The 140,535-nt window shown below is 46.5% G+C and overlaps 6 protein-coding genes, 1 long non-coding RNA gene, 1 other non-coding gene and 1 pseudogene across 12 annotated transcripts; 3 read left to right on the forward strand and 6 right to left on the reverse strand.

The window, feature by feature from the left end:
• The first annotated feature begins 15,948 nt into the window (after positions 1-15,948).
• EGR4 (early growth response 4) lies at positions 15,949-18,561 on the forward strand. 2 transcript variants are annotated; one of them, XM_090281430.1, is made up of 2 exons: positions 15,949-16,315; positions 16,717-18,561. In XM_090281430.1, the coding sequence occupies exons 1-2, from the start codon at positions 16,186-16,188 to the stop codon at positions 18,030-18,032; spliced, it is 1,446 nt and encodes a 481-aa protein (XP_090137556.1). In that variant the 5' UTR covers positions 15,949-16,185; the 3' UTR covers positions 18,033-18,561. The 2 variants fall into 2 exon arrangements, with proteins under 2 accessions (XP_090137556.1, XP_090137555.1); XM_090281429.1 differs by having other exon boundaries at positions 16,037-16,315; positions 16,720-18,561.
• A 7,430-nt stretch (positions 18,562-25,991) lies between these two features.
• Positions 25,992-49,893, forward strand: FBXO41 (F-box protein 41). The gene is made up of 13 exons (XM_090281427.1): positions 25,992-26,079; positions 38,576-39,621; positions 41,094-41,319; positions 41,777-41,850; positions 42,127-42,485; positions 43,232-43,473; positions 43,712-43,827; positions 43,937-44,089; positions 44,267-44,362; positions 45,769-45,887; positions 46,057-46,215; positions 47,488-47,603; positions 47,742-49,893. Exons 2-13 carry the CDS (start codon positions 38,714-38,716, stop codon positions 47,802-47,804), a joined length of 2,631 nt encoding a protein of 876 aa, XP_090137553.1. The 5' UTR covers positions 25,992-26,079; positions 38,576-38,713; the 3' UTR covers positions 47,805-49,893.
• A 3,249-nt stretch (positions 49,894-53,142) lies between these two features.
• Positions 53,143-72,420, reverse strand: CCT7 (chaperonin containing TCP1 subunit 7). 2 transcript variants are annotated; one of them, XM_090281432.1, is made up of 12 exons: positions 72,288-72,420; positions 65,759-65,912; positions 65,029-65,135; positions 61,389-61,514; positions 60,594-60,646; positions 60,113-60,284; positions 57,003-57,167; positions 56,015-56,203; positions 55,281-55,378; positions 54,773-54,905; positions 54,101-54,217; positions 53,143-53,526 (listed from the first exon to the last, which is right to left on the reverse strand). In XM_090281432.1, the coding sequence occupies exons 1-12, from the start codon at positions 72,291-72,293 to the stop codon at positions 53,305-53,307; spliced, it is 1,542 nt and encodes a 513-aa protein (XP_090137558.1). In that variant the 5' UTR covers positions 72,294-72,420; the 3' UTR covers positions 53,143-53,304. The 2 variants fall into 2 exon arrangements, with proteins under 2 accessions (XP_090137558.1, XP_090137557.1); XM_090281431.1 differs by having other exon boundaries at positions 54,101-54,307.
• LOC150006119 (protein dpy-30 homolog pseudogene) lies at positions 64,334-64,661 on the reverse strand (annotated as a pseudogene).
• A 419-nt stretch (positions 72,421-72,839) lies between the features above and the next one.
• On the forward strand, positions 72,840-77,717 carry PRADC1 (protease associated domain containing 1). The gene is made up of 5 exons (XM_090281436.1): positions 72,840-73,552; positions 75,827-75,927; positions 76,420-76,529; positions 76,783-76,950; positions 77,173-77,717. Exons 1-5 carry the CDS (start codon positions 73,486-73,488, stop codon positions 77,291-77,293), a joined length of 567 nt encoding a protein of 188 aa, XP_090137562.1. The 5' UTR covers positions 72,840-73,485; the 3' UTR covers positions 77,294-77,717.
• A 410-nt stretch (positions 77,718-78,127) lies between these two features.
• SMYD5 (SMYD family member 5) lies at positions 78,128-89,927 on the reverse strand. Of its 3 annotated transcripts, none has more exons than XM_090281435.1 (13): positions 89,796-89,927; positions 86,021-86,129; positions 85,157-85,296; positions 84,589-84,728; positions 84,131-84,200; positions 83,440-83,544; positions 82,620-82,682; positions 82,373-82,443; positions 82,023-82,129; positions 81,591-81,647; positions 80,609-80,703; positions 79,658-79,728; positions 78,128-79,562 (listed from the first exon to the last, which is right to left on the reverse strand). In XM_090281435.1, the coding sequence occupies exons 1-13, from the start codon at positions 89,889-89,891 to the stop codon at positions 79,421-79,423; spliced, it is 1,266 nt and encodes a 421-aa protein (XP_090137561.1). In that variant the 5' UTR covers positions 89,892-89,927; the 3' UTR covers positions 78,128-79,420. The 3 variants fall into 3 exon arrangements, with proteins under 3 accessions (XP_090137561.1, XP_090137559.1, XP_090137560.1); XM_090281433.1 differs by having other exon boundaries at positions 84,589-84,710; positions 89,796-89,911; XM_090281434.1 differs by lacking the exon at positions 83,440-83,544 and having other exon boundaries at positions 89,796-89,911.
• Positions 89,928-92,333: 2,406 nt separating this feature from the next.
• Positions 92,334-97,741, reverse strand: NOTO (notochord homeobox). The gene is made up of 3 exons (XM_090280740.1): positions 97,366-97,741; positions 94,623-94,837; positions 92,334-92,492 (listed from the first exon to the last, which is right to left on the reverse strand). Exons 1-3 carry the CDS (start codon positions 97,739-97,741, stop codon positions 92,334-92,336), a joined length of 750 nt encoding a protein of 249 aa, XP_090136866.1.
• Positions 97,742-119,640: 21,899 nt separating this feature from the next.
• LOC150006123 (U6 spliceosomal RNA) lies at positions 119,641-119,747 on the reverse strand. The gene has a single exon (XR_016512236.1). It is a non-coding gene; the product is annotated as a U6 spliceosomal RNA (small nuclear RNA).
• A 9,148-nt stretch (positions 119,748-128,895) lies between these two features.
• Positions 128,896-132,078, reverse strand: LOC150006124 (uncharacterized). Its single transcript, XR_016511726.1, has 2 exons — positions 131,585-132,078; positions 128,896-129,124 (listed from the first exon to the last, which is right to left on the reverse strand). It is a non-coding gene; the product is annotated as an uncharacterized LOC150006124 (long non-coding RNA).
• Between the last annotated feature and the right edge of the window lie 8,457 nt (positions 132,079-140,535).

Genomic DNA, 140,535 nt, shown 5'->3' on the forward strand with positions numbered 1-140,535 from the left:
TCCCTCTGGGTCCAGTTCGCCCAGGACCCTCCATGGTTCCCAGACCTGTATGTCCATCTCCTTTGCAAAATTTGGGAAGTTTTCCTCATTTTTTTCAATTCTTGCTTCCTCATTCTGCACTGGTTGACTATTTTGTTCTTCCTTATGTTCCAAATCATTGATTTGAACCCCGGTTTCCTTCCCTTCACCATTGGTTTTGTGTGGATTTTCTTTCGTTTCACTTAGCATAGCCTTCACTTCTCTTATGCATTTGCTGTACTAAAGCATATCTGTCAAGCCTGTGAGCATCTTTATCACCAGTGTTTTGAACTCTGCATCTGGTAGGGTGGCTACCTCCTCATCTGTGAGGTTGGCTATCTCCTTGTTGCTTAGTTCTCCCACTGGAACCTTGATCCATTCCCCCTTTTGGGCCATACTTCTCTGTCTCCTCGTTCTGACAATTCCTGTGTTTGTTTGCTTCCACGTCCCAGGTAGAGCTGTCGCTCCTGTTATGTTGTAAGGGGCGGAGCCTTAGGGATTCGTCAGTACAGGGCAACCTGTTTCAGCACGTTGTGGAGCTGTATGTGGGGGAGGGTATGAGAAGGAACAATGCCGCCTGCCCAGCATTCACCCCTTTTCCAGGCACCTCTCCCACCTCTGCATCGACTGGCCCCCCTCTAGCTGCTGCCTTGGCCATTGTTCCCAGAGTGGGTGTGTCTGCGGACATTCTAGGACATCCCTTTAAACAAGTGGACTCCGCTGAGAAGCCAGCAATTTCTTTCTCTGCCTCAACCCCCACTGGTTTGCACAATCAGAAGCAATGAGGCTTGATTTTCCCTGGTGCTGGGACTGTGAGCTTCGAGGTCTGGTAAGGAGCTGGGAACACTCTCCAGGTGTCCTTCCTGACTTTTTGAAATGTATGACTGTGCTTTCTGCTGGCCTGCTGCTGCCACCGCTGCTGCCACCACCACACCGCATCCTCTCCGCCCTGGCTCCGCCCCTCCTACCTGTCTGGATGAATATTTCTTCTTTACATCTTTATTTGCTGGACTTCCATGCAGTTTGATTTTCTGGAACTTCTGATTGTTTTTAGTTTTGAGGTAGTTGTATTCCTTCTTAGTTGTGGAGGAAGATGCAGCGTGTTTGTCTACGCCTCCATCTTGGCCCAATTCTGTAGGTTCTTAATGCATTGTTAAAATTAATTAATTGGAGTAACTTATAAATGAGGATGAAGAGTGAAACAGAAGAGTCAGCAACTCCATGGTATCTATTCAATGAAATATTTTAAAATGTCTAGAAAATATAAGAGTTACAAAAGAGTAAACATCTCTATAATCCTACCATGTTTTGAATGTAGAGACTATAAATGTCTCTTCCATCACACTCCAAATCCTGGAGGTCTTAGTAGGTTTGAGGCAGAAACTTCCTAACTTTTTAAAAAATATTTTGTTTATTTATTTATTTACTTTTAGAGAGAGAAAAAGGGAGGGAGAAAGAGAGGGAGAGAAACATCAATGTGCAAGAGGTACATCAATCTGTTGCCTCTTGCTCACACCCAGCCTGGGACCTGGCCTGCAACCCAGGCATGTGCCCTGACCGGCAACTAAATCAGCGACCTTTCAGTTCGCAGGCTGGCATTCACTCCACTGAGCCACACCAGTCAGGGCAGGAACTTCCTAACTTAAAAATTGGCAATACAATAGCGAGATCTTCAGCTTTCTCAACTTCCTCCATCTACTTGGCAAAAACTTTCATTTAAAATCTTCAGAAGTGCTTACACACATATAGTTGCCATGGTGTGAGTCTAAGTGAGTTGAATAGACCCAGAATCTCCCATGAGCCAGCTCTATAAGGATGATTAAGAAGGACTGGAACAGCAGTTATTAAATGAATGGGTGGTGAGTGAACCATGGGGCAGGAATAATCTGTACCCATCTGGCAAGTCATCTGGACAAATGCGCATTGTGCTTGCTGTTTGCTAAGCCTGGGCTGGCTGCTGAAAGGCCTGCAAAGATGAACAAGAGCTGGTGCCTGCCTTCAAGGAGTTTGGAGTCTCAGAGGGGAGATAGAGGAGAGATAGGTGTCTATACAAATAGCTAACTTATATGTAAACGCAGAATTTGACCAAGACTTAATGAGAGGGGAACAACAAACATACAATGAGAAGGGGGAGGACTAGTCTGTTTGAGTCACCTTGTGCTGCGTTCTGGAGTAAAAACCAGGGAGAGCCTCATTGGAGAAGTGTATGAGTGAGGGGCTTGGGAAAGAGACAAGGATGGCACAGGCCTGAAGGCTTAGAAAGGGTGGGTGGAAAGCAACAAGGACAAAGGACATGGGGGAAGGGTGGCCTCTGAATGTGATTCATACTCCTGGGCTTTCCAGAAGGCCCACAAATGCCTAAAGATGGTGCAACTGTGGCCAAAGGGAGAGGAGGGCAGGGCACAGGTGCTAGGAAAGATGAAAGGTTGAATCAGCCCTGGGACCTGCCCCCCAGGGTTGCTGTTTCTGGAGGGACAGGTCTGCTGTTAGGCAGGAGGCTTTCTGGTAGGAGAGCCAAAGCAGGGGCTGGATCAGGAGGCTAGTAGGAAGGTGCTGCATGAGATTTGAAGAAGGATAGACTGTAAGGTGTAGTGGTTAGGAACACAAGTCTGGAACCCAACTTCTGCATTTTAGTCCCAGATCCTCTACTTTCTAGATTTTTAATCTTGAATTAAAACACAAACTCTCTGTTCCTCAGATTCCTCATCTATAAAATGTGGACAATAAAATTACCTACCTCTTAGAAATGTTATGAGCAGGAGATGAGTTGGCAAATATGAAGTGCTAGCACATAGTTAGCAGTCTTTAATGTTAGCTAGGATTATTCTCTAGCCATTTGACCTGAGTGCCCACTCTATTTCTATCTCCACTGAGTTTTTCAAAAATCCATTCATTTTAATCCAGAGCCAAAATTGGTCAAAACATGGACTACTGAAGCCAGTGGATTTGAGGTCAGTTTCTCTATGAATCCATAAATGCTTCTTCTACACCAGTGATGGAGCAGATTTCTAGCACAGACCTCACCTGGTAGCAGGGCAGACATTGGAAAGAAGGTGCCCTGTAGAAAGGCAGAAGTTGGCAGAGACCTCATTCATCCCCCCTCTGAACAATCAGTTTGGACCCCACTGTTTAATCATTCTTTAATTTTCTAAAACAAGCAGAAAGACTAAATATTTTCAATGACAAGCTTCAGTCCCTCTTCTTTCCACCTACCTTTCCATCTCCTCCAGCCACTCCCACAAAGCTAACACTCCAAAGAAGGGAGTCTTGACACTCCAAAGAAGGGAGTCTTGACACTCCTGCTGCTCTGGAGAAAGGGTCAGCCTCTGGTAACATAAGAGGCATGAGGCTCTTGAAGGCAGCAGAACCACCAGGCAGCTGGGAGCTCGGAGGCAAAGGTGCTGGCAGCCTGCAGCTTGAATGATGAGCTGCCAGGAAAGTGGCTGTTTCCAGGGTGAGCCAACACAGCCATCCAGGAAAGGAGCAAATCGGAACTTAGCAACAGGTAACTGAGAGTGCCAGGCTCACCTCTCACACCTCCACCCCCAGCCCAGCTCCTGCCCCACTAGAGTGCTGCTTGGGAGGATTTGCTGCTGGCACCCAACAGCTGGGTTTCCCAAACAGTCCTGGGAGACTCTGGGTCTTCCATGGTGGTGGGGATTTGAGGCTCAACAATAGGGCTCCAGTAGTAGCAATCCAATGAGGAGAGAGACCGCCCAAAAGCGCTGTCCAGGGAAGTGAATCAGCCTACTCTCCAATTTGGAAATGGACAGTCTGTGCTTGGGGTGATGACTGATTCTTCTCTTAATCCCCATCATTGAAACAAAAGAAACATAAAGGCAATGGGAAATTAAACAAGATAAATGAATGAATCCATATACTAATAGGATGCATTTATGACAATATAGCGGTTTGTGGGGCCCTCACAACTTGCCCACCAAGTTCCCAGACCCCTTCCTACCTTAACCTGCATGGTGGCAAAATGGCCTCCACAAGAAGTAGCTCAATGGGCTCTGGTCTCTCCTTACCAGGATCACAACCCAGTTGTGATGGCCAAAGGGCCAGGAAAGATATGGATATAGCTGGCAAAGTCAAAGGAGATTTACTTTGGCAGAAGGCTGAAATTAACATGGAGAAGAAAATGGTGGGGGCGGGGGAAAATTAGCCAAAGAGATGGGACCTCCAGAGGCTGGATGTGCAGGGATACCAGCGGCAGTCTCAAAAGATCATGAAAACTCATCCAGGCCTCACCAGGCCTTTGAAGAGGGATCCCTTCTGCCAAGGGCCAGAGCTCACCTCAAACTGACCTCCAGTCACTTTTCCCCCTTATTTTAAAGAGTTTTATTTTATTTAATAGACATTTGTTTCAGTGCTGTTTGAACATATTTTGTGGTCTTTTGTTTTTGTTGTCTTGATGTGGACTATTTTTGTTCTTCTATTCTTGTCTTTATATCCTATTGTTTCTTTTTAATTTTCAGGCTTCTAGTTCTACCTTCTCTCTCTTATTCCCTCTTACCTTCACACCCTATGTATTAAGCTTTTTCTTAAATGCATTCTTATTGTTTAAAAATTTTAAACACAGAGTTATGTAAAGTAAAATGCACAAATCCCTCCACGTACATTTCCCCAGAGTTAAACACTCTTAACAGTTTAATGTGAAGGCCTTCAAAGCCTTTCTCTATGCTTATACTAACGAACACACCAAACATACACACGCATAAATTTAATTGTTTTTCAAAAATAGAATCATTTCATGTCTATTGTTCCATGCTGCTTTTAAACTTAAAAAACAAAATAAAATAAAATGTATAATAGTAAATATTATCATAAATAATTATATTTAGATATACCTTATTCCTTTTTAATGCCAATGCTGAATGTTATAAATCTTTTAAACGTTTGTCTGTCTGAAGGGTAAAAATCTTTGTCTCTTACACCTTGTTGTTTGATTTGTATTTATCATATTAGCAATGAGGTTGAACATTATTTTGTCATTTATCATTTGTATTGTTCTATCTTTCAGTTGCCTGTCATATCCTATGGCTATTTTTCTACTGAATATCTCTTTAAATTTATTTGTAATCACTCTTTCAATATTAAGCCATGTCTATTACATATAGAGAGACATTTTTTTTTTGCTCCAGGACTGTTTTTTGTTTTAAATTTTGTTTATGATGCCTTTTGTCAAACAACATTTAAATTTTCCACATCCAGAAACTTCCCAATCTTTTCTAATATGGCCTCTAAGTTTTATTTCATGCTCATACCAAGCGTATAAAAATACTCTTCTATACATGTTTTTGCTATTTTACAGTTCTAGGTTTGTTATATTTTTTCTACAACTGGAATTTACTTTTGAATATCTTATGAAATATATATTCTACTTTTTTCCCCACAGGTCTACCCATTTATTCAATAATCAAATTTTTGCCATTACTAGGAAATTCTACTTTTACCATATTCTAAGTTCCTTATATATTTAGGTTGCTTTTTTCATTTTTACTATTCCAATGATCCATTTGGGAATCCTTGCTCTAGCATTATGTTATTTTAATAAGTTTTGATAGTTAATAGAGCATTAGTCATAATTTTTAAAATTCTCTTGATTAGTTCATGTTATTCCAAACACATTTTAGAATTTGTCAAATTGTATCCCAATTCCTTAAAAAAACCCACACCTTACTGGCATTTTTTAAATCCATGGATACATTTCTAGACTCCCTAGTCTATTACATTTCTCTACTACTTATGATAAACTTCACTATTTATTCTATATTAAGCAGCATGATTCCCCCCAGCCATCCTTATTCTTTCCAAAAAGCTTCTTAACTGCTCTTGGTTCTTCACATTTTCATAAATATTTCATAATCAACTTCTCAAGAACCATCACAAAAATATTAATATTGTGTTTGTTTACATTATCAATGAATTTGGGAAGGTCTGCTATCTTACAATTTCTTAATTTTCAATATGTGAAAATGATTTATCTCTCCATTTAATTAAGTCTTTGCATAATATCTTTCAATCAAATATCAATTTCTTTATAAGGATTTTACTATTTGTTATATTTATACTTAAGTCTTTAATATTTTTGTTTTTGGAAAATGATAGAATTTTTAAAATTCTGTTTTGTTTTCTTTTTTTCTTTTACATTCCATTTTAAGGCCATGCCTTTTCCAGGAAGGCCCCCACCAAGAGCTGAGTACAGAGCGGATACTAGGCAACCAGTCATTTCTTCCCAGTGCAAGATTCTTCTCGTGTGCAATTTTTGCCTAGAACTCGTCACTGGGTTTACTGAAACTGTCAGGTGTGTCTTGCATGCTGCCTGCCCAGTCTTGCTTGTATCTTCCACACATGTCGCTCCCTTGTCCCCCTAACTCCATCTTAATGTCTGCCTCACAGAGAACCCACTGACATGGACACATCAATATATTTATAATACATATTGAGTCTTTTCATCCCAAAAAACAATTCCCCCCACTTATTTTATGTTTAATGCTCTTTAGGAAAATTTTATAGTTTTCTTCATCTTCATCTGGCACATTCTTGAGTTTATTACTAGATTTTTTAAAGGTTTTATTTTTCTTAAGTAAATTTAATCTTTTGTTCATACTTTTAAATATATTTTTTAAAGTTTAGGTCACAAGAATTTATAACTGTTATGTCTTTTCACTATCACTTATTTCTAAATTATTTTCCTTTTGGCATCCTCAAAACAAACAAAAGCAAATGACAATAACAAAAACCTACTTCCCTCAGATAAAGAGTAGATCAACAAATTGTTGTATGTTCAAACAATGCAACATTACTCAGTGATTTTTTTTTAAGAATACTGATACATGCAAAGCATGGAGTGTATAAATATACTGACACTATGTTGAGCAAAAGAAGCCAGACACAAAACAGTACATATTGAATTATTCCATGTAGATGATGTTCAAGACCAGGCAAAACTAATCCAGAGGGATAGAATTGAGAAAAATGGTTATCTCAAAAGAGACGGTGTCAAACCACCCTGTCCTTTCCCCACTGTCATGTGCATCATACCTTTCTGTAATAATTCGTTGAAGTGGCTGATATGCTAAGTCCTCAATAAATATTTGGATGAATGAATAAATGAATCAATGAGAGCAAGGATTGGAAGAAAAAAGGTATTCATAACATTCAGGTCATGGTGACCAATCCCACCCCCATATGAGGAGGTGCCCAGAAAACACAGGGAGCATACATGGGGATGGGCAGGGTGATCCACTATTTCTTACCTGGATAGATTGCTTCTCACATCATCTCTCATTGCTGTAGTTAGCACTTGTGCTTCAACTGCCTTTTGTGTTCATTCTAGCTCTTAATCCTCACACTGTGAGTAGAGCAAATTACATGCCCCCATTTCACAGGTGAGAAAATGCAAGCACAGAAAGGACTCGTAATTTGTTCAAGGTCACAAAACAAGCTAATAGCAGAGGTCAGGTAGAATCTGTTTCCCTGACTCCTGAGTGGATTCTCTAGAAGCCTGAAGGCCACCTCTGGTTTGGCCATAATGGGAACTGGTGTTTAAAATCCCATTGAAGTTCCTTTCATTCCCTATTTACCCTGTAACAGACACCTGCTGTAAAGCATTGATAAAGCCAGTTCTGCTCTGGGCCCCTGCTTGCTGCTGCCTGGGCAGGGGATCCTTGGAGCCTTCCCACTCATACCTTGACTTGGTAAAGGTCCCTGCAGGAGTCTTCACATGGCACTGTGCATGAATGTGTGGGACACACCGGTTGCCAAGCTGAACATGGCTCCAGATTATTCTAGGAAACAAATACATTGTTTTGCTCTGGATTGCAGGAATTGCTAATTAGGGATTTTTATTTTGGGCTGTGTTCCTTGGAGCTAGCAGACAGATGGAGCAGGGAACTTGCTCCAGGGGCATTGTGTTGCAGGGGGAACTATCCATTTCTGCCCCTGTTATGAGAACCTGCCAGAGCTCATGGCTACCTGACTCCTGCCCCCAGGGCTTGAGGTTGAGGCTCTTAGAAGGCTTCCTGGCTCCTAGTACTTTTCTCTTCTCTGGCAGTGGCCCTCAAAACATAATCAAAAGCCCCTAGCAGCCCTGGTCAGTGTGGCTCAGTTGGTTTGAGTATTGTCCAGTACACCAAAAGCCCCTAGTGGTCTCATCAGCTATATATTACCCTGACCCTAGCAGGATAATTGTCCTAGGAAGGATAGCAGAGGTCTTTCCTAACTGGAATTTAAGAACAAGAATCTATTTTTCACAGCAGGCTGACATAAAGTACACAGAATCCGCTAGTGGCCAGGTTTTCAGTCATCGGTGAGAGAAAAGAGAAAGAGCTGAGAGCATTTGGAAAACTCTTAGCCCTTGAGAGGGTACCAAACCCCGTGCAGGCTGGTTGTTTGACACTCCCTTGGTTCTGTGAGCAGATGAATTCCATTTCTTTCTTTCTCTTTCTTTCTTTCTTTGGTCTAAACTAATTCAGGTTGGGGTTCTGTCACTTGCAACCATAAGCCTAGCCAAATGGTTTCAGGGACACACAGGCTATAGCTCAACAGCCCCACTGTGGATCAACTGCCAGGGTATAGTGGAGTTATGTTTTCAGATCCCAGTACACTGACCAAGCCACTTCACAGACCTTAAAGGAAAACTATTGCAAGAAAAATGAGCACTGGGTGATGTGGCTCAGTGGATTAAGAGCCAGTCTGCAAACTGATAGGTCACTGGTTCAAGTCCTGATAGATGTTTCTCTCCCTCTCTTCCTCCCTCCCTTTCCCTCTCTCTAAAAAGTAAATAAATTTTTTTAAAAAAGACAGTAAGATGAGCTCAGATGAGAGAAAGCAGGAGGAAGCCAGGAAGAAGACAAATATGTCAGGTAGGTTTAGCAGGCTCGTCCCCACCCCACCCCCCAGTTCTGTTCTACAGCTATAGGCTTCTCAGTCTGCTCCCTCAGCCTCTTTTTCACCTCCTCAACTCATGAATTGAAAATCAATACTCTGAACACCATGACCTAAACAAATAAAAACATCTTTTAAGATTCAAGTCCATTATTGCTCAAAAAGGGAAAACCTGGCTTAGATAACAAAGTGGGGATGGGAGGCTCCTACCAAATGCCAGGTGGCTGTTGTTGTGGAGAAGTCATTGTGCCCATCCCCCTGCCTCTCACCCTCCTAGAATCCTTCCTAGTCACACCTTTTCTGTGATCATCTACCTCTCAGCTTAGTCCAATGTGCATTTTGTCCAAGGTGGAATGTAGACCAGAAAACAAGAGAAAGAATAACCTCCCTTTCTCCTGTGGGAAAACAACACAGAAGTTGTCTTGGAAGAATCTAAGAAGCTTTTCCTAAACAGTTCGCAGTCATGTTGTTCTCCTTTCCACCTCCCCAACGACCCAAACTAGAAGGAACAGAAGTAATGAGGGTAAGGAGTTTTCGAATCCATATTCCCACCCCCGTCCATGCCAGAACAACCTCATCTCCAGTGTCCACTGTGGGGATGAGGAGCATGAGCAAGCCTCTCTCTCAGGCGTCTCAGGGTGAAGCATTAGGCCCTTGGGTCACAGAAAAGGAAATACCAAGGCCCTGTGAAAAGATTCTTGTCTTTACTGATAATTTTTACAATGGGAACTAAAATATCACTAGAATGCCTCTTTCTGCTTACTGGTTGGCTCTCATGTGCATTATCTGACCCCCAAATTGGAACAATCTTATTAGAAGAAGGTTTGACAATATAGATTATAATTTTAAATGTGGTACCTTTGACTAGAAATTTCACTCTTGGGAATCTATCCCATGGTTATACTATAAGTTCAAATCCTGGCACCATCATTTACTAACCTTGTAAGGTTGGGCAAGTTTCTTCTTAACTTCCCCATCTGTGAAATAGAGATAATAATAGTACTCATCAGGTTATTGTGAGGAATAATTGGTGAGTATGTGTAAAGCTCTCAAGCCCAAAACAGAGTCTGGCAGACTCAAAAATAAGTGGAAACGTAGGTCCTTGGACTATCTTGTGTCTTAATCATCTAAGTACTGAGCCATTAAAATAGTGTAATCTCAGAAGGAGATTCTTCCTACTTTCTTAAGCATATATTTTATTAGCCATCATTGGAAAAATGGTGTGTGCCAGACCCAGTTGTAAGCACTGAGGCTGTGAACATGGCCTGCCCTCAAATAGTTCATAGATGAATACTGGAGAAATACACCCAGTCACATGCCAAACAGACTTTATTCCAACACCCTGACAAGAGTGGGTAGCAAGAAATGGAGCCACAGCTGAAGGAATACTTCAGGCCTTCTCTGTGCCAGCCAGAATAGGTACTACATTGCACATACACATTTCATCCCAAAGGGAGCAAAACCTTCACAGCTCTGTCTTCCAATCCGCCTGTGTAATAAATGATATAGAAACTTGCTTTCTTGCTTGAAGAATTCAAACAGTGTGTAAAATCAAAATAAAATAGAGAATTTAAAATCTTCAGGGGGGGGGAAGCTCTCAATACCTGATAAATAATAAGTGGTATATAAAAGTATACATAAAAGGCTATGCACAACCAGATTCTTTATTTTATTTTATTTTTCATTTTTTTTTATTGTCGTTCTATTATAGTTGTCCCATTTTTTTCCCACTGTTCTCCCCTGCCCTGCCCACCTCCCTGCTTTCCCAGTCAATCCCCACCATGCTGTCCATGTCTATGGGTCATTTGTATTAGTTCCTTGTATAGACCCTTCCCCTTCTTTTCCCCTTCTCCCTCTCCCCTCTCCTCTCTGGTCACTGTCAGTCTGTTCCTTGTTTCATGCCTCTGGGTCTATTTTGCTTATTTGTTTGCTTTGTTCATTGGTTTCCTGTATTAGGTGAAATCATATGGTATGTGTCTTTCGCCACCTGGCTTATTTCACTAAGCATAATACCCTCTAGTTCCATCCATGCCGTCGTGAAAGGTAGGAGTTCTTTCTTTCTTTCTGCTGCGTAGCATTCCATTGTGTAAATGTACCACGGTTTTTTGATCCACTCATCTACTGATGGGCACTTAGGCTGTTTCCAGCACTTGGCTATTGTAAGTAACACTGTTGTGAACATAGGGGTGCATAAGTTCTTCTGAATTGGTGTTTCAGGATCCTTCAGATATAATCCCAGCAGTGGACTCACTGGATCAAAAGGCAGTTCCATTATTAGTTTTTTGAGGAAATTCCATACTGTTTTCCACAGTGGCTGCACCAAGTCTGTACTCCCACCAACAGTGCACTAGAGTTCCCTTTTCTCCCCATCCTTGCCAATACTTATTGTTTGTTGATTTGTTAATGATGATCATTCTAACCAGTGTGAGGTAGTATCCCATTGTGAACCAGATTCTGTATAACAGAGAAAAACAGGAAATTATCAAGTTAAAAAATTATGTATATCTATATAATGCAATACTCTGGGGCAGTTGTTAACAATACTATATATTAGTATGTAACATGATTAGCGGAAAAGAAAAGCCTTTCAAGATATAATGTTAACTACAAGAGTATGTATAGTATGCTACCATTGGTATGAATAGTGATGATGATGATGATGATGCTACAATTGGATAGATGAATGTTGAATGAATGTGCAAGGACTATAGGAATTACCCTGAAAGTATTTAAATGTATATATCTCTGTACAGAATTGGTAAAGATATTTTCATTTTTTGCATTATAAATTTCAACATGTTTGCCTTTTACCAGTAAGCCTATATATATTATGTTTGTGGGCATTAAAAAAATAATAACAATCAGGACTCAAACCATAAACCAATGTCTGGCCATAGGCAGGGAAGAGGGAGAGGACAGGGAAGGACCCTGATATGGGTCCCTTTCCTCAGGGACAGATGATCAGACTCATTCAGCCTGAGTGGTCAGTGAAGTCTAGGGGTACGGCAGGGGCCTTGAGGAGGGTAGTCATGTGCTGCAGAGGTTGCAGTTGGAGGCACATTTCATCTCTGCTGCAGCCTCATCCTTGTTCTTTGTTCCTTTGACAGCTGGATCCTGCCTCTGTCCTTGCTCTTAAATAAATCCTTTAGGAAGAGGGGGGAAAAGGAGTGGAGGGGGAGGATGGGAGAGAAGAATTGACAGGAAAGGCGTGGGGGAGAGGAGAGGCAGAGAGGCAAAAGAGACTGAGAGATGCTGTTCCTGCATCTCCATGGCCCCAGGAAGAGGGATGTGGAACTGCTCCCCTGCTCTGTCAGGAGTCACCATGGAGACTGAGTGCTGGCCTCTTCATGATTAATACGCCCAGGCAGCTGTCTTCCTGAGTCTTTTAAAATACATACACTTTTATTTGAACACAATGATATTTAGAGCAGAAAGATCAAGGTGGGGTGGGGGAGGGGCAGTAGCATTACCAGAAGGATGACAGGGTCTAGACTTACTCCTCTTGCTCTCCCTCTTCTCCCTCCCTGGCTCCAGAGCTTCCAGTGCAGCACCACATCCAAAGGGTCCTCTGAGCACCTGGCACAGGGCTGTGCTCAATGAACATTTGATGAATGAATTTGTTCCTTCATTCACTCATTGTCTGTTCAGTGTTTGTCTAGAAAGTCAACTCTCCTTCCCCCACCTTTTGTTGTGGAAATTGGAAATTTCCTCCCACTCCCCACCAGGGCCACACACACACCACCACTAACAGCAGCAACAACATTCACACTGGCTTCCAAGGACCTTGTATGCACTCCTTCTCAGTACGTACATGTCTCATATGACCCATAGTGTTGCTGTCCATGGCAGCCATTTCAGGGAATTGGATGGACACCAGCCAGATCAAGTATGCACATCATACCCTGCCTGAAAAGGTAGCGGAAGATCATCCATATAGTCATTCTAGAGTAAATCCTTTTGTAAAATGAATAATTATTTCCTAAATTATCGTGTGGAGTAGGCTAGCTTGGGCTTGACTCTCCCTCCCACCAATGAATAGAAGTGTGGCCATGAGCAAGTTATTTAACTTTTTGAGTCTGTTTCTTTATCTATGAAATGGGTCTACAATTGCTTTCTCCATAGAGCTATTGTGATGATTAAATGATATGTTTGTAAAGTGCTCAATGTATGTAATTTCCCTTTTTACCATTGTATGAATTTGTTTTTATATCTGAAGTGTGAATAAAGTGGAGCTCATAGGTTTAAGCTCCTATCTCTTCCATTCCCTCCCAGTGACCTTTCTTCTACCTGGGCCCAGAATCTCTTTTTAAGCTGTTAAAATTGGGGGTGGGGGTGGGGGTGGTAGGAGGGGCTGTTCTGGGAAGGACTACAGAATGTTCATTCCCCCTTTATATTTTCTCTTCCTCCTCAACAAACCAAATGCAGATGCAACTTCCCTCTATAGGTAACCATCTGTGTATGAGACTGTGTGATTGTGTGTCCACTGAAAGAGAGTGGCGCAGCTTTGGGAGGGGGTGTGTGCCAGCCCACATCTAGAGCACAAGCTGTGTTCCCCTTCTCCTCTCTGACTCACTCCTCCCTCCCCAGCTCTGCCCCTAGTCCTGGCCTCTAACAAAAGAAAGTCAAGGGGAGTTGGACCCTTGTCTTAACACAGACCTAACTCAAGGGCTTTTGGCAGAGTAGCAATGGCCTGGGAATTTGCCAGATGAGTAGGGGAATTATTCATGACTAAGATGGAGGAGGAATGCTGTGGCAGAGGGAAGGACAACAGAAGGGACAGGGAACCTGGGGCTGGCCAATCTGGCCCGATGGGGAAACCTGGGGAGCCCTGGACACCTGCCTAGCCAAACCCCTCTGCTCCCCCTCGCTCCCAGGCAGCAAAATGCCAGAATGGATTTGAGACATGTGTGCCCTGCATGTCTAGTGTGGGCTCACCTGGTCTTGGCAATGCATTTGAATTAGAATCAAGCTCAAGTATGAAATAAGAGTTGAAAAGAAATAGTGTTCTGTGTGTCTAACCCTTACAGACATGTGCTGGGTTTCTATGTTTTCTAACACAAACATATGTGTTGCTAACATAAAACTATATCTGTGGCATTCGTCAGAATATGCTGTATGTGCATGACTCTAAGAAACCTTTGTATGATTCCCAGATACCGGGAGCTGAACATAAGTGTGTCTGCATGTGTTTTGCAAGTGATCATGTGATGACTATTCCAAGAACACACTTATAGGGTCCTTATGGGTTAGGAATGGGCAACAAGGAATGGAGATGTGTCTCAGGGTCCTGGCAGAATGAAAAGCAAAATCTACCTTCTATTCCATAGCAGACACTGGAGGAGTGAACATCGAGAAGCTAAATGAACGAATGTTTGCATATGGATATTGGGTGAAAGGCTTGAGAATCTGGTGAGGTTTGGGTATTCTTGGCACCCTCTCTTGAAAAGGAGAGTATTGGTCAGCAAGGGAGGCTGGGAGATACACTGCCAGTCATGCTGTAGCCCATCACCCTGAATGGCTTTGTTCCCATTCCTAGGAAAGTAGAGAAGGAGGAAACCCCGGGCCTGCTTTCCCCACCTTCCAGCACAGAAAGTCCAAAGAATTGATGCTCTTCATTAATAAAAATATGCTATCCCATGTGTTTATTTAATCCCCTAAATTGGTTCCAGAAAGGAGTTAAGTGAACTACAAAATAAAATTTAATTTAAAAAAAAAAAAAGATGAGAAAGTAAGAGAGGGAAAACCACAGCAGGATAAGATCAGGAGAGTAGGCACACTTCTTTGAGGACATGCAGCTAAGATTCACAGCCTCTTTAAGGTTTGTTTTTTTAAGTTTTTCAGAAGGAACCCTATTATTCCCTGATTCCAGGGAGACATGACCTGTGGATCTGTGTGTTGCTGGAAACAATATCCCTTTATTTATATGGAGGCAGAAAAAAGTTCTTAAGAATTCTCTCACACCTTGTAGGTGAAGGAAGAGCGAGCAGGAATTGGCCTTAATTCTCTGGAGGACAATTTGACAGTGGTCCTTCAAAGTTTTACATAGCATTTGACCCCAATTTATACTCATTGCAATTTATCCCACAGATATATTCACATGTATATAGTCAAGAATGTTGAGTACAACAGTGTGGGTAAAAGCTAAAGGTTGGAAACTTCCTATATGATCATGGATAGTGGATAAATTGACCTCCTTCACAAAGGAGTGTTATACAGTCTTAGAAAAGAATGACTGAGCTCTTTGTGTTTGGACATGAAACAATATCTCAACTATTATAAATGGGAAAAATTATATTGTAGGGCAGTGTGTGTTCTTACATATGCAATTTTTTTTTCCTGAAAGAATACACAAGAAGCTTAGATGTGGCTACCTCAAGAGATAGGTGGATAGGATAAAGAGAGACTTTTATTTCTCAGTTGAGAATATATCCTTCAGTACTAATTGACTTTTTCTCTCACCGTTGGCAAATAGTATAATCTTTTATAACTTAAAGTGTTATTTTTCCTGGAATAAACTTTTAAAAAACTATTTAGAAAATTAAAAACACGTGTGAGCAAATGACGAGTAATTGCAATAATCTCACTGGTAGACACGTACACATACCTCTATTTAACAGGTGAGAAAACTGATGTTCAGGGAGATTAAATGGCAGCTAGTAAGTGGCACAGTGGATTTGATCCCAAACCGTGTAACCTGATACCCCTCGGCCTCCAGGTGGAAAGTGAACTTACTGGACGTCGGTCCGCAAGCGGTACTGCGCCCCAGCCAGGGGTACTCAAAGCCCCTGCGCATACGGGGCACCACGCTCAGGGAGCGCGCGCGCACGCAGCGGCGCGGGCCCCGCGGAGGCAGCGACGACGACGTCACAGCCCGAGCTTTCCTTTTCGGGAGTCCCCGGCACACATCCTGTGTCCATGTTTGGGCATTTACGTCACAGCGGCAGGGCTGGGGCCTCCCGAAATGGCAGTGGCCCCGGGAGTCGGAAGCCCTGAGCCAGCGCTGCCGCTGCTATATAAGTGGGGGGGCCGCGGTTTGGGGGAAGCCCGGCTGCGCTTTGGAGAAGCGAGAAGCAGCCGCTCGAGGCCGGTTCCAACAAGTAAGAGCCCTACGGCCCCCCGACCCCTTTCCCGGAGGTGAGCACCCGGAGCCAGGAGCGCGGGCGCCTGGTTCTGCGAGGCGCGGGGCTCCCCGACAGCCAGCCTCCCCGCCGTCCGCGCGCCCCCAACCCCAGCGGGCGAGGCCCCCCGGCCCCCCGCAGCCGCCGCCGCCGCGCCATGCTCCACCTTAACGAGTTTTCCGCCTCCGATGCTCTTCTGGTCAAGTCCTCCGAAAGCTGTTGCTCGGAACACAGCACCGAATTGCCCCGACTGCCTTCCAGGGACGCGGCCGCTGGCTACGCCGGAGGTAAGGAGCGTGGCCGGGGTTGCTCAGACGGCGGCGCAGTGCGGGGGCGCACGGTACCTAAGAACAGGCAGGGTCTGGGACGCAGGATATGAGGGGGTAGGGACCTTAGGAAGCTCAGGGGAGTCTTGGGGTGCGCACCGACATTGTCATCCCCACCGGGCCACCAGCGCCTCCACAGGAAATTGTGCGTGTATCAAGGTGTCCTTTTTGCCTGTGCACGTGTGTTTTGCGTGTGCATGTTTTTGTGTGCGTCTTGGGGCGTATGCTGGCTCCAACTGGATGAGAATATGCAAAAAGGCACTTTGTATGTCAATGCGCACCAAAGGATCTTTGTGTAAGGGCTGCAGACTCCGAGGCACGCCCTTTTGTGTGCCTTGAGTTGATTCCTGCTTGTTCCTCAGCAGGCGACTTCTTGAGCTGGGCTTTGAGCAGCTGCGGCGCCGGAGGAGAATTAGCCAACTCTTGCTTCCTGGAGGGGCCTGCGCCCACCTCCCCTCCCAGCCTCAGCTACAGCGGGAGCTTTTTCATCCAGGCAGTGCCCGAGCACCCGCACGACCCGGAGTCACTCTTCAACCTCATGTCGGGCATCCTAGGCCTGGCACCTTTGCCCGGCCCTGATGTGCCAGCAACCCGGTCTCCACTGGACGCCTCTTTTCCCTCAGGCCTCGACGCCTTGCTGCCAGGTCCACCGGACCTTTACTCCCCAGATCTGGGAGCTGCTGCCTTCCCTGAGGCGTTCTGGGAGGCCTCGCCCGCGGCTGGCGCCCCCTCGCAGTGCCTGTATGAGCCTCAGCTCTCCCCACCCGACATCAAGCCAGGCCGCCGGGCTCCTCCGGCCTCTCCAGCGCTGGACACTGCCTCGGCCTTCAAAGGTCTCTATGCTCCTTGGGAGCTGCTCTCGGCCGGGGGCCCCGGGAGCTGTGGTTCACAGGGAGGCTACCAGGCCGCCTCCGAGGCCCACTTCGCCCCGATGGGGACCAAGATTGAAGATCTGCTGTCAATCAGCTGCCCCGGGGAGCTGCCCGCTGACTCGGCCAACAGACTCTACGCTACGGGGGCTTACGACGACGCTTTCCCGCTGGCCTCCTGTAACTTAGGGGAGGGGGCCGAGGGCCTCCCGGGGCTCTTGACCCCTCCTAGTGGGGAAGGAGGGAGTAGCGGCGACGGCGAAGAGTTTCTGGCCGGTACGCAGCCTCAGCTTTCCCCACTGGGCCTTCCCAGCGCCATGGCGGATTTCCCCAAACCCGTGGTGGCAGACATCCCTGGGAGCACTGGCGTGCCTGAGCCTCCTGGGCCGCCCGCCCTGTTCCCCTCAGTTAAGGCGCGGCGCAAGGGGCGCCGGGGTGGCAAGTGCAGTGCACGCTGCTTCTGCCCGCGGCCGCACGCCAAGGCCTTTGCTTGCCCAGTAGAGAGCTGTGTGCGTAGCTTTGCACGTTCCGACGAGCTCAATCGCCACCTGCGCATCCACACGGGCCACAAGCCCTTCCAGTGCCGCATCTGCCTCCGCAACTTCAGCCGCAGCGACCACCTTACCACACATGTGCGCACCCACACGGGCGAGAAACCCTTTGCATGCGACGTGTGCGGCCGCCGCTTCGCGCGCAGTGATGAGAAGAAACGGCACAGCAAGGTGCACCTCAAGCAGAAGGCGCGCGCAGAGGAGAGGCTCAAGGGTCTTGGCTTTTACTCACTGGGCCTCTCCTTCGCCGCCCTGTGAGGAGGAAATAGGTTTGTGGATTGGGGCGCCGCTGCCCGGCGCGCTGAGGAAGACGAGGCCAGTCCCCCTTCTTCCTGCCTCTTTCCAGCCCGCCCCGGGGCCGGCCTCTGGTCTGGCTTCCAAGTTCCTTTGAAGCACCCGCCGCACACTTTCCATTCAGCACCAGCTCCGTGGACAGCTCCCGCTGTCCAGGCTCTGTTGCCGCTAGAGCGGCTCTTGGTGGAAGTCCTGTCAGGCCCCCCACTGAGCAGGCATTTCCTTGGGACTCAAGGCAATGTTTTGTACTTGGCGCACGCCCTATGCTGTCCCCCAGTCCCCCACCCTGACCCCAGACAGGCTGGGGCAGCGCCGAGCCGGTCTCGAGCGGTATTTTGTACTATAATGTCATTTCCAGCAGCCATTGGATGTAACATTTTGCTTTGGGGTTATTTCCTTTTGTTGTTGTTAATTTTTGTAAAGCAGACGCTACTCTCAAGCAGTTGGCAAAACTGTTTATTTTTGCAATTAAAATTATTGTGCTAAAAGCTTACTGAATCTGCCATCCAAGCTCCTGACCCTTCCCCTCCCCTCCCCTCCGGAAAATGTATGCCAGAAAAGCAGGGAGTTCCTCACACTCATGGAGTCATTACCCACCTCCTGTCAGGCACTGTGGCACATAGTAGGTATTTAAATAAATATGTACTGAGTTAACAAATGAATTTAATCACAGCTAGCCTAAAGGCTCAAGGTGTTTCTCGAAGTTCTGCATATATTATCCTCCTTAATCCTCACAATCCTGAGTGCAGCGTTCATGTACTCCATTTCAAAGACCCAGGAAACAAAGTAGTTAACTTTCTGGGTAAGCCAGTTAGGAACAGACATGGTCAATCTCAGATCTCTCTGGCTTCAAAGCTAGTGATTTTTTCCCCAACCTTAGAATGGCGGATCCTCCACTTAATAGAACGGTTAGGAAAGGCTTCCTACTAAAAGGTGAAATAGGTTCTGCAACTAGAGGGAGCCCCAAGCAGTAAGGACAGCAGCAGAAGACGGCAGTACTTCAGTGCTGTTTGTGAACACCCAGTGTGTTGGGTGGCACAGAGGCTCCAGCAAGTGCTTGTGCATCTGTATGAGACTCCCATGCTATTGGTGCCAAAAGGGGCTCAGTATTCATCTAGACTATTGATGGCAGAGCCAAGTCTAGAGAAGAGAGAGTGCTTGCCAGAGGCTCATAGCCACCTTAGTTGCTCTTCCCACAAAGGATCTTCCCCAGGAGGCAACAGCCCCCTTATCGTCCAGTTCTTCACCTGCCATCACCCCTTTTCTCTAACTCCTCCAGGCAAATTCCATCATGGCTTTGTAGGTAGAGGGTGCAGCTAAGAGGGTGGGGAGGAAAGCATAATCCAATAAGGGGGAAGGTGGGGTTTCACTTGGTCCCCTTCACTCCCTAAACTCACAACCCAAAAGCTTTTACACTCTTTCTGGCCACCTTGGACAGACCTTGGGACATTTAAAGCCTGCCATGCATCCCATCTTTCCTGCCCAACAACTCCTGTCTGCCAAGGAAAGGATAGGGCCTGACAGGGGTCTTCATTCTCTTCTCTTCTGAGGTGTGCTATTCTTGAATTACAGCGCTGACCATGTAGGTGGGTGTCATCCCGCAAAGCCAAAGCTCACCAGTTTGATTCCCAGTCAGGGCACATTCCCTGGTTGTGGGTTCAGTCCCCACATGGGATGCGTATAAGAGGCAAACGAATGTTTCTTGCATCAATGTTTGTCTTCCTCTCTTTCTCCCTCCCTTCCCCTCTAAAAAATAAATAAAATCTTTTTTTTTATTAAAAAAAAGGAGGGAGACTTACAGTCCTGTGGTGCCAGATCAACTCAGCTTCTGATCCTTTGGCTTCTTTATTCTTTATCTCTTCACTCTCAGATGTGCCCACCCTCCACCCCCACAGTCCAGTTGACCAGCGACAAAATTATTAAGTCAAACGTTCTGCCCATTTCTCTCCCCAGGTATTAAGTGCTTTCATATGGTTGAATATCTTGTATCTAATAAACCAATTTGTGATAAAGAATTTGATATTACCTCTCAGAAGAGTTAACATTTTTTTAAAAGTAACCTGCAGAGGGCAATGTTTAACCCTAGAGAAAGGCTCAAATGATAGACCATCAGGTATTGTAATAGGTTAAGTGGTAGATTCATGGAGACAAGATAATGATGACTTATTATCTTACTGTTTAAGTGACCACACTTTTCCTTTATAGGCATGAACCACCTGACTTCACTTTCTGTGCAGAGTAGGTAAGGAACAGCACAGAGGTTCAGATTTCAAGCAGCTGGTCCCAAAACACACAACCTGAACAAAGGAAGAAAGGCAGACAGGCAGGCTCTTGGGTGGGTGGCCTCTAATCACCTCGCCCTTGCCCACCTCAGCAGCATTTCATCTAGTACTGTCCATTCTGTCATGCCCCATCTTGTCCTCACACCTAACTAAGCCTAGTATCACTGATGAGAAAGTTGACTTAGTGGTAGTGCTAGTACCAGAGCCCAGCTTAGTTCTAGAACTAGGAGAAGTCCTTACTATTACTTCCAAAGGAAATTGCTGCATTTTCTGGAGTGTCCCCTAGGGATACTGAGAGAAAAGAATGCTGAGCAGGAGACAGAATTAAAATAAAACAATCAGAAAATCAACCCAAACCCAGGACCCAAGCAGAATTAGGGACTAACAGCTCATTTTCTTCATTTGCTTCTCTTTTTCATTTGGCCCTCAAAATGTGGGTGTTTTCTAGATTTGGTTCTGAGCGCTCTCCTCTTCTATTTCAACACTCTGCTTGGAGAGCACATTCATCTACCACTGCTACCTTGATGACTTCTAAGTCAGCCAACCCAGGTCCCTACCCTAGCTGTAGCCCCTTGGTTCTGACTAATGAACACCTTCATATGTGTGGCCTACCACCATTTCAAATACAATTTGTCTAAAATCAAATCATCCTTCCATATACTCAATTTTTGCTAATAGTAACCATCATTTGTTTGGTTCCCTAGACTCACTTTAAATAACTATAGTTCTCTAGGATTCGCCTTTGACCCCCTCCCCCCACATCCAGCCTGTTGTTCAGACCTGTTGGATCTCATTGAAGTTCTTCAGGGTCTTATCTACTTTTATTCATGGCACCTTGTTTCTTTTTATGCATCACAATTTTTATCTTGTAAACTAATCTTCAGTGAGGATTTACCTGGGCACTAATACTTTGTGACCTGAATTGAGGGTATGTTTCTCTTGAGCAATTTTGTATTTGTGCCAGGCACTCCAGGAATATCAGCTGGTGGAGATCAATCTTTATGTTAATTTTTTTTGGACTAAGCTTCCTGTACCATGCAGGTGTGGAGTTCAAACTCTAATTCAGGCAGTTATAAATTCTCAGAGGCAGCCCCTCCTACTCTAAGCAGAACCCAGGTCAGGACAGACAAGCAATTCATGTATTCCTCCCTCCCCATACCTCCTGGGGCTGATCACAGCACATCTCATGTTTACATTTCTTGGTCTCAGTTCCTTTGTTTTGGTCCATGTAGATTTTCTTTCCTTCCTTGTAAACTCAGTTAAGTATTTCAGGACTCTATTTTGTGAATCAGTTTACATATTGTGTAGCAGGAGGGTTTTGAGGTTATCTTTTCAACAATATTGCTGAAAACTGAAGCCAGGAAATGTTGATTTCTCTCTTAAAATATTTCCCACATTTATCCTCTCTGTGCCTATTGCCAGCACCTCAGTGCATGCCACCCCTTCACATTCATGAACACGTTGGCTGTGACAATCACATAGAATCTCATAATATTATAACATGTAGTGTGAAGGAGCTTATAAGAACATTCTATCTGACCCCTCATTGTATAGAGGAGGAAACTGAGGCCCAACAAGGTTGCAGATTTTCTCAAGGACACACAGATGATAAGAGACTGAAGTGGGCCTTGAATCTAGGCCTTCCAATTCCAAGGCCAGTACATATCCACTTATCCCATCACTCCACAAGTATTATTGAGTAGCTTACCATATGCCGGGCCAATGGTTCCCTTTTTTTTTTGGCCTTTCCAGTGCACCTGAGGAATTGGATACACACATATCAGTAACAAAGGCTCACTCAAAGTCCTGATTCTCACCCTAGAGAGACAGGAAACAGTAATAAACCTGGTGAGGTGGGATATGGGGGAAATTTTGCAAAAGCAACCCATAATATCTTCTATTTCCTCCTCCTTCACTCCAACCCCTGTGCCCTGTTTGAAACAAGCCTGCAGTATATCCCATGAAGAAGTGGTCCCTCTGCCTCCATTCTGTCTCCTTCCAATCCACATTGCACATCACTACTGTAGTAGTTTCCTTAAAACATTATTCATGTTGTTTTATCCCAAACTGGGATAAAAAATACACTGCATTTAGAGCTTTCCATATCTGACCCAAATTCGTCTTCCACCCCCCTCTGTCATCTCTCCCTTTGCTCTGCCCTCTCTCCTCCCCTCATGTGTTATTCAAATCTTTCAACCCGCCCTTGAGCTCCCTAAAGGGCAAACACCTTGTCTTATTCACACCGTGGCTGCCATATCACCAAGCCTACTGTCCAGCACACTTAAATGTTTATTTATTGTATGGACTCATTGGCAAAACACCTAAAAGGAAATGGGGGAAAGGGGAAGGAAGAAAGGGGGTTAAAGAGCATGAAGCAGGGAGAGGATCAGGAGGGGGAGATGGAAAGAAGCAGGATTGAGGCCCTGAGCCAAGCCATTGGGTCCCATGAGTGGGACCACACTTTTGATTAGTCTGTGCCTTTTCAATTCTTACTGAGCCCATGATTCTGCCTTAGCTCTGAGCCCCCAGATGTGTTTGTCATTCAGTTTTCTCTCTCTCTGTCTCTTGGTTTCTCTGGCCCACATGGAGTGGGATTCAGTTTAACATTTTTAGAATTGTGGTTCCCATAACAACGAAGCAGGAACTGTTGTCTGAAATGTAGCATGGGCACACACATACACATGTGCATCCCACATACCTACACATGTGCACCCGCTCATACACAATGTACATCCACATGTACACACATGCATGAATTCAGACATACACATACTTGCAAAGGTATGCACATGCATGTATACACACATACATAAAAGCGTGTATACCTACACAAGCATACCCCAAGTTGTTTTTGCATACAGGAGGCACAGAGTGAGAACAGACATACATCATTAGGACAAAGGTAAAATCAAGGCAATATATGGATATTTTTGGCTTTCTACAAAAGCAAATGGATTTAGGGAATCTGCATTTGGCAAGGGAAGGCTCAGTGGGCCTAATACAGCAAAAGGGTGGCATGAAGTTACTGTATTTAAGCATAGACTTTGGAATTGAATAACTTGAATTCAAGTCCTGACTGTGCTCTTTTTTGAGCTCTGAATTTTAACTTCCTCATCTGTAAAGTGGGAATAATAATAATACCTACTTGATAGGTTTATTGGGATGATTGAATAATATGCATAAAAATGATTAATATGATGCTTAACACTTGGTTAATAGGAACTGTTGTCATTTAGGTCTTAGGAGAAGTAATATCTCATTTGTTCAATCCAAGAAGACTTTCTGGAGGAGGAAAGAAATTCAGGTGCTAGGGGAAGCAAGAGAAGATATGGATCAGGGGGGCTGGGGTTTGACCTGTCTGGCCACTATTTGACTACAGTCCTTATTAAATTTGCCTCTTCCCAAGAATGACCTGACAAGTCTAAAAATTATCCTTTCTGATACTACATGTCCAATGCCTCTGCCTTAGCAGGAATAGGATGGGATCAAGGACAGTCCCAATCAGCCTTATCTACTAGAGAATTCTGGGGCTGTGCTGGATTTCTGATCTGCTGCAGCTGCACTGCCCCTCATGACCTTGGTGCTCATCCCTGCCCAAGCTGGTCTCTGTGCCTTTGTCCGTTCACTACCCCTAGCCTGACATGCCATTTCTCCTTTTCCTCATCCAAAGCCCAGCTCAAGTCCTGGGCTTGGTAATTTCAACACCCTGTCTGATTTCTCAGGCCCCACCCAGCCCTGTGGACTTCCTCCAAGCCTAGGACAGCCAGATTGTTCATATTTCAACAGCTGGATAGGCAAGCCAAGGGCCAGGACTTCTCCCCTACTAAGTTTGAGGTGGGGGTGGGTGGGAAAGAGCCTGGGCTGGAGGCCAATGTCCCTTTTCTCCTTTCTTAAGTCAGAGATAGGATTTGTGATAGGGACGTGTGTTCCTAGATGGCACCCTCAAGGGCAAGATTCCGAGCCACTCCCAGCTCCCCTGGTTCCCTACGGATGGCCTGAGAGAACTGACCCAAGCAGTCTCTGCGAAGACCATGACCACGCATTTGACTCGAAGTCACCAAGTGCACAACCCAGGCGTGCAGCTCAAGAGGCCGCTTAGGGACCGTGGTGCATATTCCAGTAGCGGTGCAGCGCGCCTTTCCTCTACCGATTATACAGAACCACCTGTCACAAGATTTGCCTCCGGGTGGGGAGGCCCAAGCCAGAGCGGTAGGGATAGGGCGGAGAGCTTCGGATCAAAGGTGAGCAGCAGAGGCCACAACTGCAGGTGCCCAGGGCAGGGAGAGTGCACTGGGCGGTTTTGGGAGCTGTGAAGGCAGGAACTCAGGACGCATGCCGTCCGAGCGGTCCCCGAACCCCGAGGGTGGCGCCGCGGACCCCTCCCCCATCTAAGCCACCTTCAAGGAAAACGTGGGGTCCCGGCGCAGCCGCTTCTGGCGGCATCTGCCGCTCCCCAGCTCGCAGGAGAGCCCGCCCCGGAGGAGGGGCCGGCTCCGCCCCACCTCCTCACTGCCTCCCTCCCCCTTCCCTTCTTTTCCTCCGGCAGCGCGGCCCCTCCTTCTTCCTCCATCCTTCCCCCACCCAGTTTGTGGGCCCCTCCCGCTGCGACTGGCTGGGAGACTCCGCCGCCCCCGCCCCGAGAGGGAGGCGGGGGCGCGAGCCGCAGCTGCCACCCAAGGCTGCGGAGGGGATCGAGATCCGAGGCCCCGAGGCGGCCCTGCATCTGGACCAGGCACGCGGGGGCTGCCCGTGCACCCCCATCCGAGTGCCGTGGGGCCTGGCCTCGCGGCGGCGGGGTGGAGGAGGTAAGGGCGAGTCGCGGGCGCGCTGCAGGACCACTCCTGGGAAGAAGGATGCAGGGAGGACCCCAGCCTTTGCCTCCTCTTCCTCTTCCTTCTCCCCTATAGTCCTCTGGAGGCCCAGAGACAGCCAGACCCGACCGGGAGGGAGTCTGGGCAGGCCTAGCCAGAGCCAAAGAAGGGGTTTATTTAAGGAATTAAAATCAGAACAATTTGAGACCAGGCTTCCCATCCCCCCCTCTCGCCAGTTGCTCCCCGCGCCAGGTTGGGGGGCGGGGCGGGCTCCAGAACCTACTGGGACTCTGGACCTTGGAGAGCGGGGGACCAGGGGGAAGGAGGAGCACCCTCAAACCTAAGCCTTCCCCACTTGCTTCTGAAAGGGGGTGGGGGAGGGGCTTGGTGCTGAGGCCTGGCTGGGCACCTGTGTGGGTGTCTGAGGGTAGAAGGGTTTAGGTGTCTGCGGGCATGCTGGTGTGCACGTGTGGCAGTCTGGAGGTGTGCATGTGTGTGTCCCCATATTTCTGTGCCCTCCTATCCCAGTGCCTTCGTGGGTGACTGTGCCCACAGTGATCTGGGTGCCTGTGCCCCACTGCATTGCTTTGCATGTGTGTGTGCCAAACGGACCTGTGTGCACTTCCCACTTTCTGCCTGTGAGTGGGAGTGGGGTCTGTTCTCTCTTTAGGTTGAGTATGCAGCGAGGGACCCAGATGGTTTTCTGGGTGTGGGATCCAGGTGCTGGAGCCATGTGTGTGTGACCTTGGGAGGTGTGTGCATGTTTGCAGGAGCTGGAGAATGAGGGGGAGCTTAGCACAGAAAAGGCGGTGTAAGGACTGCCAGGAAGCAGAGGCCTGGATGCATTGACTCCTGTGGGTCTTCGCCAGGCTGCAGTGACTACTCTGGGAGGTACACATGGTGAGACCACAGCCTCAGGTGAGCAAAGCTAAAGCCTCTGTCTTCTTGGGGGGTTCAGAGGGATTTAGAGAATCGGAGGGTCTTCCTTTATTCCCCATCCAAAGGGACACCTCCAGCTGCCTCCCCATCCTTGGAATACCTCTTCCATTTGCTAGCAGATGAATAAAACTGAGCTTACAGCTTCATTTCTTTGGCCTATGAAGAAGCCATGTATTAATATCCAAACCTTCCTCCCCCATTTCTGTAATTTCTACCTTCTCTGCTCATTTCCTGCCTGTGGATTTTATATGAAAAAGAAGAAGGAAGAGTTCTTGGGCCCAGAAGGCCAAGCTGGAAGGAGAGGAGATGCCAGCAGCACAGTGGGGAGTTCGGGGCAGGGGGGATGACCATCAAAAACCAAGATCTGCTAACTCCTCAATTTTGCCTGATCTTCATTTCACAGAGAAAAGAGACAGAGAGGGGGAGTTTAATGATATCCACATACTTATTTCTAGCTTTAGGGATACCTACCTTGTTTTTTGTTTTTGGAATATTTGTAGCGGGAAGAGGGGGGTCATGGTCATTGAAAGATCATTGTCATTCTGCCTTTGAACTTCCTGGACTTTCATACCTCTCTGGCAGCATACCACACCCTTTACCTATTCATTCAACAAATATTTACTGAGTGCTACTATGGGCCAACCTGTGACTATAATAGTATTGGTGTGACATCCTACTCCCAACCAGAAGGAACATAGTATTGGGACACTAAGAACATGGGTTTCAAAGTCAGCCAGGCAGTATTGGGTTCAGATCCTGCCTTGTCACCGTTTTTGTTTTTCACTGGTATGTCACAAACCTTCCCAAAGTATGTACAGGGCTTAAAACAACAGTAATTTATTATTTTTCATGTGGATTCGCTGTGACTGTGGGCTCACTTGATACCTTCTCATCTACATTCAGGTAAGAGACTGGCTGCAAAGGAATATCAAGATGGCCTTCTTCCATTAGGGTCTCTCTACACATGGCATCTAATCATTCAGTGATCTAGCCCAAGTCCTTTTCTTTTTTTTAAATTTTATTTATTCTTAGGAAGGGAGAGAGAGAGGGAGAGAAACATCAATGTGTGGTTGCATCTCGTGCACCCCTGCGACCTAGGCATGTGCTCTGACTGGGAATCAAACCAGCAACCCTTTGGTTCGCAGTCTGGCACTCAATGCAGTGAGCCACACCAGCCAGTAAGCCCAAATTCCTTACATGGCAGCTGGATCCCAATAGGAAATATTCTTAAGAGGATAAACGCTAAGGTACAACTGCATATTTAATCTCTGCCTGCTTCAGGCTTGTTAATGTATTATTGGCCAAAGTAGGTCATGTGGCCAAGTTCTGAGTCAACATGGGATGGGACCATATAAGGGCAAGAATACTAGGGGGCATGACTCATTGGGGGCCAGCAAAGCAACAGTTTGTTACAGTCACTTATTGGCCTTGGGCAAGTGATTTGGCCACTCTGAACCTAGATTTTCTCAACCTAAAGCAGAGATGTTACCACCTACTTGGCAGCATTGTCTTGAGGACTAGATGAGAAGTGTGGTGTCTGACCAGAATAATTAGAGGTAAATGTTCACTGTTTTTTTCTGTTTGTTTGTTTTTTGTTTTTAATCTTACCCAAGGATATGTTTATTAGTTTTAGAGAGAGAAAAAGGCAGGGGGAAAGAGAGACAGAGAGAGAGAGAGAAACAAACACTGATGTGAGAGAGAAACATTGACTGATTGCCAGGTATCTGCCCTGACCAGGATCCAACCCACAACCTAGATACCAGTATGTGCCCTGATCGAGGGATCGAACCCACAGTCCTTTGGTGCATGAGATGATGCTCCAATCAACTGAGCCACCCGGCCAGGGCAGTGTTCACTGTTTTGATGACTGGAGTGCAAGCACTGTGAAGTCATGACTGACTTATTCATCTTTGTGTCCCCAGTGCCTGGCATAGGCCTTGTGTTTGACAACCTTTTGTTAGGTGGATAAAATATAATGAAGCAGACAAGTCCTAAGCTTTGGAGCTCTGCTAGAGCAATAATGTCGTGAAGACACAGCAAGTCCATACCTCCCAGTGAGCGAAGAGCAGAGCCAGGGAAGCACTTGTTACTTGAGGTAATTCTTGGATTGATTTAACTGTAACCAAATTCATCCAGTTCCATGATAATAAATAATAGAAATCACTTTGGTTACATAAATCAATCAATTCATCCATTTTTCAGTGTGATTCCTCTAAGAATATACTAGTTTCTACTGTGTGTGAGGCAGGTGTGAATCGGTAGCATTGTCCCTTCCCTCCAGTGTGTGTGTAGGGCAGGATCTGATGTGCAAACAAGTTCATGACCATCCAGCATGTGATACCTGTTACAATATGTGAAGAGTTGTGGTAAGAAGTGATTCAAGCTGTGTTGTGATTTGAGCTGGAGGAGGGGGTCAAAGAAGGTTTCATGAAAAGAGTAACATTTGAGTCGGGCCTGCACAATTCATCAGTTGAAAAAGGGAGTCCCAGGAAGAGGGACTAGCATGAGCTAAGTAAGACTTGAGGATGTAACAGCATAAGGCACTTCTCAGTGAAGCTAAGACTCATCAGGTTCAGTAAGGATGCGTGTGGGAATCAGAGGCAAAAGCCAAGGCTGGCAAGACTGAGTGGTGGTCAGGTTCCAGCCAGCCTTGAGGGAAGGCAAAGCAGAGTGGGCTTTACCTTTCAGAAGACGGCCTGCCTTCAGAGATTTTTTTTCCCCCAAAGAAAAGTGACATGACTGGATCTCTATTTGCAGAAACCACGAGACTTCAGAGCTGAAGGAGTTAGAGACTTCAGTTAGAAACAGCATCAATGGTCCAGATAGGATAGTAGGTCTGGAGCAGTGACCATAGAAAAAGCAAGACATAGAGTCAAATATTTATAAGATAGTATTTATTTATTTTTATTTTTTTAAAGACTTTATTTATTTATTTTTAGAGAGAAGGGAAGGAAGGGAGAAAGAGTGGGAGAGAAACATCAATGTGAGAGAGGAACATCTATCTGTTGCCCCTCGTAGGCGCCCTTACGGGGGTACCTAACCGGCAACCCAGGCATGTGCCCTGACCAGAAATCAAACTGGCGACCTTTCACTTTGCAGAATGATACCCAAACAACTGAGCCACACCAGTCATGACTTTATAAGATAGCATTGACAAAAATCAGCAATTGAGATCTGAGGGGAACTTTAAGAATTAAGAGATGCCTTGGGAGTTGCATTCAGAGTGCTGAGTAGACAATAAATATGTTGGTTAAGATGGGAAACATGAGAAAGAAGTAGGTTTGATGTGAGTATTGTGGTATTTATTGTGAATTCACTATTAGCATATTATGTTTTGAGCCACCTAACACTGAAATAGCCTTTTTATCCCCTCCCTCTCTACTTGCTGCTTCTAAGCACTGAAAAAAAAAAAAAAAATTGCTATAAATTTCAGGTCTAAGGCATTGAATTATTGGTGCCTCAGGCTAGCAGAAGTGATGATATAGGTTAGAATTAGGTTATCTCTAAGAGGCCTTTAAATATGTTCAGGTGTCTCTCATTTTAATTACTGCTTCTGGATTCTCCCATGCTGCTTCCTCTCCTTCATAGTTGAGCTTCTTGTGTCCACCCACTGTCGCTACTCACATCTTTCCTCACTCTCTCCTCAACCCCCATTGGCCAGGCTCGTCAAAGCAGCCCTCTGTAAGGTCACCAGTGGACCTTTCCCGCCTCTGCTCTGACTTGTCAACTCCTGTTGTTAACACTGTTTTCACACTATTGCCTACTCCTTCCTTCCTTGACATCCTCTCCTCTCTAAGATTTCCCACCAGATTTGCCATTTCTGCTGCTGCTTTTCAGGAACTTCTGGCTTCTTCTCCCTTCTCTGCCTCTGTAAGGATCTACCTCCCCACTCCTCTCTCTGCACCTTCTCCCTGGTCCTGCTCATCGAACCTTTGTTTTTATGCTCAAGTTGCCGAAACTGTATTTTCCGCTCCATACTGCAAACTACCGAATATCTCTACTTCCAAGACCCGCTGGAACACCACACTCATGAAATCTACAGTCAAGCTCATTATCACTCTCCAAAACCCTCTGAACCACAACCCCATCTATCTAGATGCTCAAAACCTAAGCTTGAGCCTGATATTTCGACTCTTCCCTTTTGTACCAGCCACAGTCATTCTGTCACTAAGCCTTTTTTTTTTTTTTTAAATAAAAATTATTTATTTATTTTTAGAGAGAGGGGAAGGAAGGGAGAAAGACAGGGAGAGAAACATCAAACTGGCGACCCTTCAATTCTCGGGTTGGCACTCAAGCCACTGAGCCACACCTGCCAGGGCTCACTAAGCCTTCTTGACTGTCCTTCCTAAATTGCTTCTATATCCATCCTTCTCCCCACTTGCACACTTGCTATCTTGGCTAAAGATGTCCACTTCTGGTGTTCCAACAGCCTTCTTCCTGACCTTGGCCCTCTGTAGTCCCTTCTCTAAACTGTACCTCTGATTAAGACCTTGTTGTTCCATCATCCCACAAACACTCCCTGAGCACCTCCATGCCAGGCACTGCTGTAGGGCTGCGGAAGTAGCAGTGATTGAGACAACGGTTCTGCTCTCTGGAGCCTGCATTTTCCTTCCCTGAAGGAGGGAGGCACACTCTCACTTCCTTGCCTTTGTACATGCTGTTTCTGTGGCTCAGTCAGGATGCCTTTCTTCCCCTCCCCAAAGTCATACCTGCCCTTCTTCACCCAGCTACTTTCCTCTGCAAGAGTCAGTCTAGATGATAACACCTCTGGGGGTTCCTCTGGCTGAGTTAAGTGCAGCTTCCTGTGCCAGCCATTTATCTCATGGCTGTGTCATTCAATACCTTAGTCTGTCCCAGGAGATCACAAGCTGCTTGAAGATAAGGATTGGCTCTTGTCAGTCTGTATCCACCACATACCTAGCACAACACCTGGCATAGTTCATGGCACAAAGCAGGTACTCAGTAAGTATACATTGAATGAAGTCATGTTTGAATAGAGCTTAAAAGAGCATTCTAAGTTTCTAAGTTAGAAGTACAGATTTGCAGGAGTATCAGGACTGTTAATAGCAAATGACAGAAATTCAACTCAGACTATTTTAAGCCAAAAATAATTTTTAAAAAAGGACAGGTGCCAATTTATACAACTGGAAAGAATGGGAAGAAGGGGGATGAGAGGGTCTTGGGCACAACTGTACCCAGGTTCTCAAAAAAGAACTGAGGACACTCTCTCTCCCTCTTAGCTCAGCTGCACTCTGAGTTTTGCCACATTACTCTCCAGCACACATGAGTTTTCTTCCTGTCGGGGGTGAAGGTTTCACAAGGCCATAGACAGCTTTATCATCCTAGCATGGGATCCCAGTGAAGGACTCTGTTGGCTCAGCCTGAGGAATGATTCCTGGGTCAATCATTATGGCCAAAAGGATAGGGGTGTTATGATTGGCCAGACCTGGGTCATGTGCCCACCGTACTAGTATTGCCAGCCCTGTCAGAACCACATAGAGTGGGAGCAGTAGCTCACCAAAAAAAGGACAAGATGTTGCTGAGCAGATAAAAATAAGAATGTTCCCTGCAAGAATTCTCAGTGACCACGTGGTAGTGGAAGCCATGAAAATGCAAGATTATCTGTGTTTCTGGCAGAGTCAACATGTGAGAATGTGACAGGTAGATAGGAGCCAGAGAAGACACACTTCTTGAGATGGGTGGTCTTTATTTATTTACCTTTAGAGAGAGGGGAAGAGAGAGAGAAAAAGAGGAGAGAAACATAAATGTATGGGAGATACCTCAATTGGTTGCCTCCCACATGCCCCCTAACTGGTGACCTAGCTTGCAGCGCAGGCATGTGCCCTGGCTGGGAATTGAACCAGTAATCTTTTGGTTCACAGGCCAGCACTCAATCCACTGAGCCACATCAACCAGGGCAAGATGGTTGGTCTTATTTGAGGAGATGAGGCTCACATACCTGAAAGCCTTAGGGAAGAAAAAAAAGATAAATGCCTCTGATTAGTTCTTCTGCCCAGAGAAAACCTTGAACTGGACTTAAATGAAAGTAGGCTTGAAATAGGCTTCTCAGATGGGGAAGGAGCATAACAGGCCCTGGGGATGCTGAGGAAGCAGAGTTAGGCTGAAAAGGGAGGCGGGTTCTCAGGGCTGCAGGGATGGCTGATTTGGGGAGACCAGAAGACAAAGGAAAATCTGTCTCTGGCTATTCTGTCATGGTGCTCATAGTACAGGATTGTGATGGAGTTTGAATAAGCAACAGTTCTATTTTTCTTTTACTTCCTCCCCCTCCTCTCCCTGCCTCCATCACCTTTTTGCCTGAATTCAGGCAAAGCTTCACAATCATGCTGAGGAGTTGGTACATCTAGGCAAAAATATTCCTGAGAATCACTCATAATCATCCCTCAGCTTCAGCAGATGGAGGGAAACTCTGAGGGAAGGCTGGCCTCGGGTGAAGAGCCACGTGGATCCTAAAAGCCCCTTCCTTCCTCTGCCTTGCCCATGCACACACAGACCTGCACCCCCCCAGACTTTTACGTCCCCTATTCTAGCAGGGTGCTGTGCAGGCAGCACATGGGGAAGGGAAGAAGGCTGGCTGCTTCAGAGGCCCTGAAAGTTGCCTCCACAGGAGGCACCAGCACTTAGCTGGGATGGGCAGGCACACACAGGTGTCCTGACACCATGCTGACCATGTATTACAGAATAACCCTGTTCCTGAGCAGTTATGTGTATGTGACCTGAATTCTGTTTATAACATCCCTGGTCATTTGCCAACTTTTTCAGTTTTATCTGTAGTTATTCAGGTTTTCTATTTCTTCTTGAGTCAATTTTGATAATTTGTATTTTCCTAGAAAAGCATTCAGTTCATCCAGATTTTCAAAAATTTGGGCCCAGGACCCTGGCTGGTTGGCTCAGTGGATTGAGCACCGGCCTATGAACCAAAGGGTTGCCTGTTTGATTCCCAGTCAGGGCGCATGCCTGGGTTGCAGGCCAGGTCCCTGGTTGACAGCCTGTGAGAGGCAACCTATCTCTCACCTAACAATGTTTCTTTCCTTCTCTGTCTCCCTCCCTTCCCCTCTCTCTAAAAATAAATAAATAAAATCTTTTTTAAAAATTTGGGCCAATAGTTGTACCTGGTAGCAGTTCAGTAATTTGAACAAACCTTCCCTGTTAGTTATATCCCTCTTCTCATTATAGTGTTACATATTTGTTTTCTTTTGTTTTTTTCCTCTTTGAATAGATTTATCAGAGGGCTATCATTTTGTTGGTCTTTTCAGAGAAACGTCTTTTGTATTTACAGTTCAAGGCTACTTTTGGAATTTTAATGTAACTAAAGGAAGGTGGTATTAGAACAATTACTAAATATTAGTTATTTTTTAAAACTTTAAGTCCTGTGTTATATAGGGTAAGGCATTTTGGGATGAAGTAATATGATATCTAGGATTCTCTCAAAATTATCTAGTGGTGGACGGGCAAGTGTAAAGCAGAGGAGCAGTGTACATATGAAACAAACTTGGCCATGAGTTAATAATAGTTGAAGCTGGAAGACAGGTATATAGAAATTCATCATCTTATTCACTCTGTTTTTAAATGTGTGTGAAAATGTCCATAACAAAAAGTTGGGTGTTTTAGATCCATGTCCCACTACACATACCAAAATCTTTTAGAGATTAAAACTCCAGTGTCTAAAAGGAAACCACACAGCCTAAAGTATTTGAATGCTAGCGAGTCATTGTAAATTTATTGTTTTAAGATTATTTGTTTAAAGCCCTTAATTAAGAATTTTTTCCTGTACTTTTACAAAAAGGAATCACAAGTACCTAAAGAAAGCATATGTAACTTTATATATAAACTTTGAGTAGGGAAAAATCTTCTAAGCATGACAACAAATCAGAAATCATAAAGATCTTATTGGAGCAAACTTGAAACGTTGGTATATCCAAAAAACCATAAATAAAAGTAAAAGCCAGTCAACACACTTGAGAAAAATATTGGTAGTATATAAATGACAAAGCATAGATATTATAAAAAGCCTTGACAAATCAATAAGAAAATATGAATGTTAACTATAAAAATGAGCAAAGTAGAGCACAGGCAAATCACCAAATGATGCAGATGACTGATAAATGTGTGAAACAAAAATGTCTGGCCATAGTAATCGAAGAAATGCAAGTAAAACAACCAGGTCATCTTTCATGTTCAAATTGGCAGGAGTACCATGAGGCCAAAGTGTGAAGCTGAGGAGTTTGGCTGCAGTTAATAGATGGTGGGCTGCCAGTGCTAAAGAGCATGAGCAGGAATCATTTGTAGACAGAGGGATCTGGTGCCTAATATAGGATGGAACAGAGCTGTGAGACTGAAGGCTGGGGCCAGCAGGCCAAGTGCGAGGAGGCAGTGGCCCAGAGAAGCATGAAGCATGAAAACAATTGGGTAGAAAAATCAGCAGCTCTTGATGGTTGCCAGAGAGAGCAAAATCATGATGGCCAGTGGGTATGGTGTGACTGAGAGGACAGTGACACCACTGAAGGAAATACCAATGTTGAGTGGCAGAGAGGAAGTCCAAGGTTTTGGGGGGGTTTTTTTGTTTGTTTGTTTGTTTTGATACTGTGGGTCATTGTGTTAGTCTAGAGTCTCTTTATTAGTGACTGGCAACCAACTCAAATGATTTAAGCTACAAAAAGAATTTACCATCTCTCACAATTCACAAGTCTAGGGTTAAAGTATCAGGCACATCTAGATCTGGCTGCTCAAAGGACATCATCAGAAGTCTTTTTTTCCCCTCCTTGTCCAAAGAGAGGACAGAAATGGCCACAAGCAGATCCAGGCTCACGTTCTACCAGCTGAGCAAAGGCCCTTGAGTGGCTAAATTGACCCATTACTAAATGATTGCTGTGACAGATAAACAAGCTGAGGTCACATGTGCTCCCCTGGAGCTAGAAGGTGGGATCAGCCTTACCTAAAGAACTATTCAAAGTTGGGGGAATGATTCTGTAAGGGAAAATTGGGGGTCTATCCACAAAGAGAAACTGGAGCTGAGCAGCGAAAATAATACATGTCCCCTATATTCCACCTTTTGGCTGTCCAAGATCTACACAGACTGCCCCCCCATAAATTTTTGTTTTAATTTATGTATCATAATGCAACTACCCCTTACAAAACTTAAAACACACTGTCCTATCTCTGAAAGGAGACATTCCAAGTTCTCACGTAGTTACCACATCCAGCCCTATTTCAAGACCTTGCTGGCACGCTGTCTGGCAGGGTACTGAGTTAGCCCCTCATGGTCTCTCAAATATATGGCCAGACTACAGTGATGGAGGAAAAAGCAGGTAGCTGGAAGAACAAACACCCTCTCAGATGAAGAGGGGAAATGAGGGAAAGCACTCAGTGCTCACAAGTCTATAGCATGCTATGCATGCTCTGCCAGTTGGCAAGGACGAGGTTCCCTGGCCTGCTATTGGTTGCTCTGGTTCTGCTGTTTCAGACAGCCATCCTTGTCCTTTGTGCTCTGTGGCACTGAGGCACCCTGAGGAGTCCTCTCCCGTTGGTGCTGCTTTGGTGGTGGGCAACTGTAAGCTAATATTCCCTGGCCTTTGTTTTTCAAATTTGTGGGTTGTTTTTTTTTGTTGTTGTTTTTTTCCTGGCAATACAATTCCCTTAATCATTAGGAAGCTTTCAGTCAATTTGCATTCAGTCATCCCCAGAGCAATTAACCAAACTAGAGACCTCACTGGAAGTTATAATTCTTGAATGGAGTCCCTGGTGGTGATGTTGGGGAAGGAGGAGGGGTTGTCTCTTAGCAACAGGCCTTGGTGCTCTGCACATCCCAGGAGCCCATGGTTCTGTGGCCTCTAGCTAGGCCTCTGCCACAGGGCAATTCAAATTCCTACTCCAGGGTGGGAGGCACAGTTCACTTGCCCCTTCCCACTCAAGCTTCATTCCAGAGGGAGGCTGCTTATAATGAAAGCAACCGGCTGGGAGGGCACGGCAGGAGGGGTTCCAGAGGGTCTGGGGAGTTAAGAGCTCATCAGGCCTCAAGTTCCTCTCCCTCTGTGTTCCCAGCCTCCCTGTCTTTGCTTGAGCTGACTTTAACTAGAAGCAGAGAACTGGCTCTTAATTATCTGACTCAGTCATATTGGATTACTGGCCTCAGGCAGAAAGAGCCTCTTTGGACACAGCACCATTTCTCCCTCTCTGCTTTCAGATGGACCCCTTGCAGCCAGAGTGTGTCTCTTGCTTATTGGACCTTCCTAAGGTCACACCCCAACATTGTGACATTTTTGTTAAGTCTCCTAAAGTTCCAGCCTTGGTGGGAACATCGTCTGAGCACCAGCAGCAGTGGGAGAGCTTAGTCAGATGCTCTGCTGCTGTGCAACAGGGTTCACCAAGAGTAGGTGGAGTGGTACTAGCTTACTCCTCCCTTTAGTTCAGCTAATTCCTTCTTAGGCTCTATTACTTTTAAAAATTCCATTCCTGATCTTAATTTCTGGGTTAGGACATTTTCCTGGTGTAAGTAACACAGACCCACATACAACTGGCTAATGCAACAAAGGAAATTGATTGGCTCACAGAAATTAACAGACCAGGATCTCCAATAGTACTGGTCTGTGAGGACTCTCTCTTTCTTCATCTCAGTTCTGCTTCTTTGTGTTGGCTTCATTCCCAGATAGTTCCTCCCAAAGATGGCCCTCGAAGCTCTGGCCTTCCCCATCAGCTTAGAGACCTAAGCCCAAAGAAGATGCTTTCCCCAAGTAGTTCCAGAGAAGTCCTGGAGAAATAACTCAGTAACTCACTGAGAAAAGACTCATTGGTTCAACCTGGATGATATGTGCTCATCCTAAGCCTTGGATCAACCAGGCCTTTATCACATTCTTACCCCTGAAGCCAGGGGTGGACCATCAACCCCCATCTAGACCACGTGGACTGAAAAAATGGGAAAGGAAGAATAGTTCCCCAAGGTCGAGGCAGGGTGCTGTTCTCAGGAGGAGGACTGGGTGCTGGGCTGACAGGGAACATACTTCACACACCCATATTTCCATGTGGAAATGTCAAAGTGAATAAACTCAAGAGGAGGTCAGGATGGAGAGGCAGAGCTGAGACTTAATGGGTTTAAGGTGTGGATTAACTGGTGGAAGTGAATCAGACTGCGTGGGGAGAAGACAGAAGCAGAAGGCTGTGAAGGCCTCCCATCAGGAGATGGGGTGATTAGGGAGGCAGCAAGGAGAGGAGGTCAGAGAATACAAAGTGGGCACCAAAATAGCAGCCTATGAAGACTGAGGGGTCAGAAGTATCAGCCAAGGGACCAAGTGTGTGAAGACTCCTAATGACAACTGAATTGTCTGACTGGCAGGTGGTCTGTGATCTGGCGGAGCACACTGACAGCAGAAGGTGGCTGAAACCTGACTGCAGGCATAGGAAGAGGAAAGCAGTGAGGAATGGGGTAGAGATCCCACAAGGCAGGGGAGGGGTGACCAGAAGCCAGAGATGATGGAGGATGCACAGTGGGAATTGAGGCTGATCAGGGGTGGGATACCAGGAAGGGTGGTGGCTTGTGCCAGAAGGGGCCTGCCTTGGAGCAAAGGGCAGGGCAGAGCCACATATTGGAGACCAACCTAGCAAAGAAATCTGAGAAAAGCACCTAGGCACCTGGAGTGGCAGGGAAGGGAGGATGTGGCACAGAAGCAGGGGAAGGAATAAATAGTAACACATACAAAGGTATTATCAGGTGAAGTGACATCTTGGTAACTGAAACATGGTACCAGTAGTCCAGCCTGTTTTATGGGTGTGGTTTGCATGACATGGAAATAAGCATCTTTTTTTAAGGATTTTTTTGAGATGTTACATGCATACAGTCAAGTACATGTAGTGCATTAATCTTATGTGCACAGCTGACTATTTATATATGTATATACCTGTATCACATAAGTTTCCCTACTGCCCCTTCCAGTCCATAGAGCCACCCAGGGGTAATCTCTATTCTGACTTTGTCATCTTCAATTTAGTCTGTTCTTAAACTCCACATATATGGAATCCTAGAGTATGCACTCTGGTCTGACTTCTTTCATGTAGCATAACATTGAATGAATTCATCCATATTGTCACATGTACCAATGGTTCCTTTTTTATTGCTAGATAACATTCCATTATGAATATACCACAGCTTATTCATTCCAGTGGTGATGGACACTTGAGTTATGTCCAGGTTGGAACTGTTACAAATAAAGCAGATGTCTTTTTTTTTTTTTTCTTAAAGAATTCTCACTTTTTCACCCTTATACATGTACAGGCCTTCGCACAGGTTCCAGAGCAGGCAGGCCAACGCCCTCTGGGAGGTCAGACCCTGGGTCTCCCCTCGACCTCTCTCTTCTGGGCACCTGTTTTCCAGGGAAGTCAATTTCCTCAGGTGTGGGGGAGGGTACAGGGTGTGAGGAGGGAGAACAAGGACACCCCCTCCTAAGACTTACTCCCTTTCTTCTAGCCTCCTCACCCCTGGCTGCGGGTGCCCTGAGCCTTCCTGGTCCCTCAGGGGGACTCGCCCGCGGCCCCCCATGAGTGCTCCCGGTTGATCGGCGGGGCGGCCGCGGTGGAGCCCGGACGCCGCGGGGGCGGCGGGGCCATGGCCTCGCTGGACCTGCCATACCGCTGCCCCCGCTGCGGGGAGCACAAGCGCTTCCGGAGCCTGTCGTCGCTGCGCGCGCACCTGGAGTACAGCCACACTTACGAGACTCTCTACATCCTCTCCAAGACCAACAGCATCTGCGACGGTGCCGCTGCTGCGGCCGCGGCAGCCGCGGCTTCCGGCTTCCCGCTGGCCCCCGAGCCCGCGGCCCTACTGGCGGTGCCCGGGGCCCGGCGCGAGGTCTTCGAGAGCACGTCCTTCCAGGGCAAGGAGCAGGCGGCCGGGCCGTCGCCCGGCACGCCCCACCTGCTGCACCACCACCATCACCACGCGCCCCTCGCCCACTTCCCCAGCGACCTGGTGCCCGCCAGCCTGCCCTGCGAGGAGCTCACGGAGCCTGGCCTAGTGCCCGCTGCCGCCGCGCGCTACGCCCTGCGCGAGATTGAGATCCCGCTGGGGGAGCTGTTCGCCCGCAAGTCGGTGGCCTCCTCTGCGTGCTCGACGCCGCCGCCCGGCCCCGGCCCTGGCCCCGGCCCTTGCCCCGGCCCCGCCTCCGCCTCTCCCGCTTCCCCATCGCCTGCCGATGTGGCTTATGAAGAGGGCCTGGCTCGCCTCAAGATCCGCGCGCTAGAGAAGCTGGAGGTGGACCGGCGGCTGGAGAGGCTGAGCGAGGAAGTGGAGCAGAAGATCGCAGGCCAGGTGGGCCGGCTGCAGGCCGAGCTGGAGCGCAAAGCTGCGGAGTTGGAGACTGCGAGGCAGGAGAGCGCCCGGCTGGGGCGAGAGAAGGAGGAGCTGGAAGAGCGTGCTTCTGAGCTCTCGCGCCAGGTGGATGTGAGTGTGGAACTGCTGGCCTCTCTCAAGCAGGACCTAGTGCACAAGGAACAGGAGCTGAGCCGCAAGCAGCAGTGAGTGGCCCACAGGGCCCTGTGGGTGAATATGCCCGCAAATGTCTTGAGTGGGTGACCGTGTGTGTCACTGTGCAACTTCCACCACCTTGAGTGTGGCTTAGAGAGTGTCTGTGTATGTGGTCATGGCTTAAGGGATCTGTGGTCATGAACAGGTAATGGTGGTGCATACTGGGCCAAGAGTGTCATGACAATATGTGCTTAGGACTGTGAGTCCATGGCAGGATGACCCTGTGCCTGTCTGTGAAGACTTTCTCTTCCTTCTCTATTCTCCTAGCCAAGGCTCGCTCCTACATTATGGCACCAGGTCCTCTTCCCTTTTGCCCACTCAATTCTCCCCTCTCTCTCGCCTCTCATCAGGTTTTCCCTATCTGCTGTATCTTTCCTAAAAGTACACAAACATAATCTCCCAACTGCCACAACCCTCCCTCCCCTTGAGCTGCCCCTTTTCTCTCCTTGCAAAACAACTCTATAAAGTATTGTTTATCCTTGTCTCCAGTTTCTTTCCCCATATTCTCTCCTGAACCCATTCTGATCATGTGTCCACCGCCACCACAGCCCTTCATGTCATAAATGACCTTCACATTGCCAGGGCCAAGCCATCATCTTACTTGGGCTCGCAGCAGCATTTGACACAGCTGATCCGGAAACACTTCCTTCACGTGGCTTCCAGGACACTCTCCTGGAATCTCCTAGCTCTTTGTCTGCTCTGTCTCCATCTTTGCTGGCTTCTCCTTCTTTCTCTGGTCTTTAAATGTGGAAGTATGAAATATGTAGATGTTATTTATCTGTCTCCATAGTTATATAAGCTCCATTGGGGGCAGGAATTTTTCTCTGCTTTGTTCACTGCTGTGTTCTCAATACCTAGAACAGTGTCTGGCACCGAGAAGGTGCTTAGTCAATGTTAAGTGGATGCATGAACAACTGTGAATGTATTTGGGAGTAAATACTCATGACTTTTGAGTGTGCTGAGGGTACATGCAACTCCCAGAGGATGGTAGTGCAACTGACAGTATGCTTCTGCATCTGAGAATGTTTCTGAACATGTGTGTGGTATGTGTATGCATGTGTGGGAGGGTGTTTGAACGTGTTGGTAGGTCTGTGCCTGTCTCAGACTGTGCGCCTGCGAATGAACATGATATGAGTACACAAATTTGAATGTAGGGCTATGTTTTGGACGTGTCGTACTTCGCTGTGTGACTGTGTGTGCCTATGAGTATGTCCACGGGGAACAGGTGTGTCCAATTATGTGGGGGGGTGCTGGGTGGGTGGGGTGTGAGTGTGGGACTCACATTTCTGTGTGTGCCTTCATGTGGGACGGTATGCCTGGGCCTCTTCTGTGTGTACCTATGTGACTGTGAGCAGACACTGCGGGAAGCTGTGCCCATGTCATTCCCCACTGGCCAGGGCCTCTGGAGGGTGGGTGAGCAGCCAGGCCGAGGCACTGGGGTAAGAGACTGCTCCTGGCCCAGGGAGGTGGTGCAGATTGACCAGTTCCTGAAGGAGACGGCAGCACGGGAGGCCAGTGCCAAGCTGCGGCTGCAGCAGTTCATCGAGGAGCTCCTGGAGCGGGCAGACCGCGCCGAACGGCAGCTGCAGGTCATTAGCAGCAGCTGTGGCAGCACACCAAGTGCCAGCCTGGGCCGTGGAGCTGGGGGAAGTGGCGCTGGGCCCGCGCCCCGGGGCCCAGGCCGAATGGTGAGTGCCCACCTGCCTTCCTTCCTCCACCCGCACACCTGGCTTCCACAAACTCCCCTACGTGTGGCCTGACATCTGCCTGCAATGCTCCCTTCTTTGGCTCTTCTCCATGAGCATACACTAGGCCTGAAGTAAGGGGTCCAGGAACAGGAGAGCCCCTCTGAAATGGCAGAAGCACAGGCCCCTGGGGCTGCAGTGAGGTGTGATTCAGAGGCCCATCCCTGCAAACAAGAGCCCAGGAGCTGCCAGCTGGGTCTGGGGTGCTGCTGGGTGGGTGTGAGGAGGGAGCTGGTGAGCCTGCATCTCTGGGCTGTCTGTCTATTTGTCCATCTTTCCCAACTTTTTTTCTTCTTCTCTCTCCTCTTCTCTCCATCTTGCACCCTCTTTCACCTGCTCCTTCTCATCCTCTTGCTTCCTCTGCCCCCCTTTCCTTCCCTTCTGCTCTGGGGGCCCACAGCGAGAGCACCACGTGGGCCTGGCCATGCCTAGCACGTACGCAGTGTCCCGGCATGGCTCCTCTCCCAGCACAGGGTAAGCCTCGGGCCCAGCCCGCCCCGCACAGCCCACCCTCACCCAGGAAAGATTCCCTGGCCCACTGGATGGCTGCTCTGCCTGGAGGCTTGGCTTGTCCACTCCCCATCCTCCTTGGGTTGCCTCTGTCTGTCTGCCTTTCCACACTCAGAGGGGACTCTTGGAAAGCAGGGTGGGTGGGTTGCCCCATGGTTGGTGGTAGGGATGGGATGGGGAGTTTGGGTGGGCCTGATGCCCCTCCCTTCTTACTCCTTGCCCTCTGGTCCACCTCACCAGGGCCTCCAGCCGTGTTCCAGCTGCATCCCAGAGCTCAGGCTGCTATGACAGTGACAGTCTGGAGTTGCCCCGAACAGAAGAGGGGGTCCCTGAGGACAGTGGCCCTGGGGCCTTGGGCACAAGGGCCCAGGCTGCCAATGGTGGCTCAGAGCGGGCTCAGGCCCCTCGAAGCTCAGGCCTGCGGCGCCAGGCCATTCAAAACTGGCAGCGCAGACCCCGCCGACACAGCACAGAGGGGGAGGAGGGTGATGTTTCGGATGTGGGCTCCCGAACCACCGAGTCAGAGGCCGAGGGCCCCTCGGACGTGCCCCGCCCTGGGCCTGCTATGGCTGGGCCGTTGAGCAGCTGCCGGCTCTCAGGTGAGTCCTGGGAGGGTGGGCAGAGAGGCCAGGCTTTCCCAGGTGCGGGCCTTCTCAAAAGACAGAGGACCTACTGGGCTCCCTCACTGCCTTCCCCTTGCCCCAGACTTCCCACAACAAAGACGACAAATTCCCACACAGTTCCCTGCACACCCGCGGCAGGAAGTTGCGTGACAGGGCAGTGCTGGTTTTGCACAAGGATGCCCCATCTAAGGGGGTCCATTTATGTGGTAGGCTCATTGACACAGGAGAGTAACTGAGCGTTGACTCCAGACCGTGAGGCCCCTGGAGCAGTTGGCAAGGGCGCCTCCCTGTGCATATGTGGTTGGGTGGGGTCAGGAAGTGAGAGGGGTCTGGTCAGGGTTTGTGGCTGCACCCCTGTGACTGCTTTGGGCAGCCTCATCTGCCTTCTGTTCACAGAGGCTCCATTTCTATCCATCCATACCATTGCCCTCCAAACCCTTTCCTTCTCTAAATTTGTCTCAGTTGCCTCATCTAGGGATGAGTTTAGCCTATGTGATGATATCTTATCTTAAAAAGTTTACTGAGGAAAAGCTACCTTTTTTTAATTTGCAATCTTAGGGAAGCAGAGGCCCCTTGTCCTCCCTCCCAAGGTGCTGGTCCCCCAGCATGGGTCTCTCATGCCCATTCCTCCTGTAGCTTCTAACCTACCCTAGGTCCCCACCCACATCCCTATGCTGGCCTTTGACCCCCACACTCACCTTTGACCCTTTGGTTTTGTGCAGCCCGCTCTGAGGGAGGCAGTGGGCGGGGTCGGCGAGCAGAGAGGGGCAGCCCCTCACGCTCCAACGAGGTCATCAGCCCGGAGATCCTTAAGATGCGAGCCGCTCTGTTCTGCATCTTCACCTACTTGGATACACGCACACTCCTGCATGCTGCCGAGGTCTGCCGGGACTGGCGCTTTGTGGCCCGCCACCCTGCCGTCTGGACACGGGTGCTGCTCGAGAATGCCCGAGTCTGTTCCAAGGTGCCTGTCTCTGCCCACTGCCCTGCCCTCCTGCTCATCTCTGCTGTGAACTCACCTCCACCCCCCACCTTCTCCAGCGTATGATTCCTCCAGGTCTGGTCTTTGCAAACCTTACAAGGCCACAGCTCTTGCCTGGCTTCCCAAAGTGTTCTCTTGGGGCCACCTGTCCTGGAGCTGGTCCACATCCAGCCAGCCAAGCTCAGACCCCTCATCTCAGGTAACCCCTCTCTCCTTGCAGTTCCTGGCAATGCTGGCTCAGTGGTGCACGCAGGCCCACTCACTGACACTGCAGAACCTGAAACCTCGGCAGCGGAGCAAGAAGGAGAGCAAGGAGGAGTATGCCCGGAACACCCGGTGAGGCCATGGTGGGTGGGTGCTCCTGGGCTGCAGACCCAGAATTACGTGGGGATGCATTCCAGAGCAGGAGGTGGGTACAAGCCACTCCCTGATCTCTTTTCCCCAGTGGCTGCCTGGAAGCAGGGCTGGAGTCCCTGCTGAAGGCTGCAGGGGGCAACCTGCTGATCCTGCGCATCTCCCACTGTCCCAACATCCTCACCGACCGTTCTCTCTGGCTGGCCAGCTGCTACTGCCGTGCCCTGCAGGCTGTCACCTACAGGTGGGTCTGCCACATCAGATGCAACCTCAGAGGGTTGGCTTTGGGCCCAAGGGATCCTGGGGCTCTGCATACCCTTCCCCCAGGGCTCTCAAGCAAAGGAACCCAAGAGCTCTGTGGCCCCAGAGAAGGGAGCAGAGGCCACCAGGGTGGGTGGCCCCAGCTTTGTCTTTTCAACAGGAGCGCCACAGATCCTGTTGGCCATGAGGTCATTTGGGCCCTGGGCGCAGGCTGCAGAGAGATTGTCTCCCTCCAGGTGGCGCCACTTCACCCCTGGTGAGCCCTGGCAGGGGTGTGGAGGGGACAGAGTTGGGTGGGTCCTGGGGCTGAGGACTGAGCAGATCTGGGCCCACCCCATTAGCTGGTTTGGGAGACAGATTCACATTGATCAATCTGTGCATCTAAGCATTGGGTACAAGGCTTACAATCAGACCTGGGGGCATGTCCTGGCTTACTAGCAGTGTGACTTTGGGCAACCCAATCGGGCTTCAGCTTCTCAGCCTGCAAAGTGAATGTGATATTAGGGATCTGTTGACCTTATTAGGACAGTTGCTAGTGCAAATGAGTTGTGTCCATAGTGCCTGCAGGGCCGACAAGCAGTGGTGAGTAAACACTAGGCAGAAGTGGATAGGTCGATTTAGCAGATGAAAGGCAGTTCAGGGTGGTCAGTGTGTAGCGTACAAAACAGCTGGTTGTTGGAGAGTCCAGGGTGCAAGGTCCCTTGTGGCTCTCCTCGGAGCTCCTCAAACAGGCCAGGCTTTTCTGCTCTCTGTGGCTTGCCCTCCAAGCCCTCTTCACGTGGCGGCCCCTCCCAGGTCCTCCAGTGTTTCTTCAGTAACACCTCGGTAAAGTTTGTCACTGGTCTCCTGCCTTCATTCCTACCGCACCGTGTCACGGCCCCTGTTGCAGTCTGTTTTGCAACAGTTTCTCAATATTTCAGTCTCCACAAAACTCATGGTTCTCAGGGCAGAGGCCTGTAACTGTTCGTTTCCACATACGTGGTACCAAGCACACGTCTGTGGCCTGGGTGAGTGTTGAGGGATTTAGTGTTCAGGGAAACAGCAAGTTTGGTGTGAGTGATGGACAGAGCCAGGCAGTGAGTGTGGAAAGGCAGGTTGGGGCAGCATCAGGAAGGCCTCACCTAAGGGGTAAGATTTTGCATTCTGTTTAGAAAGTGTTGGGAAACATTTGGGGGATTTTAGATCTTAATTACATCAAACAGGTAACTTTCTTTGCCCCCCCACCCTTCACCTCATTGTCCATTCCCTCAGGGTAGGGACCATGTCTGTATTGTCACCACTGTGTCCCCAGGGGCTAGCTCAATTGTTCTTGGCTATAGTAGACACTTAGAATGATATGCTAATCGGCTGAGGGAGAGAATATAGGAATGAGTGGCTCACTGTCAGCAGCTTGGAGCATGAATTGGCAGGGAGTCTAGTTATAATCAAAATGAATATTGATGATGGTCTGAGCTGTAGGCGGGAGACTTATTTAGGAATCAGTCTATGGATCTTGGCAGAAGGTGAGGGAGGAGGAGTCAGGGATGACCCCAGGTTCCTAACTTGAGCAACTGAGGTGGATGGTGGGGCCCTTGCCCGAGGGGGACCCAAAGGAGGAGCCGGCTTGGGGTGTCATGCAACCAGATGCTTTTCTGACGACCTTCCCTGCCCCTCATTCTCCAGCCAGCAGCCTACACGCTTCAGTAACCGCTGCCTGCAGATGATCGGTCGCTGTTGGCCCCACCTTAGGGCCCTGGGGGTTGGGGGTGCCGGCTGTGGGGTGCAGGGCCTGGCATCGCTCGGTGAGTCTTTCCTTGGGACTGCAGTGGGGGTTAGTGGGTGCGACACTGAAATCTCGGAGGAGTTCTGGGCTGCAGCCTGGGTGGTGGCAGGAGCATTCGGGCTCTGGGCAGGAGGTGACCTGGGAAGCTCATCAGCAGGACCTGCCCCCCACTTCCTCCCTCTCCCTAGCAAGAAACTGCATGCGGCTACAGGTGCTGGAGCTGGACCACGTGTCGGAGATCACCCAGGAGGTGGCGGCTGAGGTCTGCCGGGAAGGCCTGAAAGGACTGGAGATGCTGGTGCTCACAGCCACCCCTGTCACCCCCAAGGCCCTGCTACATTTCAACAGTGAGTGATGGGGAATGCGGGGTGGGGTACAAGTGTCACCTCTGATCAGGCCTTGTCAGCAAGAAGCATAACCAGCTCCCTGTCACTCCTAGTCAGCAAGCACCACTGCTGGAGCTAGACGCACCTGGTTCTAGTACTGCCTTTGCCACCAGTGCCTTCTGAGGCCAGTGTGGCATTCAAAGCCTCCCAGCATCTGGTCCAAACAGACGTCTGTTGCCCTGTGCTCTGCTCATGTTGGAGACAGGAGCTGCGCAGCGCCATCTTCCCCCACGTGAGCCTCCAGCCAAGGGCAGAGGCAAGGAGAACAGACAGGTGAAGAGCACAGGTTTTGGAGCTTTATTGACCTGGATCTCAATTCTGAGTCTACTGCTTATTAGCTATGTGACTTTGGGCAAATTGCTATACTTAGCTCTGAGTTCTGTACCCTATCTTCTAAGCTGATTTTCTGGAATGAATGGGAGGATTAAATGAGATGGTGTGTTAGCTCCCAATGACAGTTCTCATAGGGAAGACTTCTCTCCCTGGTACAGACCCCAGGTCATGCCTCCTCTGGCCCCACCTCCCCCCAGCCACCCACTCCATCTTGTCATTCCTCCACCTTCACAGAGGACATGGGTGCCAGCTTGGGCTTCTCACACCCATAAAGTGAGACCATCATCCAAGACCATTTGACCATTGGCAGGACCCATGTCCTGAGTGCTGAAGTTTCCTTGACACTATTTCTAGGATCCTCTTCTTCCCTCCCCTTCAGCCTCATGGCCTTGCCTTGGACTGACCACCAGAATTAACTTCTCAGCTCTCAAAATCATGACCATCAGGATCCTTTCAGCCTCCTGACTTTCTTCCTCCTCCTCTCCTGACTTCATGACAGCATCCAGTCCCTGAAGCCCTCTGTTCCCACTTATTTGTTCCCTGTCCCCTTCTTCTGTGCTCCAGCTGAGAACCATCAGCCTCACCTCAGCTGCTCATTTCCAAATGCCCAGGCTGTAGCGCAGTTGTCCCCTCTGCCGGGGAAGTTCTCAGAGCCCCTGCACAGCTGCTGCCCACTCATCCTCCACAGCCTCTGCTCTTCGGCATCACCTTCCCCCTTCCCCCTTCTCCCGTTGTCCGGTTGAGCCCCTGAGCAGCATGGGTCTGCCCTCCGCTTTATGTTCCCAGTGCCTGGCATTTGACTGCCTCTCAGTAGGATTCTGAGTTCATTAATTAGAGGAGAGGAGGCAACCCCATTGCCCAGGCCAAACATAGGCCCACACCTTACCCCACTTTTCCCAGGCATTTGCCGGAACCTGAAGTCCATTGTGGTCCAGATTGGGATTGCTGATTACTTCAAAGAGCCCAGCAGTCCTGAGGCCCAGAAACTGTTTGAAGACATGGTGACAAAACTTCAGGTGAGTCATTGGCTCTGAGGCCACACAAGACCCCATGAGCCTAGGGTGGGGCTGGTGACTTGGGTGTGCAAAAGGGAAGCCTTCCCTGTGACCCTGGGGATTGGCCCTGGGGAGACCTAACCCAGGTTTGGTCTGCAGGCTCTGCGACGGAGGCCCGGCTTTTCTAAGATCCTGCACATCAAGGTGGAAGGTGGCTGCTAACCCGGGTGAGGGGCGGCAGAGCCCCTGCCAGCCCCACACCAGGGCGCTCTCTTTGGACCTCCAGAGGGACCCTGATTTGGACTAGACCTTTGGAGGCCTAGTGTTATCTCTGGCTTCCAGGGAGGGGTTGACAGTTTCCTGTCCTCCTCCTGGGACAGCAGAGCAACAGGCCTGACCCTGGGCACTGCCTCTCCAGGGCAGGGGCTTGGACAGAAGCTGCCCCTGGGCCCTCACCCAGTCCCCAGCTAGAGCAGCCTTCTGGGCACAGCCAGCGAGGAGCTGAGTCACCACCAGCACCTGGTGTCTTCACCCTGAGGATCTGCAATAACCACGCAGTGGCTCCTTGGCTGCTCAGGCTGCTCTAGCAGACCTGCTGTTCTTAAGGCCCAGCCTCCCAGTCAGGGTCCTCTGCTAGGCCCCAGCCAGAGGGGGCTCCTCAAGGCAGCTCAGACTTGGTGGGGAGGGCTCTTCTCCTTGCCCTGCAGGGAGGCACCCCTTCAGACAGCCCATCTGCACTTCGGGTCCACATTCTCTAGGGACAACACAGGCCTAGGGGTCTGGGCAAGTGGGCAGCCAAAAGTGGGGGGCAGGAGTGCACTGAGGTAGTGGGAATGGGCTTGGAAGGGCAAAATATTCACCCTGATCTTCTCCCCAGGACATTGAGACTGTCCCTCCCAAAGGGGGAAATTGCCAGGAAGAGGAAAAAAAGTTGTTGTTGATATAGACAAGATCCCTCCTCCCAACAACCACAAACCCCACGACACACCAGAGCTAAATTCTGAGCTAAAAGGTGCATGTTTCCATAACTGTCAGCAATCCCAAGCCTCTGGAGGGGCCCTGGGAAACCCTGTTACCTGTGAGAAGCAGTTCCTTTCCTCAAGGAATATCCTTCTAATCCAGGTGCTTGGACAGGACTCTGATGGCCTTTGGGTCCCCAAGGCTGTGTGGGAGGGAGTCACTGGGCTGACCTCTGTACTGGGGCTGGAGGAGGTTGGGAGGAGGGTGGTATGGTTTGCTTCCCTGTCTGGCTAGCGTGCTTAAATATGTGGCCCTGGAAGGCAGCTAGGCCTGCGGGGCCAGGAATGAGAAGAACACCCTCACCAGACTTGTCCACCTCCTCGGTCTCAGCTGCTCCCATGAGTTGAGGGCTCTGTTGGGCATTTTCTGCCTGGGTGCGGCTCTGGGGCCCAAGCCAGAGCCATGTGGCTTGGAAACCACAGGATGCAATGTGGGTTTTCACTGACCCTGACACTGTCCCTACAGGACCAGGTCCCAGCACTAAGGCTCTAAAGACTCAGGTCTCCCAGTTCCTCCTCAGAACTCCCACAGTGGCTCAGAGGTTGTGGGTCTTGCCAGCCTTCATTTGGAAAGTTCTTTTAAACATTCACCTAGATTCATCTTAGGGTTTTCTTCTCTCCTGAGCAGAACCAGCTTTCAGCCCTAACCATTAGGCAGCTGGTCCTGGCTGGGGCTGCTTTCCTCTTAGTTTCACAGTTCTTTCCAGGGACCCAACTTTCTGCCACCCATCCCTGAGTTACCCTGCAGTGAGTCCTCCAGAGGCGGGTCCCAGTCAACAACGCACCCAGCTTCCTGGGCTCCACACCCCACTCTCCTGGCTCTTCATTGTTGATGCCTTTTCCTCGCATGGGTTGTTCTGGCCCTGTGCTTTGAAGACCCCAAACATGTTGGCAACTCCCTGTCCTGTCCTGCACGAAGCCTTGGCCTTGTAGCATCGCCACCCCAGAGGTGCTGGCTCTGTTGACTTCCACCTCCCCAGCCCTGTCCCCAGGAATCACAGGAAGAAGCACAACCTTGCTGGCCTAGAAGGAGGTGGAGGTCCACTTAGGACCTGGCTGCCCTGGGGGCATCAGTCCGGCCTTCCAGCTGCACCCGCCGTAGCCCCTGCTATCCATAACCCCAGGATCAGAGGTGCTGCTTCCATCTGCCAGACAAAGCACAAAGACTCTGCTTGGCCAGAGTCTGCCCTATGGAGGGACTTTTTTTGCCCCAGGAAGCCTCTATCCTGGAACACATTCTTGGCAATTTCTCCATGGGTGGGTGCCCACCAGGATGCCCGGCAGCAGCCCTGAGAAAGGGTGCATGGGTGGTGAGCTGAAGTGGGAGGAAGGTGGCGCTGAAAGGCCTGATGCCAGCAGATTCGCTCACTTGTCACTTGGCGACAGCCCTGCACACCACCAGCACTGCGGGCAGCAGAGTGAATAAGACCCCCTCTCCCGCTGGTGGGAAGCTCGCTTTTCGTGAGTGTGGTTGTTTCCAGAAAAACTGCCCTGTGTTTCCCAGCCAAGTGAAGGATGTGCGAGAATACATTGCACATGCCTGGGCCCCTGCCAACAGGAACATGGGTCAATGTCCCGTTGCACACCTGCTCCTGGGGCTCGTAAGACTGTGCGACCCAGCCTTCATGCTGCCCTGAGACCTGGCAGGTCTGTAGGCCCCCCACCCCGCAAACTCCATTTGTTCACTTTGGCAACTGTACAACTAGGGTTGACAATGGGGAACAGGGATGGAGGGTCCAGCCATCCTTCACTAACCTGCATTGCACACGTAACAAAGATGCAAAGAGGTTTGGAGAGCAAACCAAGGCAGGCCCTGCTCCAGGGGCCCAGGCATGTATAGAGGGCACATGGGTGGTGTCCACTTGGTGTCCCTACCACTTCCTGGACATACAGCTCACCCCCAGCACCTGGGTGGTGCAGCATGCTTGGCGTCAGCATTGCATCATGCTTTATTCGGGCTTCCTCAGCGCTGGCAGAGAACAAAGGAGATGCTGTAGGTGTCTGGATCCCAGAGGGAGAGGGAATGTACTGCATAGAACCACGGCTTTTCACTGGTCAGAAGAGATCACCTCCTAAGGACCAAGGCAGCTCTTGTTATCCTAGTTCCATGAGTGGAATTTGAGCCAGCCCCTCAGGAAATGCTTCAAAGGGGAAAAAACAAAACAAAACAAAAACCCTGCCTCCTTCCTAAGGCCTGATGCTCCAAGGTTTGGCTGTCCTTTACCTTTGGGTCCTGCCTGCCCACCTGGTCCTGGTCCTGTCTCTAGTCCTTTGGGCCACAAGAGGGGAGCTGCCCAGGTCCCAGTCCTTCTAAGGCGCTAAATTGAAGACCTTAACAGAGTGACTATTGGTGCCAAAGACCCAGTTCCTGCTGGACTTAGGGTGATAACAGGAGAGATGGTGAGTGGGTACAGGGCGCAAGTGCCCAGAGGAGTTAACTCAAACTGGTGGGATCTGTTCCAGCCTGTCAGTCCCTGACGGGTGTAACTTCCCTCCCCTAGGGGCCTGGCACATCTCTTTAGCCCTGGTGGCCATGCTTTCTCACCCAGCCTTGTCCCAGGCCTGCATTTCTGTATATATTGCTGTGTATCGTGTGTATGTATTTATTCCTGGACAGGTGTGTTCTTCTGCAGCCCTTGCCTGAAAGTAAGGTATAGGATTGGGTGAAGATCAAAATACCAGGGCCAACTAAGACAGCCAGCTCTTCTTCCCTCCCCAAACCCTTGGGAACTGGCCAGTCCCAAGACTGCCCTGACAATCAGGCAGGCTTCCCCACCATGAGTCCTAGGCATGCCTCGTGGCTGGCATGAGAAGGCTTGGCTCTAGTGGGCACTGCTGGGGGGGACCTCCACCACTGACCCCCAGGCCCTGCCTTCCCTGCACAGCCAGGCTGAAGGGGCCTGAGCCGTGAGAGGGTAGCTTCCCCCAACTCAAGCACATCAGGCAGAGGGGTGGAGAAAGTTTTTTGGTTTTGTTTCTGAAGTGGTGCCTGTACCTCCAGCCTCCAGGGGGCCTCTGCTGGCCCCACTCACTGCCCCACCCAGGCATCACCATCCCAGCACTTTGCTCCATGTCACCCATAGATGCCCTTTGCTGAATGTACCTGAGTGTGTGTATTTAAAAGGATCACACAGACATCAGAGAATTTATGGCTTTGTATCCAATAAAAGATGGTGAAACTGGAATATCTGCCTCTGGGAAATAGATGTCGGTCCTCTGCAGTTGAAGTGCGCTGAAGCAGGAAGGAGGGGGGATGACCTGATCTGTATCAATGGGGCGAAGGAAGCATCCAAAGGCCCGTCTTGGCACTGCAGGTTGCTGTCCTGCCCAGTTCATTCCCTTTCAGTGTCTGCGTGTGGACAAAAAGCCTTGAGGTGCCATTTCTGAGACTCAGCCATCTTTTTAAGGGCAAACCCAGCACAAGTACAGCAGGAGCACTGCCCAGTCCCTCACTGGCTCGCCCACCTCCTCAGGAGGCTCTGGCCAGCCAACCAGGCTTTAGCCTGGGAGAGACCAAGTTGCCCAACATGGTTTGGCTTCAACTTCCCTATACTACCAAATGGGGTTGCCCCATGGATTTGACTACTCGGGTCTTGAAACATTAAAAATCAGAAAAACAAATATGTGTTTAGGCTTAAACCATGTGTGGCTCTAGCATCAATCAAGCAGATGAGCATTTATCCCCATAACTCTGACCACCTGTTCTTGTCTTCATTATACATTTAGAACAGCTGAGACTCAGAAAATATTAGTCTACCCAAGAACCATCAAGTTGGGAGAGATGCCAGATTCCAAAGTCTGGACCTGTCCACTGCCTCATTCCACTTTTCAGTCCATCTAACCAGGAGTGGTTGGACTCAGAAATTAAAAACAAAAAACCCTTCCCACTAACAAGAGGCAAAAGCATCAGTGGCTCAATATGACTTGAGTGTTTACCTCTAGCTTTCACAATGATCAATTACAATTAGACCCTGATTTCCAGTATCTGTGCTGACCAATCCAAACTCAACACTGGTCAGAAGAGAGCAAAATGAGACCAGGTGGGTGGCTCCTTCAGTGGACTTCTAATACGTCACTACAGTTTAGAGGATATGGCCTCTCTAAGACATTCCTCCAAGAGACCTCAACCTCAGGATCCTGACTATGAGGGACCAAAGACTGAACCACAATAATATGGAAGTGCAAGGGGCAAACAGGTCATGCAACACATATACTCAAACCCAGAGAAGCACTGGGAGCAGTGCCTGGTTAGGCCAGGGCTAAATAAGATAAATTCAGAAGAAAAAGAAGGGACTCCACATCTCCCAGCTGCTTCTGGGACTGAGACACCACAGTGAAACTGGGAAAGGGGCCACTCTGGTGGGGCTCCCTGCAGGCAGTGTGACCCACACTCTGCCTGAACAACAGAGCTACTGAAGACAGCCCAAAAGGAGGGAAGATAATATTTCTACCTTTTGGGTGACTACATACAAAACTAAAATCCTGAGCTGCAGTCAAAGACATTTATGAGTAAAACTCCTGTCCCCAAGGAATTTGCAAAGTGAATTCGAAGCCTTAAGGTTTATTTAAATAACCCCCAGTTAGAACAGAGTGGGACAATCACTACACCTTCCCTGTAACACCAATTAACCAAGACAAGACAGAGAAAGTAAGGGCACCCTGCAGCCAGCCTGCCAGCCACTGTGTAAGCGGTGGGGTGCCTCTCAATGGAGGCGGCCACGACCTCGGCCCCGGCCAGCAGCTGGAGGTGCATCCACTGTTGAGCGAGGGTTCTTGATGGTTTCATCTACGGACACAATAAGGCACGCAGCTTCAGAAGCTGCAATCAGGGCATTGATCCGAACAATGGCTGGCTCCCACACGAAGGCCTCGAAGTTGTCAGCAATGTCCTCATTGTTGATGTCTACTCCATACCACATGCCCCCCTAAAAGATCAGGAGAGGGAAGGTAACATGGAAATGCTTTCAAATTTCTTCTCACATACTCTTCCCTTCATAAGACCAGGGACGTTAGGAATCCTGACTCTGAACTTGCTGGCACTTCCCTGAGGAAGATGGCACCAGCCTATGTCATCACAACAGGAACCCAGAAGTCCACCTCTTCCCACCCCTGCTCCTGCCACTGCCAACCATCCCCTTCGAGCCCTGGATATACTGATCATACAGAGCTCTGGCCCACTCCCAGGCAAGCTGCTGTTTTGGGGAGGCCCTACCTCAGTCCCACCTAAGGACTGCATAAATCAAACCATGGTTCTCAACAGGAACAATTCATTACAGGAGAAGGGATCACACTCTTGGGAGGACTGAAGAAACCCTGGGACCTCTGGTCCAGGCACTGTGGCTTTGCCTCTGCCCTCAGAAGCAGCACAGTTAGTTGGTACCGAGTTTAGTTCCAGCACTGTCACCTGGGCTGAGTGCATAGAGTGTGAGTAATCACAGCACACAGATCTAGCCCCATCCACCCAAATCCCTGGACCCCCCCAAAAAAGCAAGCACCCACCTGAGCATGCCGAGCCCGCAGCTTGTTGAGGATGTTTGTAGCATCAAAGCCAGCATTGTCACACAGCTGGCGTGGGATGATTTCCAAGGCTTTGGCGTATGCTCCAATCAACAGCTGCTGTTTGCCCGGAATAGTCCTTGAGTAATCCCGCAGGTACTTGGATAGCTCCATCTCAATGGCCCCACCACCAGCCACCACCGAATCGTTCTGTAGAGACCAGACCCATTTCTCAACACAGGTGGTACCCATGGTCCAAGATCCAGCCACAGAAAAACTGAGCCACTCAGCCAATAGGACCCGCAGCCCAGAGAATATTTCCTCATTACTTCCCCCAACCCAAGTGCCAGGAAGTCTATACGTGGTCCTTGTCTAGCACATCCCAACTTCACTGAACTTTATGCTTTCTGACCATCCTCAAAGTCGCCCACAGCTGAGAACACTGGCACAATCCCTGGGACGGCTGACTGACTCAGGGCCACAGTTTGCTCACAGCACCACGTCTTAGCCTGTAAGGCAGCGTGACCTATTCTGAGAGACTGAGGCTGTTTCCCTATGATTCGTGAGGCAAACGAGGGCCTGAATGCCACCCAGGGAAGGACTTATTACACTGATCCAGGGTCTCATCAGCTTGTGGGGCAAATGGGCCGTGAAGGCAGGAAGCCAGCCCAGTACCTTGATGGCCCTCCTGACAATCATGATGGCGTCGTGCAGGGACCTCTCTGTCTCCTCCATAAATTGCTCAGCTCCGCCTCGGAGGATGATGGTGCAAGTCTTAGCCTTGGGGCAGCCAGTGAAGAAGTTGTACCTACATTCAGGGTTAAATCATACATGTGAAGTCTTGTCTGCTGCCAACTTGCTGTGTTCTGACCTCACCAAACACTCCCAACCATCTGCAGCTATTCTTCTGTTTCCCCCAGAGGTTCCCCAATCCCACCCTTAAAAGATATCTTGGTAATGTCTGGGGCTATACTGCTGGGACATAAGATTGTGGAGTCAAACTTCAGATCCAATGTGATCTTCCCCCACAAAATACACTATGCCTGAGCTCTTCATGCCCCAAAAGGTAAGAGGTCCAAAAAGAGTAGCACATGTTGTATTCCACACTCAAAGGATGGCAGGAGGCCATACCCAGGCGAGTCTCGTGAGCTCAGCCAAGATGCAACTGAGGCCTGTGGCTCACCTCTCGCCTCCAATCTGGGCTTCTTCGAAGACCTGGCAGCGGCCCAGCACATCTGCTGACAAAGCATTCACACTGGTCTGGATGGAGCCTCCACAGGCCTGAGGAGCACAAGAGGACAAGATCACCCAACAGTGAAGGCTCACACCAGGCTAGCAAGCTTCCTGCCACCTAGTCTCAAAGCCAATTCCCATGCCAGACTCTGCCCCAGTGCCCCAGAGCCCTCTGCCCTGGATAACCCACTCTCGCCCCTGACCTCCAAATGATCCTTTCCCCTTCCGAAAGGAAACAACATAGAACTAAGGCATGTGAAAGACAAATAGGCCTAGTTAAAAGGAAATGAGGACCCATTGGTTCACCCAACACCCCTCCCCCATTTGTTGGGCCCAACAAATGAAGTCAGGGTCAGTGCTTTAGATTTAAGGCGCCTTGGGTGAGACCCGGAAGAAGGAAGAAAACCTGGCTGGAAGCATCAATACTTGAGTGTATGCAGCTAATCACAGCATTACTGCTAGGTTCCCTCACAAATCAAACTTTCTGGTGTGTCTTGGTTAGACTAACTTGTATCTGAGCTCACACACACTGGGACTGAAGTGCTTTAAGGCAAGAAGTTAAGAAAACAGGCCTGTATGCACATGCCAACCTGAGAGCGCACTCCTGTCCACCAGCGGTAAGTAAATACCCCCGCCCCGCCAGGGCCACAGAGGCCAAGGAGCAGCCTGTGAAAGCTGGCTTACCATCATCGTCCTCTTCAGGTCCTCCTCTGGCACTCGGCCAGCACAGAACATGTCCCTGTCAGCAAAGTACTGAGTGGCCACATCTCCAATGGGGAGTTTCGACAAGATGACTTTGGCTCCAGAATGATGGATCTTCTCTAACTTGTCATACAGAATGTTCCACTCAGCATCCACAATCGCCTGATAATCCTAAAGACACAAGGATGAGGGTGCTTTGGGGAGGAGGTTAACATATACGGTGGGCCAAAATACATCTCCCATGATAGAAGTATGCTAATTTATTTGAGAATTAATGAGGATAAAGAGGATAGCCTCTCCTCAGTCCAAATGAAAAAGGACCCTGTCAGGTAACTTAGGAACCACCTAAAACTTTCAAACACAAAAGCAGAAAGTAACCCCAGAACTAGAAGCTACTCCAGAGCTGGTATTGCCAACATGGGAGAAATACTTCAGTCTGGATTAGTACTAGCCTCCACTGGGGCCCTCACCCATGGAGTTCCCAATGACAAGACCCCTTTCCCCAAAGATCATTCTGCACTGGGGACACACTTCCCAAGAGTTCATGCTTTTCGCTGGGTGACAATGCTACCTCCAGAGAGCCTCGGTTATATCCATGATGGCGGCACACTTCTCCCTGCAGCACAGAACTTGGTCTAAATGGGAAAGAACCCGCAACTGCCCAAACCAAAGAATCAAAGTTCGGGCTCTCTGTATAGCTTACAGAGCCCCTGCCAGCCCTCTCTGGGGCTAGAGGATAATATTTCAGCAGGTCTGTCCTCTCCAAAACTCCTCAAGTCCAGGTCACTCAGAGAGTACAGAGTGAGAAAAGACATGGTCTCAGTATTTAGACACCAATATTTAGGGTGACAGGAGAATAAGGGGACCCACAGAGGCTTAAAAAACAAGAGCTGTGCCCAGGACAACCACAAGAACTGAGGCTTTGGCCCAAAAAGCCATTTCCATGCCACTGCCAGCTGTTAGGACCTACCTCAACTGTGTGCACTCTGACTTCAGCATTATCTTTCTCAGCTTTCAGTTCGAGCTCAACATTTAACAGGGCAATCTTTGGATTATGGTACTTTTTGGGTTGCATTTCAAACCCTGCATATGAGAAAGTCTTCTTGAATGCAACACCAGCTACCAGCTGGGAGTCCTGTTCAAAAAAAAGAAAGAAGTTCAACAGTTCAGTACTGGAATGAAATGAAACCAAACTGGTGTTGTGTTGGACTAATGCATGTCCATTCCTGTGAACCTGAAAAAGTTAACTGTGTATATTTCATTGTTGCAACAAAATCTTTCCATTATCATAAAAGCTGGGGAAAATACAAAACATAGCACAGGCTGTCTAATGCCTTCTCTTTCAACCCCAACACCCCAGTCTTGTACTGCACACACCTATACATGCCCCTCCCTACCTGCAGTGCACCCACTATGTACACACACATACAAGCATGTTTGCTGTAGTTTAGATGCTTCCTCTTCCCAGGAGATGAAGCCAAAAGATCCTAAGTGTCAGAAATCTCCTGCACAGTTCCCAGTCTCTAACTGTGGCTTCCCATATCTCAGTTCCTCAAAACATGAATTTTAAGACATTCCTGTGGGTTGGATTTAATAGTAGGGCATAATAGAAAGCATGTTGAACCCAGGACTGACTTCAGCACTGTACGGAGACTTAGGTTAACATCTCAGGCCCGTCTTACTAAATGACCAAATCATTTCCCACTCCATCAAAAGGGGTCTTCAGTTCAATGACCTCAATGTCCTCTGCCAGTACTAATCTACAATCCTGACCTGTAATATTGGAGCCTATCAGTGAAAAGATTCTTGCATCACTTAAATCCACAGCCTCCTAAAGGGGGTGAGGACTGAGCTGAATCAAGATGACTGAGCAGAAATTAGACAGAAAAATAGGAAGAAAGAGGTGTTGCCAAGAGGCAGAGGTGAAAATCAGGGACTGAAAAGGCATTTGCAGTTGCTGGGATATACAGTAGAAATTAGGGAACAGTTTAGGAGAATCTTATAGGCTCTGAGGCCTGGCTCTTATCCTGTAGGCAGTACAGACCCCTAGAAGGCTTTGCACACAGGAAAGTAAATTGGGGAACTTCACCTTGCAACAGACTAGAGCAAGGGCAGCCACTGCCGGGACGACAGTCTTGGGAATAAGTAAAAGAGACGGATTAAAGAAGTAAATAGTCAACTGGTAGGCAAAAATGAGACAATGATTGAAAGGTTATGAGATGGAAAGGTTTTCAAGGATGATCCTGGATTTCTGGTTCACATGTCTGAATAACTGGTGGTGATACCAGCTACATCAAGGAATATAGAGAATGCTAAGGGTTTGGAGGACAGGCTAATGGGTTCAGTTAAATACACAAGCATGAGGCTCAGGGGAGGAGGGAAAGCTAAAGATACAGATCAGGAAGTTCAGTTAACTCCTGAGAATAAGTAAATAATTACTACCATCACTCATTGAATCCTATCTTTTTTAAAGATTTTTTGTTTGTTTTTAGAGAGGGGAAGAAAGGGAGAAAGAGGGAAAGAAACATCAATGTCAGAAAGAAACACTGGTTGCCTCTTGCGTGCGCCCCAAAGACCTGCAACCCGCCATGTGCCCTGACTAGGAATCGAACCGGCAACCTTTCGCTTTGCAGGATGACTCCCAACAAACTGAGCCACACTGGTCAGGGTTCTCATTCACTGAACTGTGTGTGTCAGGTTTTGTTTGTGTTTACATGCATTTAAGGAATGTGGGAAAGTCTAAGGAAAACACAAGTGGGGCTTAAAGCTCCTGGCTTTCTCACAAGGTAAGATTATTAGTTAGTGAATGCCAATCTAATTCCAAGGATTTAAGGAAGTAGGAAGGCCAAGGAGAAGATAAAACATTGTTAGCAAGGCAGTGGGTAAAGAAAACGCCAGCAAGCCACCATGTAGAGAATGGGCTGCAAAATGAATGTGGTGCTGGGGACCACAGACGGGAATGGCTTCCGTATTCCTCCCAGTTTTATTATACAGAGAACCTCAGCTCACTGACATGTGCCATGACAGTCAGGAGGAAGAGGAGGGAGAAGAACAGAGTGCAAGTGCAACTTGGAAGGGTAAATGTCAAAGAACAAAAAGGGAACAGCTAGGCTGTAACACGTCAAGCAAGTTTCGCCCTGTCCAAATCACTTCACGCGGGCAGGCCAGAGACCAAAAAAGGTCCAAAGCGGCATGGAGACACTGACATCAGAGAATGTTTCCAGATACTACTGTGCTGGAAAAGAATGAGCTACAGTTATGCTGTGCTGTACAGCAGATACCAGCCACATGTTGCTTATTTAAATTTAAATAAGCGCAAATTAAATGTAAAAATTCAGTTCCTCAAGTGTTTAGTAGTCACACCTGGCCACTGGCTACCATACTGTACAGTGCAGATATTTAACAGCCTCATCTCATAGAAAGTTCTATAAGGGCAGCACTGAGTTAAGAGCTACACATGCTGATACGGAACTGATTCTAAAATATGTTGTTAAATGGACAAAAGCAAGTTAACAGAAAACTATGTATTGTAAGCAAGCACTGTGTTTAAGAAAGCAATATTTACACGTGTTTATAAAAGCACAGATTATTCTGGAAGAATACACACTTAATAGTGGTTGAATCTGGGGCAGGAGTGGTAGAGAAGACTTTTATTTTTTTCCTTTAGGTCCTTCAATAGTTTGAACTATGTATCATCTATTCAAAATAAATGAGTAAAAGAAGGGAGAACATGGCCATATCTCTTGGAGAAGAATGGACTAAAAAGTACTGCTCAGATTCATTGAGAAGGCCATAAATAATTTACCAGAGCTAGCCCTACTCCCTCCCACATCAACACTGGGATTCTGAAAATCAGCCACTTGAGTCTTCATTCTGCTAAGAAGTAAATATAGGTCTACAGAGGTTACATAACATATCTGTAATCACAGCCTATCATGGCATTGGAAGAGTACAGTCCAAGCCTGACTTCCAGTCCTACACGTGTTTCTCTACCCATCAAGTTGTTCTCCTCCTATACCAAGCTGACTGAAGGGTCAATGTGAAAGCAGGAGTCTCCTAGGGAGGCTGTAGCAGGATTACCTCTAGGGCTCCACCCTGTACTTTCTTGATGCCAATCATTTTAAGTTGCAGCAAATCATCGAGCATCATTACCGCATCCACCACCATCTTAGCGAAGAAGGCCTTCTGTTGGGAAATCAGCTTGGAGCTCAGAGCAGTCATGGCACATTTTTCCAGCAGCTTCCTCTGCTCCCTGGGACACAAGGGTGAGACCCGCATCAGGACTTGAAGCCCCTTGTCTGATTCTACTGCAATGTGGAGGTAGTTCCCATTCAACCTCTAAATTCAACCCTCACTAACTTCTTCTGTATCTTCAGGGCATATTACCAGTGACAGATGGTGACTGCAGTCAACACAACTTTTAAACTACAGTCCACCAACCCTTTTGTGCAGCACAGGCTGGGGCACAGCCAAAGGTCTAGCCAAAGCCAAGAGCCAGAGAGCCCAAGTCCATGCAGAGATTACAACATCAAGCTTCTGACAAAGCCCACCACAAACTTACACTTTATCTTCCCTCTTCACAGTCACAGCGATCTCTTTGATCTTGTTAACTGCCTGCCAAGAACAGAAGCTGAGTTAGTCTCTCATGCTACAAACTGGAGAAGTGGATCCCAACCTCTCTTGCTAATCCCTAATTTGTTTACTCCCACATCTTAAGCATTTTTATTCTATAGCTGAAACAATATGTCTACGTCTTATAGCTGCCCAGAAAAATGTAAATCTCTATAGTTTAGAAAACTACCATAGTCTGAAATGTAGACTAGGTATAGTTCTAAGGAATCATAAGGACACTTCCAAGATTTAGTTCTGGATATGCAGATAACACACTAAAATAAGTGAGTGAAAACATGCTATGACACTAGGTTAACACAAACCTATTGGCTTATGAAAAACATCCATAACTTCTAGCACCTTATATATTAAGTAGATGTTATATAATATCATATATCTCATTTGAATGTCACCACCCTGGAACAGAAATAGTAAAGAAAGTAAGGCCTAGAGAGAACGAAGATCAAAGGTCAATAAAAGCCATGTTTCAAGATGTGTTGTGAAGTACTTGATAAAAACAAAAATAGCTCTCATTTCCTGAGAGCCTATGATATATCTACATGATAAGACTATCAACTATCTAATCAAATAGCTAGTGAATTATAGAACTAAGGCTCCCAGGGAGTAGAATTTAGAAAATGTCCAAGGAACTCTTCCCAGTCTCTCTATACTCCAGTAAAGGTATTATCCTAAGAGAAATACAAAGGTGCCAGGCACAACGCCAAGTTAGCCAGTTCTTACATACCAACTGCGTGGCAGTGCGGAAAGCTCGGATGATGATTTGTGGGTGCAGACCTTCCTCCACATAGGGCTTCACTTGCTTCAAAAACTCCGCAGCCAGCAGGGTCACTGAGGTGGTGCCATCACCAACCTGGAAGAGGATAGGACATTCATGTTTAGGGATAAACCCCAAAACTCTATTTTCAGGCAATCTATCCACTTAAACTGGGCACTGTTTAAATGGGTGTGAAGCTTTAATATGGAAGCATAGTTACTGCCAAAAGTAGAGGGAAGGTGATGGACATTAGGTATCCATCCCATCGAATGGTTCTGAGCTACAAAATTAATTCCCCAGCAAGGCCCATTCCCCAAAGAGGACTGATTTGGACAATTAAATTTCCTTGGGATATAAAATTATATCTGTTAATTATCTGAGAACTTAGTACATACAAGGCACTATAATAAATAAGACAGTCCCAGTCATACTTATAATACAATGCTTACATGTCACAAATAACCATAGTAGCAAGAGGCATGTATAAATAATCTTCAAAGAGTACAAAGTACAATAGGAGTTACAAAAAAATATATTTTCTAGCCAAATTCCTCTAAAATCTCCCAGGACCAGCAAATGCCCTTTATATGTTAAACCCTATTTGGAATAAGCAGATTACTAGTCTGCTAATCTTTCTTACATGTTATTTTTCTACAATGACATCTAATCCCTATTTTTAATGAGGGAGAAAAAGAATAAGAGCTCATAAGAAAACTGACAACCTCTGATTTGGAAAAACTTTATTTGTAACTTATGAGGTCTGTCCAGAAAGCCTCCAGCCATGTAATATAAAAAAGAGACATTTACTTAAGAAGATACAAGATATAAGAAACACTGTACATAGGACAATGACACCTCAGTCCTTTTCAGAGTAGGCACTTTGGGACCTCACAGTTTTCCCAGCATCTCTTCCACTGTTCAAAACACTCTGCAAAATCCTTTGTTGGAATCTCCATCAGCTGCCCCTTGTATTTTCCTGAATCTCATCAACAGTCTGAAATCTATTCCCTTTCAAAGGTGTTACTTGCAGTGTTGGGAAAAGCCAGAAGTCACAGAGTGCCAAATCTGGGCTATGGGGAGGTTGAGTTACCTGGGTGATTTGATGTTTTGCCAAAAAATCCTGCGTGAGACGTGATGCATGAGCAGGCGGCTTTTCATGATGAAGCTTCCAAACACCAGTCGTCCAGAGCTCTGGCCATTTTCATCGTATTGCATCTCTCAACCTATGAAGAACACCGAGGCTGTACTCCTTATTAACTATCTGACCTGGAGGGGTGTACTCAGGATGAACAACACCTTCCCAATCAAAAAAACACAATTACATAGTCTTGATCTTGCTGTGTCTTTGCTGCACCATCTTTAGGCATGGAGAACGAGGCGACTTCCATTGAGACAACTGGACCTTTGTTTCTGGGTGATAGTTGTAGACCCACAACACTTCTCCATTATGACCTTCTTGAGGAAATCTGGTTCATTGGTAGCAGTTTGAATCAAATCATTAGCAACTGCAGCATGAGGTTCCTTCTGCTCTGGCAGAAGCCACAGAATGAATTTTGCCACAACAGGGTTCATGCCTAGATTCTGCATCAAAATCTCAGACACAGGAGTTTTTGGAATCCCCAATCAGCTTCTAGTTCTCGCACTGTCAGTCGCCGTGTTGACTGCAGCCCATACATGTTCAACGTTCTCAGGTGTTCAGCTTGTTGCAGGCCTTCCAGAACATGGATCACTTTCAGCAGACTCTCCACCATCTTTGAAACATTTGTGTCACACTTTTATCTGTGCTGCACTCATTGCATCATCCCCGAAAGCCTTCTGAATCATTCAAATAGTTTCCATGGAGGAAATGTTCAAGCTTAACGCAAAATTTAATGCAGATTTGTTGCTCTACTTGCTCAGTCATTTTGAATGTGATGGCCACACAGTACACATGCTCACTCAACAGCATCTACCACCCCCCACTGACTATACAGTGAAGTCGTCACCGTTCACACATGCGCAATCTAGTCCACTGTCCTTGGCTGCCAGGTTACAAACCTTTCTCATTATATTAACAATGGCTGGACTTTTTCCAGGCAGATCTCATATACCCATTGTGTAATGTAAAGAATTCTCAATGGGGAAAAAGGGTTACTGCGGCAAAGAGTTTAAGCTGCTAAATTCCTGGCCAGAAGATAATGTCTTCAACAAGTGAATAATTTAACAGGTCAAATCCAGACTCTTCTCCTTTTAATTTTAGAAAAGTCCTACTGTTTAATAGGCTACATGTTCCTAATAAACCTTTTCACCTATCTTCAGGGCATATATGCAACACCCTAAAATATACACTTATCTCTCTCAACACTTATTATCAAGACTCCAGTGTTAGAAATGGTTTGTTAAAATAGTGAATGTTGACGTTTATTCTACTACCAATAAAATAGAAGAGAAACCGGAAAACTTAGGGTTTCCAGCCCATCTTCTTAATTTTTTTTTTTTTTTTTCAGTTTAACAGTTTATTTTGAAGGTCATTTAAAAAACAAAGTTAAAGAAAGCCCTGACTGATATGGCTCAGTGGGCTGGATATCATCCCGCAAACCAAAAGGTCTTCAGTTCAATTCTGGGCAGGGCCCATGCTTGGTGTTAGACCAGGTCCCTGGTTGAGGGTGTGTTTCTCTAACACATTGATGTCTCTCCCTTTCTCTCCTCATTCTCTCTCCCTTCCCCTCTCTCTAAAAATAATTTTTAAATAAAAATTAAAACAAAGTTAAAGACAATCAGAAAAATTTGCATGTAACACACTCATTAAATTAAGTACAGTGAAAAGTCAAAATAAGGAAAATGTTTTCTTCTGCAACTCCAATAACAAATCTTTGTCCTGAAGGTTCTTATACTTCCAAAAAAGGGGAGAAAATCACAGCAATTAAAGCTGCCTCTTAATCGTGTAAATCTAGTAGAAACCAAATTTTTCTGTTTTGTTCTTCAAACAGTGCCTTGTTTTTTAAGATATGCTAGAAATTCAATGGGATTTGGTGGTCTTTCCTTTGCAAGTACATCAAGTCCCTTTAATAAGATAGGCAAAACTGTCTGATATAGGTAGGCATGAGCTGGCAAAGACTGGAGATCCACTTCCTGTTTTGATTACTTTTCTGCATTATTCTTCTCATTTTCTACTATCCTTTCAACATTATCTGTGAGACCATACTCAGAGTGAGGATTTTCTGCAACCTGCATCTGTCCCTCCAGCATCTGCTCTGGCTCCATGGCAGACCCTGCCAAGTCACAGTGCCTGGACACCAGTCCCCGCCAGAGCTGTCCATTCTTAAAGAGCCCTGCAGTGCGTGACCAACTCCCAACACAAACCAAGTCCACTGTAAGTGATCCCATTTTATAAGGTCAAATTATTTCCCTAGCAACTCATATAAATGACAGCACACAGTACTAAGATCTCAGCAGTGGAATGGTGTAAATTTTACAAGATTAATTTCTTCTAAATATTTTTACAAGCATGTATTACTTTTGAAATTATAAGTTTAAATAGAAAAATCAAAAACTTTTAGAGAGGAGAGTGAAGGAGCAAGCAGGCATGTGTTTCAACCTATATTTATACACATCTGCTTGATTTTCTTACCTCAGCATCTTGGGATTTGGCAATGTCCACTAAAGTCTTTGCTGCAGGATGGACAACATCAAGGAGTTTCAGAATTGTGGCCCCATCATTAGAAATTGTGGCTTTTCCTTAAAAGGAACAAACACAAAATAAAACTTTAAAGTTCCTTTCTTAAATTCTGTCTTCTAGTTGGACTTGGAGCCCATGTACCCTTTATTAGGAGGGGGCAGAGGGGTTCATGGCAGGAATAAACTGATCTTTTTTAGAGTTCTGTGCACAAAGGGCCACCTAAAATCACAAGCTCCCAAAGATTATGAGCTCCTACTTTTCTATAAACAGCATTTAGCACACCTCAACTGGATGTAGATAATATTTTTAAAATGAGAATGAATAATCACTTAGATATTAACATAGTTAATATCCTAGTATCACATGTCAAGTAATATACTAAAACATAAAAGGGACCTTATTCTTTGTCTTGACAACGTGATACAATGGCAATGCCAGACGGTTCTATTTCACATTTCTAGGCTGTACCTCTCTATAAATTAACAGCCTCCTGAGCCCAACTTCTATGTATTCCTGCAGAGCTCAGCATTCAAGATCAAGCATGAAATGGAGCCACTTCATAGTGAGAAATCCCTCAAAGCCCTGAAAAGAAGTGAGTTTTCTGATGTGAACCTCTGCTAGCTCAATTCTCCCCAGAAGACTCCTGTCCTGCACACTGGCCTGAGGAACCCTGCAGACTTACCTCGGCCATCCACAATGAGCTTGTCCATGCCACGGGGACCCAGAGTGGTTCTTACGGCCTCAGCAATCACCTGGCAGGCACTGATGTTACTTACAAGCTGTGGAATGCCTTGGGAACTATCAGTCCCTTCTTTCAACAGGATAACTGGTGTGGGCTAGAAAAGAAAAAAACAATTGACTGCTTTTAAAAATCGTCTATTACAATGAGACTCAAGGAGGGAAGGGTAAGGAAAAATGCTCCCATCTCTCCCATAGCAGAAATATCTGGAGGTCTTTTTAAACCACATTCCCCCACTGTCCACCACATTCATTCCTTAAACAACCTCTATCTCCAGAGATGTTGCCAGGACCACAGCATACCTAGTAGGTATGCTAGAGAATGGTTTAGAAGCAATTATTTTATTTAAAAGAACAAATTAAATAGCAATGTGTTCTCTAGTGCCCAGGTGAATGAGCATAGCCTTTTCAACTTCTGACCGCATTCCGTGTTGAAGAATTAGGTCATGGCACTGGAGGAAGCAGCAGGCCATGCTCAGCTTCACCCTCCAGCAAAACATCCACTTATCTGCATTACAGCTTAATCCTAGAGAAGTAGATGGGACACTGATGCAAAACACCAGATGCCAACAGCTTCAGGTGCTGTCCTGGAGATGCCTAATGCCTAGGCAGGCAGCTTTACCAATGATGTTTAGCTGGAGTGTAGAGAAGTAGTCAGGCAGAGAAGCAAACAGCACCTTTGTTCTGCCTCACAAAATGACAACAAATCAATTCACACAGTAATATTTCCGTTTTTCATGCTGGCTCCATAAAACTTCCTGTGACTCATCTCCACTTACATACCCAAAAGTTGTTTTTCTCTTCCTATTTTGCAATAGCTTCCAAAACAGTCACTATCCCTATGGAGGTTTAATTTGCAGACTTGCTTGAGAAACTCTGGAAGACAGGGATACTTGCTTAAAGGGCCTGCTTAAATACCTTTGCCCCAATGACCATTAGCACAGACAGTAATTCATTAGCACAGCAAACCAGAGTTCTTTGTCCCTGCATCCAAGCTTGTACCTTCAGAGATGAGCTCATGAACCAGACTCAGTCTTCCCAGTGACTGTGACTAATTGTTTGTATGAAACAATATATTAAGGGTAAACATTGTTCCAAAACTTATGTTACATGTGTGCTCTTAAGCCATGATTTAAAATTTATAGCTACTGCCCATGTCCACCCCGAGGGGTACTTCAGGTGTCTGAGGAAAAGAGACATAGGAAAGCACAGGACTGTCTCACTCTTAACAATCAGGAGTCAAGAATTCACACACCACAAAGTCTAGCGTGATCCAAGAGGATGACAGCATCAGATTAACTCAACAATTCTTTAAAAGGTTCAATTTTTTTTGAAGATTTTATTTATTTTCAGAGAGAGGGGAAGGGAAGAAGAGAGGGAGAGAAATGCTCATGTGCGAAAGAAACATCAGTTGGTTGCCTCTCACATGCCCTCAATTAAGGAACTGGCCCACAACCCAGGCATGTGCCCTGACCGGGTACCAAACAGGCGAACCTTTCTGTTCATAGTCTGATATTCAATCAATGAACTACACAGCCAGGGCTAAAAGTTCAAATCTTTTGGCCAGTGAAGCTGAAGGATAGTGAATAAGCAGAAGGTTGGAATAAGGCTGAGGCAAGCAGGAAACAGACCACATGCTCACTTGTAGACTATGTTAAAGGGTTTGTATTTTACTCCTGCAAAGGGAAGTCCTAGAAAGCCTTGCAGCAGAGGAATGGCACAGTCTGACTTACATTAAAAAAACAAAACAAAACACTAGAGCCCTGGCTGGTATGGCTCAGCTGGTTGGAGCATTGTCTTGTAACTGGAAGGTTGTGGGTTCAGTTCCTGGTCAAGGAACATTCCTAGGTTTCAGGTTGGATCGTGGTCTGGGAATATACGATCCCCGATCTGGGCACATAGGGGAGGCAGCCAATCAATGCTTCTCTCTCACATCGATGTTTCTCTCTCTCTCTCTCTCTCTCTCTCTCTCTCTCTCTCTCTCTCTCTCTCCCTTCCTATCTAAATAAATTAAATTAAAAAAATTTTTTAAATCACTAGAAACTAGTTAGAAGAGGCAAGATATAATGTGTAAATAAAAAGGGGGCTAAAAAGACATCCAAGAAACTTCAATGAATAAGTTAGTAAGGAGGGTTCTGATACTTTGCATATTTGCTCTTTTGTTTCAACTTTTTCCTCATGAGCATATCACCCCTTGTTGTTGTTTTTTTTTAAAGAATGCCTATTAGAAAAGCCCCAGAATCTGGTACTAGGCATGTACTGGAGAGGGGGAAATTCTTTCCCTTTTCATTGTAGTGTCCCAAGTCTCAGGGTAAGAAATGGCTTCTCTACATTCTCAGCACTCTCTCAGGCCCCTTGCACCTTCTATAAGGAAAGACATGTCTGCTGGAAGGCTCCACCTAAATCATTCTTCATGGCTTCCTCAAGGCTTCTCTGGTCTATCTCTGTCCCACATGAAGACATGAGTTGAAATTAAAAACCAAGGTGAGTCTCAGATCCCTTCCTATTGCCTTCAGCAGATTCTTCTATCCCTCCAATAGGCTTATCCACCTCCAAATTGTATCCCCATCTACAAGAGCCACCTGCCACTACCACTGACACTACTTTCTTACCACCAGGCAAGTAATTCATCACACCCCCAATTCTTCCAGGAAATTTCAACAGCAGCTAACAAGGGCATCAAGAACAAGGAGTCTAACTACACTTCCTCTTGTGCACAACTTTTATACTGCCACCCATCCATCCTTCCTTTCCTCCTTTCTAGTTAGCCAAGTAAGCAACTTTATTCTTACCACCATTGATAACATTCAAATTCAATTATATGATAAAGCAATTCTATAAAATAACGTATTTTACTGAAATTTCCAGCTGAGGGAAGAGCCCTTCCTGACTTTTCTTCACAAACTTTCAGCACCTATAACAAGTTTCTTGTCCAATGCAGTGGTGTTTCACTTGGCCCTGTAGTTTAGGAGAAACCTATCAGGAAGTTTTAAGCACCTCATTGTGATTTTCTGCAATTTTTATTCTTCTACAGCTGGTAATCTTTCAGTGGAGACACCGAACTTGAGCCAAAGTGGCCCACTGCTGAAGCACCCTAGAGAAGAAACTCGACAGTTTCCTCACCAGCAGGAACATTCTCCTTTCTCCAGTGTCCAAAGCAGGTAGGTCTGCAGTTTCACTGGCCCCCTGTCACCCTTTCTTAAAAGTATGAGATTCCCAAAGATAAGGGCTACAATAATCTCAATTTGTAGAGTGCCTAGATTTGGCCACATATGAAGCAATATTCAGCAGCTTTTGGTGCTAAAAACTCAACTGTTAAATATACATATTCAAATGATATAAGCGATAAAGTAAGACAGCACTGGCTTCTTGACTTATTTTTGGAAAAGCATTGGCAGTATGGTAACACTAGATTCACTGAGAATTCTTAAATATAAAGCCAATAGGGATGGAAAGCAGTGGACCATACTTACCATATTGTTCCCTATGCTTTGTAGGCTCTAGAGAAATGGTAGGCTGGGTAGAGATCCTATGGGGAGGGAAAGGTAACAGACAGAACTAGACTGAACCACGCCAGGTCAAGCAGTATGGATCCCCTTCTACCAGTTCCCCAGGGACAGGCACTGTTAGGGAAAGCCCAGCTTCTGCCCCCAAGTTACTTTTTAATCTCATTTATTTTACTTATGTTGAGAAACAACTGCAGAATCCAGTCATCTGCCAAGGGGATAATGGAAGCCTTGGGAATTTCAGCTTAATGATCTTCCTGTTCATCTTCCTTAAAAACATGACGTTCTACAAAACCACAACAGGCATTTATATTCCAAGGCTTATAGTGCTCAATACCAAAGGCAAGGACATACATTCTATAGACGCTGTACCAAAGTCACAGGGCTGAGGTTTCAGGGAACCCTTTTACCTCTTTTCCAATCACAGAAATCTTCTAGAGTACCAAGGACTACTTCAATAACAGCAATGAGGATTCTGGGTGAAAGAAGTTTCATATTCGCATAACCCGTCAACACCGCAAAGAAACAGAGCAGGGGCCAGTTCAGGAAAAAAACCAAGTGTGGTGGTCTGTAGCCCCCTGGTGAAAGGTTTTATCACCAGATGGAACCTTGGTTTTGAGTCCTAGTTCTGTGAATGCCAGCCAAAACTTTCATGGTTGCCTTAGCAGAATAGCTAACATTTACTGGGTGCTTACTATATGCTGGCAGAGAAGGAAAACTCTGACTCCAAAAAACCTCCGCTGCCTTGCGGCATACCTCTTCAGGGGAAAGGCTAAGGGAGTAAACCCCGACAGAAAATCCGGAGCCGGAGTCCCTAAGGCGGTTTGACGTTGTAGTCAACACCGGCAACTCCTGCGGCGCACCTGAAGCCAAGCTGTATTGACTCCGTCTTTCCCTTGGACCCTTCAGCTGCGAAGAGAGGGGGGGTCTGCTGCATGGGCAACAGCAGACCCTCCATATCACCCTGCCCAGGCTCTGTAGCTTCAGCGTCATCACAAGATGTCAATTCAACACGGGAGGAGACAGATACCGTGTCACTCCCGAGTCGGACTGCACAGCCATTCTCGGCAGTGCAGATAGACTCTTGAGAAGCTACACCATCGTCTCTCGAGACGGACGGCTGCCGACGACGACGACTATATGCTGGACACTTTATATGTATTAGTTAATTTATTTCCTCTAACAGACTGAGGGCCAGAAATTTAATAACATGCTCAAAGTTGCTCTGGCCAGTGTGGCTCAGGTGGTTGGAGCACCGTCCCATACACCAAAAGGGTGAGTGTTCGATTCCCAGTCAGGACATATGCCTGGGTGACGGGTTTGATCTCCATTTGGGGGCCCTACAAGAGGCAACCAGTTATGTTTCTCTGTTACAGCAATGTTTCTTTTCTCTCTTGCTCCCTGTTCCTGTCCCTCTAAAAGCAATGAAAAAAAAAAAAAAAAAGAAGTCTTTGGGTGAGGATTTTCTTTAAAAAGGATAATTAAAAAAGAAGTAAAATGCTCAGTCACACCTCATAAGTGGCAGAGCAGAATTACAAACCTAGGCACTAAAGCATGGCTCCAGGGACCTTGTCTCAACTGTCCTACTATCCTGCCTCTGCACAGAAGATGAAGATGACTCCAGGTACAGGCAATGCTAATGACAGGCTGAAATGGCAATATTGGAGGCATGAAGGGGCGGAGAGGGTGTACAGATTGCCAGGTTCTTTCTATCTTGGGTACAAGCTGGATTCATAGGGTATTTGGTAGCCAAATGAACACCTCATAGATTTCAGTTTGACATCTACCTGAACAGGGAGATGCTGCAGGAAGCAGGGAAAAAGAAAAAACAAAAACCAGAACTGGTTCAAACTAATAGGTCAAAATGAATGAGTGAACTGCCAGTGCACAGAAAGCAGTATCTCAGTCACAAACACCCCTTCCGTTCCAGGTGGGAAGTGGAAATAGGGTACGGGGAGGAACACTTCGCAGAGTACATATATCACTGTCTAACCCCTATGCTGTACACCTGACAGTAATACAAAGTAATACTGAATGGAAACTGTAACTGAAAAATACAATTAAAAAAGAAGAAAATCCACAAAAACAAAAAAACACCCCCTTAAAAGCTGACCCTGTTCAAAAGCAATTCAAGAGATAGACCGACTATGAGATGGAGGAAAGAGACGCCTTGTATGGAAGAGAGGTGGACTACAGGTAGCCTCCAGGGTTCACCAACCCCCGTAATCTAAGAAAATGAGACCCAGAGTTAGGTGGCTAACTAGAAAAGTCTGGTCCAATGTCAAATCCGGAGGCGCAGACAGGGTAGGAATTAGAGTCCGGGCCTTCCCACCTCTCACGCAGTACCGCCACTTGCCCTGCCCATTTCCCTGGCTGAGAAGTGCACCCCAACAACCACCCGGTAACGGTACATTCAGTAGGCACTAAACATGTATCTATTTAATGAACAAGTGAATGAGTTAATTAAATTATGAGCATAGAGGTCTGTTTCCCTTTATGCAGCAATAGGCGGGTGGGGTACAGCAACAGAGATCCTGCGCTCTACCCACTCTAGGAAGCACACTTCTTTACCTCCGCATTTCCCAGGGCAGCCAGGGCTCCCAAGTCTGGCCACTGATTGCTTATGCATGCTAAATTCGCACTCGTTTTAACAAGGCCACGATTGTGGGGGCTCCAAAAAACTGGGTCCCTGACGCAGATCCGCTGCCAGAAACACCCCAGGGCTTGTCGCCCCCAGCCGGCACAACCAGAGCCTCCCCAAAAGTCCAGCATAGTTCTCGCCAAGGGCCCCTGCTCCGTGTCTGGGCCAAGCCAGACCAAGGCGTGCCGGAGCCGCCCGTAGGTAGGAAATCGGAGTGAGGACAGAATCAGTACGCAAAGAAAGGCCCTAGGCCAGTTGGCGCCAGCCACAGGCCCGAAAGCAGCAGATGATGGTGGATGGTGAAGGATGCACGAGACTCTACTCACCATCATTTTGTAAGCTTATTCTGTGGCCCGCTACGCTTCTTCTCCGCTCCGCGCCTGGCCCGCCCAGCAACCCCACAATGCCGCGCGCGAGAGAAATCCTAAGAAGGTTCGAACAGCGTTGGACCCAGAGAGGAAGCGGTCGGGCCACTTCCGCCACTCTATGGTTTGCTACCAGCGAGTCGGGGCGGCTAGAAAGGCCAGAGGTGGAGCCTCGGAGGGCGCCCTAGCTAGTTGGTTGTAGGTTTTTTTCTACGTTTATGAAGGATTCTAGGTCCGCCCGCTACACTTCCTCCTTCTACGCCCCCGGACGCCAGACCAAGGGATGAAATAAATACAAACATTTATTGAATGCCGACTGCGGGGCAAGCTTATACTGAGTAAGCTCTTAATGTGAGTGATCTCACAACCCTATCTGGTTGGTACTATCATGTCAATTTTACAGATGAGGAAACTGAGGCTGAGAGCTTAGGAAAGGTGGCACAGTTGCACAGTAAGTGATAGAGAAGCTGGTCTGGGCACCTGGCCCCAATGTCTGCTTTCTGGCTCTGCACTGGCCAGAGCTCCTCGAGGGTGGGGTGCATCTGGCCGCGTTTCCAGCACCTACCACTGGGACCGCGCAAGCGCTGGTGGGACTGGGCAGAGGAAGAGCAGAGCGGGATCATTGAAGATCACCCGGGCGCTAGACAAATACTTCTCCCAGGAAGGGTCGAAGAGGAGAAAAAAGTAGGGGGGGAGGCAAAATCATTGTCGTACGAGGCATCCCAGGGGAGAAACCCGCCGAGACCGCAAGAGTTGAAGACCAGGACTTTCTCGGCTGAAGCAAGTGCTCCCAGGAGCCCACCTTCAGTTCTCAGTCATCCCCTTCCAGCTCACACACAACCGCAAGGTTCTCCAGAGTCCACTCCAAGCTAAGAAATGCGGGGGCGGGGCCGGCGTTTGCTGTTAACAGTTTAGACAAATCAGCCCTTGGCCCTACTTCTATTGACCAATAGGAAGTAGGCTAAGGCGCAGAGGCGGAAAGTGTGGCTACATAAGCAGGCGTCATAGCCAATCAGCCGAGGGCCTCGTTCCCATCCACCAACCAGCGGCTGGAGAGGATCTGGGGGCGGGAGGCCGGAGTAGCTGTCAGGCTGAAGTCCCGCGATCAACGAGCGACGGGGCGGCTGTAGGAAGCGTGGCGCCCGGCCGGGCCCTGGAGATGACCCTCGGCGCCGTGGGCTGGTGTTGTCTCGTGCTCTGGTTCCCCGCGTGCATTGCGGCTCACGGTGAGAGGCAACGCGCGGGGCTGTGCTGCGGGGCGGGCCGTCCAGCTTGCGCGCGGCTTGGGCCGGGGGCCACGGGTCACCTTGGAGACCTGGCGAGTTCTGGCGACTGGAGTGGGTGGATGCTGGTCCTCACGATCTTGAGCTGGGCGCGGCCTGAGGCTGGGCTCAGGCTCATCTCCCGACGTCGAAGCAAGACTCTCCCCTACCCGCACTAACGCTAATCCATGTGACTGAGGGGGGAACCAAGAAGAGGAAAAAGGAACAAGTAGAGATCCCACATGCTGGTTATATTTATGTGAGCACTCACATATATATACGGGAACACATACTCCTCCTACACGTGTGCTCACATGCAAGCACAGACGTACGCAACCAGTTTCCACCCACACGAGCACAGAAACACAATACAGCCACACACACGCATATGCCACGCTTAATTTACACAGATCAGCAGATGCAAAGGCCAGGCAAAGGTGAGTGGGTGGGTTGGAGGTGAGTTTAGTGCTAATCCAGGAAAGCTTCCTGAGAGTGTATTGTATCTGATGGCAACTCCTCACTCCCAGGATAAAAGGATGCATAGCCCAGTACCAAGGCAGAGGAGCTCTACCTGGTTGTCTATGATTTGGGCATTAGACAAGGACAACTAAAGCCACAATCAGTCCCCAACCCTGGCTCACAGTATGTAGTGGTTTGGTGGTTTGTTGATTGACTAATGAACCCATGGCAGCAGCTTTCTTCCACATTCCTTGGTCTCTCTAGGCTAAGGAAACCAAAGGACTCAAGTCTAAGTGAAACATTACACTTTGGTGCTTAAGAGAGGTTCCCACACCACAGAAAAATCTGGTTCTGGCAATAGTTATTCATTCAACAACCCTTATTGTGCACCCACTATATCCTAGTCACTATGGTAGGAAATGTGGATACAGCATTGAATGAAGCTACAAACCGACGGTCCTTGTCCTAGTGGAGGAGACAGGCATTAAACAAAAAGTTACGAATATTCTATAATTACAGGTTATGTTGAAAGTGTCAGTGGAGAAAAAGTACATTATGAATGGCCGTAAAGGGAGGGCATCAAGGGAGGACAAAGGGCAGGTTTCTCTGAGAAAGTGACATTTAAGCTATAAGTACGACTGAGCCAGGTAAATAGGTAGAGGTGGGGTGAGGAAACCTCCCAAAGAGAACAGCTTGCAGGAAGACTCAGGGAAGTGAAGAAACTGGAGCGTGAACAGAGTAAGGAGATAAGGTTGAGTAGCAGCCAAAGGCCAGATGGAGCAGGGCCTTGTAGGCCATGGTTAAGAGTTTAGACTTTGCCCTGACTGGTGTGGCTCAGTGGATTGAGCACTGGCCTACTAACCAAAGGGTTGCTGGTTTGAGTCCCAGTCAGGGCACATGCCTGGGCTGTCAGCCAGGTCCCCAGTTGGGGGCGTGCAAGAAGCAATCATGCATTGAATTTCTCTCCCTCTCTTTCTCCTTCCCTTCCCCTCTCTCTAAAAATAATTTTTTTTAAAAAGAGCTTAGATCTTAAGTGCAAAGGGAAGCTGTTGATGGGTATTGAAGCTATGGATGTGGCGACATGGTCATATTTGCTAAGTTGCTTTAAGAAGATCCTTGGCTGTTGTTTGGTGAATGGATCTTAGGGAGCAAGAATGGAGGAAGATAGACCAGTCAGGACAAGAAATGGTAGTGATGGACTAGGAGGATAGCAGTGGGATCAGAGTCAACTTTTTTTTATTATTAAAGGTTTATTTTATTCTCATTTGAGAGAGAGGGGAAGGGAAAGAGGGAAACATCTATGTGAGAAACACTGATCGGCTGCCTCCTGCATGCACCCCAACCTGGGATTGAGCCCAGAACCTGGGCGTGTGCCCTGGCCAGGAATCAAACTGGCAACCTTTCAGTTACAGGAGATGCTCCAACCACAGCCACGCCACACCAGTCAGGGCCAGAGAGTCAACTTTAACGTTTTAGTGAGAATTGTTTTGTACCTAGACTACCACATCCTCCACCTTGAAACTTTCAGGTGCACTTGAGAGCTAAAATGGATTAACACTCAGATGACACTAGAGTTCTGTCTTCCTGGCTCACCTTTGTAAGCAGCAGCAGCTATACATCTCAGGGATTACTAACTGCATCAACTCTATGCTCCCCAGGGCAGGGACCATCTATCCCACCCACTTGGCTGAAGCTGGGTCCCTGGGCCCAGACTACAAGTAGCTTAGCTGAAGACACAGGGTCCATGGAGGCTTCTCACCTGTATTATTTATCTTTCAGGCTTACGCATCCATGATTATTTGTACTTCCAAGTGCTGAGTCCTGGAGACATTCGCTACATTTTCACAGCTACGCCTGCCAAGGACTTCGGTGGTATCTTTGTAAGTTTAGGAAGAGCCCCTCCTCTCTGATCCTGTCACCATCTTCTCCCCACTAAACTGAGATGAACCCTCTCATCCCTTCAACCAATACCTGAGTTCTGGGACAGGGAAGGGAGCAGGATCCAGCTCCGCCCCCCAGGGGCTGCAGTGCAGAAAGGGCTTCCAGCTACTTCCCTGGGTATAATACAGACCTGGGCACCATGGAGGGACCAGCTGTCTTGGGGAACATGAAATAGTGAAAAACCAAGGGCCCTGCTAGTCCTACTTCTGAATGATGTGACTTAAGGCAAGTTACTTCCTCTCTCTGGGTTCATACCAGCTCCTCTGCCCATGGTAGCACAACTAGATGTCTTTGTGAGAATGAAGTGCCCAGCACGCAGAAACCACTCCACACCTTTCCTTCGTATCTTGTGAGTTGATAGAATGGGATGTCAGCCTGGTCTTAAAGCAGGTGCATCTCCTCACAGTCTCACCTGTCTAAATGTCTTTCAGCACACAAGGTATGAGCAGATTCACCTTGTCCCCGCAGAACCTTCAGAGGCCTGCGGAGAACTCAGCAACGGTTTCTTCATCCAGGACCAAATTGCTCTGGTGGAGAGGGGGTGAGAACAGACAGGCACTGGCACAAGGGGAGGGCAGGAATATGGTAAATCCTAAGATCATTGGTGGTGGTGGTCCTTTGAAATAGTTTTTAAATAATTCATTTTAAGTCTTTAAGATTATCCATGCCTTTTGGCCATTTATTTGAGCCTTTATTAAAAATTATCCATGGTCCTTTTCCTTCTAGGGTGACAGCCTGGGGGGTGGGTAGCTAAGACCCTGCCTTTCTTCTGATCTTGTCATCACCTCTTCCAGGGGCTGCTCCTTCCTCTCCAAGACCCGCGTGGTACAGGAGCATGGTGGGCGGGCAGTGATCATCTCAGACAACGCAGTTGACAATGACAGCTTCTACGTGGAGATGATCCAGGACAGTACCCAGCGTACAGCCGACATACCTGCCCTCTTCCTGCTCGGCCGAGATGGGTGAGGGCTCCTTGTCTCTGGCTGCATCAGCACCAGGCTGGGTGCCATGACTCGGGGAGGTAAAGGGCAATCACCAGTCCCTTCCCACAAGCCTCATCTTGGGGTACCCCAGCTGGAGGGCCAAAAAGTCCTTGGGCTCTGGAACTCCCCGTGATGGGAACAGTGGGGCATGATGGGGTGCTGAGAAAGTGACCATCACCACCTCTCTTCATGCCCTCCCAGCTACATGATCCGCCGCTCCCTGGAACAGCATGGGCTGCCATGGGCCATCATTTCCATTCCAGTCAATGTCACCAGCATCCCCACCTTTGAGCTGCTGCAACCGCCCTGGACCTTCTGGTAGAAGAGTTGGTCACACATTCCACCCATAAGCAACTCTAGGCTGGGAAGGGGAAAATCCAGGAATTCTGCTGTTTTGGACTTGGAGATAGCATTTTTGGACAGGTGGAGCCAGGCAGAGGAAGAAGGCATGGGCCTGGCTAGGCTAAGGGAAGCACACACTGTTTTCCCTTCCCCAGGGCCCCCAAGGTTGTCTCATGCTATGGGAAGATGCAAGGCCCATGTCCCAGGGCTTGTTGGCTAGAATCTAGAACAAAAGGGATAAAAGGCAGGTGTCCTGAGAGCTTTGTGACCTGTCACATCCCACCTGGCTCCAGCCTCTCCCATCCAGGATCTCCTGTGTCCTTCACAACAGTTGCTGGAGTAGTTTAAAAGCTGGTGTTTGAGGACTGACTTTTTAGCAATAAAGCCTCTCATCAGGGTTGCAACTGTGTCCTGGAGTAAGAGCACATGAGTGGGAGGAGCCTTCAATCTCTACTGGCCCCATGCCCTTATGTAGAGGGGAGAAAATTGAGGCCCAGAGAGGATAAAGACTTGTCCACGGTCCTTCAAACTGCTCTCCTGGATCCCAACACAGCCTCCTGCTTAAGATCTTAGGAGCCATAGACCTCTGGGGAGAAGGCTCATCTCGCTACCTGGTGCTAGGAATCCACACTTGACCACGGAGGATCCTTGCTCTGGGGCTTTAGAACATCAGCACAGCAGTGTAGACGAGACCAGAGATGAACCCAAACTTGGGAGCTAGGGCTCCCACCTCCTACCATTACCTGGTCTACCCTTGGCACCTTCCTTCTGTGTGCTTGGGCATTTTCTCAAGTCATTCTCCACCAAGCGTTCCTTCAGAGGCCTGTCACCACTCACACTTTATTGAGAACGATGGACAGGCAAGGGTGGGAGGGGATGCCAGCTACTGTGAAGGAGTAAGAACCCAACAGACCAGAGGGGCAGGCTCCACCTGGCTCATAACCCAGGAAAGGGCCTGTGGGCAGGCACCTGCCTTCCTGGGATTCCTTAGCAGGGGAATGTGGAATACCTCCTAGGGAAGGTAGACAGAAAGGAATTGTGAGTGATGGGTTATAATTCTCACAGCACCCAACCCAGGAGTGAAGGGTAGGGCTAATATGGGGGTAGAGGGACACAGAGCTAATCTCCGAGTATCCAGCCCGGCTCCTCTAGGTTTCTGGAAGATTTCAATGTTCTTCTGTGGAGACCCTAAAGATGGAGGCCAGGAGAGTCCCTCACTGATTCATGTTCAACTGGTCCCAGGGAAGACTAGAGCATCCTAAATTAAAGAGCACAGCCTGTCACTCCCCAGGTCTCAGCAATGCTGCTCGAGCCCCCCGTGGGAAGAGAGTGTGAGGAAGGCGTGATGATCCTGAGGGAGGCAGAGGCCTTCTCCATACCCCACGGGGCCCGCCACTGTGCCAGGGCCTAAGAGGCAAGGCACAAGATAGATTCTGAAGTTTGGGGAAGGGGTCAATCTCTACTCCCCCAGATGTCCCAATGGAGGGAGAGGGGGTGTGGGGAGAGGAGGGTAGTCTCCCTGGTTCAGTGTTCCCCAGCAGTGTTAGAGAAAGTGCTCTGGAGGCCCAGTTCCTCCCTCCTGCCTCACTCAGCTGTGCTAGTAGTCGGGCAATTGCCTTATCAGTTACAATAGTGCACGATGGGAAAGAAGGTGAGGGCAACTCACCCCCTCTCCCTTCTTCTTCAATAAATAAGGCTGTTCTCAGACTGCCACTTTGTTACCCCCTGCATAGCAAGTAGAGAGGAGTGAAGTCCATATGGATGGGTAGGCGTAGCCATGGGACCAAGGGGCAAGAAACACTGTTAGGCTCTGACCTTGGTTCCAGCTGCTCACACTCTGGAGTGCAGTGCTTCAGGGGGAGGCCGATTCTGAAAGGCTCAGGGACAGTGCAGAACTTGAGCCATTCAGCAGCAGTGTCCAGCACATGAGGTCTGGTGGGACATGGGGGGCCAAGGGTCCAGCCTCTGTCCCACCCTCTGGCAGAAACAGAGCTGGAATAGGGGAATCAGGCAACAGGAGTGGGGAGTTCCTTCTAAGCCTCTTCTCTGGGGGAAGGCCCCTTTTCTGGCAGAGTTTGGGGCAGGACCCCTTCCAGGGAGGGTGACATCACACATCTGTCATCTCATCCCCCAGCTCTGCATCTTCTGGTTCTCCTTCCTCTTCTTCATCCTCCTCTTCTGAGGTCACATTGGGTTCATCAGCTTCCGCCAGGCATTTGGGGCAGGAACAGACAAACAGATAGTTCTCCCTGCGGGGTACAAGGGGACGATGGAGGATGAACAGTCAGGCAGCTGCTGGGATGGAGGACCCGAGCCCAGCTTCCACCACGTCCCCAGCTGGCACCTGAGGATCTTGTGGCGGCTGTGGCGGCTGCGCTCCCGCTGACAGCAGTCTAAGTAGCTGATACAGATTTCCTGGAGGGCAGAGGAAAAGTGGGGTCTGACAGTCTGGCCTCCCCAACCACTACCCTATCCCCAAATTCTGCCCTACCCCAAGGACCTGCGCTGCCCTTCAGCAAACAGGTGAGCTGCCCGGATCCATTCCCGTGCCCTCAGCAAACAGATCACTAGGAGGCTCTAACAACCTAACGTCTGAGGCAGCGAGGGGACTGTAGTTAGCCTCAGGCCATGGTTAAAGGCATTAAGGGACCAGGTCAGTGGCTGAGTTCAGAAGTTATCTTGGTGCAATGCTACTTGCCCTGGAAGAATATTCAGCTAGGCTGTGTGCTGCACTAGCAGCCAGGACCCCAGACCCACACTAGTTCTCCATAGCCCAAGCCACAAAGAATCATCTCCTGCCTTCTTAGAAGCTGCAGAACTGTTCATCAGAAGGTAGCTGGGGCCCTGGCCAGGTGGCTCAGTTGGTTGGAGCACCGTCCCGTACACCAAAAGGCTCCGGGTTCAATTCCCAGTCAGGGCACATACCTAGGTTGCTGGTGTGATCCTCAGTTGGGGCACATACGAGAGGCAATCGATCTTTCTCTCTATATAAAATCAGAAAGAACATATCCTCAAGCGAGGATTTTAAAAAAGGACAAAAAGGTGGCTGAGGACAAGAACCCTGCACACAGCTGTCTCTCAAACACCGCTCTGAGACGTTCTGAAGTTATTTTTTGAAGAGGTGGCATGGGGTTAAAGTATATCCATGGGAAGAAAGTCTTGTTCCCTGGGGCATGGGGGATTCAACTCAACAGCCTGAACTGGGGGGCCTAGCCACTGCTGCTTCCAATCTCTGGAGAGAACTTGCAAAGTCCACTGCCACCCCCATGCCCCCCACAGCTCCCAGCCCCCTCACCTCTCCTGGCTTAATATCCTCCAGGGCAGTGACATGCAAAAGGAAGTTGTTTTCCGGGAAGGAGGTCTCTGCATTGGGGACACAGCTATGGTTGCCTGGGTCATGAGAGACAGGTAATTAGGACTGCTGATTAATAAAAGTAACAGACTCAACTCTGGAGAGCCCTAGGTCCCATCCTTACTTGTTTTCTGGTCCCAGCTAGGGCTGGGCAGGTCCTAGAACTTAAGTCTCCCGACTCCCTGTCCAGTGCTCTTTCCTCAAGACCACAGAGCACAGACACAAATGCATGCCCACATCATTCCCTCATCCACTGTCCAGGTCTGCCACTGCTTTCCTCCTCACTGGTCACCATGATTCTCAGTTGTGTCCCCAGTGTTTCACAAAGGGAGGGACAAGGCTATGAAAGGGCTGCCCATGCAGACCACTAACTCAGTCCTGTCTGCTCCTAAACAGCTGGTAACAGCTGAGCCAGGCCCTCTAAGAGCCTAGTTTGGGAGGGTACAGTGGCCCTGGAACCTGGGAAGAGGGGTTTGCAGTGAGGGAACCAGAGGGTGAGATGCTGGGATCTAGAACAGACAATAGTCTGAGCTGACTCTACCCCTCCCTGGCAGGTGGGGACTGCCTGCTAGCCTGAGCTTCCTTCTCCCAGGATCCTGAGGGCCTCCCAGGCTCTCACGACACTTCCTGCCAAATTTCACAGGGCAGTGGTGGTACACAGCCATGCTTCCTCTGAGAATCAGAGTTCAGTGCCCTGCCAGAGCACAAGGCCTGGCCCACTAGAAGATTTTATATATAAACATATATTAAGGCACCAGCAGTCCAATGAATGAAACAACTGATGGACCAAAAAGGACCAGATGACTCTCCAAGAAACTCAGATCTAAACCCCACTCCCAGACTCAACCCCATCAGCCTAGAAGGAGCAAACCGAAAGAGATGAACTATGACTATGAGGCCACCTCTCATCAATGCCAGGACTCACAGCAGCTCTGAAGCACAAAGAGGCCTGATCCTTCACAGTTAAGAAACTCGCCAGTTGCTGTAAGAAGTAATATGCAGATGTTATTCTACCCACTTTATAGGGAAAAGGAAACTACGTTTACTAGGAAAGGTACTGCTTCACTGTCTTGCCCCCACCATACTAATGCACCTGACCCATACCATTTCACCTGAACTTACATCTCAAACCTTGCTTTTCTCTAAACGATAGCACTCCCCCACCCCCAGAGAGCGAGCCTCTGCATGGATCTCAGGGTCATTTCTCATCTGTGTGTGCCCTGGACAGATCTGAAACTTCCACAGGCACGTAGGATCATGTCCCCCACCATTAACTCAGAGGTCCCTGGAGTAAGACTGCGTCCACCATCTGACTGTGGGGGGGAATGGGGGGGAGGGGTGTCTCCATTTCACCAACCTGCCTCGATGTCCTTGTACAGCTGGTCAATGAAGGCATCCAGCTGCTCACGGTCCTGAGGCTTCAGCTCCAGAGCATCACAGGCATGGACCCACTGGCTCAGGGAGCTGGGGGTCCCAGGCAGCCATGGTTGGAGAGCAGGAGGCCCAGCTCACAAGGCTCTCCACCTCCAAGCAATTTAAGCCCATTTCTTTCCCCATCAGACCAAAGCTCTCAAGAGGCACAGACTCGACCTGCTCAGTGATCCCCATCACTGGCCACAGAATCACACCCTGCCCCACCCTCATCTTGAAAGGGGCTGTGGCTACCTTCCTCAGTCAATGTCCCACCAGAGCCCCAGGTCTCCTCACCTGGTCCCAATTCCTTGACCATTAGTCCCAACAAGAGCAAAGAGAGACCGGAATCCATCTGGAGTGAACCACTATGGGGGAGAGAGAGAGATGAGCACTCAGGCTACAGTCGCTTGCTTTTCTTCCTCATACAACTCTGTTCCGGAAGTCTTCTGGGAGTCAGTCCCCTCCCAACTCCAGGAGACCAAGGTAGTTCTGGCTTAGCTGTCCCCTTCGAGGACACTGGTCCTACCCTCCTCACACTCACCTGGCTGAGTACTTCCTCATAAAGGGCCTCTGTAAAGAGTCTCCGCAGAAGTTCCAGCTGGCCCTGGGTTAGGAAAAACAGGGAGACTTGCATCTCTAAGGATTTCCAATTAGCACCCAGGCAGGGCCCACAAGACCTTGTGAGGGAAGGAAAAGGGCCATCTCTGTAGACTGAGTTTTCCCTGCGGGCAAAGGCAGGCCAGGGTCCTTAACGCCAAAGAGCCATGGCAGGTCCACTGGCCGGCTCCCACTCGAGCAGCAACCTGAAATCCCTCCACTTTCCAACACTCGTACCAGCAGGGCTGAGGAAGCCTTGCTTAGAGCATCCTCACCAACCTCCAGGCTCCCCTAACTAACCTTCAGACCAGCCTGACTCCCCGCTCCTTTCCCCAGAATTCAGCGTAGGAAGGCCCACCCCAGGCGCCCTTTCACACATCTGCCTCCACCCTTAGGCCTCCGTGTGGAAATCTGCTGTCCTCAATAAGAATTTGTAATTCTTTGACTGGGAGTGGGTACTCAGTACATTGGCAGCTAAAATTCTCCTGTTTCATTCTGCTCCCTGATCCTGTGGACCCTTAACTCCCCATTTTTCACAATATTTGCTTTGCCCACTGCTGTCCTATCATGAGGTTCTGCTTTACCATATCAGGGCACCTCTCCTTCCTGTCACCCACATTAGGTCACGAAGTTAAAACAGCGGCAGGAATGTAAGTCCTCTGAATAAATTTTTGGGAGGTAAGAGACCAAATGTGGAGCTCCCCTCAGGAAGCCACAGAATATCCCAGGCTATTGGGGTGGAGGGGTCATCGGAGAAGACCAACCTTGAATCTATCCCCCAGGAGTTTGTGGACAATTTCCTCCTCCTCGTTGGCCGTTTTATTACAGAACTGGGAGAAGAGCCTGATCCAACAATCCTTATCCTTAGCCTGCAGTGAACAAATGTTTCAGAGTCACATTCACACATGCATGTGTACACATGGACTCACAGACATCTGCATGCTTACTGCCACTGTCACCCATGTGGGAGGGGTAGCCTATGGCTCTGAAGTCGTCAGAGAAACACCATCACACCAGAGCTTCTAGGTAGACCCTTCCCCTGACTAGGGACTTCTCAACCCTGCATACCCGCAATCATCTCCCCAACTGAGGCCAGTCTAATCACTTCAACAACACTTGGAAAAACAGGAAAACGAGGCTTAGGAGCAACAATATTAACAGAAGGGGTTAGCATGGCTTCTCTTGCTTTATTTAAGAGACACAATTCCAAATTGAATGCATGAAGTGCTGCTGCACAAGAAGTCCTCTCCGAGGGCAAAGACTACAGGCAGAACAAGCCCCCACTCCCCGACAGTTATATGGTTAGCGACTCCTAAGATCTGCAAGGTCAGCTGTTCTGTGGATAGACCAGGTGAATTCTGCATCCAAGCCAGGGCCTTGAGATGAGGAGGAGACTGAGGCCAAGAGTTGAAGGAGGCCCGAGTCAGCTTTCCTATAAGCATCAGGTGGGCTCACCTGCTTCACTGTGGCCACCATCCGGGCCATCAACATGATGCTGGCAGTTTCAGGGGGGTAGTGAACACTCCTGGGAAGAAAGGAAAAGGTTTGCCCTAGAAATTCCCTCCCAAGTAGCTGATTTCAAGGAAACCCAGTCTGATTGCTACAAAGAATCCTTCCTACTGACCTCATTCATAACCAGAGAAAGTCACTGGCAAGGACTTGGAAAGGACTTCACATTCCTATGGGCTTAATGGGGCTTTTGGGGGGACTGTGTAAAATGGCAAGGATGGTGGGACTGGCAACTCAGACTGAAGGCAGTGGGCTGGGTGATGTGACCTCTGTTTAACTCTAAGAGTGGGGGGGTGGCAACAATCTGAGGGATGGTAACTTAAGAAAAATGGCTGCATCCATTGAGCCCAGGCAGACAGGCAGGCAATGAGGGAGATATAAAGAAGAGATGAAACGCCACCTACCTCCATGCCTCCTGCAGCTTATTGAGAGGATGTAGGGGATCATCCTGGGAGGGGCCTGGGCACAGGACCCGATGGTACTGCTCAGCAGCTGCCAGCCGACACTCTGCACTGCAGTACATCACCTGTTGGAGGAGGTGGATCCGGCCATGGGGTGAGGCATAGATGTCCCATGTGGTACTCACCTTCTCTAACTGCATTCCTTCCACAAACTGCCCCTGAGCAGCAGTTCACCACTACTGTGACCTGAGAAAGCATACTGTGCTCTGGGGGCATCTACTAACCCAGGCTTGTAAAACCATGGGAAAGAGAGTTTAGCAGGTAGAGGGGAGAGCCCCCTCCAGGCTCTTAGAAACAGGGCAAGCTCCCATCCAGGCCATTTTCTAGACAATGGGACTGGAAGAGCGAGAATGAAACTGCAACAGTAGCTGAGCCTTTCCAATGTCTTATCCTACACTGTGGCTCTCAAGGGCCATGACCAGATCCATCCTTGCTCTTGTTTCCCCAAAGTGGACTTCAGCTAAGGTCTCTCCCATAAGTCCCTTTCGGTACACTTCCCAAGGACACTCACCTGGCAGTGGGGACAGTTCTGGTGAAGGTCTTTGCGCACAGTGCAGAGCTCAGGGTAAGGCAGCACCTGGCCGTGTTTCCCAGTCAGCCTCTGGGCGTTCTCCTCTGCCTTCTCCAGTGCCCGCAGGCAGTGGTCACAGGCTGAGGGAGAGAACCAGACATGACAGTGTGTCTTAAAAAGTAAGGTCCACATTTGTCCTTTTCACAGCAGTATTCCCCAGAACTGGAATAGTGCCAGGCACACAGTAGGTGCTCAAAATGAGAAGTGAGTGAATGAGCATGTTAAAGAATGAAATGAATGAATAAATTTCACATACATTCAAAGGTAGATGATTCCCTTTTCCCTCACTCTGCTTCTCAATGGGACATAGTCTGTGGGGCTCCCCTCCCTTCCCTCAGATGGGCCTTTCCCCACATTCAGGAAAAAAGTGACCCTCCTTCCAAAGTTTGTCTGTGGCCTAAGAAAAGTGTAGGGGAAAAAAGCACGTGGCTGGCTTCTGACCCCTAACACAGCCTTTTTTTTAACCAAGACGAATGTGGCCTCCTCTTGGTAGAGGGCTCCACTTTGGCACAGAGCTGCTCAGCATGATGTCCAGTCCCTTATATTATGGGACTAGACTCTGAGTTCCACATGAGTGACAGTCCTCACCAGGGAGCACTTTGGAAGGGCCTCTTTTCTATAGGCTCACAGCCCCAAACAGCCTGAGATCAGACAGATGAGAGGTTATCAGGGGCTGTTCTCCAAGGGAATACAGCCTTTCCTCCAACATCCCAGAGACATTGCCTCAGGGAGGTATGCAGCTCTTTACTCTGCACAGAGGCAGCTGGGCCCAGCAGTCATGAGGAACAGGAGAGATGTGCTCACCTCGGTAGTGATAAAGTGCATTCCAGAGAAACTGTGCAGCCACCAGGGGCTGTTCTACAAAGATGGTCTCCCCCTTCCGGATCAGCTGTGTGGCAAATAGCCCCTTTCCCTAAGAAGGCAGATAAGGAACAGGATGGCCATTAGAAGAGACAGATGACATAGGTCCAATGCTCCCATAGGACCACTCAGCCTTTCCCCCACGTGCTACCTCTCAGCAGAGGTCTCTGCCTCTGAAGGGTTCATGGAGCATGGTCAGCACCCCCATAACTGCCTCCTCTGAAAATGGAGTTCTGACCTTTCAGTCACTCCTTTCAGCCTGTTCAGAGAAGAGGGCTTGGTATGTCAGCCACTTCAGACTACCCAAAGGAGAATTTTTAGAATGGCCAGGGCCAGGCCAAGGCTCACAACAGCCTGGAGCCTCCTATACCAGGAGCTGGTAACAGCAGGGCAGCCTTCTCTGAGTGATCCTAGCAGTGATGCTGCTGCTAATGGTTGCAAAGAAATCCTACACCACAGGAGAGGGAGGCCTAATTTGAGGGAGAATGTACCTTACTTCCCCGGTCCGGCAGGTACTCGCAGCACCTGGCACCCAACAACTTCTCAGGGGTTACTCTGAAAGGAATAACTAATCCTAGCCCCAATCCTAATATTACTGGCTATGAACCGTGGAGCCAACTGCTTCATTTCTTTGCATGTGTTTCCCACATGAAAAGTAAGTAATTTAATAATATCAACCAGACAGTTTCCAGGATGCAATGATAGAGCACAGGTGACCGTGCCTCATGAACTGCAGCTCTTGATATTCAAAGTGAGGGAATGAACCGCCAACCGAGGCATCTGCTGGGAGACTGTTAGAAATGCAGAACCTCAGGCCCCACCCCAGACCTGCTGAATCAGAATCTGCACTTTAACAAGATGCCCAGGTGATTCATATGCATGTTCAAGTGGACTGAGTGCCAGCCTGCAGACTGAAAGGCTGCTGGTTTGATTCGTGGTCAGGGCACATGCCTGGGTTTCGGGCCAAGTCTCCGGTTGGGGGCATGCCAGAGGCAACCAATTGATGTTCTTTTCACACATCAATGTTTCTCTCCCTCTCACTCTCCCTCCTTTCCCTCTCTCTAAAAATAAATAAATAAATAAAATCTTTATTTTATTTTTATCTTATTTTTATTTTTTAAAAGATTTTATTTACTTATTTTAGAGAAAGGGGAAGGGAGAAGAAAGAGAGGGAGAGAAACATCAATGAGTGGTGGTCTCTTGTGCGCCCCCAACTGGGGACCTGGCCTGTAATGCAGGCACATGCCCTGACTGGGAATCGAACCGGCAACCCTTTGGTTTGCAGGCCACGGCTCAATCCTGAGCCACACCAACCAGGGCTTAAAAAAAAATTTTTTTTTTAAAGTGAGAAGCAGCAGAACTCTTCCTCTATAAAACCACTTATCCCTAAAACATAGAAAAGTGTTTCAAAAAAAACAGCTCTAATTCATACTTCCAAGAAGCTTGAAGAACTGAACTTGAAATCAAAGGGCACAAACCATGCAAATATATTTCCAATTTGAAAAATAAGTTTTAGTTTAAAAGACTGTGCAAAGCCTTAAGACTATGTAGTAAATTTTAAAATCTTAAATGGATTTTATTTAAAATATATAAATAACAAAAACTGAATTTAAAAGTAAGAAAGCCTAGACAGACTAAAAACAGTGTGTTTTCTGGCTGATATGCACCAGTATGGCATTCTGGTCAGCATCACTATTTGGTCAGGTTTCTGATGTGATAGGTCACGTCCCTGGCATAATAGTTGGTAATTTTTTAAAAATATTTTATTTATTTACTTTGGGGGGGAGGAGGGAGAGAAACACTGATGTGCAATGGAAACATCAGTTGGTTGCCTCTCACACGCCCCCAGCTGGGGACCTGGCCCACAACCCAGGCATGTGCCCTGACTGGAAATTGAACTGGTGACCTTTCAGTCTGCAGCTGGTGCGCTCAGTCCACTGAGCCACACCAGTCAGGATTATAGTTGGTAAATTTTTAAAAAGCATTCCCACCAATATCCATAAAGGCTAAATAAAGTGGTCAAAACTACCCCACATGAGGCCCCTAGACTATATGGTTTTATGAGCCAACTCTGTCCAACCAAAGAATAATTCTCATGCTATTTAAATTATTCAATAACAGAAAGGAATGTAAAGCTTCTCCATTTTACTAAAACACAAGCATAACTGATGTGGCAATCTGGAGAAATTACATAAAATAAAAATTACAAACCAATCTCATTTTATGAATATAGATGCAAAGAGCCCACAGTAATCTATCTTGTCACTAAGTCTGGGTAGGTATGCGGTTTTCTCCAGCAGGTCAGGTGTAGTCCTGGCAAGGGCAGCCAGCTCATTCTTCCAGAGCTGGGGTTTTGATAGAAGGCTGGGACAGGACAATGAGGCAAGAAGAGTGGCTGAAGTAACAAAGTGAGAGGGGAAAAGTGAAGAATGAAGGGGCTGAGAGATAGGGGGTTAAGTAATGGTAAAGGGGACCGGCATGCCAGGAGTGATGCAACTGAGACACCATCGAACTGTAAGCCAGTAAGAGTACTAGAAGCCCTGGGGTGGAGATGGGGATGTGAGCAACTGAAGAAGCCAAGGATATAGGAGAGTTGACTTTCCATGGAAGGAGAGAAACGCTCCACGTGTCCCTTGTGTGGAAAGAGGGCCATGGAAGTTGGGCTGGGCACCTGCATCAGAATGAACATGCTGACAGCAGGGGACATGTGACTAGAAGGCTGACATCATGGGCAAAGACTAAGGATACACAAAGCCCCTACGCAGGATATACTGTTCAACCTCCGTAGTAAACAAAGAAATGTAAATGAAAACAAAGCAATACCATTTCCCACATATCAACTGGCAAAGATAACTAGGAAAAAAAATACTCAGTGCTGGAGAGAACAAAAGGAGATGTGCAGAGAAAATGAGCTTCCGGAACTTTGACCTCAGGGTTAAAAATAAGATACAACATAAGGGCCCATAAATAAGTATTTAGTTGAGAGAACTGCGGCCCTCCCAGGAAATAAACTAAAACTACTACTTAGCTCTTAAAAATGAATACACAGAAATAGGTTTATTGATAAAGGTATGCTGCTGCATCAAAACGCAGTCTCTAAAAAATGCTATTTTAATATACACATTATTAACACAAAAATAGGATTGTGGTCTTTACCTTCTTCATTTACATGCATTTTCAATTTTTTCAACTTTTTTAAAAAACAAAATTAAAATGACAAAATCACGGCACTCTCCTGTTCAAACCCTTCAAATCTTCCCATTGTCTTCAGGCTCCGGTCCAAATTTCTTAGCATTCCCAGGCCCTTCATTACCCCACCCCAAATCTCACTCAGAAATTCCCTGAGGATCCACACATTTTAATACCTCAGCTTCCTCTGCTCAAAACAACCCCGCCGACCGCTCCCGGGACCCAGAAACAACACTTCCCCGAGGCTGGGTGCAGAGGCCCAGGGCCTCCAGCAGCCCGGCCTGACGCAGCTGCATGAAGGCCGCCAGCGGGCGGAACCGGTTCCGCGGGAAGGGGGAGCGCACGGAGACTCCCAAAGCCCCAGTACACCGCGTGACCGCCCCGGAAGCCGGTGCGCAGGGAGAGAGGGAATCCCCTGGCCGCGAGCAGGGGCCGGGCCGCAGCGTCGGAGCCTCCAGGCTCCGAGCATGGGGTCCCCCGGGGCTATCTCCAAGGCCGGGTGAGGTGGGCGGGTCTTCTTCGGCCTTACCTTGCAGCTGCTCACGAAGTGGACTTCCACGGGAACCCGAGCCCGGCCTGCCACGCCCACGCAGAAGGAGAATACGTCGCACATGGAGGCCGCCATCTTGGGCGCGCCTCGCCTTCTGACCTTTGACCACAACCCGACCAGGAGACCCCGCCCCCCTGGCCCCGCCCTCTGCGTGTGTTTCCCGTTGGCTGCTAGTTGACCCACTCGCGAATCGGAATTTGGGTCCCTTTGGTCTATGTTTATGTATATTGGTTTGTTGACTGGGTGGAGCTGGGCCGCCTTTGAGCTCTTACACCTGTGCAGTTTTGCGTCTGCCTCTGTCTTCAAGGCCAGTATGACCTGTTATTAGAGCGGGTATGCCTGTATAATTTTGATGTGTGCATTTGTGTCTGAGTTCATGGTTGTGTTTACTGTGTCCATTCACTGACCCGTCTTGAGTAAAGCAGGTTTTGGACCCAGCCTAGGGGTAGGACTGCAGAGGGCAGTTACTCCTGTCCTCTCTGACCCTCAACCTGAAGGGAAAGACTAGTTTATGCCACAAAGTCTGGCACAAGATTTCCCTTCACCATGGGAAATCTGGCAGCGGGGCAGACAGTCCTACGAATGATCAAGTTGGACTGATCTCTGTCTCAGACTCTTCAGCAACTTAGGGACTTTGCACCCAGGGGGAGGAGTAAGGGTGGAGGGGGATCCATAGTGGACCTGAGGTCTGGGGTTCCCTAAAATTGTATGCAGAAGTGAGTGTACTATGCACATTGACCCAACAACAAAAGAGGGACTTCTCTCATTCAGGACCCTAAAAAAGCTGCAAACAGCTGATCTATAGCTTGTGTCCCCACAACCAGGCCTTGTTTCCTTGTCCTCCAATTGATTCTATACTCTTGAAAAGGGACCTGTGTCTGCTTCTGCTATGGTCTCATGGTGACATTTGGGGATTGGGAAGAGTCCAGTAACTGCTGAATAGGTAAGTGACCGTTAATTTAAAAAAAGAAGAAAGTAAGCCAGTTGTTCCTGGAAGAGGCAGATGAGATTTAGCTGGGTTCTTTGATTAACAGAGTTGACTTTGGGCCCAGAATTTGGAAGGATTTCCTTAACGATAGGTACAGAGAAGGATTCTGGCCTCCTTCAGGCCTGCAGCCAGGTGTCCAGGAAAGGATGGTCCTCTGCCTTGAGAAGCCGGTTCTCCAAGGCTCACTCTACTCCCTGCCTTTCTTCTCTCAAAAACTCTAGAGCAGTGGGGACCGTGCCCTCTTTCACCACCAGGTGGCAGGGCAGGCTCCTACCACCAGTTCACCTCAGTAGACAGAAGCCATTCTAGATTGTAAAGAAATACTCTCAACAGAGCATCACCCAGGAAGGTGGAGCGCTAGAGAAATAAGCTCTGGAAATGCTGGTGGCCATCCTCACTGGGGTAGGCTATCAGTTAGGCTTCTTAGAGATAAACCAAGCATATTCCTGGGAAGGAAAAGGAACCATGAGTCAGAGTTGTGAAGAGGGGTAAATAACTGTCCCATGAAAATACAGCAGAGTTTATAATAAAATGCCAGCCTTGGCAAAGGCAGAGTCAAATGTCTCTATTCTACATAAAGATGGGGGGTAGTCAAGGTGGGTAGCTAGAAAGATGGTGGTCAGGGTAGCATGTCTGCTTTAAAGAGGCAGTTGGGCCTGAGCTCCTTTTGAGAGTGGTAACAGTTAATACAAAACAAAAAATTTTGGGGGAACCCTGTGAAGAAATGTTCTACCTTTCCCTCCTTTTAGCTGTCAGCTCTACCTTCTGTTTGGGAAGAGTCTTCTATTCCCAGACATTGATTCAAAGAGGCCCTTTTGCCCTGGCTGAGAGGGCGGCGGTGGAAGCTCATTTATTTGGAGCATTATGCAATGCAAAAAAAAATTAAGGTTTGATCCCCAGTCAGGACACATACCTAGGTTTTGGGTTTATTCCCCAGTCGGAGTGTGTATGGGAGACAGCTGATTGATGTTTCTCTCTTATATCTATGTTTCTCCCTCTCCCCGCCCCTTTCCTCTCTCTCTCAAATCAAGACATATCCTAAGGTGAAGATTAAAAAAATAAAAATAAAAAACAAAGAGACCCTCTCTCCTCCATAGCCAGGCCAGGAAAAGATAAATCCCTGGAGAACTCAGAGCCAGTACACTTCCCCAGGTGAAGGGGGTCTGTAAGCCTTAACAGTTGACCCACACTTAGCACTGGATCTGGTACACTGTAAGTGTTTTACAGACATTATCTTATCCCTGGGAGATTTAACTTATCAACACACCCATTATAAAAATGAAGAAAAAAGGCTTAGAAGTTCAGTAACAGGGCCAAGGACAGAACTGAAAGCCAAAGTCTGTGCTCCTGACCATTACATTATTGCAGTTCCCAGGAGTCAATATTGAAAAGTTCTCGACAGTTCAGATTCCTCTGGTGCCATTTGACCTCGATGAGGCTCTTCGTTAAGATGTGGGGCAGGGAGGTTCAATGGATGTCCCCAAGAAGAGCTAGTCCAGGCAGCCTGTGTTGAGCCTCCATCCCAGTCCTCAGCTGTCCACTCTTGACTCGGCATCTTCTCTCTGGATGATGGTGTCAGAGCTGCTAGAGGGCTCATCTGGGGAGGCAGCCATGCCAGATGCGGTTGGTCGTTTTAGCGTTTGCTGCTTCTGATACTTGACCCTGCGGTTTTGGAACCAGACCCTCACCTATTAGTGGAGGCAGTGGGCAGAGATCAGAGTGTGACCAGCAGTTCCCACTGCTTCTCCCATTCCCATAGTACCCACTCCACCCTGGCCAGTATTTGCTCTTCCTTCTAAGGGAAGCATTGCCTCCAAAACATCCTTCCCTATAATTCCAGTTGCCACTCATTCATCCATTCATCCAGTAAGTATTTATTGAGATCCTCTTATGTGCTAGGCACTACTGCAGGTGATTGTGATACAATGGTGAGCAACAGAGGCATGGTCCCTGCCCTCATGAAGCTCACAGTCTAGTGGAGAGAGACTAATAACAAACATGAAAACAAACAAATATGTAAACACAAATGGGGGGTGCAAACAGGGGCTTGAGCCTCCCTGAGGAACCAGCACTTAAGGGTCAGAGGACAAGAGGCCAGCCTGGTGGGGACAGAGAAAAGCAGCCCAGGGCAGGGAGGGGACTTATAAAAAGGCTCTGAGGAAGAATCAAGCTTGGAGTTTTAAGGACCAGAAAGGGGGAGAGCATCGCTGGCACAACCAGGAGTGACAGGGGAAAGTGAAGGTAGAGAAAGTGGAAGAGGTCAGCAGGGGCCAGATTACCTAGTACCATGAAGGCCAGGGGCAAGGCGTGTCAACTTCAAGGCTTTTAAGTAGAATGTGACATAGTTCTATTTACATATTAAGTCAGCAATTTTCAGCCTTTTTCATCTCATGGCACACATAAACTAATTACTAAAATTCTGGGGCACACCAAAAAACATATTGTTTTGTTACTCTGACCAAAAAATAGGTATAATTTTCATTCATTCACACTGGTCAGCTATTGTTGTGTTGGCTGTTGTCAAATTTTCATTTGACAATCTAAGGAAAAAGAGGCCAGTGCCCTGACTAAATAGTCAGGTATTGCATGTTATAAAAATTATTGCAGCACACTAGTGTGCCTCTTATGGCACACCAGTTGAAAATTGCTGTGTTAAATGAATCGCACATCTGGCTGCTCTGTGAAGAATGGATGGAAGGAGAAGCAGAGAAACAGCTGGGAGGTTCTTGCAATGATCCAGCAAGAGCTGGGCTGATATGGACTGGGGCAATGGAGAGAAATGAAGCCATTCCAGCTGTTAGGAGGTAGAGTTGACAAGGTTTGCTGATAGATTGGGAGTGGGAGAAAAGGGGAAATCAAGGATGACCAGGTGCTGTGAGCAGCTAGTTGGACAATTAGACCATATGTGGAGAAAGGAACAGATTTGGGAAGGAAAAATAGTCAAGGATGGAGGTTTAGACTTGTTAAGTTTGAAATGCCTACCCTTAAGACATCCAAGTGGAGACCTCAAGAAGGTAGTTAGATGTATGAATCAGAAAAGGGGGGCTAAGATACAAATTTAGGAGTCATTGGTTTATAGATGTGTTTAAAGCCATGGGAATAATGAAATCAGCTGGGGAGAAAAATTTGAAGTCACAAAGAGATAACAGCCTACAAAGGCAACAGAAGCGAAGTGGGAAGAGAGCTGAGAGGAAAACCAAGAGAGTGTGATGTCTGGAAACCAAGAGAAGAGTGTGTTTCAATAAGAAAAGGAACAATCAACTGTACTGAGTGGAGGAGTAAGATAGGAAAGGAAAGCATCTATTGACTTTGATAATTCAGAGGTCATTAGAGACCTTGATGAGAAATTTTGAAGGAATGGTAGGGAAAGAATTCATGTTGGAATGAGTTAAGGAATAGATGGGAAGTGAGGACATGGAGACAATGAACATAACTAGTTCTTAAAAAGTTGTAGGAGCAGAGAAATGGTATAGTACCTGGGAGGGAAAATGGGGGTCAAGGGAATGTTTATTATTTTTAACATTTAGTTGTTTGAATGCCTACTTAATTTCACTGTCAGCTCCTTAGTTAGCATGGAGATATAAAGTTCTAGATTAATATCTAGATTAATATTATGTGTTGTTCTCATAATAAAATTTCAAATGGGACTCATTCTCATTCATGCAGGGAGTATGCCAATAATTAGGCCTGTCTCCCCCAGCTGCTTGGCACAGAGGAAGAAAGGCCATGTCTTCCTCCAGGCCACCCCCCAGGGCCTTCTGGAGAATAATGTCTGTCCTCAGGTGAAGTCCAAGCCCCACAGAACTCCTTGTTCCTACCTGGTTCTCTGTAAGGTTGAGCCGGGCTGCCAGCTGGGCTCTGTTCTTCCCTACTAGATTGTGCTGTTTTGCAAACACTTTCTCCAACTCTTCCAGCTGCTCCAAGTTAAACATAGTTCGAACCCTCTTTTGGGGTCTCTCAGCATCCTGAAGTTCCTTGGGTGGGGCCCAGTCTGGGAGACTCCAGTGGCCTGGGAAGTGAGCCAGCTCCAGACCTAAAGAGCAACCAGCAGGAGGGGAGGTTAGTCAGCACCCACCTACCCACCCATTCATAGGAGACAGAACAAGCTCACAGCTTTACTGTCCTGCCTTGCCATTGGCCAATTAATACAGCAAGATGCAACATTAGGAAGAGACTGTGCAGATATGACAGAAAATGAACAAGTGAGACAGAAGGGTCACTGTTGTGAGACTCCTTCTGCTTCAACTATTCTCCAGCTGAGTGGCTGAAGCTCTGGCCCTAAGAGGAATTGCCAGACCTCTGTCTCTCCTTGCCTGCCACTCCTTTTTTTGACTATCTCAGGAGACCCCACAGATTGGGAACAGAAGGGACCCTCATGAGTTCCCCCTTTTCATTCATTGAACAAATACTTTTGAATGTCTAATATGTGCCAGGCATGGTTGTAGGACAAAACAGAAAATCCCTGTATAACAGTAGAAAAGTAAATAAAATATTGAGTATGCCAGACAGTGATTAGTGCTAGTGAGAGGAATAAAGCAGGGAAGGACAGGGTGAGTGTGTATATGTATATTGGCCGAGTGGGCTGGGGGGGCGATGGTTTGCATCTTTAGAAAGAGGAGCCCCTTCACTGAGGTGATATTTGAAAAGGGCCACTATGTACAGCTTGTGTCCAGCTGAGAGGGTAGATGGAGTCTGAAATTTTGCCCACACTCCACTTGTCCCTGACAAGGGTCTGTGTATGTCTGAAGAAAGGAGTGCCTTTTTTTCGTGCATACAAAGGTGCTATGCAGCGCATGGAGATGTGGGCCAATGGAGATGAAGAGTCATCCACCAGCGGCCAGTACCTAAGTTATAACTAGAAAGGAATAAGAAAGTGAGCCATTGGGCCATCTAGAAGGGAAGTGACCCAGACGAAGGAATGGAAGTGCAATGCTAAGACCACCCCAGCTCTCATTAGCCATGGGGAGACTCCAGGGCCAGCAGACAAACTGCTCTAGTGGAGGGAGTGAGGCCAGGACCGTGGCTGCCCAGGACACCAACTACTGGGCCCACCAGGCCTACCATGAACATAAACATAATAGCAAGAGATGAGAAACAATCAATGGGCCTGATTAAATAAATTATGGTACAATTCTTATAGTGGACCACCCTGAGATGTAAAGAAGTTCTACATGGATTGATATGGAAAAATCTCCAAGCTATATGGTCATGTGGAAAAAAGTAAGGTGCAGAGCAGTGTGTCTAGTATGGGGAGAAATGTATGTATGTGTGCTTTCAGGTATTAAATATGCATAAAATATTTCTGGAAGAATAAAGAAACTGCTGTGCCCTGGCTGGGTAGCTCAGTTGGTTGGAGCATTGTTCCACGCACCAAATGGCTGTGGATTTGATTCCCAGTCAGGGCACATACCTAGGTTGAAGGTATAATCCCAGGTCAAGGCATGTATGGGAGGCAAATGATCAATATTTCTCACATTGAAGACATCTCTATCTCTCTCCTTATCTCTCTTTCTAAAAAAGAAAAAATCAATAAACATATCCTCAGGTGAATATGGGGAGAGAAGGAAGGAAGAAAGGATGGAAGGGAGAGAGGAAGGAAGAAAGGAAGAAAGAAAAGAAGAAGGAAGGAAACTTGTCTCATTGGTTGCTTGTGAGGTGGGGAGAACTAGGTGACTGGAGTTCAGCCACCTAGTGGTAGAGGAATTTCTCCATGTAAGTAAACATTTTGACATTTGAACAGCGTGAATGTAATACATAGACAAAAACTAACTTGAAAGTGAGACAACTCTAATACAGAGTATTTAACTGCAATTCAGACCTCCGGTCGTGGCTTGGGATGATGGGCATGGCTCCCAGCTTCAGTGGTGTGAGTTTGGATGGCATTGGGTAACCAGGTTTCCTCTCCAATGTGGGTGGGAGGAATGCCCAGCTAAAAGGGGTTGAAGAAACAGATGGGGGAAGAGCAGGGAGCAGAAATCAGGTAAGACTGTGTTACAGTGATCTTGGTGTGGGTTGATAAGGCTTGCACTAACTGCTGGTTTTCCTCATGGAGATATTAGGAAGCATGAATCAGACGGTCAAAAATGGCAAAAACTCTTAGAGCTGGATGTCAGTGTTAGAGGAGAAAGTTGCCTCGTTGGGATTGAAGCGTCTGCGCTCCAGAGCCCTAGGTAGCATTCTAACAGCACTATAAGCAAGCAGGCTCAGAGAGGTTCAGTGTGGAGATAATCTCACACAGACCTGAGCAGTGGAGGCGGTGCTGGGGCCTGGGAATTGGGCGGCTCCAACCCAGCAGCTCCCCGCTGAACAGCACCACATGTAGCATCTTCTTCTCCCGGCTAAGGCACGATCTTGGGTTCCCGCCCCGCCAAATTTAAGAGCCCTTACCAAAGGCTGGGGCCGGTCCTGCAAGGTCAAGGGTCATAGGGCCACTTCCCACTCCAAACGTGTGTGGTTCTCAAACTCAGGGACTTGTCCTCTATCCTGTGCCTAGTGTCGTGGTCTCCACTCTTCAGCTACCCTGCCCACCTCCCTGGACGCAGTCGCCGGGGCACGTCATACCTGTGACGCCGAGGCCCTGGAGGCCGCAGAGGTGAGCCACGCGCAGCCCCGGCGCAGGGGGCTGGGGGAACGGCTGGTAGAACCCCACGCTCAGGTAAGCGGGCAGCAGTGTTGCCGCACACGCCCGTGGCAGAACTGGGGCCAGAGACCGGGAGGGAGCCGTCCAGGTGCCCGAGGCAGCGCAGGCGGAGACGGGCAGCAGGGAGGTGGAGGGCGCGCTGGGCTTTGGCTTTGCCAGGATGGCCTCGACGGAGAAGGAAGACTCGAGGTATCGGGGAGCGCGGGACCTTCCAAGGTCCGCTGAGCGGCGTTGAAGCGCGGGGGACTCGGGCGCCAGAGAGCAGCCTGAGCGCGGAGGCTGGATCTGGCTGGGCATGGCGCGATCCTAAGTCCGGACCAGCGCTAGGAGGGGAGCGCGAGAGGCGAGTAAGAACACCCTGCAAAAGGGAGAGAGATTAAGGGCTACCCGCAAGGGCTCTTAAATTGGGCGGGGCGCCTCGGGGCGGGGCGGACGGCCTTTTCTGTCTCTGTGCAGGAGGGGCCTCCCTTGAATTGCGGAGCCCCCACCCTCCAAAGCCTCTGAGCTCAGGAAGCCCAGGTGCTGGGCGAGTCAAGGGGATCACAGCCCTAAGGAGCAAATTCCCTCTGTTCTTTCTTATTTAAAAATGCCCAGCCCATGCTGGTGCTGTGCGGGGGAGGCACCCATAGCTCGACGGTGATCGTGGGCGAGCCACCCCGCCACTGGGCGCTGTCTTTGAAGCAGAAGCCCCAGCCAGATTCACCTGTGACTGCGCAGACCTTTACATTTTTAAATTAAATGTAAATATCTTGTTTATAAGCACAGTGAAAAATAAATTTCCCACCCTGTTCCCCCCAGCCACTTTTCCTGTCTGCCGACACCGTTGTTTACCAACTTCTTTTGAATCCTTCCAGGAACTTTATGTACTCACGTTACTTAGGCTCTACTGGAAAGGTCTTTTCTAAATCCAAATGGGTGGAAGGGGAAGAAATGTAAGGGTCCAAGACTTCAAAATGCTAACGTATTGTCAGTGCATGGGAGTTGATGGCCTACAAAATTCCTTGCCTGTTTTACAGATGGATATAACCAGTACTTACTAGCTGTTGTTCTTGGTTAGGTTACAAGTTAGTCTGTATTTCCTCACCTGTAAAATAGTGATAATAGTAGCTACTTCATGAAATTGCTGAACAGATTACCAGTAACACATATAAAGCATTCAAAACTGGCCTGTGGATGGTGAGCACTGTGCTGTGATTATGGGGATCAGAGGGATTTCTGACTGCCAGGGCAACTATTGCTTTCTACCTCCCCAAGTCAATTCCTGTGTTGGAACTACTCAGTTAGATAGGGAGCAGTTCCCTTTCATTGTCAATAGGTGTCAACTGGGACACAAACATACTCCTTCTGCTCTGCAAGTAGGGGCCAGAGGAAACTTGCTGGGTGGGTGGGCAACTACCTGCTCCACCCCACCCCCTTCCGACTTCAAAAAATACTGGCTCCGCCTACTGAGCAGCCCCCCACCCCACCCCCACCCCCACCCCCAACCCAGCAGGCTGCCTGGAACCTGAGACTGTGGATGAAATAATGGGTGAGTGGCCTGAGTGGTCCTAGGTCTAGGCTTACTGTGGTCCTCCCGGGGGCTGCTGGATCAGAGATTAGGGGACAGCAACAAGGAGACCCCTGGGGTAGGGGTGTGGATGCGATACAAACTTAAAAGAGGCGCCCTTGCTTACCTAGGATCAGACGCAGTGGTTGTTGGGGGATTGGGTAAAAGTTCTAGAGACCCTCCCCGAACGCCCATCCCCACAACTCCTGAATCCTATACACACCACTCCATTTCTCATCGTGTTTCTTTTTGAGGAGATTTTCCAACTAGCAGGAGGGTCTGTGCAACCCCCAGGAGCCACCAAGACATCAGTACCAAGATGCCCACAGCATGCCTTGTGAAGAGGGGAACGAGGACCCACCTTTTAGGGCCCACAAAGACAACAGTTCATGCTGTTGGTAGACAGTGGAGCAGTGACAGAAAATGTGGATTTGGGAGTTGAACCAGCCTAGCTTCACACCCCAGTTTTGTCCCTGACCATTTCAGTAACTTTGAATGAGTGGCTTATTCACTCTAAGCCTTAATTTCTTATAAAATGAAAATGATCTCTTAGGTGAGAAAATGATACTTAATGGGATTGCCCCAAGAATTAAATGAGGTTGTGTCTTTAGCTAAGTGGTAGCTATTATGGAGAGGAAAGAGTCTGTTTACAATGGTAGATGCACTGGACTAAGCTTCTTAACAGGGTGCAGTGAGAGATAGAATGGGGCCAGATTTATAGTGTCTGGTCTCTGTCCTTTATGCAATAAGACTATCAATGGATTAATTTGGCAGCAGCATTTGCCCTGCAATCAGGAGTTGACAAACAATAAGACAACAAAACTGATACAATGGAAGGCTTGTGAACATTTTGTTAAGTCTACTTGTGCTGACTTTTAGGTAAAATAGATGGTCAATGTATATCTAGCTTTGGATTTTTACTATATAATTAACTATGTTTTGGACTTCCAGCCAAGATGGAGGCCTAGAAAGACATGCTGCGTCAACCTCCACAACTATGAAGGAACACAACTACCTCAAAACTAGAGACAACCAGAAGTTCCAGAAAACTGAGCTGCATGGAAGTCCAGCAAAGATATAAAGAAGAAATACTCATCCAGACAGGTAGGAGGGGTGGAGCCAGGGCGGAAAGGATGTGGTGTGGTGGCGGTGGCAGCAGCAGCAGCAGGCCAGTGGAAAGCGAAGTCACACATTTTAAAAAGTAGGAACACCTGGGGAGTGCTCCCAGCACCAGACCAGGCTGCACAGCTCACAGTCCCAGCACTGGGGAAAATGAAGCTTCATTGCTTTTGACTGTGCAAACCGGTGGGGGTTGAGGCAGAGAAAGAAACTGCTGGCCTCTCAACAGAGTGCCTTTGTTTAAAGGGTCCCCACAGTCCTAGAATATTTGCAGACCCACACACTCTGGGAACGACAGCTAGGGCAACAGCTAGAGAGGCGCCAGTCCCATACAGAAGTGGGAGAAGTGCCTGGAAAAGGGACAAGTGCTGAGCAAGCGGCATTGTTCCCTCTTAGACCCCTCCCCAGCACACAGCACCACAGTGTGCTGAAACGTTGCCCTGTACTGATGAATACCTAAGGCTCCACCCCTTACAACATAACAGGTGCGACAGCTCTACCTAAGGCAGAGGAAAACAAACACAGGAGCCTGTCAAGATGAGAAGACAGAGAAGTATGGCCCAAAAGAGGAAATAGATCAAGGTTCCAGTGGCAGAACTAAACAACGAGGATATAGCCAACCTAACAAATGAAGACATAGCCAACCTAACAGACACAGAGTTCAAAACACTGGTGATGAAGATGCTCACAGACTTGAAAGATATGCTTAAGTATGGCAAATGCATAAGGAAAGAAGTGAAGGCTATGCTAAATGAAATGAAGGAAAATCCACACAAAGCCAATGGTGAAGGGAAGGAAACCGGGGTTCAAATCAATAATTTGGAACATAAAGAAGAAATAAACAGTCAACCAGTACAAAATGAGGAAACAAGAATTGAAAAAAATGAGGAGAGGCTTAGGAACCGCTGGGACAACTTTAAACTTGCCAACATCTGAATCACAGAGGAGCCAGAAAGAGAAGAGGAAGAGCAAGAAATTGAAAGCTTATATGAAAAAAATAATGAAAGAAAACTCCCCAAATTTGTCAAAGGAAATACACATACAAGTCCAGGAAGCACAGAGGACCACACCAAGACACACCTTAATTAAAATGCCAAAGGTTCAAGATAAAGAGAGAATCTTAAAAGTAGCAAGAGAGAAGCAGAGAGTTACCTACGAAGGGGTGCCTATAAGTCTATCAGCTGATTTCTCAAAAGAAACTTTGCAGGCAAGAAGGGACTGGCAGGAAGTATTCACAGTGATGAAAAGCAAGGGCCTACAACCGAGATTACTCTATCCAGCAAAGCTATCATTTAGAATGAAGGGCAGGGAAAGTGTTTCCCAGACAAGGTGAAGCTAAAGGAGTTCATCATCACCAAGCCATTATTATATGAAATGTCAAAGGGACGTATTTAAGAACAAAATCAAAACTATGAACATTAAAATGACAACAAACACAACTATCAACAACTGAATCTAAAAAATAAAAACAAAAACAAACTAAGCAAACCAGAACAGGAACAGAATCATGGGTATAGGGATTATTTGGAGGGTTATCAGATGGGAGGGGGAAGAGGGAGAAATGGGGAAATGGTGCAGGGATTAAGAAGCATAATTGGTTGGTAAAAAATAGACAGGAGGAAGTTAAGAATAATATATGTGAATCCAAAGAACTTATATGCACGACCCATGAGCATGAACTAAGAGGAGTGGGATTGCTGGAGGAAAGGGGTGTACTGAAGGAGGAGGAAAGGAAAAAAAATTGGGACCAATGTAACAGCATAATCAATAAAATATTCTTGAAAAAAAAATAACATTATTGGCAGATGTTCCCAAAAAAATTATGTTTCAGTACATAGCTATCTATTTTCTCTTATTTCACTTAGTCTTCCTTGGACTGTAAGTTCCTGAGGATAAACATTAATATTCCAAATTTACATATGCATAAACAGAGCAAGGGAAATTAATAGACTACCTAGGTTCAAATCACTTAGCTATGTAACTTTTAGCAAAATGTTTTAATTTGCATTCATTTCCCTGAAGACTGTTCAAGTTGAGCATCTTGGATATCCAGTTGGACATCCAGTGAAGTGCCTGTTAAAGTGGGTTGCTTGTTTTTTTGTTGGATTGCTATCTTTACCTTGTTAATTTGTAAGAATATTTATGTATATATGTATGTATTTTGGAATCAAGTTCTTTGTTGCAATATAGGTATATAAAAGCAAATATGTATTTTCTCCCACTTTGTGGTCTCCCTTTTTATTCTTTTAATATTTTAATAAACATAATAATTTTAACAAAGTTTAATTATCTGCTTTTGTTTCTTAAAAAGAAGCTTTTGCCTACCCCAAGTTATGAAGATAGTCTTCTGTTATTTTTTTGACTCTTAATTATTTAACCTTTTACATTTAGGTCTAGAATCAATCTCTGAGTAAATTTTTGGGAAAAGACTAAAAGGATGAGTCAAAATCTAAAACTATAAAGGAAATATTGATGGATTGAAATACACAATAATGTAAAAGTTAATTGTACATATGGTTTTAACTGTAGTTCTTTGTTTTCTACGTGATTTAAGGCTAATATATTTAAATAAATACAACCCAATTAGTGTAAAAACTAATATTACTGCAACTTTGGTTGTAACTCCAAATCTTGTTTTTTTTACATAATTTAGAAAACTAATGCATTTAAAAGAATTATTATTTTATGTTTTGGGACATATAGTGTATAAATGTAATTTTGTGCCATCAACAACCAAAAGAGGTGGGGATGGAGCTATAAAGTAGCAGAGTTTTTGTATATCATTAAAGTTAATATGGCATAAATTCGAATTAGAGTGTTATAACATTAGGCTCTTAAGTGTAATTCCCATGGTAATAAAGAAAATAACTATATAATATACACAAAGGAAATGAGAAAAGAATTTAAACATTTCACTACCAAAAAATCAACAAAACAGAAAAGGAGACAGTAATGCAAGAAATTAGGGGCAAAAAAGCTATATAGGCACATGGAAAACAAATAGCACAATGACAGAAGTCTCTCCTTATCAATAATTATTTTAAATGTATGTAAATAAATAAACTCTCCAATCAAAAGACAGAGATGGAGAGAATGGATTTTTTTAAAATGATAGAATATATGCTACCTATAAGAGAATTACTTGAGATCTAAAAAGAAAAACAAATTGAAAGTGAAAAGTTAGAAAAAGATATTCCATGAAAATAATAACCAAAAGAGAGCAGGAGTGACTATGCTAATATCAGACAAAATATAATTTATAAGTCCAGTGCACTACCCATTGTGCCACAGAGACACCTACAAAATAGATTTTGAATGAAAAAGGTTACAAGAGACCTAAAGGACATTATATATTAATAAAAGTTTTGATATAGCAAGAAACATAATAATTATAAACTTAGTGACAGACCATCAAAATATATGAAGCAAAAACTGACAGGATTGATGGGAGAAATTGACAGTTCAACAATAATAACTGGAGACTTTAAAACCCCACTCGCAATATTGAATAGAACAACCAGAAAGGAAATAAGTATGGAAATAGAGGATTTAAATAACACAATACACTAACTAGATATGACAGACATATATAGAACACTCCCTGGCTGGTTTGGCTCAGTGGATTGAGCGTCGGCCTGCGAGCTAAGTGTCGCTGGTTCGATCTTCCAGTCAGGGCACATCAGAGAAGGAAAACTCTGACTCCAAAAAACCTCCGCTGCCTTGCGGCATACCTCTTCAGGGGAAAGGCTAAGGGAGTAAACCCCGACAGAAAATCCGGAGCCGGAGTCCCTAAGGCGGTTTGACGTTGTAGTCAACACCGGCAACTCCTGCGGCGCACCTGAAGCCAAGCTGTATTGACTCCGTCTTTCCCTTGGACCCTTCAGCTGCGAAGAGAGGGGGGGTCTGCTGCATGGGCAACAGCAGACCCTCCATATCACCCTGCCCAGGCTCTGTAGCTTCAGCTTCACTGGAGAGGACACTCCAGCGTCATCACAAGATGTCGATTCAACGCGGGAGGAGACAGATACCGTGTCACTCCCGAGTCGGACTGCACAGCCATTCTCGGCGGTGCAGATAGACTCTTAAGAAGCTACACCATCGTCTCTCGAGACGGACGGCTGCCAACGATATAGAACACTCTGCCCAATAACAACACAATACATAGTCTTCTGAAGTGCACATGGAACATTTTCCAAGATAGATTCTATAATAGGCCACAGATTAAGTCTCAGCAGACTATACACTATAGATATACAAAGTATGTTCTCTAACCTCAACAGGATGAGATTAGAAATCGTTTTTTAAAAAGGAAAACTGGTCCCTGGCTGGTGTGGCTCAAGGGATTGAGTGCTGGCCTGTGAATCGAAAGGCTGCAAAATGTGGTTTTAATTTGGTCAGGGCACATGCCTGGGATGCGGACCAGGTCCCATGTTGGGGGCGTGTGAGAGGCAACCAACATTATCTCCCTCTGTCTCTCCCTCCCTTCCCCTACCTCTAAAAATAAATAAACTTCTAAAAAATAAAAGAAAAAAGAAAAACTGGGAAAAATCACAAAATTGTGGAAATTAAATATCACATTTTTAAACAACATAAAAAAGAGATCACAAGGGAAAATAGAAAATACTTAGAGATAAATGAAAATGAAACACAACTTACCAAAACTTATGGAACACAGTGAAAGCCGTGGTAAGGAGGAAATTTATAGCTGTCAGTGCTTACATTTAAAAACATGAAGGATGTCAGACCAATAACCTAACTTACAACTTAAGGAACTAGAAAAGAACAAACTAATCCCAAAGCTAGCAGAAGGAAGGAAAAATAAAGATTAAAGCAGAGATAAATGAAATAATAAAAAAAATAGAAACAAAAATCAATGAAACCAAAAGTTGGTTCTCTGCAAAGATCAACAAAATTAACAAACCTTTACCTAGATGGACTAAGAAAAAAGAGAGAAGACAACTTACTAAAATTAGAAATGAAAATTGGACCATTACTACCAATTCTACAGGAACGAAAAGGATTATGAGCAAGTACAATGAACAATTGTACACCAACAAATTAGATAACATAGGTAAAATAGACAATAGAGACCACAAAAACTGCCAAAACTAAATCGTGGAGAAATAGGAAATGTGAATAGACCTGTAACTAGTAAGGAAACTGAATCAGTTAGTTTTTAAAAAATCTCTCAACAAAGAAAAGCCCTGGGGCAGATGGCTTCAATTGTGAATTCTACCAAATATTTAAAGACTTAATACTTATCCTTCTCAAACTCTTCCAAAAATTGAAGAAGAGGAAATGCTTCCTAACTCATTTTATAAAGGCAATGTTGCTCTGATACCAAACTTAGGAAATAGTGTAAAAAAATAAATTATAGACCAATATCTCTAATGAACATAGATGTAAAAATCTTCAGCAAGGGAAGGGAAGATGGTGGCGGAGTAGGGACAGTGTTCTCAGCTCGCTCCTGTTAAGGAGAGACTCCAGGAACGAATGCGGAGAGGAGTGACTGAGTGAGTGTGGATCTCTGATAGCGTGAACAGGGAGGAGACCGTGGGAGCAGCGTGGAGTGGGGTGGAGGGGTTTACCACACACTGCGGGCTGAGTCATTCGGTGCATCTGCAGTACCAAGCCGGAGAGCTCACTAGCCAAGAGCTGCTTGGAGGCTCCCCCTGCTAGGGGCACACCGATAAGTGAATTCTTGTAGGGAGTTAGGAAGAGGATTTGGCTGAAAAAGCCAGAGGAGTGAGAGAAAAATGAACAACCAGGACTGGGAGAAACTGTGTGATCTGAGTCTAGAGGGAAATCTCCTCAGCTGCAACCTCCGACCGAAAGCTCGGCACTCCGGGCGCGCACAGCACTTGCGCTAGGGCCCTACAGAACAAAGGGACAGTTTTGGGGCAAGGAGACCAGCCGCACAGAAAAGCTGCTGCGGAACTCCAGACCAGGGAAGAGCTCCTGAGCAAGAGAAAAGTGCATGCCTACGGTGCTTTGAGCAATCGCGCTAGAATCCCACAGAACAAAAGGTGGGTTTGGGGCTAGGAGAGAAATAGGATGCGCAGGGTGTGTAAGTAGGGAAGAGAGCGGAGGTGGTGGTTCTGGAGTGGAGACAGTTTAGGGCGGGGAGAAGGGCCCATGGGGAAAGGCTGCTGCGGAGCTCCAGACTGGCAGAGAGCTCCGGGGTAGGAGAGCGCTGCGCTGACCGACCACACTAGAATCCTGCAGAACAAAGGGACGGTGCTGGGGCGGGAAGAGAGATAGAGCGCGCAGGCCTATAGACAGGGAAGCCAGCGGAAGATGTAGCTCAGAATAGAGACAGTTTGGGGGCAAGGAGAAGAGCCCACGCAGGAAAGCCGCTACAGAGCTCCAGACTAGGGGAGAGGCCCTGGGCAGGAGAGTGCCACTGGGCCCGGCGCTTTGACCGAGTGTGCCAGAGTCCTGCAGAACAAAGGGACGGTCTTGAGACAGGGAGAGAGATAGGGTGCGCAGGCATATAGACAGGGAAGAGAGCAGAAGCTGTAGCCTGGGAATAGAGACAGGACTGGAGGCAGGGCGGGGATTGCTGGCAGGCACAGGCTGGACCAACAGAGGGAAGGAGTAGCTGGACAAGCCTGAGGAGGGCTGAGGGTGCCTTAGGAGGGGACAACTAAACACAGCTCACAGCAGAGTGGCGGTAGGCCCAGGAAAAAAAGACTAGCAAACCCAGATTCAAGCAGAACCCTCCCACAGCCAGCCAACCAACCAGAAAAGATTTGAAACTCATGGAATTTTGAATAGGGGCAGACTCAGGAAGGAAGGAAGGAAAAACAAAAAAACAAACAAACCAAAAATACCCAGAGACTGTGCCTAAAAGTTGAATTGAGTTAAAATCCTCTCATTCTTTTATTTCTCACTCTCTATCTGCCCCTCCCGTCCTTTCTTATTTTCTCTCCTTTTCTCCCCTCCTCTTCCCTACCTTCTCTCCCCTTAGCATGTCTCCCCTGCATCCTATTCTTTGTTAATTTTTTAATTTTAAGTTCTCTCCCTTTCCTTCCTATTCCCTTCTTCCAATCCCCTTCCCTCCCCCTATCCTCGTCCTCCCTCCGTTTCCTTTCTCTCTCTCTCCTTTCTCTGTGCTAAACACCTTCAATTTTATTAAATTTCTTTATTTTGTCCCCCTTCAGTCTACATTTGTTTTTCTTTCATCCCTTGCCCTTATTTTCCTTCTCTCCCTATACATATTCTCTCTCTCTTTCTTTCTCTCTCCCTATTCCACTTTATATTCTAATCTTTTAATATTCAAATTATAATTCTAATCTATCCCCCTCTCCCTTCACCCTCCCATTCTTACCCCTTATCTCTTTCCACCCCATCTCCTCACTTCTTTCTCTCCCTCTTGTATTTCTCTCCTTCATCCTATCTTTTGTCAACTCTTCAATTTCAATCTTTCCCTCCCTAATATCTCCTCTTCCTCTTGATTTCCTTCCCTCCTCCGTGTTCTTTCCCTCCCCCATCCTCTTGCTTCCCCATCTCTTATTCCTCTCTCTATTCTCTCTTTCTCTCTATCTTGCAATTTTATATCATGTTTTAATCTCCTAATCTTTTTTTATAATATATAATTAAAAATTTTTTTAATCCAGTCCCCCTTCTTCTCCCTCCCCTTCTTCTTTCGTTCTCTCTCCTACCCTTCTCTTCTCTACTTTCTCTCTCTCTTTCCTCTCTCCCTTCCTGTCTTGCTATTTTCTACTCTGTATTTTTATTCTTGAAAAATTCTTTCTCAATCTGTTTCCTACCTTCTAACCTCCTCAGCCCTCTGCTTCAATTTCTGGCTGGCTGTCTGCCTGGATGTCTGTTGTGTCTATCCTACCTTCCACGCTAATCATAGAGCATATACCGATTATATAATCCTAATACTATACACTTCCACTTTCTCTCTCCACACTGTAACTCTCTCCTCCTTTTCAAACACACAGTGTAAGTGTTAATTGCTCTCTTACATAACCTTGATCCCAATTGCTAATATTATTACTCTATCAACTTCCCGCTCAAAAATTACCCTTCCTTCAATTAAAACAACTCCTATCTGTTTCTCCTATGAAATAAGAGTTCCAATATCTCCACAAGTATATTAATACAGGCTCATTTGCAACCTATAGTGAGATTGTAGTTGGGGAGATATTGGAGGGTGTGGGTTTCTTGCCTGGGTTGTGTGATTATGTTTTAGCAGCACCTCCACAAAAGATCTCAAGACAAGGTGGGCAGAGTGACTCTCAATCAACTAACCAGAGAAAAAGATCCACCAAAGAGTAGCTGAAATACAACCAGACAGATTAAAGAAATAACATCAAGGACAACACAGACGGAGATCCAAGATGGTGGAGGAGTAAGTGGAAGCTACACTAACCTCCTCCCAGGACCAGCCAGTGCTGACTCAGCCCCAGTACAGCAGACAGACCATTCCCCTCAAGTGGCGTCAGACTAAGGGGAAATAAAAGCCCTGCCTACAAGAATTAAGCTGCCACACCCACGGTCCTTAAGCCTGACGGCTAATCACAGATTGAGTAGATTAACAACTAAAGAAGACAGACAAAGGCAGTAGATCACTGGAAGTCTCCAATAGGCTGCCTAGGGCCAGTCTGGTACATGATCTGACGCTACCAGAGGCAGATCCAGGAAGAGCAGATCATTCTAAGAAGCACAAACAAACAATAGGAATCACAAAAATGGGGAGACAGAGAAACAACCCCCTATCAAAAGGAAAGGTAGAATCCCCAGAGAGAGTGCTAAATGAAATAGAGGGGAGCAAAATATCAGATACGGAATTCAAAACATGGATTATGGAGAAGCTGAATGAGCTCAGCGGAAACTACAAAGAACTCCAAGGAAACTACAAGGAACTCCAGAAAAACTACAAGGAACTCACAGAGAATTACACGAGCATGAAAGAGGACATAGAAGCTATCAATAAGAGCCAGGAGGAAATGAAGAATACAATCTCTGAATTGAAGAACACAGTAGAAGGAATTAAAAGCAGGCTAGAGGAAGCAGAAGATCGGATCAGCGAGCTGGAGGACAACGTACACAAAAACTCCCAGACAATGCAACAAAATGAAAAGAGACTGAACAAGACTGAAGAGGTTCTAAGACAGCTGCAGGACAACATGAAACGTAATAATATCTGTATCATAGGAATTCCAGAAGGAGAAGAAGAAGAGCAAGGCATAGAAAACCTCTTTGAAAAACTAATGACAGAAAACTTCCCTAACATGAGGAGAGAAAGAGTCACGCAAGTCCAGGAAGCACAGAGGGCCCCAGTGAAGATGAACCCCAACAGGCCCACCTCAAGACACATCATAATTAAAATGGCAACATTCAAAGACAAAGAATCCTAAAAGCAGCAAGAGAGAAACAACTAATAACATACAAGGCAGCTCCAATAAGGCTATCATCAGATTTCTCAGCAGAAACACTACAAGCCAGAAGGGAATGGCAAAAAATATTCCAAGCAATGAAAAACAAAGGCCTACAACCTAGAATATTCTACCCAGAAAAGCTCTCATTCAAAATGGAGGGTGAAATAAGGAGCTTCCAAGATAAAAGAAGGCTAAAAGAATACATCTCCACCAAACCAACAATGCAAGAGTTGCTAAAGGGTCTGCTTTAAGAAGATAAAGAAACAGAGAGAGACAGAGAAGAACACAAGTACAAAGGGGAAAATGACAATGAATAAGTACTTATTGGTAATAACCTTAAATGTAAATGGATTCAACTCTCCAATTAAAAGACATAGGGTACCTGAATGGATTAGAAAGAATGACTCACATATATGCTGTCTACAAGAGACCCACCTTAGAACAAAAGATCTACACAGACTGAAAGTAAATGGATGGAAAAAAGTATTTCAAGCAAATGGACATGAAAAAAAAGCCGGGGTAGCAATACTTATATCAGACAAAACATTTCACAGCAAAGTCCATAAAAAGAGACAAAGAAGAACATTTCATAATAATAAGGGGAAAATCCATCAAGAAGATATAACGCTTATAAATATATATGCACCCAACTTAGGAGCACCCAAATATATAAGAAAAATTTTGAAAGACTCCAAGAAAGATATAGACAGCAACACACTCATAGTAGAGGACTTTAACACCTCATTGTCAACAATGGACAGATCTTTGAAGCAAAGAAACACCAAAGATATTGAGGCACTGAACAACACTCTAGATCAAATGGACTTAGTTGATATATATAGAAGTTTCCACCCCAAAGAAGCAAAATATACATACTTCTCAAGTGCACATGGAACATTTTCAAAGATAGACCACATGGTAGGACACAAAACAAGCCTTAACAAATTCAAAAAAATTGAAATTATATCAAGCATCTTCTCAGATAACAATGGCTTAAAATTGGAAATCAACCTCAAAGAAAAAACTCAAAAACATTCAAACTCATGGAGAATGAATAACATGCTATTAAATAATGAATGGGTTAACAATGACATCAAGGAAGAAATCAAAAAGTTTCTGGAAACTAATGATCATGAACACACAACAACCCAAAACCTATGGGATACAGCGAAAGCAGTCCTAAGAGGAAAGTTCATAGCAATACAGGCCTACCTAAAAAAGCTAGAAGAATCTCTAGTAAAAAATTTAACCGTACAGCTACAAGAACTAGACGAAGAACAACAAGCAAAGCCCAGATCAAGTAGAAGAAAGGAAATCATCAAGATCAGAGCACAATTAAATGACATAGAGTCTAAAGTAACAATTCAAAAGATCAACAAAAGTAGGAGCTTGTTCTTTGAAAAGATAAACAAAATTGACAAGCCTTTAACCAGGCTCATCAAGAAAAAAAGAGAGAGGACCCAAATAAATAAAATCAGAAATGAAAGAGGAGAAATCACAACTGATACCACAGAAATACAAAGGATTATAAGAAATTATTATGAACAACTGTATGGCAAGAAATTTGACAACCTAGAGGAAATGGACAAATTCCTGGAAACCTATAGTCTTCCCAGACTGAATCAAGAAGAAGCAGAAAGTCTGAATAGACCAATAACAGCTAGTGAAATTGAAGCAGTAACTAAAAAACTCCCAGCACACAAAAGCCCTGTACTGGATGGCTTCACAAGTGAATTCTACAAAACATTTAGGAAAGAACTAACTCCTATCCTCCTCAGACTATTCCAAAAGATACAAGAAGAGGGAAGACTCCCAAACTCGTTCTATGAAGCCAGTATAACCCTAATTCCAAAACCATGTCAAGACACAACAAAGAAAGAAAACTACAGGCCAATATCGCTGATGAACATAGATGCTAAAATCCTCAACAAAATATTGGCAAACCGGATCCAGCAACACATTAGAAAGATCATACACCACGATGAAGTGGGTTTCACCCCAGGGATGCAAGGATGGTTTAATATTCACAAATCAATAAATGTAATACACCACATAAACAAAATGAAAGACAAAAACCACATGATCATATCAATAGATGCAGAAAAAGCATTTGATAAAGTACAACACCCATTTATGATAAAAACTCTCAGCAAAATGGGAATAGAGGGAGCATACCTCAACATAATAAAGGCCATATATGAGAAACCTGAAGCCAACATCATACTCAATGGGCAAAAACTGAGAGCATTTCCTCTGAGATCAGGAACAAGACAAGGATGTCCACTCTCTCCACTCCTATTCAACATAGTCTTGGAAGCTCTAGCCACAGCAATCAGATAAGAAAGAGAAATAAAAGGCATCCAAATTGGAAAAGAGGAAGTAAAACTGTCATTATTTGCAGATGACATGATAGTGTACATAGAAAACCCTATAGGCTCCACAAAAAAACTACTCAACCTAATAAGTGAATTCAGTAAAATAGCAGGATACAAAGTCAATATTAAGAAATCGAAGGCATTTTTATACACCAACAATAAAAAATCAGAGATAGAAACTGAAAGAAAAATTCAATTTACCATAGCAACAAGAAAAATAAAATACCTAGGAATAAACTTAACCAAGAAGGTAAAAGACCTGTACTCAGAAAACTACATAACACTGAAGAAAGAAATTAAAGAAGATACAAATAAATGGAAGCATATACCATGCTCATGGATGGGAAGAATCAACATCATTAAAATGTCCATACTATCCAAAGCAATTTATAGATTCAATGCAATCCCTATTAAAATACCAGCAACATATTTCACAGACCTAGAACAAATACTTCAAAAATTTATATGGAACCAAAAACGAGCCCGAATAGCCACAGCAATTTTGAGGAAGAACACTGTAGGAGGAATCGCAATACCTGATATCAAACTATACTACAAGGCCACGGTAATCAAAACAGTCTGGTACAAGCATAAAAACAGACATATAGTTCAATGGAACAGAATAGAGAGCCCAGAAATAAACCCAGGTTCATATGGTCAACTAATATTTGACAAAGGGGGAAAGAACATCAAATGGAATGAAAAGAGCCTCTTCAACAAATGGTGTTGGGAGAACTGGACAGGGACATGCAAAAAAAATGAAATTAGACCACCAACTTACACCACACACCAGAATAAACTCAAAATGGATCAAAGACTTAAATGTAAGCTGTGATACCATAAAAGTCCTAGAGGAAAAAATAGGCAGGAAAATTTCAGATATCACACGTAGCAACATTTTCACTGATATGTCTCCTAAGGCAAGGGAAATAAAGGAAAGAATAAACAAATGGGACTACATCAAACTAAAAAGTTTCTGCTCAGCAAAAGAAAACATCAGCAAGATGAAAAGGAAACCAACCATATGGGAAAATATATTCGCCAATGACATCTCAGACAAGGGATTGATCTCCAAAATATATAAAGAACTCATACGACTCAACACCAAGAAGACAGACAACCCAATTAAAAAATGGGCAAAGGACCTGAACAAACACTTCTCCAAAGAAGACATACAGAGGGCCCATAGACATATGAAAGTATGCTCAACATCACTAGCCATCAGAGAGATACAAATAAAAACCACAATGAGATACCACCTCACACCAGTCAGAATGGCCATCATCAACAAATCAACAAACAACTTGTGCTGGAGAGGATGCGGAGAAACGGGAACCCTGGTGCATTGCTGGTGGGAATGCAGACTGGTGCAGCCACTATGGAAGACAGTTTGGAATTTCCTCAAAAAACTAAAAATGGAACTGCCTTTTGAACCAGCAATTCCATTGCTAGGATTATATCCGAAAAGTCCTGAAACACGAATTCAAAAGAACCTATGCACTCCAATGTTCATAGCAGCATTATTCACAATAGCCAAGTGCTGGAAACAACCTAAATGCCCATCTGTAGATGAGTGGATCAAAAAACTGTGGTACATTTACACAATGGAGTTCTATGTAGCAGAAAGAAAGAAGGAACTTCTACCATTTGCAACAACATGGATGGAACTAGAGAGAAGTATGCTTAGCGAAATAAGCCAGGCAACGAAAGAAAAATACCTTATGCTGTCACCTATTACAGGAAACTAATGAACAACACAAACAAATGAGCAAAATTGAACCAGAGCTATGTAAACAAGAAGTAGACTAACAGTAACAAGTGGGGAGGTGGGAGGGAGAGAAGGGGGTAAGAAGGGGAAAGGTCAAGTCAAAGAACATGTATAAATGACCTACGGAGATGGGCAACTGAGTGGGGACTGAATGTGGGGAAGGGAGGGGCAGGGTGCAGGGAAGCAAGAGGGGGAAAAAAGTGAGACAACTGTAATGGAAAAACAAACAAAAATTTTTTTTTAGTGGGGGAAAAATGAAAATATGAGGAATGGAAATGCCAGTTCAGTGAATATTAGGACAAAGATTTTCCTTCACGTTGTATATTTTTCTCCCTATTTGATCCCTCCAGAGTTTGGCATTCTAAACAAGTAAGTAATGACATAAGTTTCTTTGCATAGAATTAATAAGACCAGTTGTTAATAGAGGTTCCTTTTTTTTTCTTCTTTTTTTTGACCAAGTCTTTGACTAGAATGTCAAGCCTAAAGGAGACATACTTGGGCTCAGGTTGTTACCAAAAAGCCCTGAGGAGCTGGGAATGACTTTCAAAAGTAATAAAAGCCCGTGAGATAAAAGGCCTGGTAGCATGGTTGGTTGTGCGGTCCACAGCAATCTTTCCAGGGAAGGAATGAAGGTTGTTTTCCTGAAAGATGGCTAGAAGGGACCTTAAGGCACAATGGAAAACCAGAAAGACTTGGAAAGGACAGGTGTGTACAGGCAAGGATGAATGCCAGGTATGTGGCCCAGCTTCTGGGCCCTGAAGAGCAGACTGAGGGTCACCCTAAATGTTCCTTGGGTAAGTTCCAGCAAAGCAGAACTAAAGATCATAAGTGATCATTTGCTGCTCTTGTTATGTTTATGCAAATGAACAGGATAAATTAAAAATGGACTTAATGTAGTCCCTTTAAAGACAAGGAGGGTAATCTTAGGGAGAAAAATCATTATTCAAGGAAAATCACAATGGTCAGTAGTAGACTATAAAGTAGGGCAGCTAACTGTCTTAAAAGTTTCTTCTCATTTAAAATATGGTTTCACTTGAAAATTAAACCATGTCTGTGATATCATCAAAGATATTCAAGTTGCAGTCAAGTAGAATGTCAAGTGCCTTGCAACTCGATGTCTTCCCAATAAGAACGTCTTACAGATTTAGAGACTTGTTTGTGGGTTATGTTACATAAATTAACATGTGTTTTCTGTTTTCAAATGACATAAGCCTATGACCACATTACCCGAGTGATTGTCAGTACGCATAAGCCTCACTTAATCCTCTCTGCAGCGCTGCCTCCTGAGACTCAACGATTTGGCTAAACTAAATGGCTGGGTTGGTGAAGAATGGGGTGGTCTGTGGGCTTCACTTTAAAACTGGTTTCTCTTTTCTATCCTAATGGCTTGGACAGAAAGGGCCCAGAGGTCTGAGAGGGGGGAAACCTAAACTATTTCCCTCAGCCCAAACTAAGTATAATGGGCAAAAGGATTTTGGACAGGTGAGATGTGCTTAGCACATCTTCCTCCAAAGAAGCCCCTTTTTTCTTTTCTTTTTTCTCCTAATGTGGAACACTGAAAAATTAATCCCTGCCTTTTGTCATCTAGTAGTTATGGATTGAATGATGTCTTTTAACCCTTTTCGCCAAATCTGTTGCCCCCAGAACACAACAAGGATGCCAGCCTGTTAAACCAAGCATGCCATTGTCCAGAGATAGCCAACTGACCTGGAGTCTGCATGATCCTTCCCCATGTGGGAAGGCCACCCTCCCCTCCACACCCCCACTATTATTAGGGATTTCTGGACCCAAAGGTAGGACGATGACCATGTCCAACTTGAAGCAGCTAGAGGAGCTTGAGACCTTCGCCCATTGTCCTTTACAAGATTACAAAGGGTCTTAATATCTGAGAGGGAGGGATAGTTATTTTTTACGAACCATGGGTATGGACTTGCGGGGGGGATTGCTGGGGGAGGGAGATACTGGGTGGAGGGGAGTAAAGGGGAGAAAATTGGAACTATTGTAACAATATAATCAATAAAATATATTTAAAAAATCTTCAGCAAAATATTAGCAAATTGAACACAATAATACATTAAAAAGATAGTACACTACCATCATTTCAGGGATGCAGGGATGGTTCAATATCCTCAAATTAGTCAATGTGATGCACCACATTAACAAAATGAAGGATAAAAATAATATGGTAATCTCAATAGATACAGAAAAAGCATCTGACAAGATACAACATCCATTTATAATTTTAAGAAACTCTTAATAAAATGGGTATAGAAAGAAAGTACCTCCGCATAATAAAGACCATATGTGACAAACCTACAGCAAACATCATACTCAATGGTGAAAAACTGAGAGCTTTTCCTTTAATAACAGGAAGATAAGAATATCCAGTCTCACCACTATTATTCAACATAGTACTGAAAGTTTTAGCCTGAGCAACTAGGTAAAAAGTAATAAGGAATAATAGCAATAATAAGATTGAGCATATTAAACAATGGGCCTGTTAAGGTCGTTGTCATGTCAGGAGAATAATTAAAAATATTGACCAATTTTATTTATTAGTAAGCAAAAATAATAGTTAAGCTTAGGTAAATAAAACTAATAAATCAACCCTGGCCATTGTGGCTCAGTTGGTTGGGCATCATTTCACAAAGCAAAGGATTGCCAGTTTGATTCCTGGTTGGGGCATATGCCTGGGTTGTGGGTTTGGTCTCCAGTCAGGATGAGTACCAGAGGCAACTGATCAATGTTTCTCTCTCTCATTGATGTTTCTTTCCCTCTCTTTCTCTTTCCCCTCCCCTATCTCTAAAAATAAATTAATTAATTTAATAAAACTAATAGGTTGCCTTAGAAAATTATGCAATTAGTGTAAAAATAATTGATGTTTGCAGTATGTCTTTCTTTGGTTTACAATCAATTTTTAAAGCTACCTCTGTATAAAATTTCTATATAAAGGTGTATTTCTTTTTTATGAGTTTATGGCTATGAAAACACCAGCTCTTTTGTTACAGTTGGCTGTTTTTATAAGTGTAGTACAACTGTCTTCATGCACAAATGTTTTGATTAGGAGTGGTATTGACTGTAACTTCACAATTAAAATTGTATGGTAAAAAAAAAAAAAGAAAGAAAAGAAAAAGAGAAAAAAAAAAAAAGCACTTAAGGCCAAGGACTAAGAATGGAAATAAATCCATAGTTTCCAAGCCAGCAAAAGATTTCTAAATGGGAAGCAGGGTGTATGTGGAAAACTTTAATAGTTCTCTAGGAGATAGAAAGGAGATATTTTTAAAAGAGTGGTAAACAGAAAATATGAAAAAGCAGGGCAAAAGTCCAAACAGAGAAGCATTCACACTACAACATAAAAGACAAGAGACATTTAACCTATTTTCAAATGTGATGAGTGTTTCTATTCCAGAGGGAGGGTAGACCAGGATAGGTTTCCTAATTTCATGGGTCTTCAGTTTGCTTTCCAGATGTTTCTGTGAAGGGCTAAGGGAAAAAAGGGGAATATTGTTCCCACAATCTCTGCCTGAAGAATCCACTAGAGAGAGAACCTCAGGCAACCAAAATATTGGAAAAGAAAGCAGCATAACGTAATGGCAATGACCATCCTCGGCTCCTAACATCACAAACAGGAAGACAACCGGAAAGTATGTGCCTGCTGATGGAAGGATGCAACTTTACCTATGAAGTTTGTTGTCCAAAAAAAAAAAAAAAAAAAAATCAAACCCAAATCTGATAAAGTCTTTAGATCTAACTGCCAGGAATATACTGGCCAGAGCAACATCTTAAACACCAGAGGTATGTAATCAGCAGAATCCAGAATATGAGATGCTATAGGACATACTACCCACCTTCATCAGGAAATATGATAGAAAAAAAGATGAAGAGAGAACCTATAGGTTAAAAGAGTCATAAGAGTCATATTCACCAGTTGCAATAATTGTACCTTACTAGGAGCCAAAGAAATTGTGAAAGTATTTATGAGGTAAGTGAGGAAATTTGAGTACTGGATATTGGATGACATGGAAGATTACTGGTGAGTTTTTTAGGTATGATAATGGTGATTTTTAAGGTATGATAATAGTATTTTTAAGTATAATGAATCTTTACATTTTAGAAAAACCTACTGAATTATTTATACATGAAAATATATGATGTGAGAATTTTTTCAAAATAATCTTAGACTGGTCATTGGCCAACATGAAATTGGCCATGAGTTGAAAATTACTGAAGTTGGCGGCTGAGTGCATGGGGTTTCATTATACTATTCTTTCTGATTTTATTTACATTTAAAATTTTCTATAACAAGAAGTAACAATAAAACTGAAGACTGGCGCCCTGGCTCGTGTGGCTCAATGAATTGAGCACCATCCTGCAAACCAAAGGGTCGCCAGTTCAATTCCGAGTCAGGGCACATGCCTGAGCTGCAAGCTAGGTCCCGAGTTGGGGGCTTCCGAGAGGCAACCACACGTGAATGTTTCTCTCTCTCTCTTCCCCCTCTTGTCCACACTCTCTAAAAATAAATAAAATCTTTAAAAAAATAATAAATAAATAAAGACTGGCAATGAAGGAATTATATTCAACTTAAGTAAGAAGGAAAAGAAGCAACAGGGATAAGTTAAAGCAAACAGAAGAAAAAAAATATGGATAAGAACATAAAGTAGTGAAATAGAAAAACTCATACAGTTAATTTTAAAAGGAATATACACTTACAAAGATCAATAAAATCCAAAATGGTTCTTTGGAAACAATAATAGAATAAACAAACTACTATCAAGATGTATCAAGAGTAAAAGAGAAAAGACATAATAAACATTATTAGGAATGATAGAATGAGGTTAGAAATAAAATAGATATTATTCTATTGTAAAGAATTATTGTGAATAACAATACATTTGAAAACATATGAAATACATATTTTTAAGAAAAACATGAATTGTTAAAATAGACTAGAAAAAAACGAAAATTTCATATCATTAACTGTTAGTTGGAAATCAAAATTTTATCAACTATTAACCCCTCTCTCAAAAAATACACCCAGTTCCAATAGATTTATTGAATAACTAATCCTGACTTTATCCTGTTTCAGAGTTGAAATGAGGAAAAGCTACACTAATATTTTTTAATTTTTGATTTATTTATTATGTTTCTATTAGAGTTGTCCCACTTTTCCTCCCATTTCTCCCTCCTACCCAGCCCACTCCTTCTCCCACAGTCAATCCCAGCCTCGTTGTACATGTCCATGGGTTATTTATACTAGCTCCTTTACTAAACCCTTCCCCTACTTACCCCTCTTCTCTCCCTTCCCCCTTCTCCCCTGGTAACTATTAGTCTGTTCCTTGTTTACATCCCTCTGGTTCAATTTTGCTCATTTGTTTGTGTTGTTCATTAGTTTCCTGTATTAGGTGATATCATCTGGTTTTTGTCTTTCATTGCCTGGCTTATTTCATTAAGCATAATTCTCTCTAGTTCCGTCCATGTTGTCGCAAATGATAGAGGTTCCTTTTTTATTTCTGCTGCATAGTATTCCATTGTGTAAATGTACCACGGTTTTTTGATCCACTCATCTACAGATGGGCACTTAGGCTGTTTCCAGCACTTAGCTATTGTAAACAGTGCTGCTATGAACATAGGGGTGCATACGTTCTTTTGAATTGGGGTTTTAGGATTCTTTGGGTATAATCCTAGAAATGGAATTGCTGGTTCAAAAGGCAGTTCCATTTTTAGTTTTTTGAGGAAATTCCACACTGTTTTCTACAGTGGCTGCACCAGTCTGCATTCCCACCAACAGCGCACTAGGGTTCCCTTTTCTCCACATCCTCACCAGCACTTGTTGTTTGTTGATTTGTTGATGATGGCCATTCTGACTGGTGTAAAGTGATATCTCACTGTGGTTCTTATTTGCATCTCTCTGATGGCTAGTGATGAGCATTCTTTCATATGCCTATGGACCCTCTGTATGTCCTCTTTGGAGAAGTGTTTGTTCATGTTCTTTGCCCCAAAATATGGAACGCTTCATGAATTTGCATGTCATCCTTGTGCAGGGGTCATGCTAATCTTCTCTGTATCATTCCAATTTTAGTATATGTGCTGCCAAAGCAAGCACTACCCTAATCATTTCTGAGGCTAGTGTAACCTTGATCTCCAAACCAGAAGAGGATAGTTTAAGAGAGAATCATAAAATAATTATCCTTATGATGCTAAGGGGTTAAAAAGTTAAATAAGATATTAGTAAATCAAATGTGGCAGTTTATATAAAAATAATTAATCATGATCAAATAGAATTTGTCCTAAGAGTGTAAGAAAGTTCAACATGAAAATCTATGAAGGATTACACATATTAACAGATTAAAGAAAAATGTAATACTTTTTAATATTTGTAGAAGAAAACAGTTGATAAAATTCCACAATAATTTAAAAAATGAAAACTTTTAGCAAACTTTAGGGTAAAGAGTAGTCATCAAAGTTGTACTCCATATAAACAGATTGAAGGAAAAGTATGTAATCTTAGTAGATACAGAAAAATTATAAAACTTAACATTTACTTATTTAAAAAGTATACCTTTTACCAAACTGAAGGGTAAAGGGTAGTTAGTCATCAAAGACCTACAGCAAGAGTCATTTAAATGTGAAACTTCAGAAGCTGTTCCCATTAAAATCAGAAATAAGATATGTATATTCATTATTGCAATGTCCTTCCTTTACTGAAGGACATAAAGTGTGATCTGAATAAATGAATTGGAAGAATTAAAGTCAAAAGATTAAAAAAAAAAAAAAAAAAGGAGGTAGATCCAGTGGACAGAATGTTGACCTCAGAAACAGACCCAGGTACATTTGGAAACCTGATGTGTGATGGTGGAGTAGCCTGACAGTAGACACAGCATCCTATAATTTCATGGATGGTGATTTTGGCAGAGTATTGCAGGCAGGGAAAGCATATCATGTCATAGTAACTGGATATTCCAGTGAGAACAAACCACTGCCCCTTCCTATGTGACCAAGTTGCCACTAGTTGACTGACTACTTTCCAAATTGGAGGCTCAGTGTTGGTTTCTGCTGTTGGCAGGTTGGGCTCTCAGCAATGGCTGCGGCCAGACTGGCCTCGTGAGTGGGAATCCACATTCCTCAGCCCGTGTATAACCTCCATTCCTTCCATGATGGCCACATTTTCCATGAGCCCATTACAGTGACCACACTTAGTTGTCTGGTGATTAAGTACCATTACGTGGTCCCTGCTAACCTGGGATCCCATCATCCCCATTGAATTTAGGGACCCAGGTCCAATAGCATAAATTCCTGCTGTCATTTCTGGCCTATAGAGAATAGCCACAATAGAGCTCTTCAGGTGTATCCTGGCTTTCCTCATGAATGTATTTCTCACAGGCTTGGTGAAAGAAGTGTCCTCTGGACTTTCCTGGGCACATATTTAGGGAACAGTTAAACAGCTCTTATATGATAAAGCTAGCATTTCAGTGTTCCTCTGCCTTTGGATACTTTCTTCTTTAAAAAAAAAAATTGTTTTTCTAATACAGTTTTTCCACCCCCCCCCCCATTGCTCTCCCCTACCCAGCCTACCGCTCCCTCTCCCACAGTCAATCCCCACCCCATTGTCCACATCCATGGATCATTTATATTAGTTCCTTGACTAGACCCTTCTCCTTCTTTCCCCCCTTTTTCCCCTCCCCCCTTCCCCCTGGTCACTGTCAGTCTGTTCCTTGTTTCCATGCCTTTTGTTCTATTTTGCTTGTTTGTTTACTTTGTTCATTAGTTTCCTGTATTAGGTGAGATCATACGGTATTTGTCTTTCACTGCCTGGCTTATTTCACTAAGCATAATACTCTCCAGTTCCATCCATGTTGTTGGATACTTTCTTCTATAGTATAAAGAAAAGTTTGGTCATTTCAGCTTCCAGATTTCAATCAGCCAACTGAGCAAACTATTAGAACCACTCAAGTTAACACACTGTATCAGGAATCTCTGTTTAGTGGACCTCATAAATAAATTCAGCCTAATCTGACTTTATATTTCTTCTGCTCTGATCCCACACCTTTATGATCCACATCTGTATATTTTCCCAGGTCTCTGTTGATATAAATTGGCAAAATCATGCAATTAGTTTGTTAAATCATACAGTCTCATGGATCATGCTTTGGGCTTCACCCTTTGGGCTTGTGTCTTTAAGCAATGAGAGGGGATGCAGGTAGATCCTGAGAAAAATCAGGACTACCCCCTTCAGGGAAAGCATTAGAGGGTCCTTCAGGCAAGGGGAAGCTAAATTTCTCAAATAGGGCTAAGAGGGTTGTTTCTACCTAAAAAGGAGGTTCAACAGAACTTAGGAACTCAAGGTCATGGGTTCATTGGAATCTGCACATGTACATCTCTATCCTCACTTTCATGGTCCTTTTTAAACAACGACTTAATTTTAATGAAAGACACCTGCAAGATTGTGTCCCATAGGACAGCCGTAGAAACATTCAGGTCGCTTACACAGACCTTGAGCAGGGAATGTAAAGCCCTGGCTCCTATTCTGTCCTCAAGTTCTCCAGCGCACTTAAAAACAACCCCCAATCTCATTCTAATTGTTATATTCAAGCAAAGACTTGGTTAGCTAAGGTTTGTCCTTCAATGGCACTGACTTACACCTGAGGGGAGAAACACAGCTCTAGACATTAACATTTGGAGCCCTATTCAGGATCCCCCAGTTGGGGGATCTAGCAAGGTGGGGAAAGTGTGTTGGGAGGCCCCTGTGCTGCCCTTTCTCCCAACACCATTGTGAATCCTGGTCCCTTGTTCCCTTTTTCACTCTATTACAGAGTCTCTCTCCATCTCTTTCTTTCTCTTTCATCTTTCGCAAGTTTTTTTGTTTTGTTTTGTTTTTTTGTTTTCTCACCCAGAAGAAGTGTGCTAACTGGGGAGCATGCCGGTCTTTGGAGTGGACATAGAGAGGCCTCAATTAAAGCCCAGCCTGCAGAATGAGAGGGCCCGCGGGTACCTTGTGGGAAGCCCCACACCTCCTCCCTCTGCCCGGCTGTCTCTGCCTCTGCTCCGGCACACACCTGCTCCTCCCCTCCTCTGCCCCTCCTTTGTTCCCTGCACCTGACAGGCCAAGAGCAAACAAGGTTGTTTGTTCTTCCCTCCCTGGAATGCACAGGGACACAGAGGAGGCACTGTATACACTAACACATATCGCACTTTGCAGTTACCTACTGTTTCTGAACTTTTTCTTATGTATGCTGCTTTTAAGACTTTCTCTGAAATTCTATGCTCTTCAATTAGACTGAAGTCAGCAAACATCTATTTGTTTGAGGCTTACTTTATGTGCTGGGTTTATGAGGGGTACAAAGGAATGAAAAATAGTTTCTCTCCATTGGAAACTCACAATCTCATGGTGGGGGAGGGAGGGACAGAGAAACTCATCCTCAACTAAGTACCACACTGTCAAACTAAAGGGGTAGATTGTATGGGAATATGAAGGACAGAGGTTAGTTATAACTTCAAAGTCCTGGAAGGCTCCCCGGAGGAGGCTTTTTCTCTGAGGATACCTCCAAAGAGTGGAAAACCTAGGAAGACAAGGAGTGGGTGAGATTATGTGGAAAGAAAACGCTGCAAGAGGAGAGAGAAGGGCTATACTGTGGACCCTCGGGGCCTCCCAACTTAAAGGATGGGCAACAGCAGAAGAAGGAAGGAATGATCAGAGATGAAGGGTGATGACCAGGGCAGGCAACCCTTGTGCAGTGAGACTACTTTGTTTTCTACCTGCTTAGGGTACTTCAGAGCTGGCTGGGCCCTTAGGAGCAACTAGTCAAAGCCCTTTGTTGTACAGGAAGGAAGGACATTGAGATCCAACTAAGTGGGGCGTGAGTTGCCCAAAAGGCAGAACTCAGTCGAGGACTCTGAGTGCCCCTGCGATAACCCAAAACCCAGGTCAGCACCTTAGTTGTTACTTCATTCACCAGCCATGAATACCACTGTGCTTAGTACATAGTAGGAACACACATATTTCCTGAATTAAAGTATGTTCTCCCTTATTTCTCCAGTCTGAAGAAAAGGACAAGAAAGAGGAATGGTCCTCTACTGAACCCCTATTATACTCCAGGCACTGTGCAGGGTACGTATTTATGCATCTTGCTGATTCCCATAATCATGCTGTTATTCCCATTTTGGATCTTGGAGAGCTAAGTGGTCTGTTTTATAGCTAGTGAACTGTTAGAATTCAAACCCAGTTCTGGCTGACTCTAAATTCCATGAGAGTGTCCATTTAAATGGTTGAAATGGAATTTAATTGAATTGATTTCTCCTCTGTGCTCACAGCTCCTAGAGGAAGAAGGGATATTTCCTTTTTCTTTCAGGGTGAGTGGGGGATGGAGTTGTGAAGAATGTGTGTGTGAGAGAGTAAATCCTTTTAAGAACTAACTAGTTTTAACTCCTCATGCCTGACTGAACTTCCAACACCATTACAAGAGGCAAACAAAGGTATTGGTCCTTTTTAAAAGGTCAGCTCCACTCTGCTCTGAGGGTCCAAAAACTCAGGGGCATCGTTGACATAGAAAGCCACAAAAAGGGTTTGGCTGTGATGTGTGTGATCTTTCCAAGAGTCTTGTAAGCAGACGGAGTTGGAGAGGGAACAAACCTAGAAAGAATAATAGAGATGATGATGATGATGATGGCGGTGGGAAGGTGGTGGTGGTGGGATGTGGGAGTGTCTTGCAGGTAGATGACAGGTGGTGTTGGTCAGGGAGAAGAGGACAGACTTGTCACAGGCCCTGCTTACCAGCCCAGACCTTCCCTCAGCCCCCTGTAACCTTGTTAAGGTTCTTCCACAAGCAGGCTCCTGGGGTTGTCATCGAGCCTTTGCCACCACCTACTAAGTCTAGGGAAGCTGAGTCCAGGGACTAAAGGGAAGGTTGGGAGAAAGCTGGTGTGGGAAGGGGTGCTGGATATCATGGGGGCCCTCATTACCCAGGCCAGGTGTGGCGGCTGGGCTTTGCTGTCAGCTGGGGGTCTAGGAGTAGGCTGGGGGCTCTGGCTGTCTGTTTGTTCAGCACCAAACTGAGGTTCCTGTTAGGAAGTGCTCTTGTTTGTGTCCAGACTGATTTGTTTGCTGTTCACACTTACATGGAGAGCTGGCCCTGGGAGTCGTGGCTTCAAACATAAGAGTGGGTGTGGGAAGGGGGATTATGGGCCCAACTCAGAGCTTCCAGGGTCCGGAGAATAACCTGGGAAAATCAATGTCTGCATGCTCCTGAGGAAGAGAGGGGAGGGTTTGGATGACACTGGAAGCAGAGCCCTGGCTTCCTATTTTCCAGAGAAGAGCCAAGTGGGGCTTGTCCAATGAGGAGTCCTTCCTCACCAGGGGAACTGCCCAGTGAGGGACAAAGTATAGTAGTATTGGGGTCCCACCTCTAAGATGCTACTTTAGTTGGTCTGGAGTGTGGTACTGGGAGTTGTAAAACCTTCCCAGGTGGGTAATTCAGCCTTGCAACCGAGGTAAGAACCACTGTTCTAGATCTACCAGCTTCTTAAACCTTACTTAACACGCAGACAGATCATCTCAGAATCTGGATCAATTGTAGATCCTGGCTCCATAGTTCTGGGTTGGATCCCTAGAGTCTGCATTTCTAATGAACTCCTAGGTAATGCTAATGTGGTCTGGGAAACTGTACTTTAAGTAGCAAAACTCTATACCTGCTTTAAATTCCTCATTCCAGTTGTCCTCTCTGCTCAGTGGGGAGGAGGTAGAGCCATGTCCCCAAGCTTCCTATGCCCATTCACCTGTCCCACCCTTCTCGCACCACCTTACTTGTTAAAGTGATCAGCAGACCTCACAGCCTCTCTGGCCAAGGCCAGTCCTCCAGTCATTCTCAGGGTCTAAGTAGCCAAGACACATCCCTGACCCTACCTGCAACAAACCAGTTTAACTCGTTTTAGCTGGGGATATGGCAGAGGCAGGGAGAGGGCAGAAGCAAAAGCAGTAGGCACATCCTTCTTTTGTCCTCTTGAAAACTTGGGCCTGTTGGGCAGATAGGACATAAATATTACATGGCAGGGTTATGTTTCCAAAGATGACTGTCATAATACCTTTCTTCCCATATGCTCTATTGCCAAGAGGCTTTGCCATTTCCCCAACCCCCATTCTTGGATTTGGGCTGGCCCCATGACTTGTTTTGGTCAACAGAATGTGGAGAAAAATTAACTTCTGAGACTGGGCCTTATGATCTGAAGTTTTCCCTCTGCCATACAAGTTTTCTTATAAAGAAACCCTAGGCGTGCGGAGATGATGAGAGAGGTCCCAGCCCTTCCAAGACCCTATATTTGTGACTAAAACTATCCTGACTCTTCCAGTCCCAGCCCAATCTGATTGCAACCCAGACCAACTACATAATTTGTGGAGCCTGGTGTAAAATGAAAACATAGGTTCCATTGTTCAAAACTATTAAGAATGTCAAAACTGCAACAGGAGAGCCTTAAACTAGCTGTCAGGTCTCTCTGAACATGGGGATCCATGTATACATAGGTCTCATACCTGTTAAATCAGTCCTGATCGCAACCTTATAAGAGATCCTAACTGACGTATGCTGGGATATGAAGCAGAACATCCCAGCTGAGCCTTGCCCAGATTCCTGACCCTCAAAGCTGTGAGCAGTTAAAATAGTTGTTTTAAGCCACAAAGTTTTGCCCTGGCTAGAGTGGCTCAGTGGATTGAGCCCAGCCTGCGAACCAAAAGGTCGCTGGTTCAATTCCAAGTCAGAGCACATGCGGGTTGCAGGCCAGGTTTTTGGTGGGGAGGTGTGAGAGGCAACCAATCAGTCAATGTATCTCTTGCAAATCAATGTTTCTCTCTCTCGCTCCCTTGCCCTCCGTCTTAAATAACTAACTAACTAAATAAATATTTTTAAAAGATTAAAAAAATAAACCACAAAGTTTTAGAGTGGTTTGCTACACAACAGTAGATAACCAGAACATATTGCATGGTCTAAGTCTTTCATAGAATGAGAGATCTGTGGGAGTAGACGCCTCAGGTCAGTCATTTGGGAAATCTCATGGGCTAATGCAATGACAAGTGATAATGCTTGTTTGTTAAATGGACGGATCTTTGAAGATGAAGTCAGCCCACAGGACACAACAGGTAGAAAATCCAACAGCAATCTGAAGTCTGAAGGTGTAATCTTCCCCAGAATATGCTGACATGGGTAAAGGCAGAGGAGGGCAGGGATAGGACCCCTCTTGCTTTGCCTTTTCTCTGGGGCAGGCAGGGGTGGGAGAACAATGGGCTTTGGAGCCCCAGAACTTGGCTCTCACCAGACTTGTGCACATTCCTGTTGTGAGAGCTGGGGGAGCCTCACTTCTCAATTGTCCCCATCCCGCTGCCCCTGTAGCCCTTCTCAGCCCAGAGAATGGCAACTTCATCCTTCTGGCTGCTGACACTAATAATTTGGAGTCGTCCTTGGATCCATTCTTTCTCTCATCCTCACATCCAGTTCACAAGCATAATTTGCATAAGGCTCTGCCTTCAAAATATATTCCCAATTTGACTTCATCCAACCACCTCCACGGATACTACTGTGGGCCAAACCTCCTGTCTCTTGCTAGAATCACTGCCGTGGCTACCTATCTGTTCCCTTGCTTCCATCCTTGCCCCTACTGGTCTTCAACCCAGCAGCCAGAGTGGTTCCAGTAAACAGGGTCAGATCATGTCACTGGAGATCTGAGGGCTTTGGGGATCACCCTTTGTGGAGCATCTACTATGTACAGAATAAGCAAAATCAAAGCAGTGGATCCTCACCACACCTGTGAACTATCATCAGTGCTATTTTACACATAAGGATCCCAAGGCTCAGAAAAGAGGGAGAGCCACTTACCCAGGTGATGCAGCTTGTGTATGGCAGAAGGGAGGGGCACCCGCTCCTTCCCCCGAGAACTCACAGCCTATGCCCTGGTGGAGGGGGTACTACTAGGGCTTTCCTGGCCTGGTGCTTCTCTGTTGACTGGGCACACACCTGGACTTGGTGCTGAGGACCTGTCAGTGCTCACTGCCTGGGTAGGCTATGCTCACGGATAGAAAGGGACTGACAAAGCTGGCCTGTGGGGGCAAGTAACAGAGCACAGGATCAGGACCCTGCCTGCTCTGGAGCTCTATGTTCCTGGGAGGCATGACCCAGTTTTCTCACTCTCTACAGTGTCCTGGAGAACTGTAGCCCTCCATTCCGTCAGTGGTTTGTAGAGGTCTGGACTTGCTGTCAGGATACCTAGGCTGTGGTCTGGTTTTACATCAACTTGCTGTGTGATGTGGTACAGGAAAACCACTTAGACCCATGTGAAGTTGGGTAATAGCCTCAAAGGGTGCTGAGCCCAATCGTGGAGGCACCATTATGCTTTTGTAGTGCCTGTCCCGCCTGGGCACTGTACAGCAAGGCCACCAGAACGCACCGCCCTAGTGGGCAGGGGGGCCCGGTTGCCTGGAATCGGGTTCTGAAGGGCCGGTCGACCGTGTCGTTTCTCGCAACAGACAGCAGGGGGCGCGCGCAGACCGTGTGATGGGGGCGCTGGCCTCCAAAGCTGCTGGCAGCAACAGGACCTCTGGGATCTCGGCAGACGCGTGGGAGCGCGGGTGGAGGGAGGAGGTGGCTGTGAAGAGGGGGAGAGGCCCTTTGCACAGGAGCCTAGGAGTTAGGATCAGCTTGTTATAGATGCCTCAGAAGCTCCAGGAAATGAAACCCGAGTCGGAGAGGTGTGGCTCCGCGCCGTGACGGGAGGGTGGTAGAGTCCTGGTGCGGAGGAGGGAGGGACGCTGACGCTGCGTCCGGCGCCGACAACTGCTGTTCTCGAGCGGAGGGAGCCCTTACTTCCTAACTGCGAGGGAGAAACCAACATCCCTTTCCTTCCAAGAGAAAAAGTGGATGGGGAAAGTGACCCTCCTCCTGTGCAGTCACACCTGGGAGGTGGAAGTGTGTACGTGTGTGTGGAGGGGGGAACGACCCATTTTCCTGCTCTTAGATCACACTCCTTGCCAGTCCCAAATGTGCTAGCAGTCAAGGTCCTTCTGACCTGGCATGTGTTCATATTTATTTTTATTTTCTGATTCCAAAAGTAATATATACACGTTGCATAAAAATAAAACAATACTGAAATTACTATTAAGAAAATGAATTTCTCTCCACAATCCCCTTTCTGTGGACATATATTTCTATTCCATATATACACTAACATGTATTATGACTTCGGCAAAAAAAAATCAATGAATCAAACTATAAAACTTGTTTAACTTGCTTTATTTCCCCCTTAATACATACTGCACACTTCACCAAGTCAGTATGTAAAGCTCCAGCTCATTTTGAATAAACGGTTGTACAGCATGCAATGGTTGAGTCAGTCCATTACTGATGGGCCTTAAGATGTTTTTCCCTTTCCATCCATGGCAAGCATCCTTAAGGGTGCTGTGTTCCATGCAAGTATTCTTAGGAGAGATTCTTAAATGTGCAGTTCCTGCGAAGGCAGAGAGAGGCTCATTTGAAATATACGTTTATGTTGCTGTATTGCGCCTCACTAAAGTTGCCTGGACAGTATGCCCAGCCACCGTAAGGGGAAGATCCTCGGGTTGGGGTGAGGAGGATTAGCTACAAGCTCTCTCAAGGTGAGAGCTGAACTCCATCAACTCTTGGAACTGGTAGTTGCCTGACCTGGTCACTCTGGAGGTCCCAACAGCTCACTAAGGAACTTAGGGGAAGGAAAAGAGGAAGGGAGGGAGCTTGCTGGTTCAGTTCAGAAGTGTCAGCAGCAAGATAAAGGACTTCATAACTGCTCTCAGAAGAGGGGAAATTACAAAGTGCCCTTATCTCCCAAAGGACGGTGGTGGGGTGAGAATGGGGGCAGGCGCAGGAGCAGTACATAATGAAGCACCGGTGGGGTGTCCCTGAGAGGGAAACTATGCCACTCCTGAGGGAGAGGGGCGCCTTTGGGCACAGGTGCCCCAGGGACCAGTGCACTGTCCTTTTAAGCGCCAGCAACTGTCTGGAGGTGGTGGAAAATCCACCCCTGGCCAAACCTCCCAGCTGCAACAGAACATACAGCCTGACTTTGGAGGAGAAGAGAGAAGGCTAAGCACTCCCTCCCCCCAGGACTCCTGAGATGGAATCAGATGCTAAATTGGTTCAAAGAACCTCTGAGCTGGAGAAGCCCTGGAGGTCTTCCTGGTGGGAGAGGTTAGAAGCCACCTGTGTCTTGGTAGGTGGGCAGGATTTGGACCCTCTAAGAAGCCTGAGCAAAGGCGTATTTGGAGAAATACCAGTCTGCTCAGGAACAGGAAGGAGAACCACTGGGGGTTAGTTGGGGGATGGGGAGGACGCAGGGCAGGAAGGGCTCTAGCTGGGGAATGTGGCAGAGGGCCGAGTGTGGGTGTCCTACAGCACCAAGGAGAGGAGTTTGTTCTGGAGTCCTAGACTGCCCTTCCGACCTCTGGACCTCTGGGGCTCTGGAAGATCTGGACTTCCAGACCGGGAACACGTTCCCTGGGGCTGCTGCACTGTCAGAGGCACGCTTCCCAGAGCAGCGGAGAACTCAGACCCAGCGAAGCGTTCAGCGCCGAACAGCGAGGTCCATGGACACCAGGGGGCGCCGTCTCCCCGGCGATGGTCCAGGGCTCTGGAACCACTGGCACTGTGGCAAGGCTGCCAGTCCCGAATGCGCACCAGGGGGAAGGGCTGGCACTCCGGCCTTCACATCTACACCGTTGGCTCTTTTGTTTTCCCCACCCCCAACCAGGAGCTCTTTACCCTCGCCCCGCTAGGCCAACGGAGGACTAGAGTCTCAGGGAGAGGGGAGGGTTAGTACCAGGCTGGGGGTGGGGGGAGGGGCGAATTCAGGAGAGCGGACTAGAGACTGCCTGAGTTAGCTCCACTCCTCCTCCCTCTTCCCCTTCCTCCGCCCTTCCCTTGTCCTACCAGACCCACTGGTCCTGCCCTCTCTCCCGTGCCCCTCTTCTCTCCCTCACTTTACAGGCATCGGTGGTCCTCTACATGTCTGCTCATTAAGGAAAAGGTGCAAATTCCTAACATTGGAAGCAAGAAAAAAAATAATCCTGTTCTCCTTTGCTCCCCCGCCCTATGCCTGACTCCTCCTAGTCGCCCCCCTAGGAGCCCAGCACCCCCGTTTGCTTGCGGGCTCAGGCGGCCGAGTTTCCCCCAGGGCGTGCTCCGAGGGCGCCCCTGGCGGGGCAGGAGCTGGGGCTCCCCCTGCCACTCACACTCGGCTCTGACCGCCGCCGCCGCTGCTGCCGTTCCCACCGCCACAACTCCGACGGCTGCTCCGACCGCCACCTCTGCGACCGAGGCTTCTGCCTTCACCTCTCCCACCGCCGCTCAGCGGCGGAGGTGCGATCGGTGGTAGCGGCCGAAGTGGCGGTGGGAGAGGTGCCGGCAGCGGCGGCGGAGGTGTGATGGGTGGGTGGTAGCGGCCGGAGCAGCGGTGGGAGAGGCGCGGCAGTGGGGCGGGCAGAGTGGCGGTTTGGCAGTTTTCGTGTGCACCTGCCCGTGCCCCAGCTGGAGATGAAGCACCTAAGCGTCCTCGAGAGGCGTCTGGGCGCGCCCTTCCCACAGAATCTGGGCGAGATCTCCTGCTCGAGGGCGCACCTTCCTCATGCCCGCCTTCCTCTTGCCCATCCTCCCCCCGCCCCCCAAACTGGGAGTCCCAAGTGTATCCGGGCAACAGTCCCAACGGATACTTCTTGGCGTGCTCTCGCTGGCTGCTGAGGAAGGTTTTTGTGCTCCGGGACAGAGCTCCCAGACGCGCCCAATGGGCAACTGCCTGGGTGCACTCTGCCGCCACCCCCCGCCCTGGGGACCAGGGGGCCAGCTCAGAGCTCCCCCAGGTGGCCAGTTTCCCTTGGTCCGCCAGCGGCAGCCAGTTGTCTGTGCTCCTCCACCTCCTGCAGGGCCAGCCCGCCAGCACCTGCTCACATGCGGTGTTGCAGCCTTCGTGAGTGTCTGTGTGAGGATCCCCCAGAGCCTGTGGCGTTTGCTCGGGATCCTGAGGTCCCTTTACCAGTGGGCCTGTGGGGGGCACGGGGAGGAGGTAGGTGAGGAGGGGGGGGGAGCCCACTGTGCCAGAGAGTGAGGCTGAGGGCTGTGAGGGAGCCCCGCCTACCTGCAGACTCCCGGGGGCCCAGGGAGGCCTCCGTGCCTCGGTGCTCAGGCCTGGGCCTCTGCAGGGCACCCTCCAGGTGCAGGGCCTGGAAGCCGGAAGGCAGGGTAAGTCCCAGGCCTCCGTGAGGGGCTCCTCCTGCCTTTGCAGGAAGAGGAACCCCATAAGCAGCTCGTACAGCTCCACCCGAGGCTGCCCTCCGATAGAGAGGAGGAGGCGTGCTGCCCCTTGCCACGCCGGGCTGCCCCAGAGGGCCGGGAAGACGCTGAGGCAGCAGCGCCCTGGGGCTCCCTCCTCAGCTACCGCCCTGCCGCGGAGGCTGAGCCAGCCTGAGCAGGGCCGGGGTGCCACCAGAGGGGACACACCACCCTCAAGGCCCCGCAAACGGAAGGTCTGCCTGCTCTCGCGCAGGCGAGGACCCCTTCTAAGGCTGCCACCAGGTCCCGACCCTGGGTACAGGGTGACCCCAGAAGACTTGGACAGAGACCGAGAAGCACGGTGGCGGAGCATCCTCAGCGCTCTGCGTGGTGAGGTGGGGGCCCTCTCGGGCTGCGGGGCTCCAGAGCCTTTGCCTTCCTGCCTGCAGCCTGTGCCTGCTCCTGACAGTGGGTTGGCCCCCATGGACACCAGCTCCCCCCCTACATATGCACTTCCCTTGGGGGCTCCACCCGGCTCTCGAGGCAGAAAACGGGCAGCCTCAGGCCCAGCCCAGGCCCCAAACTCCACTGTAGGCCAGCCAGCCTTGGGCAGCATCGCCCAGACCCCCCCGGGAACGCACGCCAGCTCCAGGCCTGCCTTGGCGGTCTCGTCTTCGGCTCCAGGCCCGTCTGGCACCGCCACTCAGTGCCCTGAGGGAAGCTTGGGCCAGAACACCCGGAAGCGCACTCGCCCGGGCACCCTAGTCATGACCACAGGTGCCAGGGCTCAAAACAACCCTACGCTTGGAGGCACTACTGCGCCCGCCCTCATTCCCACCCGCGGACCTGCACCCAAGCAGAGCTCCCATGCTTCCAACCAAGGGCTGGGCACCGCCACCAGCACCGTGGCCTCTACTGTGGTGTCCCTCTCAGTCTCCACCCCCAGGGACCCTGCCTCTGCTGGGGACACAGCAAGAACTAAAAGGACCACCAGCCTACCGATCCCTGGGGCAGTCAGTGCGGGCCCATCACCGAGCACATCCGCAGGCTTGGCTGCCAGGCCAGCCTCTGACAGCGGGGTGATCCCCATGGACACCACCCCACCTCCCTAGCTCTCCTCTCTGGGACCCCTCTCTGGCTCTAGTGGGAAAAGCCTTGCTATCAGGACCCCACCATTGCTTTGCCAGAAAACCATGGGGCCATCAACCCAGTTTTTACTGGAGAACTAAGAACTTTGAGCTCCAATGCAGGCTCTTTTGTCTTCGAGCTGTCGAAACAAAGACAATCAGGAAACCCAAGACAGCGTCACAGCACAGGCTTTGTTCAGTGGCCAGAGGATGGAGGAGAGGGAGCTGAAATTCTCAAATCTACCCCTCGTTTCGCTAGGGTCAGAGAGGCTGCATATAGAACAGGAGGTTGGAAATGAAGGCGCGGTGCAGGCTATTAAGAAGGAGGAATCCTTATGGGCTTTCTGGGAGAGGAGGAAGCTGGCAACTGGAGAAACAAAGGAAGAGAAGCACAAATGGTAAGTATCTGGGTCCCTGTGATGGCCTGCTTTCTCCTTTTACATTATGTTATGTTGTATGACTTGAAGGGACAAAAAAGTATAGCACAGTCTCCCAGGTGCTGATGCCAAAGGTGCCATTTGTGTTTGGTGGCTGGGCCAGGACTCCTGCTCCCTGGAGTTGCCTTCAGCCTGACAGCCTCCTCCCCTCTTTAGCACTGCAATTACTTACTTCTGGTCAGAGGCGGATTAAGGTCGGTTGAGGCCCCGGACTGGGAAGTAAATATTGGTTGGGCCCCTTAAAAACAAGGAGAGAGACAGGGAAAATAAAAACCTATGTTAATCATATTTTATGCAGCGTAGTAATGAAACCAAACTTGGTGTCATTAGAAGAAAGTGTCAAGTTGGGGTTTTGCGGGGCCCTTCAGAAGTCAGGGCTCCGGGCGCGTGCCCGCTGCGCCCACCCTTCAATCCGCCTCTGCTTCTGGTAGGGCTGCAGGGCCCCAATTACTTGTTTAGAATTGATATTTTAGAAGAACTCGGAATGATTCATTTAAGATTCATTCCTGTTTAAATCAGTGGTGTGTTACTTTTTCTTGTTGCTCAGTATTTTGTCGCATGGCTGTACCACAGTTTGTTTATTCATGTGCCAGGGAAGGTCTGACAAGTGTCAAAGTTGTTTTTTATGCCAACTCTTCTAATAGGTAACCACTGGTATCTCATTGGGGTATGGATTTGTAGTTTCCTAATGATGAATGAGGATTTTCTTTTCCTATGCTTATTAGCATGCACAGGTTTTCTTTGGGGCAGAATCTTCAGACGTCTTTCTCACTTAAATCGGCAGTTTTTGTTTTGTTGTTGTTGTTGTTCTAATTGAAAGGTTTTTCACATATTCTGGGCACATATTTATCAAAAGTGGGAGCCCTTTAATTTTGTTGTTTTTCGACTTTGCTTTGGCTATTTTGGGCTCCTTGCAATTCCATGTGAATTGGATGACCAGCTTTTCTATTTATGTAAAAAGGGTGATGACATTGTGATTGAAATCGCATTGAATCTGTACTCATTTAGATAGTATTGCTATCTTGATAATTTGTCTTCTGACCCATGAACACGGAATACCGTTCTATTTATTTGGACATTTTAAATTTATTTCATGTGTTCTTTATAGTTTTCAATGTACAAGACTTTCATCTCCTTGGTTAAGCTTATTTCCAGTATTTAGTTCTTTGAGATGCTATTGAAATGGAATTGCTCTTTAATTTTCTTCATGGATTGTCACTGCTGGTGTATAGAAACACACAGATTTTTGAATGTTGATCTTATGACCTGCTAATTTGCTCATTTCATTTGTTGTTGCCACGGGTAGATCTGTGGTAGAGTCTTTGAAAGATTTTTATATATATGGAATCATACCATCAGTGATATAATTTTACTTCTTCCTTTCCGATTTGGATGCCTTTTGTTTCTCTTGTACACTTGCTCTGGCTAGAAGTGTAGTGTAATATTGAATAGCAGTGGTGAAAATAGGAACCCTTGTTTTGTTCCTGATCCTGGTGGGAAAGCTTTCAGTCCTTCAATATTGATTTTGTTGTTTTCTGTGGGGTTTTCATGGGTTACCTTTATTATGTTGAGGAAGTTCCTGTCTGTTCATGGTTTTCTCAGTTTTTTTTGTTTTGTTTTTGTTTTTTAATCTACTTATGGTTTTCTCACTATTTTTTCTTGCAGTCATGAAAGAGCATTAGATTTTGTTAAATGCCTTTTCTGTGTCTATTGAGGTGGTCAGTAATTAATTTCATTTCATTAGTGTCTATTGTATGGATTGGTATTCTTATATTGACCTTCTTGCATTCCTAGGATAAATCCTACTTGCTCACGGAATATAAAACTTTGTACATGCTTCAGATTCAGTTTGTTAGTATCTTGTTGAGAAGTTTTTCATCTATGCTCATTAAAATGTATCCTGGCCATTATAATTTGGGGGGGCGTGTCTTTATCTGGCCTTGGTATAAAAAAGAACTGGTGATCTCATCGAATGAGTTAGGAAGGGTTCCCTCCTATTCTGTTTTGGAAGAATTTGAGAGATGTCAAGGTTACTCCTTCTTCAGTGTTTAATAGTGTTCTTCAAGTCTTTTGTTCTTTCTTTTTTTTCTATACTCTCTTGATGATTGTTTTTATTGCTTTTTAGAGAAAGACAGGAAGGGAGAGAGAGGGAGATGCATCCATTGGTTGACATTTTGTACGTGCATTGACCAAGAAATGGACCCACAACCTAGGTGTGTGCCTTGACCAAGAATCAAACTCATGACCTTTCAGTTATGGGATGATGCTCCAGCCCACTGAGCCACCCCATCCAGAGTTCAAGTTTTTTTTTTTTTTTTTTTAGTGTAGGTGTTTACTGGCGCACATTATTTCTCACAAGTGCTTTTTCTTCATCCCATTAGTTTAGGTATGCTCTGTATTCATTTTTTGTGGTCTCTAAGCTCTTCCAGTGTATTTCAAACAGTTGTTTGAAGTCTTTGACTAGTCTGTTTTCTGAACTTTCTCAGGAATTGTTTCAGTCAGTATATTTATTCCTGAATGGGCCATACTTTTTAAATTTGCTAATGCCTTGTGATTTTTCTTCTTGAAAATGGTGTGTCTTACTCTTAGGGTGTAACTTTGGAAATCAGATCTTCCCCTTGTCCAGGGTTTGACTTATTTCTTTGTGATGGTCGAAGGTTATGGTAGTCCGTTTTTCAGGGGTTTACTGAACTATTTTTACAGAGGATGTATTTGTTGCTATGCGTGGTCACTGAAGACTGCTCCTCAGCGTATGTTCAGGTAGTGTTTGGACAGAGATCTCCTTGAATACCAGGAGCCAGAAAACGAGAGAGTAAGCCTTTTTTCAGTCTTTGAAGATTGGCTGTTAGGGCTGTCCCTCAGCACTCAGCCGGGTTTGCACTGAGCCCAGGGACCAGCCCAAAGTGAAAGCTTATTTTTTCAAAGGTAATTTTTGAGCAAGCATCTTACCCGAAGCATGCATGTGGCTTTCTGAATTCCGCAAATATATGGGTGATTTTGAGTGCTCTAATTTCCCAATAAAAACTCTCTCCCCAATTTCCGCCCATAGGCATTTTGCCATCTGTTGTATGCCTCAACCAGAATCTTTTGGTCCAGGCAGCTATGGGTTGTTGGCCAGCTTAATGGCTTCAAGCAATGCCAGTAGCTTTTCCAGCCTTCAGGGAGCTCTCAGACAGCTTTAGAACAGACCTATACGATAATTAGCAAATAGGTCTTGCTCTGCTTTCTCCAGACCTAAGGACCAGGATCCCACCCTGGGAACTGGGGAATGCAGTTCTCATGCCTACAGCCAAGCTGGGGAAGGAGTGGCACAAGGGCAAGGAAAACTGCCACAAAGCCTTCCTACCGTTTTCCAGTAGCCTTTTTAAAAATTGATTGTTTGCTTGATTGCTGTGAACCTTCGACCATTTATAAAGTTCTAACAAAATACAGTTGTTTAAAAACAATTACTGTTTAGTAGAAATAATTTCCATTTTTTACTCTTCTTGGAGATTGTTCCCGACAAGCTGCAGAACTGCTGCATTCTTTATTAAAAGTTTTTAAAGTTCATTTTTTAATTACACTTTACATATAATATCATATTAGTTTGACATAGTACAATATAGTGATTGACTATATTCCCAATGCCATACCTCACATCCTCGTGTCTATTTTTATAACTGGAAATCTGTACTTTCTAATCCCTTTCACCTTTTTCGCCCATTCTTTTGTTCCCACTTCCATCCAGCGACCATCAGTTTGTTCTCTATGGGTTTGTTTCTGTGGGTGAGATTATAAATTGGCACAGCTACTATGGAAAACAGTATGGAGCTTTCTTAAAAAATTCAAACCAGAGCTACCATATGACACAACAATTCCAGTTCTGGATATTTATCGGAAAAAAACTCCAAGAAAAGGTTTATGTTCTTTTATGTTCTCTGCAGCATTATTTACAATAGCCAAGAATTAGAAGCAACCTAAGTGTGCATCAGTAGATGGCTGAACTAAGAAGGTGTGGTACACACACACACACACACACACACACACACACAGGAATATTACTCAGCCATAAAAAAGAATGAAATTTTGCCATGTTAGATACCATATGATTTCACTTACATGTGGACTTTTTAAATAAGAAGAACAAAAATAACAGAAACAAAGTCAGGATCCTGCTTGTTTTTCAATGTTTCTTCCAGGGGAGTTTGGAGCTGCCATGTTGCTGATGCCACTTCTCTGTTTTGGCTTTAAGGAATTGATTATGAAAGTGACTTTATGTCAAGCCATATCAGAACTAGAGCTGCTGAATTACAATGACGTTTGAAGGAGTTTCTATCGAAGTAGTTTCCTAGAACTTAACTGGCTTTTTCTATATTAGGTCTCCTCATTTTATTGATGTGTCATTGCGTAGTTTGTGACCATTGCCTCTGTTGTGACCTGGTAAGCAGGGTTTGCGACACAGCAATAACGTCCGGTAAGGATGCTTGAGAAAACTGTCTTGGTGATGTTGTCACTACACTTCTACTCTACACCTTGTGGATGAGCAGATGGAGGTTCGGGAACAGGTTGTTTTGTAAATCATCTTCAAATTGATATTTGAAATACATGTATTAAGTCTTTCTCGGAAGAGCTGGGTGTTTTATGTGTCACTCGTGTAATTCATAATTGCCGTGAAAGTATTTTTTAAAAAATGGTGGAAAAACTTTCTCAATTAACTTTATGGTAAACATTCAGTTACTGAGCACTTCATAACTTTGATCTAATGAAAAACCTGATAGTTTCTGTCTTTTACGGTGAAATGTAGAGAGTTTGCACATGATGGCATGGGAGATATTACTTGAATTAAATGTTTCAGTAAGATTGGCATTTTTATACCTGAGTGCCTCTTCTGTAGAAGCACTTTTAACTGTTTGTTGAATGATTTGAAGGCATAGAACAGTGATAGCAGGGTACCTGAGAAATAACTGGAATATTTCATCTGAATTAGGTTAGCAGAGTTGTTATCATTTATTACAATGTGTTTGGTTATTATCCTTTAAAATAGAATTAAGCCACTTCTCTCCTTTTGTTTTCTTCTTTGTAAATTATGTTTAGGTATCGGACTTATTGAAATACTTAATGATGGGTAACAAGGATAATGGAAAGGTCTCTATCATGATTACACTTTTAGATCCTTTTCCTGGATGTGCTGTCCTTAATGATTTACGTATTACTCAGCAGAAAATAAAACACCGTAGAGGAAGACCTTTTTCACTTTTGAAAGTCATCATTATTCCATCATCTTACTATTTTATATAGTACCTTTTCCAAACCTCTGATGCTCTGAATGTGAAAAATGGGATTTTTAAAAACAATTATGAGGGAAGAGCCCTAACCGGGTGGCTCAACTGATTGGGTGTCGTCCCACAAAGCGACAGGTTGCAGATTTGATTCCTGGTCAGGACACATGCCTGGGTTGCAGGTTGGGTCTCCGGTCGGAGTGCATGCAAGAAGCGGCCGGTCGATGTTTCTCTCTCACATTGATGTTTCTTTCCATGTCTTTTTCCCTCCCTTTCCCTCTCTCTAAAAATAAATACATAAAATCTTTAAAAGTTTATGATGAAAAGATAACATGAGATCAGCCCTCTTAAATAAGAAACTGAATCTTAATATACCCTCTTACATTGCAGTAAAGGTATAACTATCCAAGTTTCTTGATAAAGATTTGAACTTAAATATTGAAGAGATGTGATATAATGTATGCTTGATTTTCATATGCATAAGATACATGAATATCTCAAAATTCCCATCTGATCCTTTGAAGAACAACTTAATGTTTGAGTTATAGATATTTAACACTTGAAAGAGCTTTTTAAGTTTTAGTTCGGTTTTAACCTTTATAAACTTCAAAATTATATTCAGGTAAATTTTTCTTATAAACCGTATTATAGCTTAAAAATGATAACCTGCATTTTGCCATGTACCAACATGAAAATACAGGTAAGTACACGAAGATCTAAAACTAGAGTTACAGTACTAAATGAATAATAATTTGTGCTTTTCATTCATTGAGTATGCTATAACATTTAAAAAATCTATGCTGTCATGAGAGAGTCTATTAGAATTTAAATTAAAACATGGTAGACGTTGAAATGGAAGAAATAATTTACTTCTAACGTGTTTCATTGTAACAGTGACATGAGTCAATGTTTATAACAGGCACCGACTGATTTTTTTGGGGGGGAGTTTATTTCGCAGACTTAACCGAAACATGCTAAAAACTGTTCCACCTTTAACTAATTTCTCTTTCAGGAAAGTAACCACTTTCTCTCAGCGAGTACTTATGACGCACATCCAAGGATAAGCCGTGAACGACTGAAAGGCTCTTTGAAGACGACTAGAGCAGCATGAAGACCAGATGATGGAGCTTCAGAGATCATCGCAGGGCACCACTTTTATTATATTTTGTTTGTTATTTATTACTTTTTAAGGTTTCATATTTTAAACATTTTGTTTTTTAGAGAGGGGAGAAGGCAGGGAGAAAGAGAGGGAGAGAAACATGATGTGAAACAGAAACCTCCTTTGGTTGCCTGAGGCAGGCAGCTGAACCAGTCAGAACCTGCAAGCTACATGTGTGCCCGCTATGACTGGGGTCAAAGCCTCGGGCCTGTGTGCAAGCTGGTATGTCAAAGTGCATGAGGTACCGATAATATTTCACGTTTTTTCCTCACAGCATGGAGGAAATAAAAAGTAGATTTAAAAGGTAGACATACCGAGATTATTACACCTTTATCTGTTTCCTTAATAGACTGTTTTGTTTGGATCTGAGGGATTATAATTCTTTCATATGTACATGTAGGCATATAATCTTTTTTCTTTCTTTTGTTTTTATAACTGAAAAAGTTGAATTGTTGGATATTTTCTCATGCATTGTTTTGGTTTTGTTTGTTTTTAATTGAATCGAATCAAGGCTGCAAGCAAAATAATACGTACCGACAGGAGTAGAAGACCTCATCTGGTCAGAAGGATTGAGGTACTTTGTGATGCTTCTATGATCTCAGAAAACTTTTATGCCACTGAGTGAAACCTACTTCATTCCA

Source organism: Furipterus horrens, unplaced genomic scaffold (genome assembly GCF_987537825.1).
Source record: "Furipterus horrens unplaced genomic scaffold, mFurHor1.1.pri manual_scaffold_6, whole genome shotgun sequence".
Classification (NCBI taxonomy): Eukaryota; Metazoa; Chordata; class Mammalia; order Chiroptera; family Furipteridae; genus Furipterus; species Furipterus horrens.

Bases quoted from the DNA above. Each gene is read 5' to 3' on its own strand.
- FBXO41 (XM_090281427.1), top strand. From the start codon at position 38,714: ATGGCCTCGCTGGACCTGCCATACCGCTGCCCCCGCTGCGGGGAGCAC. The intron at 41,320-41,776 runs GTGAGTGCCCAC...GGGGGCCCACAG, and splicing joins CCCGGGGCCCAGGCCGAATG to CGAGAGCACCACGTGGGCCT. The intron at 46,216-47,487 runs GTGAGTGATGGG...CACTTTTCCCAG, and splicing joins GGCCCTGCTACATTTCAACA to GCATTTGCCGGAACCTGAAG.
- SMYD5 (XM_090281435.1), bottom strand. From the start codon at position 89,891: ATGGCGGCCTCCATGTGCGACGTATTCTCCTTCTGCGTGGGCGTGGCA. The intron at 84,201-84,588 runs GTAGGTGGCGTT...CTTTCTTCCCAG, and splicing joins AAGCTGCAGGAGGCATGGAG to GAGTGTTCACTACCCCCCTG. The intron at 81,648-82,022 runs GTTGGTGAAATG...TACTTCTTACAG, and splicing joins GTACAAGGACATCGAGGCAG to CAACTGGCGAGTTTCTTAAC.
- CCT7 (XM_090281431.1), bottom strand. The intron at 56,204-57,002 runs GTAGGTCCTAAC...TTGTGTCTTTAG, and splicing joins TCAGAGTGCACACAGTTGAG to GATTATCAGGCGATTGTGGA. The intron at 54,308-54,772 runs GTACTGGGCTGG...TGGTCTCTACAG, and splicing joins TTGTCAGGAGGGCCATCAAG to AACGATTCGGTGGTGGCTGG.
- EGR4 (XM_090281430.1), top strand. From the start codon at position 16,186: ATGCTCCACCTTAACGAGTTTTCCGCCTCCGATGCTCTTCTGGTCAAG. The intron at 16,316-16,716 runs GTAAGGAGCGTG...CTTGTTCCTCAG, and splicing joins GGCCGCTGGCTACGCCGGAG to CAGGCGACTTCTTGAGCTGG.
- NOTO (XM_090280740.1), bottom strand. From the start codon at position 97,741: ATGCCCAGCCAGATCCAGCCTCCGCGCTCAGGCTGCTCTCTGGCGCCC. The intron at 94,838-97,365 runs GTATGACGTGCC...GTTGCTCTTTAG, and splicing joins CCAGGGCCTCGGCGTCACAG to GTCTGGAGCTGGCTCACTTC. The intron at 92,493-94,622 runs GTAGGAACAAGG...CTCCACTAATAG, and splicing joins TCAACCTTACAGAGAACCAG to GTGAGGGTCTGGTTCCAAAA.
- PRADC1 (XM_090281436.1), top strand. From the start codon at position 73,486: ATGACCCTCGGCGCCGTGGGCTGGTGTTGTCTCGTGCTCTGGTTCCCC. The intron at 75,928-76,419 runs GTAAGTTTAGGA...AATGTCTTTCAG, and splicing joins AGGACTTCGGTGGTATCTTT to CACACAAGGTATGAGCAGAT. The intron at 76,951-77,172 runs GTGAGGGCTCCT...ATGCCCTCCCAG, and splicing joins TTCCTGCTCGGCCGAGATGG to CTACATGATCCGCCGCTCCC.